At 43.5% G+C, this 110,581-nt stretch overlaps 4 protein-coding genes across 8 annotated transcripts in view; 2 read left to right on the top strand and 2 right to left on the bottom strand.

Moving 5' to 3' along the window:
- Positions 1-1,550: 1,550 nt before the first annotated feature.
- LOC121559236 (ras-related protein Rab-5C) lies at positions 1,551-24,424 on the bottom strand. 2 transcript variants are annotated; one of them, XM_041872597.2, is made up of 6 exons: positions 24,402-24,424; positions 16,477-16,860; positions 5,373-5,524; positions 5,048-5,170; positions 2,892-2,985; positions 1,551-2,467 (listed from the first exon to the last, which is right to left on the bottom strand). In XM_041872597.2, the coding sequence occupies exons 2-6, from the start codon at positions 16,640-16,642 to the stop codon at positions 2,340-2,342; spliced, it is 663 nt and encodes a 220-aa protein (XP_041728531.1). In that variant the 5' UTR covers positions 16,643-16,860; positions 24,402-24,424; the 3' UTR covers positions 1,551-2,339. The 2 variants fall into 2 exon arrangements, with proteins under 2 accessions (XP_041728531.1, XP_041728493.1); XM_041872559.2 differs by lacking the exon at positions 24,402-24,424 and adding an exon at positions 23,826-23,931.
- Positions 24,037-29,553, top strand: LOC121559033 (zinc finger protein 585A). 3 transcript variants are annotated; one of them, XM_041872346.1, is made up of 7 exons: positions 24,037-24,122; positions 25,087-25,289; positions 25,405-25,509; positions 25,609-25,704; positions 25,838-25,948; positions 26,069-26,192; positions 26,647-29,553. In XM_041872346.1, exons 1-7 carry the CDS (start codon positions 24,098-24,100, stop codon positions 29,091-29,093), a joined length of 3,111 nt encoding a protein of 1,036 aa, XP_041728280.1. In that variant the 5' UTR covers positions 24,037-24,097; the 3' UTR covers positions 29,094-29,553. The 3 variants fall into 3 exon arrangements, with proteins under 3 accessions (XP_041728280.1, XP_041728411.1, XP_041728346.1); XM_041872477.1 differs by having other exon boundaries at positions 26,050-26,192; XM_041872412.2 differs by lacking the exon at positions 24,037-24,122 and adding an exon at positions 24,453-24,586.
- Positions 29,554-38,967: 9,414 nt separating this feature from the next.
- LOC121558852 (zinc finger protein 208-like) lies at positions 38,968-64,121 on the top strand. Of its 2 annotated transcripts, XM_041872232.1 has the most exons (9): positions 38,968-39,080; positions 51,344-51,546; positions 56,480-56,584; positions 56,682-56,777; positions 56,939-57,049; positions 57,540-57,666; positions 59,491-60,193; positions 60,289-60,338; positions 60,978-64,121. In XM_041872232.1, exons 1-9 carry the CDS (start codon positions 39,056-39,058, stop codon positions 63,965-63,967), a joined length of 4,410 nt encoding a protein of 1,469 aa, XP_041728166.1. In that variant the 5' UTR covers positions 38,968-39,055; the 3' UTR covers positions 63,968-64,121. The 2 variants fall into 2 exon arrangements, with proteins under 2 accessions (XP_041728166.1, XP_041728196.1); XM_041872262.1 differs by lacking the exon at positions 60,978-64,121 and having other exon boundaries at positions 60,289-60,707.
- Positions 64,122-70,929: 6,808 nt separating this feature from the next.
- The window catches only part of kcnh4b (potassium voltage-gated channel, subfamily H (eag-related), member 4b), a 72,558-nt gene continuing 32,906 nt past the window's right edge, over positions 70,930-110,581 (bottom strand). Inside the window, exons 5-16 of the mRNA XM_041872148.1 lie at positions 99,874-100,117; positions 98,427-98,584; positions 94,732-94,939; positions 92,754-92,948; positions 92,340-92,539; positions 90,140-90,389; positions 89,371-89,585; positions 80,405-80,443; positions 79,074-79,501; positions 78,448-78,542; positions 76,462-76,538; positions 70,930-74,718 (exon numbers count right to left, since the gene is read on the bottom strand). Of these exons, the coding sequence (XP_041728082.1) occupies positions 73,576-74,718; positions 76,462-76,538; positions 78,448-78,542; positions 79,074-79,501; positions 80,405-80,443; positions 89,371-89,585; positions 90,140-90,389; positions 92,340-92,539; positions 92,754-92,948; positions 94,732-94,939; positions 98,427-98,584; positions 99,874-100,117 (3,252 nt within the window). The 3' untranslated portion in view covers positions 70,930-73,575. The remainder of the gene's footprint in view (positions 74,719-76,461; positions 76,539-78,447; positions 78,543-79,073; positions 79,502-80,404; positions 80,444-89,370; positions 89,586-90,139; positions 90,390-92,339; positions 92,540-92,753; positions 92,949-94,731; positions 94,940-98,426; positions 98,585-99,873; positions 100,118-110,581) is intronic.

Raw genomic sequence — 110,581 nt, 5'->3', positions numbered from 1 at the left:
CTATTAAGGTATTTTTACTTTTACTCAAGTATGACGATTGAGTACTTTTTCCACCACTGCTCCCAGGTGGCACAACAAGTCCACTTTTTAGGTCCGACGTTTAGCGCATTTTACGTCAGACGTAGAGTTACGACCCACTTACGACCAACTGGTGCAACCGGTCCCAGGGCCTTGATGGGCTCGGCAACAGTAACAAGGGGACCGTCAGGCGAAGTCCTACAACGTCTTTAAGGACTTCCACGGAACAAGCTGGGAACTAGACAAACACCTCCAGGAGACCATGAAAGAACGTCCTGTTTAAAACCTCATTGGACAGGAAGGTTCTTGCAACGTCCCAGGAAACATGTCTAGAACATTAATAATATTGAATATTCTGAGAACATCATAACCACGTTCTGGGTAGATTGTGTTTGACATTAAGGGAATGGTCTCCTGTAAACATGTATTGCACATTACTGGAACATTCCTATGTAAACGCAACATGTAAAGTGTTGAAATCCATAAATTAGTGCCTAATGAATTTATTTAAATTGACTGATTTCCTCATATGAACTGTAACTCAGCAAAATCTTTGAAATTGTTGCATTTATATATTTTTTAAGTATAATTAGGCTCTTAAAGGAAAGAATATCCACTATATAACTATACTGAACAAAAATATAAATGCAACATGCAACAATTTCAACGTTTGTATTGAGTTACAGCACAAACTGTCAGAAACCGTCTCAGGGAAGCTCATCAGCATGCTCATAGTCATCACCAGGGTCTCGACCTGACTGCAGTTTATTGTTTTAACAGACTTCATCCGCCGCCATCACCTCATGTTTCAGTATGATAATACACAGCCCAATGTTGCAAGGATCTGTACACAATTCCTGGAAGCTGAACATTTACCCAGTTCCTCCATGGCCTGCATACTCACCAGACATGTCACACATTGAGCATGTTTGGGATGCTCTGGATCGACGTGTACGACAGCGCGTTCCAGTTCCTGTCAATATCCACCAACTTTATATTTTTGTTCATTGTAGATAGGATGGGGGAATGTATAAAGGGATGCATTCTTACTTTTTGCAATAATTTTTTTGTTTGTACAAATGTTGCATTGATGTCAATGGCAGGTCTGTGCGAAAGTTGAAGTCGTCAGGATTCAGCACTAGGCGTTAACACAGTAGAAAAAGGATTCAGGGAAGGAAAGCAGGGGTTCGTGCAAGACAAACTGTAACAGTCCAGTATTGATGTGATGTAGAAGAGGGGTCAATTTCCTTATCATCGTCTTGTTCACAGGTTCGTTGGTTGGCTGCGCTGAATAGGGTGAAGTGGACGATGCTAATTTCTCCCCCAATAAGGACCATGGTTCCTTACTCTATCAATCCAGCAACACAGCAAATACTGTACTTTTGACCTCAAACAACAAGATGTACAAGTCTATTTGATAACAATATACATGATTTAATCTCATGTCGGAGGCTGGCCTACCACGTGCTACCACTCTGTTTGATTGGTGGTGAACAAATGATGTTATACAAAAAATTTTTATCGTATTCCCATTCACAATTTACATTTTGGCCAAGAAAATCTTGCCATCTTTTTTATTTTTTTCAGGTCTTACAATGTATTCTTAAATGTATCTTACAGATTCAAATACATGACGCTAAAAATGACTGTCTGATGTACTAGGTGATAAATGCACACTGCGTTACCGTTACAGTTGAATTTATCGCACGTGTCGGAAACCACATTAGGTGTGTCCTATATAATCATCCCCCACTCGTGCAAGAAGAACAGTAATAATAAACAAAGGCTAATATTAATTTACAAAATGGACAGATTTGGAGAAAGAGTGTAAGACACATTGTCCCCTTGGAGCATATTTTCCCTCTTCCAGACGAGGAAAACCAACACGGAAGGAAGAAAATGATTTGACAGAGGAAAAGACAACAACCTTTGCGACATGCACCTGTCACCGGGACAAAAAGGCTAATAGTGGATGGTATGATCTATCGATACAAGATTTTCTGTTCTTTAAAAAAACTTTAAGACATAATCCAGTTAGTATTCGAATAAAGTGAGAGAGGGGGAAGATAGAAAGGGAGGTATAGCAGAGATAGAGAGTATGTGAGAGGGACGTACTGAAACAATCTAGCTTATGATTTAAAAAAAGGGTCTCCTTTCGATTTGGGGGGGGGGGACAGATCAGCTCGGCTGTTATTCTCCGTTTGAGTGCGGTTCTCCGTGTGAGAATGGCTCCAGCGTCGTTACTCTCTAGGCCGTGCTTGGTTGTCGTCTTGACAATATTCGTGTTCTGGGCTCGTTCAGTCAGTTCATTAGGCTATCGGCTAATTGCTCCCGCCACAGCATTGGCCGCTGCGGCCCTGGAGGGCCGGCTCCTGAAGGTCCACTCCTGCTCTGGTCCGGCCCCCTGCCCCAGCTGCGCCCTGAGCCTCGTTCTTGGGCAGCTTCTTGGCTACAAGGACAGAGAGTAGAGTAGAGTAGAGTGGGAATATCAGAGACACGGACCATCCAATGGAAAACTATGAAGGAACATAGGATTCCTCTCCATCTGGACTAGTGAAAGCCTATACCTTGTAGCCGAAAGCCAATTCCTATCCTGTTTGCATTGTATTGGTAGTACTTGACTTTAAGTCGCTCTGGATAAGAGTGTTTTCTAAATAACAAAAATTAAAAGTAAATGTAGTAGGCATTCACCATTTTGAATTCATCCTATACCTGTGTTTTCAAAGTAGCAAAGATGTAAGGGTGGAGGTCTATTTAGGCTATTGAGATAAACCCATAGAATGATCACACAGGACGTATGATTATTGATGAGGACTATAGGCCAATAGTGCTTGGAGTAAGTTGGGACTCACTGGGTAGATGGTTGCCCTTACCTATGGCCATGAAGATTTCGTTGACATTCATAGCAGTCTTGGCTGAAGTCTCCATGAACAGTAGACTGTTGTCATCGGCATAGGCCTGTGCTTCCTGTAAAGACAGAGGACAATTCTATTATTATTATTACATAGTTTTGTATGATTATTCAAGTCTATAACATGTTCTTACGCATCAAGGGGGGTATCCTGGACACAGATTAAGTTTAGACCTGGACTAAAAAGCTATTTCAATTAAGATTCTCCATTGACAATGCATTTTAGCCCAAGACTAAGCATAATCTGTGTCCTATCTGTGGACGACAATGTGTTTTCTGTTTTACATACAGTGCATTCGGAAAGTATTCAGACCCCTTCACTTTTTCCACATTTTGTTACGTTACAGCCTTATTCTAAAATTGATTAAATTCTTTTTTTGCCTCATCAATCTACACACAATACCCCATAATGACAAAGGGAAAAACAGGTTTTTAGAAATGTTCAGCAAATGTACTCAAAATAAACAGAAATACCTTTTTTATATAAGTATTCAGACCCTTTGCTATGAGACTTGAAATTGAGCTCAGGTGCATCCTGTTTCCATTGATCATCCTTGAGATGTTCCTACAACTTGATTGGAGTCCACCTGTGGTAAATTCTATTGATTGGACATGATTTGTAAAAGTCACACACCTGTCTATATAAGGTCGCACAGTTGATAGTGCATGTCAGAGCAAAGACCAAGCCATGAGGTCGAAGGAATTGTCCGTAGAGCTCCGAGACAGGATTGTGTCGAGGCACAAATCTGGGGAAGAGTACCAAAAAATGTCTGCAGCATTGAAGGTCCCAAAGAACACAGTGGCCTCCATCATTCTTAAATGGAAGAAGTTTGGAACCACCAAGACTCTTCCTAGAGCTGGCCGCTCGGCCAAACTTAGCAATCGGTGGAGAAGGGCCTTGGTTAGGGAGGTGACCAAGAATCCGATGGTCACTCTGACAGCGCGCCAGAGTTCTTCTGTGGAGATGGGAGAACCTTCCAGAAGGACAACCATCTCTGCAGCACTCCACCAATCAGGCCTTTATGGTAGAGAGGCCAGACGGAAGCCACTCCTCAGTAAAATGTACATGACAGCCCGCTTGGAGTTTGCCAAAAGGCACCTAAAGGACTCTCAGTCCATGAGAAACAAGACTCTCTGGTCTGATGAAACCAAGATTGAACTCTTTGGCCTGAATGCCAAGCGTCACGTCTGGAGAAAACCAGGTACCGCTCATCACCTGGCCAATACCATCCCTACGGTGAAGCATGGTGGTGGCAGCATCATGCTGTGGGGATGTTTTTCAGCAGCAGGGACTGGGAGACTAGTCAGGATCGAGGGAAAGATGAACGGAGCAAAGTACAGAGAGATCCTTGATGAAAACCTGCTCCAGAGCGCTCAGGACCTCAGACTGGGGCTAAGGTTCACCTTCCAACAGGACAACGACCCTAAGCACACAGCAAAGACAACGCAGGAGTGGCTTCAGTCTCTGAATGTCCTTGAGTGGCCCAGCCAGAGCCCGGACTTGAACCCGATCGAACATCTCTGGTGAGACTTGAAAATAGCTGTGCAGTGACGCTCCCCATCCAACCTGACAGAGCTTGAGAGAATCTGCAGAGAAGAATGGGAGAAACTCCCCAAATACAGGTGTGCCAAGTTTGTAGTGTCATACCCAAGAAGACTCAAGGCTGTAATCGCTGCCAAAGGTGCTTCAACAAAGTACTGAGTAAAGGGTCTGAATACTTACATAAATGTGATTTCAGGTTTTTTAAATTTTATAAATGTGCAAAAACGTTAAAAAACGTTTTGCTTAGTCATTATGGTGTATTGTGTGTAGATTGATGAGGGAAAAAAACTATTTAATCCATTTTAGAATAAGGCTGTAACGTAACAAAATGTGGAAAAAGTGAAGGGGTCTGAGTACTTTCCGAATGCACTGTATATTTGTTTTAAATGTACACTATCATAGCACCACACCAAACAGTAGAAGACCATTTGGCCTATGACACAACAAGAAAGACAAAATAAATTGTAACAATCGACTCATCAGCATCTGATATTGTTATTATCATGCTAACTGTTTTGTTATGTGGTCAAACATCAATGAAACAAACGCACACACAGCGTGGGAATTGTTCTCACCTGGAGATCGACCGCTCTCTTGTTGGCGACGTCGGCCTTGTTCCCGGCCAGAGCGATGACGATGTTGGGGCTGGCTTGTCTCTGCAGCTCCTTCACCCAGTTTTTTGCTCGCGTAAAAGTGTCCTGGTGAAACACCCAAAAGGCACAGAATGCATCATTTACATTACGGTTATGATAGGGTAAGAGAGTTGAACTAAGCTCATAAAGCATTGAGAAGCTATATTCTTTAAGAATCAAAACTATTGGTTTCACTTTCAATTTCAATTGGACGCCCTGCCTATACAGTAAGGGGAAACACTGGTGCAGATAAAGAGCCTTTACGCACTGTGTTGGTGATGTCATAGACCACAATGGCCGCCTGGGCTCCTCTGTAGTACATGGGGGCCAGGCTGTGGTATCGCTCCTGGCCTGCCGTGTCCCAAATCTCAAACTTGACCGTTGTGTCGTCCAGGCAGACAGTCTGTGTGAGAAAGGCAGCTGGAAAAGAACAAGATGGAGGAAGGGAGGGAAGAAAAGGTAGAGGATATGTCAGTGGAGGAAACAGAGCTGTGTTCATGACATTTGGAAATGTCTTATATAGAGCTGACATTATTCCTTGTTCTACATGACAGAGAGGCAGGTCTATTCTACTTAATACATTTATACCTGCACGTCTATCAGTAACGTTGTACTACAATTGAGTGCGCCACAACGCGGGCTTGACATGTCATTCTCTCCCACTCTCTTCAATGTCAACATTTGTTTTGTCATTTCTGGCACTTGAAAACCTATCCAGTGCAGGGAAAGCTTTCAGTTGCAGTTCCTCAATTTGCTCTACGCAGAGGAGGCCTACCAACTGACTCGTACAGACACGTTAAAAATCGCAGAGGCGTTAAAAAAAAGTAACTTGGATACTGTTCTATTTTTACAGTACAAAACATACACATACAGACACACACAAACATCCACAACATCACCCCTGCCCAGACCCACCTGCTCACACTCCCATCTCCAGTGCCCGCATCACTCTCCGCCACATGGCCTCAAACTGCACCATTTTGTTTCTCTCCGTTGCCCATGCACTTTCAACATTAAGATAATAAACTATTTGACCTTTCCATTGTGTTAACGGTGGAGGATTGGTTGATTTCCAGTTAAGTATACGTTTTTTCTAAATTATTGACGAGAAAAGTATCGTCCCATCGGGTATCTCACTGTACCCTCATATGCCATGTCTTGAAATATGCAGAGACGGATTAAAAGTACATTTACATTGTACTACTTCGTACAGCCAACTTTCTAAATCCGCCCATAACTCTTGGATTTAATAGCATTCCCAGAAGGCCTGGATTATTGAGTCAATGTTAGTTTTACACTTACAGTGCCTTGGAAAAGTATTCATCCCCCTTGGCGTTTTTCCTATTTTGTTGCATTACAACCTGTAATTTAAATGGATTTTTATTTGGATTTCATGTAATAGACATTCACAAAATAGTCCAAAATGGTGAAGTGAAATGAAAAAAATAACAAAAAGGGGTGCGTGCATATATATTCACCCCCTTTTCTATGAAGCCCCTAAATAAGATCTGGCGCAACCAATTACCTTCAGAAGTCCATTAATAGTTAAATAAAGTCCACCTGTGTGCAATCTAAGTGTCACATGATCTGTCACATGATCTCAGTATATATACACCTGTTCTGAAAGGCCCCAGAGTCTGCAACACCACTAAGCAAGGGGCACCACCAAGCAAGCGGCACCATGAAGACCAAGGAGCTCTCCAAACAGGTCAGGGACAAAGTTGTGAAGAAGTACAGATCAGGGTTGGGTTATAAAAAAATATCAGAAACTTTGAACATCCCACGGAGCACCATTAAATCCATTATTAAAAAAATGGAAAGAATATGGCACCACAAAAAACCTGCCAAGAGAGGGCCACCCACCAAAACTCACGGACCAGGCAAGGAGGGCATTAATCAGAGAGGCAACAAGAGACCAAAGAAAACCCTGAAGGAGCTGCAAAGCTCCACAGCGGAGATTGGAGTATCTGTCCATAGGACCACTTTAAACCGTACACTCCACAGAGCTGGGCTTTACGGAAGAGTGGCCAGAAAAAAGCCATTGCTTAAAGAAAAAAATAAGCAAACACGTTTGGTGTTCGCCAAAAGGCATGTGGGAGACTCCCCAAACATATGGAAGAAGAATTCAACAAAATAAATAACGGAAAAGTGGTGCGTGCATATGTATTCACCCCCTTTGCTATTAAGCCCCTAAATAAGATCTGGTGCAACCAGTTACCTTCTGAAGTCACATAATTAGTTAAATAAAGTCCACCGGTGTCAAGTGTCACATGTTCTGAAAGGCCCCAGAGTCTGCAACACCACTAAGCAAGGGCCACCACCATGCGGCACCATGAAGACCAAGGAGCTCTCCAAACAGGTCAGGCATGTGGGAGACTCCCCAAACATATGGAAGAAGGTACTCTGGTCAGATGAGACTAAAATTGAGCTTTTTGGCCATCAAGGAAAACACTATGTCTGGCGCAAACCCAACACCTCTCATCACCCCGAGAACACCATCCCCACAGTGAAGCATGGTGGTGGCAGCATCATGCTGTGGAGATGTTTTTCCATCGGCAGGGACTGGGAAACTGGTCAGAATTGAAGGAATGATGGATGGCGCTAAATACAGGGAAATTCTTGAGGGAAACCTGTTTCAGTTTTCCAGAGATTTGAGACTGGGACGGAGGTTCACCTTCCAGCAGGACAATGACCCTAAGCATACTGCTAAAGCAACACTCGAGTGGTTTAAAGGGAAAACATTTAAATATCTTGGAATGGCCTAGTCAAAGCCCAGACCTCAATCCAATTGAGAATATGTGGTATGACTTAAAGATTGCTGTACACCAGTGGAACCCATCCAACTTGAAGGAGCTGGAGCAGTTTTGCCTTGAAGAATGGGCAACAATCCCAGTGGCTAGATGTGCCAAGCTTATAGAGACATACCCCAAGAGACTTGCAGCTGTAATTGCTGCAAAAGGTGGCTCTACAAAGTATTGACTTTGGGGGGGTGAATAGTTATGCCTGCTCAAGTTCTGTTTTTTTGTCTTATTTCTTGTTTGTTTCACAATAAAATATATTTTGCATCTTCAAAGTGGTAGGCATGTTGTGTAAATCAAAATGATACAAACCCCCCAAAATTCCATTTTAATTCCAGGTTGTAAGGCAACAAAATAGGGAAAATGCCAAGGGGGGTGAATACTTTCGCAAGCCACTGTAAGACACGACTCTGCCATTGTGTTGTAGAATTTGTGAATTTTGTCTTGTGTAATAAATTCTACAGATTAGTTTATACTGGATTAAGCACACATTTTAGTTCACTGTAAATGTGTTAGTTTTGTGCCAATATCAGTTATTTTTAAGTCTGGGTTCCAATTGTTTATATATTTTTTCTAAGAGATCACATGAATATCGTTTTCTGACTCAAATAGGATTCCCTCAAGATTGCTCTGATGTCCGAAAGATTTCAAATCAAAATGTCTTGATATGACACTTTTAAGTTGCATGTATTTTAAAATATTTACATTGGTCAGTCCAAAATCGCTTTTTAATTATGTCATGGAAATCAATTTTATTCCTATTACCAAGTCATTTACAGTTTCTATGCCTTTACTTTTCCATGTGGACCAATTTATCTGTGAATTCTGAAAAGCTATCCAAGGGTTGTGTTTTTAAGGCGTGATATTGGTTGTTGTAGAATACGTTAAATTTTCTTCCATATTGTTATAGATTTCTTAACTATGAAGTTGTTAATTTTCTTAGCTTTATCCATTGAAAATAGACACGTGAAAAGATTCTTTAGATGAGCATGCGCATCTTCAATCTATACCCACTACTCCTCTTTAGTACATTTAAGTATGTGTCGGAAGTAAAAGCCCTGGGTGGCAAGTTGATACAATTCCAAGTCTGGAAGGTTAAACCACCCTCAGACTTAGGAAGATGTAAAACGTTCCTTTTTATTCTATGAGTATCTCATTCCGTCAGTAGAGGATGCCTGGTTGTTCTTTAAAAGTGCTTTCCTCTCAATCTTAAATAAGCATGCACCATTCAAAAAATTCAGAACTTATAACAGATATAGCCCCTGGTTCTCCTCAGACTTGACTGCCCTTGACCAGCACAAAAACATCCTGTGGCGTACTGCATTAGCATCGAATAGCCCCCGTGATATGCAACTTTTCAGGGAAGTTAGGAACCAATATACACAAGCAGTTAGGAAAGCAAAGGCTAGCTTTTTCAAACAGAAATGTGCATCCTGTAGCACTAACTCCAAAAAGTTTTGAGACACTGTAAAGTCCATGGAGAGCACCTCCTCCCAGCTGCCCACTGCACTGAGGCTAGGAAACACTATCACCACCGATAAATCTACAATAATCGAGAATTTCAACAAGCATTTCGCTACGGCTGGCCATGCTTTCCACCTGGCTACCACTACCCCGGCCACCAGCGCTGCACCCTCCACTGCAACATGCCCCCCCTCCCCTTCTCCTTCACACAAATTCAGACAGCTGATGTTCTGAAAGAGCTGCAAAACTGGACCCCTACAAATCATCTGGACTAGACAATCTGGACCCTTACTTTCTAAAAATAGCCGCCGAAATTGTCGCAAACCCTATTACTAGCCTGTTCAACCTCTCTTTTGTAACGTCTGAGATCCCCAGAGATTGGAAAGCTGCCACGGTCATCCACCTCTTCAAAGGGGGTGACACTCTAGATCCAAACTGTTACAGACCTATATCCATCCTGCCCTGCCTTTCGAAAGTATTTGAAAGCCAAGTTAACAAACAGATCACCGACCATTTAGAATCACACCGTACCTTCTCCGCTATGTAATCCGGTTTCCGAGCTGGTCATGGGTGCACCTCAGCCACGCTCAAGGTCCTAAACAATATTATAACCGCGATCGATAATAGACAGTACTGTGCAGCCGTCTTCATCGACCTGGCCAAGGCTTTCGACTCTGTCAACCACCGCATTCTTATTGGCAGACTAAATAGCCTTGGTTTCTCAAATGACTGCCTCGCCTGGTTCACCAACTACTTTTCAGATAGAGTTCAATGAGTCAAATCGGAGGGCCTGTTGTCTGGACCTATGGGAGTCTCTATGGGGGTGCCACAGGGTTCAATTCTTGGCCCGACTCTTGTCTCCGTGTATATCAATGATGTCGCTCTTGCTGCTGGTGACTCTCAGATCCACCTCTACGCAGACGACACCATTTTGTATACATCTGGCCCTTCATTGGACACTGTGTTAACAAACCTCCAAACGAGCTTCAATGCCAAACAACACTCCTTCCGTAGCCTCCAACTGCTCTTACACACTAGTAAAACTAAATGCATGCTCTTCAATCGAACGCTGCTGGCACCCGCACACCCGACTAGAATCACTACTCTCGACGGGTCTGACCTAGAGTATGTGAACAACTACAAATACCTAGGTGTCTGGTTAGACTGTAAACTCTCCTTCCAGACTCACATTAAGCATCTCCAATTCAAAGTTAAATCTAGAATCGGCTTCCTATTTTGCAACAAAGCCTCCTTCACTCATCCTGCCAAACATGCCCTCGTAAAACTGACTATCCTACCGATCCTTGACTTCGGCGATGTCATTTACAAAATAGCTTCCAACACTCTACTCAGCAAATTGGATGTAGTCTATCACAGTGCCATCCGTTTTGTCACCAAAGCCCCATATACTACCGACCACTGTGACCTGTACGCTCTTGTTGCCTGTACGCTCTTGTTGGCTGGTCCTCGCCTGATGCGGCAGGCGAGGTGAGTAGTCATGCTGTACTTCGCTCCGCAGGTAATATGACACATTACATTACAATGGAACGATTTGATTAGTGTAATGTTAGCTAGCTACATAGTTGTATTTGTATCAAAGATAAAGGTGTAGTATAGAGAAACTATCAAGGTTAGCTAGCCAGCTACATTCGTTCGCAGCGACGCCGTTTTTCAAACAAAGTCAACACAGCAGCCATTGCTAGCTAGCCAACACTACCAGCTAGCAGTACTGTAGCAACTAAATACAATATCATTTTAGCCAGCTACATTCGTTCGCAGCGACGCCGTTTTTCAAACAAAGTCAACACCACAGCCATTGCTAGCTAGCCAACACTACCAGCTAGCAGTACTGTAGCAGCTAAATACGATATAATTTTAGTCAATGAGAATTTTGCAACATAAAGCTTCCCTTTCTGAACATTCGAGATGTGTAGTCCACTTGTGTAGCTAGCATGACTGACTTTGTGCTAGCTAGCCAACGTTTAATTATTGCTGCGTTATGAAAGGAACTAGACACGGACACGAATTATCTGTTTAGTGTGTTAACACACTATTGGTAGTTTGTTGTAACCAAGTATTGGTGCTAAACCGTGTGTTATTGGATGCTAGCATGCTAGTTAGCTATGGCGTCATAGGATACGGTGCCCTGGGCGGTTTTCATGGAAGAATACTGTACCAAGTTAGCTAGCTGAATAAAGTAAGTCAGAGTCTATTGCTAGAAACATTGAACCGCTGTAGTTTACAACAATTATAATTTCTAAAGTGGAAGTTGGGAGTTATATTCGGGTGTTTCAGTGAAACAATTATAGTTTCTGAGGTGGAAGTTGGGAGAGTTATATTTGGGAGTTGTGGTGAGGGAGGCCCCGCTCTCTCCTTTCCCAGATGTTTAGTTCATTTCATTCTGATCTCCTCTGCATTATTGTAGCCATTTGCTGCAGCCTGTCAACTATGCCTCTGCCTATCCCTGTTCTCTCCTCTCTGCACAGGCTACACAAACACCTCACACCGCGTGGCTGCTGCCTCTCTAACCTGGTGGTCCCTGCACGCACCACCCACCTGGAGTTCCAGGTCTCAGGCAGCCTCTGGAACTGCCGTTCTGCTGCCAACAAGGCAGAGTTCATCCCAGCCTATGCTACCCTCCAGTCCCTCGACTTCTTGGCGCTGACGGAAACATGGATTACCACTGAAAACACTGCTACTCCTACTGCTCTCTCCTCGTCTGACCATGTGTTCTCGCATACCCCGAGAGCATCTGGTCAGCGGGGTCGTGGCACAGGAATCCTCATCTCTCCCAAGTGGACATTCTCAATTTTTCCCCTAACCCATCTGTCTATCTCCTCATTTGAATTCCATGCTGTCACTAGCCCATTTAAGCTTAATATCCTTGTCATCTTTCGCCCTCCAGGTTCCCTTGGAGAGTTCATCAATGAGCTTGACGCCTTGATAAGTTCCTTTCCTGAGGATGGCTCACCCCTCACAGTTCTGGGGGATTTCAACCTCCCTACGTCTACATTTGACTCATTTCTCTCTGCATCCTTCTTTCCACTCCTCTCCTCTTTTGACCTCACCCTCTCACCGTCCCCCCCTACTCACAAGGCAGGCAATACGCTTGACCTCATCTTTACTAGATGCTGTTCTTCTACTAATCTCACTGCAACTCCCCTCCATGTCTCCGACCACTACTTTGTATCCTTTTCTCTCTCGCTCTCCTCCAACACTACTCACTCTGCCCCTACACAGATGGTAATGCGCCGCCGCAACCTTCGCTCTCTCTCTCCCCTACTCTCTCCTCTTCCATCCTATCATCTCTTCCCTCTGCTCAAACCTTCTCCCTCCAATTTCCTGATTCTGCCTCCTCAACCCTCCTCTCCTCCCTTTCTGCATCCTTTGACTCTCTATGTCCCCTATCCTCCCGGCCGGCTCGGTCCTCCCCTCCAGCTCCGTGGCTTGATGACTCATTGCGAGCTCACAGAACAGAGCTCCGGGCAGCTGAGCGGAAATGGAAGAAAACTAGACTCCCTGCGGACCTGGCATCTTTTCACTCCCTCCCCTCTACATTTTCTTCATCTGTTTCTGCTGCTAAGGCCACTTTCTACCACTCTAAATTCCAAGCATCTGCCTCTAACCCTAGGAAGCTCTTTGCCACATTCTCCTCCCCACTTTGAAAAGAAGGTTGACGACATCCGATCCTCGTTTGTTAAGTCAAATGACACTGCTGGTCCTGCTCACACTGCCCTACCCTGTGCTTTGACTTCTTTCTCCCCCCTCTCTCCAGATAAAATCTTGCGACTTGTGACTGCAGGCCGCCCAACAACCTGCCCGCTTGACCCTATCCCCTCCTCTCTTCTCCAGACCATCTCCGGTGACCTTCTCCCCTACCTCACCTCGCTGATCAACTCATCCTTGACCGCTGGCTATGTCCCTTCCGTCTTCAAGAGAGCGAGAGTTGCACCCCTTCTCAAAAAACCAACACTCGATCCCTCTGATGTCAACAACTACAGACCAGTATCCCTTCTTTCTTTTCTTTCCAAAACTATTGAGCGTGCCGTCTTTAGCCAACTCTCTTGCTATCGCTCTCAGAATGACCTTCTTGATCCAAACCAGTCAGGTTTCAAGACTGGTCATTCAACTGAGACTGCTCTTCTCTGTGTCACGGAGGCTCTCCGCACTGCTAAAGCTAACTCTCTCTCCTCTGCTCTTGTCCTTCTAGACCTTTCTGCTGCCTCGGATACTGTGAACCATCAGATCCTCCTCTCCACCCTCTCCGAGCTGGGCATCTCCGGCGCGGCTCACTCTTGGATTGCGTCCTACCTGACCGGTCGCTCCTACCAAGTGGCGTGGCGAGAAGCTGTCTCCGCACCACGTGCTCTCACAACTGGTGTCCCCCAGGGCTCAGTTCTAGGCCCTCTCCTATTCTCGCTATACACCAAGTCACTTGGCTCTGTCATATCCTCACATGGCCTCTCCTATCATTGCTACGCTGACGATACACAACTAATCTTCTCCTTTCCCCCTTCTGATAACCAGGTGGCGAATCGCATCTCTGCATGTCTGGCAGACATATCAGTATGGATGACGGATCACCACCTCAAGCTAAACCTTGGCAAGACGGAGCTGCTCTTCCTCCCGGGGAAGGACTGCCCGTTCCATGATCTCGCCATCACGGTTGACAACTCCGTTGTGTCCTCCTCCCAGAGTGCGAAGAGCCTTGGCGTGACCCTGGACAACACCCTGTCGTTCTCCGCTAACATCAAGGCGGTGACCCGATCCTGTAGGTTCATGCTCTACAACATTCGGAGAGTACGACCCTGCCTTACACAGGAAGCGGCACAGGTCCTAATCCAGGCACTTGTCATCTCCCGTCTGGATTACTGCAACTCGCTGTTGGCTGGGCTCCCTGCCTGTGCCCTTAAACCCCTACAACTCATCCAGAATGCCGCAGCCCGTCTGGTGTTCAACCTTCCCAAGTTCTCTCACGTCACCCCGCTCCTCCGCACACTCCACTGGCTTCCAGTTGAAGCTCGCATCTGTTACAAGACCATGGTGCTTGCCTATGGAGCTGTGAGGGGAACGGCACCTCCGTACCTTCAGGCTCTGATCAGTCCCTACACCCAAACGAGGGCATTGCGTTCATCCACCTCTGGCCTGCTGGCTCCCCTTCCTCTGCGGAAGCATAGTTCCCGCTCAGCCCAGTCAAAACTGTTCGCTGCTCTGGCACCCCAATGGTGGAACAAGCTCCCTCACGACGCCAGGACAGCGGAGTCACTCACCACCTTCCGGAGACATTTGAAACCCCATCTCTTTAAGGAATACCTGGGATAGGATAAAGTAATCCTTCTACCCCCAAAAAAAAAAAAAAAAAAAAATGTAAAGTGGTTATCCCACTGGCTATAAGGTGAATGCACCAATTTGTAAGTCGCTCTGGATAAGAGCGTCTGCTAAATGACGTAAATGTAATGTAAATGTAAATATTCGTCGCCAAACCCACTGGCTCCAGGTCATCTATAAATCACTGCTAGGCAAATCCACGCCTTATCTTAGCTCATTGGTCACCATAGCAACACCCACCCGTAGTATGTGCTCCAGCAGGTATATCTCACTGGTCATTCCCAAAGCCAACACCTCCTTTGGCAGCCATTCCTTCCATTTCTCTGCTGCCAATGACTGGAACGAACTGCAATAATCTCTGAAGCTGGAGACTCTTATCGCCCTCACTAACTTTAAGCATCAGTTGTCAGAGCACCTTACCGATCACTGCACCTGTACACAGCCCATCTGAAATTAGCCCACCCAACTACCTCATCCCCATATTGTTATTTATTTTGCTCATTTGTACCCCAGTATCTCTATTTGCACATCATCTCTTGCACATCTATCATTCCAGTGTTAATACTAATTGTAATTATTTTTGCACTATGGCCTATTTATTGCCTTACCTCCATAACTTGCTACATTTGCACACACTGTATATATCTTTTCTGTTGTATTTTGACTTTATGTTTTGTTTTACCCCATATGTAACTCTGTTGTTGTTTTTAATCGCACTGCTTTGCTTTATCTTGGCCAGGTCGCAGTTGTAAATGAGAACTTGTTCTCAACTGGCTTACCTGGTTAAATAAAGGTTAAATAAAAAAATTAATCAAAGTGACTTCAATTGATAGTCCACAGTGACTAAAAGGTGAAACAAAAAAAATGGATCCTATCAACAATAAGGGTACTTTGTAATAGGCTCATAATGTTATGCAAGGCAATTTGAGAAAAATGTACGATTTGGTATCATTTGTGCTTTTTAACCATGGCCTGCAAAACAGGTTGGAGGATTACCTTCCTAACGAGCACAGCACTGCTGCTTCTAAGGATCAGAGCCACGGAGAGAAATGCTAATCCCATGTCGGTACACTACAAACACTTCCCTTGGCTTTCTGAGAATTCCACAATCACATGACAGCACAGAGTCCATGGCCTCGATCCAATTCTTTGACATCCTTCCTTCCTACCTCCCTTTATTGAGCCTAATCACTGACATGACTGGGTCATTAAATCAGTGATTACCTACTAGAAGGGAGGAAGAAAGAAAGATTGCATATTTGAACAGGGCCCATTTCTCCAGCAGTAAAGAGGACCCATGAGACATGTCAACCTTTGACCCCTCTAAAAATTCTTACATTGCGGCCATTTCCTGTGCCCTCTATCGTTGACTGGAGTTCACTATTGTGCATTGCATACGATAGGCTAATGGTAGGCAGAGACTCTGTTCTACAGTGTTAATCCATTTCATTTTTGGGACGTTAATGACATCTCAAGTGTGGTAGCATCGTACTCTACATTGACTTGCTTGAGCATACCTTGCGTTGACTACAAAAGCCACACCAACATGCATGCCATTCAGTGTCAATCCTACACTCTTTCCTCTTGTCTGACCTAATTTGCTTTGTTTTTAACAGCCATGATATGGTGATGCCATTCTTGCAATGAGAGCTAGTAAAGCCAAATATCACAGATATAAAAGACCACTTGATGGAATAGGGAAACCTGCAGTGGGTCATATCAAACCACCAGAAAATTGCCTGCACAAACAATGGTTTAAAAAAAATACTGAATAACTCTCACCTCCGATGGTGCTCTCTTGGTACTCCTGAAACTGGCCCTTGACGAAGCGTAGCACCAGGCTGGACTTGCCCACCGCCGATTCCCCCAGCAGCACCAGCTTGAACTGGCAGATCTTGTTGCCTGTCGCTGGGCCGTTGGGTCGCGCCGGTCCTCCACGACCCGCCATGGAGCTGTGCAGAGGCTATCCTGAATGAGAACGCCTGTGCTGGGCCACGCCAAGAGAGGCAGCAGGGGGGTCTGGAGCAGCAGTGGAATTCCGATACGTGGGGGCAGTGGTTGGGATCCGTATAACACAGGCAACGATGGGGATTAGGTTAGGAGGGCTGAGATGATCGGAGCCGGAAACCAGTCGAAGCAAAGAGAAGAAGTGCAGCAACTGGGATACTGGGGTAGAGAAACGATAGATAAATGATTATTGACAAGTAGGAGCATAAAAAATACCACAGTTGGTCTGGCTGGAAAGTCCCTGCAGGTATAGATGGAAGTTAGGCTAATCACACTGGTCCTCATGTGAGAGCAGTCTTACTATTGGTTTGACATTGGCCGCCTTATCTTCCTGGCATGATAAGAGTGTAAATATTGATAACTCAAACATTGGCAGATATGAAGTAGAGCCTCTTCAGTTAATGTGTTGGTAGGCAGTTGGCCTATTCGATATAAACCAAAGCATTATAAACTATGTCCAGAAATACCTCCACGGGGTGCATCTTGTCTGTCTATCCGATTTTGCATGGCTGGCTATAACGTTAACAAACTGTGTTCCTATAATGTGCACTCTTTACCAATTATTTAGATGACTGATAGGGCCGGGGCACTGCGTTGAAGCCACCGCACCTCCATCTTGGCACTCCTACACCATTGTAAAATATATTAAGGAAGTTTTTGCCACGTTTATTCTATTACAGACACCTTAATGAATACTTTTAAATTTTTATTCTGTGAGCTAAACAAAAACAAGATTTTTTTTGTTCTTCCTTAAAGTATATTTTTTAGGGATTTCTAGTGGTATGTTCACCACTACAACAACAACAAAATACTTAATTACATGTAATTTTATCCATGAAACATTTAATTAAAATACTGTAGAATAGAATTCCATTTATTCCTATGGAGGACTGCTCCTACCGGGGAGTGCCAATATGGCCGAACAGTTGCTTCAAAGGCTCTCAATGTCCAACACATTGCATCAGCAATCCAGGGTTTATATACATCATTGCTCTTTACTTTACTGGTTGATGCCATCTACAGTGGCTTGTGAAAGTATTCACCCCACTTGGCATTTTTCCTATTTTGTTGCCTTACAACCTGGAATTAAAATGGATTTTTTGGGGGGGTTGTATCATTTGATTTACACAACATGCCTACCACTTTGAAGATGTAAAATATGTTTTATTGTGAAACGAACAAGAAAAAATACAAAAAAACTGAAAACTTGAGCGTGCATAACTATTCACCCCCCCAAAGTCAATACTCTGTAGAGCCACCTTTTGCAGCAATTACAGCTGCAAGTCTCTTGGGGTATGTCTCTATAAGCTTGGCACATCTAGCCACTGGGATTTTTGCTCATTCTTCAAGGCAAAACTGCTCCAGCTCCTTCAAGTTGGATGGGTTCCGCTGGTGTACAGCAATCTTTAAGTCATACCACAGATTCTCAATTGGATTGAGGTCTGGGCTTTGACTAGGGCATTCCAAGACATTCCAAGACTGAAACAGGTTTCCCTCAAGAATTTCCCTGTATTTAGCGCCATCCATCATTCCTTCAATTCTGACCAGTTTCCCAGTCCCTGCCGATGAAAAACATCCCCAAAGCATGATGCTGCCACCACCATGGTGTTCTCGGGGTGATGAGAGGTGTTGGCTTTGCGCCAGACATAGCGTTTTCCTTGATGGCCAAAAAGCTCAATTTTAATCTCATCTGACCAGAGTACCTTCTTCCATATGTTTGGGGAGTCTCCCACATGCCTGACCTGTTTGGAGAGCTCCTTGGTCTTCATGGTGCCGCTTGGTGGTGGCCCTTGCTTAGTGGTGTTGCAGACTCTGGGGCCTTTCAGAACATGTGACACTTGACACAGGTGGACTTTATTTAACTAATTATGTGACTTCAGAAGGTAACTGGTTGCACCAGATCTTATTTAGGGGCTTAATAGCAAAGAGGGTGAATATATATGCACGCACCACTTTTCCGTTATTTATTTTGTCGAATTTTTTTAAACAAGTTATCTTTTTCATTTCACTTCACCAATTTGGACTATTTTGTGTATGTAAATTCCATGAAATTACAAGTTGTAATGCAACAAAATAGGAAAAAAGCCAAGGGGGATGAATACTTTCGCAAGGCACTGTATGTACACTGAACAAAAATATACACTCAACATTTAAAGTGTTGGTCCCATGTTTCATGAGCTGAAATAAAAGTTACCAGAAATGCTCCATACGCACAAAAAGCTTATTTATCTCAGATTTTGTGCACAAATTTGTTTACATACCTGTTAGTGAGCATTTCTACTTTGCCAAGATAATCCATCCACCTGACGAGTGTGGCATATCAAGAAGCTGATTAAACAGCATGATAATTACACAGGTGCACCTTGTGCTGGGGACAATAAAAGGCCACTCTAAAATGTGCAGTTTTGTCACAAAACATAATGCCACAGATGTCTCAAGTTTTGATGGGGCGTGCAATTGGCATGCTGGCTGCAAGAATGTCCACCAGAGCTGTTGTCAGATAATTTAATGTTAAATTAGCCACTTCCAACTTTGTTTTAGAGAATTTGGCAGTAAGTCCAACCGGCCTCACAACCGCAGACCACGTGTATGGCGTTGTGTGGGCGAGTGGTTTGCTGATGTCAACGTTGTGAACAGAGTGACCCATGGTAGCGGTGGGGTTATGGTATGGGCAGGCATATACTATGGACAATGAACACAATTGTATTTTATCGATGGCAATTTGAATGCACTGAGATACCGTGACAAGATCCTGAGGCCCATTTTCGTGCCATTCATCCACCGCCATATAATGCACAGCCCCATGTCGCAAGGATCTGTACACAATTCCTGGAAGCTGAAAATGTCAGTTCTTCCATGCCCTGCATACTCACCAGACATGTCACCCATTGACCATGTCTGAGATGCTCTGGATCGACGTGTACAACAGCGTTTTCCAGTTTCCGCCAAAATATCCAGAAACTTCGCACAGCAATTAAAGAGTGTGACAATATTCCACAGGCCACAATCAACTCTATGCAAATTAGATATGTCATGCCGCATGAGGCAAATGGTGGTCACAACAGACCAGATACTGACTGGTTTTCTGATCCACGCCCCTACCTTTTAAATGTACAGTGAGGGAAAAAAGTATTTGATCCCCTGCTGATTTTGTACGTTTGCCCACTGACAAAGACATGATCAGTCTATCATGTTAATGGTAGGTTTATTTGAACAGTGACAGACAGAATAACAACAACAAAAATCCAGAAAAACGCATGTCAAAAATGTTATATATTGATTTGCATTTTAGTGAGGGAAATAAGTATTTGACCCCTCTGCAAAACATGACTTAGTACTTGGTGGCAAAACCCTTGTTGGTAATCACAGATGTCAGATGTTTCTTGTAGTTGGCCACCAGGTTTGGACACATCTCAGGAGGGATTTTGTCCCACTCCTCTTTGCAGATCTTCTCCAAGTAATTAAGGTTTCGAGGCTGACGTTTGGCAACTCAAACCTTCAGCTCCCTCCACAGATTTTCTATGGGATTAAGGTCTGGAGACTGGCTAGGCCACTCCAGGACCTTAATGTGCTTCTGCTTGAGCCACTCCTTTGTTGCCTTGGCCGTGTGTTTTGGGTCATTGTCATGCTGGAATACCCATCCACGACCCATTTGCAATGCCCTGGCTGAGGGAAGGAGGTTCTCACCCAAGATTTGACGGTACATGGCCCTGTCCATTGTCCCTTTGATGTGGTGAAGTTGTCCTGTCCCCTTAGCAGAAAAACATCCACAAAGCATAATGTTTCCACCTCCATGTTTGACGGTGGGGATGGTGTTCTTGGGGTCATAGGCAGTATTCCTCCTCCTCCAAACACGGCGAGTTGAGTTGATGCCAAAGAGCTCGATTGTGGTCTCATCTGACCACAACACTTTCACCCAGTTCTCCTCTGAATCATTCAGATGTTCATTGGCAAACTTCAGACGGGCCTGTATATGTGCTTTCTTGAACAGGGGGACCTTGCGGGCGCTGCAGGATTTCAGTCCTTCACGGCGTAGTGTGTTACCAATTGTTTTCTTGGTGACTATGGTCCCAGCTGCCTTGAGATCATTGACAAGATCCTCCTGTGTAGTTCTGGGCTGATTCCTCACCGTTCTCATGATCATTGCAACTCCACGAGGTGAGATCTTGCATGGAGCCCCAGGCAGAGGGAGATTGACAGTTATTTTGTGTTTCTTCCATTTGCGAATAATCGCACCAACTGTTGTCACCTTCTCACCAAGCTGCTTGGTGATGGTCTTGTAGCCCATTCCAGCCTTGTGTAGGTCTACAATCTTGTCCCTGACATCCTTGGAGAGCTCTTTGGTCTTGGCCATGGTGGAGAGTTTGGAATCTGATTGATTGCTTCTGTGGACAGGTGTCTTTTATACAGGTAACAAACTGAGATTAGGAGCACTCCCTTTAAGAGTGTGCTCCTAATCCCAGCTCGTTACCTGTATAAAAGACACCTGGGAGCCAGAAATCCTTCTGATTGAGAGGGGGTCAAATACTTATTTCCCTCATTAAAATGCAAATCAATTTATAACATTTTTGGCATGCGTTTTTCTGGATATTTTTGTTGTTATTCTGTCTCTCACTGTTCAAATAAACCTACCATTAAAATTATAGACTGATAATTTCTTTGTCAGTGGGCAAACGTACAAAATCAGCAGGGGATCAAATACTTTTTTCCCTCACTGTATCTGTGACCAACATTGGGCCTAATGAATTCATTTAATTTGCCTGATTTCCTTATATGAACTGTAACTCGGCAAAATCTTTGAAATTGTTGCATTTATATTTTTGTTCAGTATAGCTGTCTGTGTCCATCCAAAACTGTCACTGGCGTAAAGTTAGCTAGCTAGCTAACTACTAACTAGCTAGGACGTTAAGTTTCAGTGCACTGCCTAAGTTAAGAGTACAACAAAGTCTACCAGTTCAACACAACCATATGACAGACAGCTCATAAATTAGCTAGCTACAGTAGTTAGCTAGCTAACTTAGATTAGGCTGGACAATAGAACGAGTCAAGGCTGAAAAACGGCAATAGAACGTTGGCTAAGCTGGAACACTAGCGCGAGCCCATAGCAAATTAATTGAATTGAACATTCGTAGAGCCTATTTTGACTGGGATTATGCTTAGAATTCAATTTTGCCTAAATGGCACCAAAAAATGTATACCTTTTAATTTTTCCCACTACAATCTGTTCTTAGGACGAAACTGAAAAATAACAACTCGTGTATAAAGTAAACATCCACACCTCGATGGTATCAACTGTGCTTAAGTCTGCATAATGAGGAAGTAGGAAAAAATGGCAACTTCTGGTCTAGCGATCAATGACAACGGAGTAGCATGAGACAAAGGAATGTGTAGCATTGGGGAAAGTAGTGGTATGTGCCAATTGTAGGGCTGCCCATGGGGCTGGGGATCAGAAATGTCCTGTGCGAGAGAGGCAGGTTGAGGTTTCCAGGGTAAGAGTAGTGAAGAAGTTGTCATATGCTGAGGCAGTGAAGAAAGTAGAGGAAGATGGGTCAAGGGGGAGGAGTGGTGAGAGTAGTAGATATGCACCAGTACAGAGGGATAGGCCAACAAGTGATATATGTTACAGTAACATTGGATTTTTAGCATTTATAGCAATGGTTATCAATTGTACTGCAGGGATGGAACGTAAGTCAAAGAAAATTGAGGTTGTGGTGGCAGCTGCAGAGAGGTATTTGGGGGTGCAAGACTTGACATCAGAAGAGTTACAGGGAGTGTTAAGTGGTGATAATAATAATAATAATAATAATATGCCATTTAGCAGACGCTTTTATCCAAAGCGACTTACAGTCATGCGTGCATACATTTTTGTGTATGGGTGGTCCCGGGGATCGAACCCACTACCTTGGCGTTACAAGCGCCGTGCTCTACCAGCTGAGCTACAGAGGACCACGTCCCATCATTTCAGGTTGAGGGCATGAGGTAGGAATGAAAATATTTAAATAGTGAAGTAGGGCGGTGTTCATTATTAATAATATTTTTGAATTTGTGAGTGTAGTGTTAAATGGTAGGGTATTTCTTTATTTTATTTTTCAAGCAAATCTGGTCCTCTGTAGCTCAATTGGTAGAGCATGGCGCTTGTAACGCCAGGGTGGTGGGTTCGATCCCCGGGACCACCCATACGTAAAAAAATTTATGCACACATGACTGTAAGTCGCTTTGGATAAAAGCGTCTGCTAAATGGCATATAATTATTAAGCAAAATATAAGGGAGTTGTACTCCAGTCTAGTAGGTGGCGGTAATGCAACAAATTGGATGCCAACCGCCGTTTAAACCTCATCGAAGAAGAAGACAACGGAGTACGATGCCCAGCCTTACATAATTAGAAAGAGGAGATTGTCGTGATTAAAATGGTGTCCTACTTGGAAAAATCTAAATATACACATTGCGAGATATTTCCCCTATAGGAAACAATGGGACGACCTCAGAGTTCCATGAGTAATTTCTTGTTGTTGACGTTTTAACTATCAGCAATTGGTTCAACCTGGGCAGGTCTCATTGTCATCAATAGCGAAGCAGGCATTGTGACGTAGAACAATGGACTGGGAATAAAACATTCGGAAGGCGAGTTGGTGCTCAAAATAACTAATAGGAGGTGGCATGGTGAAAAATGTCCTAAAATAAGGCCTGTTTTTTGTGATTATTTCACAACTACGGCAAGCGGCTGGGCTCCACGGCGGATGCAATGACCTAGTTTTTATCAGAAAAAAGTGTTGTTAAAAATGTAATGTATCCAGCCTACTAACTTAGATGACAAAACAACAGTAATTGGAAAATGCTAGCAGCAATGGCTGGTGCATTTTAGTAGCTTACTCGCTAGTATTTCTAGTTAGATAGCTGACTACTGTAACGTAACTAGCTAGGTAACATAAATCAAATCGTATTTGTCACATGCGCCGAATACAACAGGTGTAGACTTTACCGTGAAATGTTTACTTACGAGCTATTTCCCAACGATGCAGTTACAAAATATTGTTGAAACAATATAACAAACGGAGAATACATACAAGGACGGTACACAAATATGAACAACTATTATTTAGAGGGGAATTGTGTTATTTCTTACCGATTTTGATTACAGTCGTAGTAATATACTCCGATAAGTATTTGCCCTTAATTTTCAACTGATTGTTTTACTTTTCAGTTTAGCGAATCACTCTATCCCGTATTTCCGCGTTGTGTAACTGAACATCCGGGTTACACCCACCTCCTTCCTGAAACGAGGCTCTCGACTCTTGAGTGGTGGGATGAGAAAGCTCACATTTCTACTAGCAAAACGCTACCTAGGTAGTCTGACTCTAGGCTAGACTATTGTAACATTGACACGGGGACCTCGAAATGCAAAACCAGCCCCTGGAGGAAGGTAAATGGATAGGCAGTGGTCACCTCTGCAGAGATTTTCCTAAACAAACTAACTTTAGCTAGCTAGCTATGCACTAGTCCTTGATCATGACTCTCAGTTCCATTACATTACACGTACGAGTCATTGGACGAAGGCGTCTTCTGTACGGGGAATTTTGTGAAGAGCCTCGAAACTCAATCTGAACATTAACACGCGTCGCTTGCGGTACGGTTTTGGGAGCATAAGGACCTTATCTTTCATATCAGCGAGAAATAATAAAAAAACAAAAATTATACACACCTTGTTAGGGTTAGTGTTCCCACATGGCCATATCTCCAAGTTACAGCGCTTGTTTACGGAAGACAAGAGGCGACCACCTGTGCTAATTAGCTGCCGAACACCTGTGTGTACGTGTAACTCGGGAAGTGTAGTTTCGTCAGTTTGGTGGTAACTATAGCTGTATGGATCTGTGCAGAGCTGCTACAGTAAGTGTATATTTTTTCTTTGAAGTATTCTTTCTCGCTGATGAAAGATAAGGGCCATATGTTTCGAAAGCCGAATAACAAGCGATGATTATTGACGTTTCTAAACGTTAAAACATAGCGTCGGAATTGTAGTTAACATGAGGCAGTCGTAGGCAAAGCTAATGGCTGAAAACTGTAGGGAGAAGCCAGAATGCAACCTAGAGTTTGAGAACTAGCTGCTAAGAGTGGCGACCAACAAAAACTATGAGGGTCACACATTGCTTTAACAACTGTGTACTAACAGTGTTATTATACACTAGCTATAGTCTAGGTTAAAGGTATCGACATCGACCAAGGCTATAGTAAAAACAACAATAATAACATGACGCTTCATAGTAGCTATATGTAATCTATAAAATAGCTCAAATAGTCCTATAACTGCTTGCATACCTAACATTGTTAGGGCTACCTAACATTGTCTTTGTCATCAAGCTAACTTTCAGAATTTGTGCTTTGTGTAGATGGACCTCTTCCACTGTCGTCTTTGCGTCTTTTTGTTCCTCCACTGCGTCTAGTGTCTGCAGCTCTGTGGCAAGTTGTTCAGCGGAGAGACATAATGGACTATGGCTTGGTGGAGGAGTTTGTCACCACTGTGTTGGAGGTAGTTCCTGATCTGATGAGTTACAGAGAGCGAGTCCAACTCATCATGGGGCTGCGAGCACAGGTGAGAGATGGGACGGATGGAAAGGGAGAGGAGGGATGGGACACTTGTTACAGCACAGGGCATATAATGCATACAGTTTCTAACCTTCAGATTTAAATTAATTGAATTTCATCAGCTGGTTCTGGAGTTGTGTCATACAGATCAGCTAGCTGACCCCAAGACCATCCAGCCACACCTGAACAGGATGAGGACCTGTATCATCACTCTTAGGAAAAATGAGGTGAGTGCTGCTACTCAGTGTAATATCAAGACTTGTAACTCTGCTGGTGTTGTACATTGGCCAGTTAAATTGACAGACTGTGTGTAATGCTTGCTGTAGACTCCTGATCCAGAGGTGGAGGCATCAAAATCCAACTTCCTGAAGCTGATTCAAAGCCTGCTGGAAGACCCAGTTAAGAGGGAACACTTCTTCCAGGTCAGTGTTGTCACTGACTGTGTAGTTGATCAATTATTCGGAAAGACGTGGCTTTCTATCTTTCTTTCACTTGGAGTAGGTTAACAAAATAGTACTCAAAAGCACAGACATAGTTCTCTTGTTTATTTCTTAGAACGTTTTTCTAGAGGAATTCGGACCCAAGTATGACTCCACACTGCAGAGTCTGGTGTGGGAGTTCCTGTCTAGGCTGGAGAAGCTGCTTCCAACACCAACCCTTCATCAGGTACCATACTAACATGTTATTACCATCATCAGCCTACTTTCATGCATGTTTTTATACAAAAAATGCATGCATATGATAACTTTGTCTATTGCTCTTCAAAGACATTCCTCTTTCCAATAGACTGCATCATGGTTCCTACCTGACCACTCTGTTCTAGAGGAGTGCGTGCAGTCAGTGTGTCACCCTGAGTCATTGAAGACCCTTCTCCAGTACCACAAGCCATATAGACATCTGGACACCAATGGTAAGAGGTAGACTTAGAAAATGAAATAATGCTATCCATTGTATCTGAAATGTATAGTGAGTATGCTATATATGTTACTTGGAGCTTTTTTGTCGCTGTCGGATGAAAACCTCTATCTCCAAAACAGACCATTTTCAGAAATTTACAAAAACTGCCATGATTTAATTAACAAACATACAATTATGAATCTTCAGAAGCTATTTAGAATACATTTTCTTGGTCCTAGAGTTATGAAATGTTCAGAGTACATAGAGGGGAGTTACTGCTTTCAATACATGTACAAAAATGGAGTTACAAGGATTTCATCCGACAGCTGGTTGTTTATTGTGAATTTCAAAAGTCATTGATTTGTGTCCGAAAACTACAAAATAACGATCTGGGTTTGTTTGATATATAACATTTCTAATGTTTGATTTGCATGTTTTGATATTGACTTGTCTTTTCTTGTCCTTAGCTCTATCTTCGGGTGACAACCACATCCTCTCCTCGCTGTCGCTCCTAGAAACAGTTGAGATCTTTGAAACAGAGATCCAATCAGAACCTATGCAGGGGTTTATGAACATTCAAAGCTCTGCTTCATCTGACAACGAGTTTGAAATGAACAGACATTTTCACCAACCTCAAACTGACAGTGGGCTGAAAATCCAAGGAAACCATCACAGCAGCCAACTGGAAGTGCAGGACAGTTCTAGTTTGTCTACTTCCTGTCTGTTCCTTCAGCCCACAGTGCTGCTGCACAGACTTGACATTACTGATATGCTGTTACCTGTCTCCTCTCCGACATTGAGGATAAAGAGTGTACCTCAGTATTCTTTGACGCCTGACCCATCCTATACAATGGGGCAGTGTAACAGAAGCAAGCGTGTGAAAATGTGCTCCTTATGTGGGAAGACTTTTATTGAAGCAGAAGATTTGATGGCACACATGAGATCTCACACTGAGCAGAGTCCTTACCAGTGTACCCAGTGTTTGCAAAGCTTTGAACATCAGGAGGACTTACAGAAACATCAACAGATTGGGTGTGAGGTGGCACCTCAACCAGATGCGGACAACATGTCTACGGCATCTTTTGAAGAGGATAACATGTCTACAACATCTTTTGAGGAAGGGATAGAGATATCCAAGCCCCATGGCACTTCACCCCTGAGCCCAATAACTTCCAAAGTTCGTCCCACTCCAAGACAGTCCTCCAAATCCAGAACATGTCACGTGTGTCACAAGACTTTCTATACTGTATATTCAATGAGAAAGCACCTGATTTTCAAACATGATCAGCTCATTTACCAGTGCCACGACTGTGGAGAACATTTCAAGAGAAAGTTTAATTTGAGGGAACATAAGGCAGAGTGCCATCCCACTCTGTCCTCCAAAGCCAGGACATGCCGTTTGTGTAACAAGACTTTCGGCAGCCCATATTTAATGAGAAAGCACCTCAAATCCCAACATGATCAGCTCCCTTACCAGTGCCGTGATTGTGAAGAAAATTTTAAGAGGAAATGTCATTTGAAGGAACATAAAAAAAAGTGCCCCACTATGTTTTCCTGCCTCAGCTGTGGAGAAAAGTTTGAGGAAAGGTGTAATTTGAAGGAGCATAAAAAAGAGTGCTTGGTGGTGAAAAAGCTATTCTCTTGCTCTCTCTGCAAGAAGACTTTCATTGAAGCAAGGGGGTTGACAGCACACATGAGATCTCATGAGAAAAGGTCTAATTTGAAAGAGCATAAAGCGTGCTTAGCTGCAAAGAGGCTTCACTCTTGCTCGATGTGTAATAAAGCATTCATTAAAGTACAAGATTTGAAAGCACACTGGAGATCTCACACTTACCAGTGCATGCAGTGTTTGCAAAGCTTTGAACATCAGGAGAACTTACAGAAACATCTGCAGTATGTGCGTGAGGAGGCAGCTCAACTAGAACAGGATAACACATTTAGACCATCTTTTGAGGAGGAGATAGAGACATCCCAGCCCCACAACACTTCCAATGTTCGTCGCAATCAAAGATACTCTTTCAGAGCCAGAACATGCCGTCTGTGTCACAAGACTTTCAACAGTATAGCTTTAATGCGAACGCACCTGAATTCCAAACATGCTCAGCTCCCTTACCAATGCCTCCACTGTGGAGAAAATTTCAAGAAGAAGATTAATTTGAAAGAACATAGGAAAGAGCGCCATCCCACTCCAAGTCTCCAACCCAAGGAGTCCATCAAAGCCAGAACATGCCGCTTGTGTCACAATACTTTTGACAGTACATTTTTTATGAGAAAGCACCTCAAATCCCAACATGGTCAGCTCCCTTACCAGTGCCTGGGCTGTGGAGAAAATTTCATAAAGAACTCTCATTTGAGGGAGCATAAAAAAGAGTGTTTTCAGAGACCACAGCAAGACTTGAGGGAGTCAAGTGAGGGAGTCGATCCAAACCAGCACCCAAGGGATGTTAATGTTGCAGATGGCAGCGGCTCTCTGGCAACAAGGGAGATTGAGACAGAGATTCCGCAGTCCCACAGCTCTTTAAACCTTATAACCACCAATACACCCTCCACTCAGAAACCCTATCTTTGTGAAATATGTGGTAAGGATTTCCTAATGCTGTTTCGAATGAAAGAACATATCAGAGCACACACAGGAGAGCGCCCTTTCCCTTGCAGAGACTGTGGCAAAGGTTTTAGCAGAAGGCGGAGTCTGAAGCGCCATCGATTGATTCATACAGAAGGTCGGCCATTCCTTTGCACAGACTGTGGCAAACGTTTTACTACAGAGGGCAGTCTGAAATCCCATAGACAGATTCATACAGGAGAACGGCCATTTGCATGCACTTTATGCAAGTTACGCTATCTCACAAAAAAACACCTGCAAAGACATATGAAAAAACATTGTTTTAAAACAAAAACAAATTACACCGTGTGATGCGCAAAGTTTTTTTTACAGTGAGTAGTTGGTTGAGTCCAGCTTTTGTGTGTACATTTTCTTGTTTAAGTAACCCAGCCTGAGACCTGAAGACTTGGTTTCACAAGGTGATGCGCAGGCTTAAGCTCAGCAGGTTAACACAGTCTTGTGGTGCACAGGAGACCTGGTCTCGAATCCAGTAAGTTACACCAGCAACCTCTTCTCACCATATTTTTCTACTGAATTTACTTTTAGTACTGCAATGGAAATTGACTTTTATTTTGACTCATTATTATGATGAATGTGTTGTTTTAGATTGTATTCCTTGTGGAGAATTGATTGGTGTTTATCCTGTGCTTCAAGTCAATTAAGCATATTCTGTGTGGTATTAGTCATGCCACATGTAATTTTCAGTGGTGTAAAGTACTTAAGTAAAAATACTTTAAAGTACTACTTAAGTCGTTTTTTTGGGTATCTATACTTTACTATTTATATTTTTGACAACCTTTACTTTTTTACTCCACTACATTCCTAAAGAAGATAATGTACATTTTACCCCATACATTTTCCCTGACACCCAAAGTACTCGTTACATTTTGAATGCTTAACAGGACAGGAAAATGGCCCAATTCACGCACTTATCAAGAGAACATCCCTGGTCATCCCAACTGCCTATGATCTGGCGGACTCACTAAACACAAATACTTCATTTGTAAATTATGTTGGCGTGTTGGAGTGTGCCCCTGGCTATCCGTAAATAAAATTTAAAAAACAAGAAAATCATGCCGCCTGGTTTGCTTAATATAAGGAATTTTAAATTATTTATACTTTTACTTTTGATAATTAAGTATATTTTAGCAATTACATTTACTTTTGATACTTAAGTGTATTTAAAACCAAATACTTTTAGACTTTTACTCAAGTAGTATTTTATTGGGTGACTTTCACTTTTACTTGAGTCATTTTCTATTAAGGTAACTACTTTTACTCAAGTATGACCCTGGCAATTTGAATTGTATTTATATGCAGAGAAAATGTTGATTTTCTTCTCACTTCTCAGCATTGTAGTTTAGCTGCAGCAACCGATTGTGAATATAATTTACAAACTGCAATATGTGTAGAAGATTAATTGAAATAAATATAACACAGGAAACCCATTAGAATGTACACAATGGTCCATTTTGTTATCCCAATATGTTTTTATTTTGTATGTGTACAAATTGAAAGATTTTCCAAATAAATATCAGCATTAAGAGTGGGTGTGTAATCTTTGTGGTTTTGGATAGTATTGGTTTTGGTTAGTATTAGTAAAATACACCCCCCCCTGTTATTTCAATACAATGTACAGATAATTGTGTATAGTGCAGTATGTATGTTCTATAGCAAAGTTGACTGTATTTCAGCTAATTGTCCACAAATAAAGCCCAGCAGTAAGAACAATGATGACCCTAGCCAAGCTTAGCTGTACTGGGTGGCCTGGTTATGTACCACATAGTTGGTGGAACTGTGCCGGAAAGGAACATGTAAAAATACAATCTCCAAGCCAGCCTAGTATGTTTCTGTTTTGCTCTGTAATGTGAATCAGGTACCACATGGTTGGCAATTTGGCCTTAAAATCAAAACAAAAATAGAACTAATAATTTTTGATACACATGTTTGATCACGTTTGATGTTCATTATTCATTTATAAAGACTACAGGACATGACTTATTTCGAAGGATTTCAACAACGAAACCTGTGAGGTTTGTAGGGCTTTATTTGAATGGAAATAGAGGATTAGGTAACAGAATAAAGTGGTGTATAGGTCCTTTGACGGAACGTGTGTGGAGGTGAAGGAAGCATGGAGAGGTCAGAGACAGCCACACTTGTAAATTGGGCTAAGGAACAGAAGGTGGGTATTGGAGAAAGGCCATTAGTGCGTGTTCTGCAAGCAGTACAACGGATGAAGGCGCGGCATGAGCGCGGTGAACAGATAGACGTGGTTATGGACAGCGAGGAAGAAGGAGAAGAGCGTGTAGTTTGAAGATATGTGTTGAGGAAAAATGGCGCCAGACATGATAAAGAAGAATCTGGACCAGTAGGAGTGCCATTTTTGGAGAAAGTGGACCCTTGCCTTTTGGCGGATCCATTTGTGGTTTCAGGGTGGGTGAGAAAGGAGTTTGGTTCAGTTGAATCAGTGACAGTAACCTGTAGTGGACTTGTGATATTTGTTTGTGTTTCTTCTGACCAGAGGGAGCAGGCGCTCCATGTCACAACTTGGGTCAAGATCTGTTTCTTGCTTTACTCATAGGAACAGGGCACCATTAAGTGATTTTTAGGCTAGTGTGGAGCAATTGAAGTAGAAAATTCCAGGTGTTTGTGACACCTGTCGTTTGGTGCGATGCAGAACCGGTCGGGAGTGTGGTGAACCATAGGAGTCACTGTCAGTCCTTTAGAGGTTTGAGTCAGAGTCTCTACCAGACAGTCATGTTAGGATATATCAGTTATCCTGTGCAGAATCCACGGTGCTGTTTCAGGTGCAACGTTTATGGTCATTTCGCAGCAGCGTGTAGGAGGGTGATTCCAAGATGTGGGATGTGTGCAGGTGGGCATGGGACAGAGGATTGTGTCGTTTCGGTGGATTAACTTGTGTGTGTCAACTCTAGGGGTGCTCATGTTGCTGGGGATCGGAAGTGTCCGGTGCGGGAGAGCCAGGTTGAAGTGGCCAGAGTCAGAGTAGTGCAGAAGGTGTCGTATGCTGAGGCAATGAAGAAGGTAGAGGAGGATTGGTCAAGGGTGAGGGATGCTGAGAGGATCCCAGTGAGTAGTAGATTTGTGCCAGCACAGAGGGATAGGGCAACGAGGGATTTATGCTTCAGTAAGGTTAGCTTCTTAGCATTCATAGCAATGGTTATCAACTGTACTGCAGAAATGGAACGTAAATCACAGAAAATAGATATGGTGGCAGATGTAGAGAAGTATTTGTGTATACCAGATATGACTTCAGAAGAGTTACAGGGTGTGTTGAAGGATGGTGTCCCGTCCTAACTGATTATGTGTCATTGTACAGTGCCTTACAAAAGTATTCATCCCCCTTGGCGTTTTTCCTATTTTGTTGCATTACAACCTGTGATTTAAATGGAAGAAGAATGGGCAAAAATCCCAGTGGCTAGATGTGCCAAGCTTATAGAGACATACCCCAAGAGACTTGCAGCTGTAATTGCTATTATGTCCAATAGTCAGATCTGTGCTGTCATTATGCCAACCCCAGATGGGACACTCGGATTCGCTATGGTATTATAATATAGCTCACCCGTAATTAGCTTTCTCAATCAAAAATTCTAACGAGGGGGGAATGAATAAGTGTTATTTAATTTGTATGGTGCAGTTCAGTCGATTCGGCACTTCTTGGGGGGTGAATAGTTATGCACGCTCAAGTTTGACGTTTTTTTGTCTTATTTCTTGTTTTTTTCACACAAAAAAATATTTTGCATCTTCAAAATGTTAGGCATGTTGTGTAAATCAAATGATACAACCCCCCAAAAAATCAATTTTAATTCCAGGTTGTAAGGCAACAAAATAGGAAAAATGCCAAGGGGTGTGAATACTTTCGCAAGCCACTGTATGCGGCAGAATTGATTATAGGTTTGAGATGGGTGGAGGAGGTGAGTCACTCAGTCGTGATCTACTCTGATTCAGCTGCAGTGTTACGCAGTGTGAAGACAGGCAGGTCGGATAGGGGAGACTTGTTTAATGGGATTGGAGAGTATGGGAGTGGTGGTAAGCTTTTGCTCGGTTCCCGCCCATGTGGGTGTGGAGGGTAATGAGAAGGCTGATGTGGTGGCTAAGAGTGCTGTGAGGAGAGAGGGGGTAGATATTCAGGTCCCGCTGGGCCGCAGGGAAGTTAAGTCCTTGATCCGGGCAAAAGGGCTCAATCTTTGGCAAAGGGAGTGGGATGCTAGTAGTAAGGGGAGGCAATTGTATCGCATGCACCACTCTTGGATTGCGTCCTACCTGACCGGTCGCTCCTACCAAGTGGCGTGGCGAGAAGCTGTCTCCGCACCACGTGCTCTCACCACTGGTGTCCCCCAGGGCTCAGTTCTAGCCCCTCTCCTATTCTCGCTATACACCAAGTCACTTGGCTCTGTCATATCCTCACATGGCCTCTCCTATCATTGCTACGCTGACGTTACACAACTAATCTTCTCCTTTCCCCCTTCTGATAACCAGGTGGCGAATCGCATCTCTGCATGTCTGGCAGACATATCAGTATGGATGACGGATCACCACCTCAAGCTGAACCTTGGCAAGACGGAGCTGCTCTTCCTCCCGGGGAAGGACTGCCCGTTCCATGATCTCGCCATCACGGTTGACAACTCCGTTGTGTCCTCCTCCCAGAGTGCGATGAGCCTTGGCGTGACCCTGGACAACACCCTGTCGTTCTCCGCTAACATCAAGGCGGTGACCCGATCCTGTAGGTTCATGCTCTACAACATTCGGAGAGTACGACCCTGCCTTACACACGAAGCGGCACAGGTAAGAACAGCGCCGGAGAAGATGGCTGCCGTTTTACAGCCCTCTAACCAATTGTACTATTATGTGTGTTTTTCCGCGTTATTTGTAATTTATTTTGTACATAATGTTTCTGCCATTGTCTCTTATAACCAAAAAGAGCTTCTGGATATCAGGACAGCGATTACTCACCTCGCATTGGACGAAGATTTTTTCTTCAACGAGACGGCCGCGAAGGATATCATACAGACACCCGACAAGGCCCAAATCCCCGTCATTCGCGTGAGGAAGAGACGGAGATATCGCGGACGCAGATCCGGATGCCTTGTAAGGATCCGACGGCGAGCGAGTAAACTGCCTCTTCCATCAATCCTATTAGCCAACGTTCAATCTTTTGAGAATAAAATGGACGATTTAAGATTACGGTTATCCTACCAACGGGACATTAAAAACTGTAATATCTTATGTTTCACGGAGTCGTGGCTGAACGACAACAATGATAACATTCAGCTAGCAGGCTATACGCTACATCGGCAGGACAGAACGGCTGACTCTGGTAAGACAAGGGGTGGCGGTCTGTGTATATTTGTAAACAACAGCTGGTGCACAAAATCAAATACTAAGGAAGTCTCGAGGTTTTGCTCGCCTGAGGTAGAGTATCTTATGATAAGCTGTAGACCACACTATTTACCAATTTCTACCAGCATGTTAAATGTGCAACCAGAGGGGAAAAAACTCTAGACCACCTTTACTCCACACACAGAGACGCATACAAAGCTCTCCCTCGCCCTCCATTTGGCAAATCTGACCATAACTCTATCCTCCTGATTCCTGCTTATAAGCAAAAACTGAAGCAGGAAGCACCAGTGATTTGGTTAATAAAAAAGTGGTCAGATGACGCAGATGCTAAGCTACAGGACAGTTTTGCTAGCACAGACTGGAACATGTTCCGGGATTCTTCAGACAGCATTGAGGAGTACACCACATCAGTCACTGGCTTCATCAATAAGTGCATCGATGATGTCGTCCCCACAGTGACCGTACGTACATACCCCAACCAGAAGCCATGGATTACAGGAAACATCCGCACTGAGCTAAAGGGTAGAGCTGCCGCTTTCAAGGAAGGGGACTCTAACCCGGACGCTTATAAGAAATCCCGCTATGACCTCCGACGAACCATCAAACAGGCAAAGAGTCAATACAGGTCTAAGATTGAATCATACTACACTGGCTCTGACGCTCGTCGGATGTGGCAGGGCTTGAAAACTATTACAGACTACAAAGGGAAGCACAGCCGCGAGCTGCCCAGTGACACAAGCCTACCAGACGAGCTAAACCACTTCTATGCTCGCTTCGAGGCAAGCAACACTGAAGCATGCATGAGAGCACCAGCTGTTCCGGATGACTATGTGATCACGCTCTCCGTAGCCGATGTGAGTAAGACTTTTAAGCAGGTCAACATTCACAAGGCCGCAGGGCCAGACGGATTACCAGGACGTGTACTCCGAGCATGTGCTGACCAACTGGCAAGTGTCTTCACTGACATTTTCAACATGTCCCTGACTGAGTCTGTAATACCAACATGTTTCAAGCAGACCACCATAGTCCCCGTGCCCAAGAACTCTAAGATAACCTGCCTAAATGACTACCGACCCGTAGCACTGACGTCTGTAGCCATGAAGTGCTTTGAAAGACTGGTCATGGCTCACATCAACAGCATAATCCCAGAAACCCTAGACCCACTCCAATTTGCATACCGCCCCAACAGATCCACAGATGATGCAATCTCTATCGCACTCCACACTGCCCTTTCCCACCTGGACAAGAGGAACACCTACGTGAGAATGCTATTCATTGACTACAGCTCAGCATTCAACACCATAGTGCCCTCTAAGCTCATCACTAAGCTAAGGATCCTGGGACTAAACACCTCCCTCTGCAACTGGATCCTGGACTTCCTGACGGGCCGCCCCCAGGTGGTAAGGGTAGGTAACAACACATCTGCCACACTGATCCTCAACACGGGGGCCCCTCAGGGGTGCGTGCTCAGTCCCCTCCTGTACTCTCTGTTCACCCATGACTGCATGGCCAGGCACGACTCCAACACCATCATTAAGTTTGCCGACGACACAACAGTGGTAGGCCTGATCACCGACAACGATGAGACAGCCTATAGGGAGGAGGTCAGAGATCTGGCCGTGTGGTGCCAGGACAACAACCTCTCCCTCAACGTGACCAAGACAAAGAAGATGATTGTGGACTACAGGAAAAAAAAGAGGACTGAGCACGCCCCCCATTCTCATCGACGGGGCTGTAGTGGAACAGGTTGAGAGCTTCAAGTTCCTTGGTGTCCACATCACCAACGAACTATCATGGTCCAAACACACCAAGACAGTCGTGAAGAGGGCACGACAAAGCCTATTCCCCCCTCAGGAGACTAAAAAGATTTGGCATGGGTCCTCAGATCCTCAAAAAATTCTACAGCTGCACCATCGAGAGCATCCTGACTGGTTGCATCACCGCCTGGTATGGCAACTGCTTGGCCTCCGACCGCAAGGCACTACAGAGGGTAGTGCGTACGGCCCAGTACATCACTGGGGCAAAGCTTCCCTGCCATCCAGGACCTCTATACCAGGCGGTGTCAGAGGAAGGCCCTCAAAATTGTCAAAGACTCCAGCCACCCTAGTCATAGACTGTTCTCTCTGCTACCGCACGGCAAGCGGTACCGGAGTGCCAAGTCTAGGTCCAAAAGACTTCTCAACAGCTTCTACCCCCAAGCCATAAGACTCCTGAACAGCTAATCATGGCTACCCGGACTATTTGCACTGCCCCCCCCACCCCATCCTTTTTACGCTGCTGCTACTCTGTTAAGTATTTATGCATAGTCACTTTAACTCTACCCACATGTACATATTACCTCAACTACCTCAACTAGCCGGTGCCCCCGCACATTGACTCTGCACCGGTACCCCCCTGTATATATAGCCTCCCTACTGTCACTTTATTTTACTTCTGCTCTTTTTTTCTCAACACTTTTTTTTGTTGTTGTTTTATTCTTACTTTTTTTGTTTAAAATAAATGCACTGTTGGTTAAGGGCTGTAAGTAAGCATTTCACTGTAATGTCTGCACCTGTTGTATTCGGCGCATGTGACCAATAAAATTTGATTTTATTGGTCACATGCGGTCATTGCGTTCATCCACCTCTGGCCTGCTGGCTCCCCTTCCTCTGCGGAAGCATAGTTCCCGCTCAGCCCAGTCAAAACTGTTCGCTGCTCTGGCACCCCAATGGTGGAACAAGCTCCCTCACGACGCCAGGACAGCGGAGTCACTCACCACCTCCCGGAGACATTTGAAACCCCACCTCTTTAAGGAATACCTGGGATAGGATAAAGTAATCCTTCTACACCCACCCCCCCAAAAAAATAAAAAAATAAAAAAATTGTAAAGTTGTTATCCCACTGGCTATAATGACTGCCTCGCCTGGTTCACCAACTACTTCTCAGATAGAGTTCAATGTGTCAAATCGGAGGGCCTGTTGTCTGGACCTATGGCAGTCTCTATGGGGGTGCCACAGGGTTCAATTCTTGGGCCAACTCTTTTCTCTGTGTATATCAATGACGTCGCTCTTGCTGCTGGTGACTCTCAGATCCACCTCTACGCAGACGACACCATTTTGTATACATCTGGCCCTTCATTGGACACTGTGTTAACAAACCTCCAAACGAGCTTCAATTCCATACAACACTCCTTCAGTAGCCTCCAACTGCTCTTAAACACTAGTAAAACTAAATGCATGCTCTTCAACCGAACGCTGCTTGCACCCGCCCACCCGACTAGAATCACTACTCTAGACGGGTCTGACCTAGAGTATGTGGACAACTACAAATATCTAGGTGTCTGGTTAGACTGTAAACTCTCCTTCCAGACTCACATTAAGAATCTCCAATCCAAAGTTAAATCTAGAATCGGTTTCCTATTTCGCAACAAAGCCTCCTTCACTCATGCTGCCAAACATGCCCTCGTAAAACTGACTATCCTACCGATCCTTGACTTCGGCGATGTCATTTACAAAATAGCCTCCAACACTCTACTCAGCAAATTGGATGTTGTCTATCACAGTGCCATCCGTTTTGTCTACAAAGCCCCATATAATACCCACCACTGTGACCTGTACGCTCTTGTTGGCTGGTCCTCACTACATATTCGTCGCCAAACCCACTGGCTCCAGGCCATCTATAAATCACTGCTAGGCAAATCCCCGCCTTATCTTAGCTCATTGGTCACCATAGCAACACCCACCCGTAGTCTGCGCTCCAACGGGTATATCTCACTGGTCATCCCCAAAGCCAACACCTCCTTTGGCCGCAATTCCTTCCAGTTCTCTGCTGCCAATGACTGGAACAAATTGCAAAAATCTCTGAAGCTGGAGACACTTATCTCCCTCACTAACTTTAAGCATCAGTTGTCAGAGCACCTTACCGATCACTGCACCTGTACACAGCCCATCTGAAATTAGCCCGCCCAACTACCTCATCCCTATATTGTTATTTATTTTGCTCATTTGTACCCCAGTATCTCTATTTGCACATCATCTCTTGCACATCATTCCAGTGTTAATACTAAATTGTAATTATTTTGCACTATAGCCTATTTTATTGCCTTACCTCCATAACTTGCTAAATTTGCACACTGTATATTATATGTATTTCTGTTGTATTTTTGACTTTGTTTTGTTTTACCCCATATGTAACTCTGTGTTGTTGTTTTTTATCGCACTGCTTTGCTTTATCTTGGCCAGGTCGCAGTTGTAAATGAGAACTTGTTCTCAACTGGTTTACCTGGTTAAATAAAGGTGAAATAAAAAATAAAAATAAAAAGGTGAATGCACCAATTTGTAAGTCGCTCTGGATAAGAGTGTCTGCTAAATGACGTAAATGTAAATGTAAATGTGAAGAGGTGGGGAGTATGGGATGTAGGAGAGAGGGAGTTGTGTGGAGTAGACTACGGTTTGGGCACACAGGTTTGAATGCCACGTTATGGATGATAGGGAGACATGAAACAGGTCTGTGTGATGAGTGTTTAGTGGAGGAAACGGTGGAGCATGTGTTGATATTTTGTGAACTGTATGACGTAGATAGGGAGAGATTGTGTGAAAGGGTTAGAGAGGCTGGACAGGGTTGTGGTTTTGGGTGGTGTAGTGGGGGGAGGGAAGTGGTGTCTTGGGCTCCATTTCACTTTCTTAGAGGAACAGGACTAATGAAGATAATTTAATTTAAGTAGGCATGACTGGCCTCATACTCTTTACAGTAGATGGCGGTGTATGCACATTAAAAGTTGGATGCGACCCGCCAACCCAATCTCAAAGAAGAAGTAACAGTTTCTTCCTGTTTTATATTTGTAAACTCTGGAGTGGCGTTAGCAAATGAAGCTTCGTTTTTATTTCCAAAAAGCCAGTTAAGTAATACACTACAGCTAACACTGGGAGCTCGACATGCAAAAACATCTTAAGGAAGAAGGTAAATAAAAGCAGTTATCGCAGTCGCCTCCTCTGCAGAGATTTTACCAAAGACTAACGTTAGCTAGCTAGCTGATTTATTGGCTAGTACGTTAGCTAGTTGCCAGCCATGTGAGCAAAGTTATTGAATGATCCTCTCTGGAATTAGCTAGCTAGGCAAGGGATGCAATTAAACACTGATATTATTAACGTTATCGTACTTGTCATTCTTGCTAGCAGTTTGGCCATTCCAGAATCACAACAGGCTGACTTCTGCCCCATGTAAGCGCGCACATCGTTTTCGTGACGTCAGCTAACCCATAATCTTTGCTAGGCACAAAACACCAACAAAACAATCGAGCAAAATTGCAGATGCAAATAGCTATCACTTTATTTCCATGAATTATCTGTAGTACAATATTATTAAAACCTATTGTAATCAACGTAATCGCCAAAAGTAATGATTTATCATGAGGGCCATAAACAATAACTAGTAATGCTGCATACTCCAAGAAAGGTTCAAATCTCACCTTTCTGGTAAAAATTGTTATAAATTGCTGAGGTGTAGTCACTTGTGAGGACACAAGCTCAAGTACACAGTACAAATATGAAAATATAAAATATTTTATATGATGTATTTCCTATTCAACAAAACTGTATGAATATGGCTTGAAAATACTTATATATTTTCTAAATATAGTATAATCAATTTATAAAAAGACTAACTATAAGATTTCACCTTCCTTATAACTGTAAAATACATATTTGTATATTTAGTGTTAGAAAAAAATGTGCATATTTTCAAAAGGTCTCTAGATCAAAACATCTGCCCCCATCGCTGTGAACACCTCACAGAGCTCTAGCTTGGCTTCCTGAACTCGTTAGGAACTCGCCTTTCATCTCATATTAATCTTGTCTGTCTATGACAAACAGTGTTTTTTGTTTCAAATCAATGAATTATTTTAGATTACTGGCTATAAATCGTAGGGCTGACCCCAATTAGTCAACTCGCCGATTGTTTGGTCGTTAGGCTGTTGGTCGACCGAGATTGTTTTAGTCAAGCATTAACAAATATATATATATATATATATTTGCGCCCATCTCAGTGAACTAATCCATTGCGGAGGCCTAGACTAAAAGCCAAGTTATGCTTGATTCTAAAATGTGGTCGGAGGCTCCATATGGAGGGTGTGACACAATTGTGGAGCCTCCAGAGGCATGCAGAGGCCAAATCAAGCTCTGTGCTGCATCGCCATGCGTCTCCCAAATTTTGTAACAATACCGAGGGCTCTGTATAGCTCCGCATTGACATGATTGGTTGACAGTAGGTGGGGGCGGTACATCCTGTATAAACACAAACTCACTTCCTTGACAACAGCTCTCCACTGCTCTGTGAAGCGCAAGAAGTATGAAATGGCCAATGCAGACGTTGGATTGAACATGCGCCCAGATGCACAATGCACTTCTTTCTACAGAATGAGCTCTCTCCCGCCAATTTGTGCACATTTATTTGTTAATAACTTCATTGTGTGAATTGTTTGCGTTTGATTGTTAGTGTATATCAATTTCCCATTTCATATATCACCAGTAGTACATTTACCGTAATTCCTATAATTTCTAATCTACAATGTTTGTTACTTTGGTTACGGTCATTTATTTTAATGCATTCAATATTATTATTCCAGTCTTCCTGTTCTCATTGTCGGAGTGGACACATTGTTTGCAGAGTGCACAGCCTATGCTACACTTGTGAGAAACAAGTTTAGGTTTATTTAATTCCATTTACGAGTTCTGTCAATTTAGTAATTGTCTTTTGTTTGGAGCGCTCCTGTCAATGTTGAGTAAGGACGCGCACGCATTAAAGTAGGCCTATAGGCTACCTGGCCTGCGTGCAAATGTAGGCATATAAATGTGCCCATTTGGGGATCTGATAGTATTTCTGATTGGCTTAACGCACCACCACTAATGACCTGTGGAGCTTATCAAAGTAAAGTTTTCTTCACCTCAAACAGCAAGCATGTGAAGTCTGTATTTACATCCATTGAGAATTACAATAGTTCCTCAATATATTTGAAAAATCTTTCCAGCACAATGTTGCAAGTTCGCTAGTGCAAGCTTCTGGCCTGACCCAAGTTAATAGTTGATACAATGTTTCAAGTTCGTTGCAGACAGGACATGTGTAGCCAATGTGATTTACAGGATATTTTTATCAGGATATTTTCTACCTGCAGGCTGCAATGTTTTAATTTTTTGGCTTTATGTAGGCTATTTTTTACATATAGTTGTCAATGGCAATAGAAGTTACTTTTTAGGTTGATCATTTTCATTTAGATTTGGATATAATTTTGATTAACCACATGACAGTGATTTTGAGATATGAAGACATTATTCGAAATTAATTGAAACTGTTTCATGAAAATGTGCATATGAAAACCATAACTGGCACGCAGATCGGTAGAAATTGTAAGATAACTTGGCATTCCACATAAGAAAGGTTGCCGACTCCTCGTGTAGCCTATTACCGGCAACTTCAGGAGAGTAATGGCAGAATCTGCGAAAGCCAGCAGGAGCGGGAGGAGAATAGTCAGGTTACGTATTTCTTTTTTTTCTGGTTATCTAGGTCTCTAGCGCCCTCTGAAGGCATCAAACCATAAGCTTAAAGCATCAGACAAGCTCAATGCATATAGTTGATTTTATATGGAAAAATACACGTTTAAAAGTTTAGAGCAATCGATTGGTCGAAAGAACAGACGGCTTTCGGTCGACCCAAGATTTTTTTTTTGTCGGGGACAGTCCTAATTAATCAATCTCTGAATGTTCTACAGCAACAAAACCACTCTCTCCTGCTGCGTTACGATGTAAGGATTCCAGGCATATGCGTTGTTAGTGGCTGTGACGTAGGGTTCAGCCAGGAGTTGGACAGTCGAAAGAGCAAATTAAATGGTAGGAGGGACATCCGAGCTTCAAGTGGTGTCAGATTTCATATCCTGCTTCATACAGCCAGAAGAGACATACTCCTGTGTCCGTGAGACTCAGGGCTACCACTCAATGTGAGCCATGTCGGTCGGAACCGGTACCAGAACCACGTAGGTTCCCTAAACAGGGGACTTTACGTCGAAGAGTATTTAAGGGGAAATCTGTGATTTCTATATTTCTAGACTTTTAAATTAATAGTGCTGAGCGATTTAGTGCTTTTTGATGTCGGTCCGATTATTAAAAAATAATCACTGTGTTCGATTTTGGTTGAATGCTGTAACAACATCTTTCGAAAGTATTTGAAAGCCAAGTTAACAAACAGATCACCGACCATTTCGAATCCCACCGTAGCTTCTCCGCTATGCAATCCGGTTTCCGAGCTGGTCATGGGTGCACTTCAGCCACGCTCAAGGTCCTAAACGATATTATAACCGCGATCGATAATAGACAGTACTGTGCAGCCGTCTTCATCGACCTGGCCAAGGCTTTCGACTCTGTCAACCACCGCATTCTTATTGGCAGACTAAATAGCCTTGGTTTCTCAAATGACTGCCTCGTCTGGTTCACCAACTACTTCTCAGATAGAGTTCAGTGTGTCAAATCGGAGGGCCTGTTGTCTGGACCTATGGCAGTCTCTATGGGGGTGCCACAGGGTTCAATTCTTGGGCCGACTCTTTTCTCCGTGTATATCAATGATGTCGCTCTTGCTGCTGGTGACTCTCAGATCCACCTCTACGCAGACGACACCATTTTGTATACATCTGGCCCTTCATTGGACACTGTGTTAACAAACCTCCAAACGAGCTTCAATGCCATACAACACTCCTTCAGTAGCCTCCAACTGCTCTTAAACACTAGTAAAACTAAATGCATGCTCTTCAATCGAACGCTGCTGGCACCCGCCCACCCGACTAGAATCACCACTCTCGACGGGTCTGACCTAGAGTATGTGGACAACTACAAATACCTAGGTGTCTGGTTAGACTGTAAACTCTCCTTCCAGACTCACATTAAGAATCTCCAATCCAAAGTTAAATCTAGAATCGGTTTCCTATTTCGCAACAAAGCCTCCTTCACTCATGCTGCCGAACATGCCCTCGTAAAACTGACTATCCTACCGATCCTTGACTTCGGCGATGTCATTTACAAAATAGCCTCCAACACTCTACTCAGCAAATTGGATGTAGTCTATCACAGTGCCATCCGTTTTGTCTACAAAGCCCCATACACTACCCACCACTGTGACCTGTACGCTCTTGTTGGCTGGTCCTCACTACATGTTCGTCGTCAAACCCACTGGCTCCAGGCCATCTATAAATCACTGCTAGGCAAATCCCCGCCTTATCTTAGCTCATTGGTCACCATAGCAGCACCCACCCGTAGTCTGCGCTCCAGCAGGTATATCTCACTGGTCATTCCCAAAGCCAACACCTCTTTTGGCCGCCATTCCTTCCAGTTCTCTGCTGCCAATGACTGGAACGAATTGCAAAAATCTCTGAAGCTGGAGACTCTTATCTCCCTCACTAACTTTAAGCATCAGTTGTCAGAGCACCTTACCGATCACTGCACCTGTACACAGCCCATCTGAAATTAGCCCACCCAACTACCTCATCCCTATATTGTTATTTATTTTGCTCTTTTGCACCCCAGTATCTCTATTTGCACATAATCTCTTGCACATCTAGCGTTCCAGTGTTAATACTAATTGTAATTATTTTGCACTATAGCCTATTTATTGCCTTACCTCCATAACTTGCTACATTTGCACACACTGTATATATATTTTCTGTTGTATTTTTTGACTTTATGTTTTTTTACCCCATATGTAACTCTGTGTTGTTGTTTTTATCGCACTGCTTTGCTTTATCTTGGCCAGGTCGCAGTTGTAAATGAGAACTTGTTCTCAACTGGCTTACCTGGTTAAATAAAGGTGAAATAAAATAAAAATAAAAAACACAGAATAAAACAATTAATAAAGTATCATGATGGTAGTGACTGCTTATCACTTATTAACCATCATTTATTCACATTACTTTACTAAAATATTTAAGTTGTGTATATTATATTTGTTTTATTTGATGACTATAATTTCATTCCAAGTCATCATCTTATCTCTATAGAGCCGCTGCCTATGCTGTCTGACATAATCACTATTTTGTAGTTCTTCAAAGTAAATAAGGCACACTTTTATGACTGCTGAATACCAACTGTCAATCACTTTGATCATGTATTTTCAGGTAGAGATACCTCGCGAAGCAACAGCTGCTCTCTATATTCCCTCACGATCACACATTCTGGTCTTTTCCGTAGCAGGTGTAAAAGAAACACAGACAGGACAAGTAGATGCGCAATGGATAATGGTCATTGTAGTTAATTACCACATTGTATGTGCTAAACTATGTAGAATATTGTTGGCCTGTTGGAAACTACAACTCCCTACTACACCACACAGTTCAGGCTGTATCTGATTTATCGCGAGAGAAACTGTGCATTGAGCTAAAAAAAACCTGAACGAAATGGAATTCAAATAATTGAACCGACTTCTTGAAGAATATAATGTGTGCCTCATGAGCTTAGATCAACTGTCGTACCCCACCAGAACCCAAAATATAAGCTTGTTTTACTTGTTTGTTTGTAAACAATGTAATTGTAAACAAATACTGTAAAGCCGCAAAACATGGTTAAAACTTATTTTGTCATGGAAATCAAATCAAATGTATTGGTCACATACACATGGTTAGCAGATGTTATTGCGAGTGTAGCGAAATGCTTGTGTTTCTAGTTCTGACAGTGCAGCAATATCTAGCGAGTAATATCTAACAGTTCCACAACAAATATCTAGTACACACAAATCAAAGTAAAGGAATGGAATAAGAATATATAAATACAGTGAGGGAAAAAAGTATTTGATCCCCTGCTGATTTTGTACGTTTGCCCACTGACAAAGACATGATCAGTCTATCATTTTAATGGTAGGTTTATTTGAACAGTGAGAGACAGAATAACAACAACAAAATCCAGAAAAACACATGTCAAAAATGTTATAAATTGATTTGCATTTTAATGAGGGAAATAAGTATTTGACCCCTCTGCAAAACATGACTTAGTACTTGGTGGCAAAACCCTTGTTGGTAATCACAGAGGTCAGACGTTTCTTGTAGTTGGCCACCAGGTTTGGACACATCTCAGGAGGGATTTTGTCCCACTCCTCTTTGCAGATCTTCTCCAAGTAATTAAGGTTTCGAGGCTGACGTTTGGCAACTGGCTAGGCCACTCCAGGACCTTTATGTGCTTCTGCTTGAGCCACTCCTTTGTTGCCTTGGCCGTGTGTTTTGGGTCATTGTCATGCTGGAATACCCATCCATGACCCATTTTCAATGCCCTGGCTGAGGGAAGGAGGTTCTCACCCAGGATTTGACGGTACATGGCCCTGTCCATCGTCCCTTTGATGCGGTGAAGTTGTCCTGTCCCCTTAGCAGAAAAACACGCCCAAAGCATAATGTTTCCACCTCCATGTTTGACGGTGGGGATGGTGTTCTTGGGGTCATAGGCAGTATTCCTCCTCCTCCAAACACGGCGAGTTGAGTTGATGCCAAAGAGCTCGATTTTGGTCTCATCTGACCACAACACTTTCACCCAGTTTTCCTCTGAATCATTCAAATGTTCAAATCAAATCAAATCAAATTTTATTGGTCACATGCGCCGAATACAACAGGTGCAGACATTACATTGAAATGCTTACTTACAGCCCTTAACCAACAGTGCATTTATTTTAAACAAAAAAAGTAAAAATAAAACAACAACAACAAAAAAAAAGTATTGAGAAAAAAAAGAGCAGAAGTAAAAATAAAGTGACAGTAGGGAGGCTATATATACAGGGGGGTACCGGTGCAGAGTCAATGTGCGGGGGCACCGGCTAGTTGAGGTAGTTGAAGTAATATGTACATGTGGGTAGAGTTAAAGTGACTATGCATAAATAATTAACAGAGTAGCAGCAGCGTAAAAAGGATGGGGTGGGGGGGCAGTGCAAATAGTCCGGGTAGCCATGATTAGCTGTTCAGGAGTCTTATGGCTTGTGGGTAGAAGCTGTTGAGAAGTCTTTTGGACCTAGACTTGGCACTCCGGTACCGCTTGCCGTGCGGTAGCAGAGAGAACAGTCTATGACTAGGGTGGCTGGAGTCTTTGACAATTTTGAGGGCCTTCCTCTGACACCGCCTGTTATAGAGGTCCTGGATGGCAGGAAGCTTTGCCCCAGTGATGTACTGGGCCGTACGCACTACCCTCTGTAGTGCCTTGCGGTCGGAGGCCAAGCAGTTGCCATACCAGGCGGTGATGCAACCAGTCAGGATGCTCTCGATGGTGCAGCTGTATAATTTTTGAGGATCTGAGGACCCATGCCAAATCTTTTTAGTCTCCTGAGGGGGAATAGGCTTTGTCGTGCCCTCTTCACGACTGTCTTGGTGTGTTTGGACCATGATAGTTCGTTGGTGATGTGGACACCAAGGAACTTGAAGCTCTCAACCTGTTCCACTACAGCCCCGTCGATGAGAATGGGGGCGTGCTCAGTCCTCTTTTTTTTCCTGTAGTCCACAATCATCTCCTTTGTCTTGGTCACGTTGAGGGAGAGGTTGTTGTCCTGGCACCACACGGCCAGATCTCTGACCTCCTCCCCTATAGGCTGTCTCATCGTTGTCGGTGATCAGGCCTACCACTGTTGTGTCGTCGGCAAACTTAATGATGGTGTTGGAGTCGTGCCTGGCCATGCAGTCATGGGTGAACAGAGAGTACAGGAGGGGACTGAGCACGCACCCCTGAGGGGCCCCCGTGTTGAGGATCAGTGTGGCAGATGTGTTGTTACCTACCCTTACCACCTGGGGGCGGCCCGTCAGGAAGTCCAGGATCCAGTTGCAGAGGGAGGTGTTTAGTCCCAGGATCCTTAGCTTAGTGATGAGCTTAGAGGGCACTATGGTGTTGAATGCTGAGCTGTAGTCAATGAATAGCATTCTCACGTAGGTGTTCCTCTTGTCCAGGTGGGAAAGGGCAGTGTGGAGTGCAATAGAGATTGCATCATCTGTGGATCTGTTGGGGCGGTATGCAAATTGGAGTGGGTCTAGGGTTTCTGGGATAATGCTGTTGATGTGAGCCATGACCAGCCTTTCAAAGCACTTCATGGCTACAGACGTCAGTGCTACGGGTCGGTAGTCATTTAGGCAGGTTATCTTAGAGTCCTTGGGCACGGGGACTATGGTGGTCTGCTTGAAACATGTTGGTATTACAGACTCAGTCAGGGACATGTTGAAAATGTCAGTGAAGACACTTGCCAGTTGGTCAGCACATGCTCGGAGTACACGTCCTGGTAATCCGTCTGGCCCTGCGGCCTTGTGAATGTTGACCTGCTTAAAAGTCTTACTCACATCGGCTACGGAGAGCGTGATCACATAGTCATCCGGAACAGCTGGTGCTCTCATGCATGCTTCAGTGTTGCTTGCCTCGAAGCGAGCATAGAAGTGGTTTAGCTCGTCTGGTAGGCTTGTGTCACTGGGCAGCTCGCGGCTGTGCTTCCCTTTGTAGTCTGTAAGGAATCAATGTTCATTGGCAAACTTCAGACGGGCCTGTATATGTGCTTTCTTGAGCAGGGGGACCTTGCGGGCGCTGCAGGATTTCAGTCCTTCACGGCGTAGTGTGTTACCAATTGTTTTCTTGGTGACTATGGTCCCAGCTGCCTTGAGAGCATTGACAAGATCCTCCCGTGTAGTTCTGGGCTGATTCCTCACCGTTCTCATGATCATTGCAACTCCACGAGGTGAGATCTTGCATGGAGCCCCAGGCCGAGGGAGATTGACAGTTATTTTGGTGTTTCTTCCATTTGCGAATAATCACACCAACTGTTGTCACCTTCTCACCAAGCTGCTTGGCGATGGTCTTGTAGCCCATTCCAACCTTGTGTAGGTCTACAATCTTGTCCCTGACATCCTTGGAGAGTTTTTTGGTCTTGACCATGGTGGAGAGTTTGGAATCTGATTGATTGATTGCTTCTGTGGACAGGTGTCTTTTATACAGGTAACAAACTGAGATTAGGAGCACTCCCTTTAAGAATGTGCTCCTAATCTCAGCTCGTTACCTGTATAAAAGACACCTGGGAGCCAGAAATCTTTCTGATTGAGAGGGGGTCAAATACTTATTTCCCTCATTAAAATGCAAATCAATTTATAACATTTTTGACATGCGTTTTTCTGGATTTTGTTGTTGTTATTCTGTCTCTCACTGTTCAAATAAACCTACCATTAAAATTATAGACTGGTCATTTATTTGTCAGTGGGCAAACATACAAAATCAGCAGGGGATCAAATACTTTTTTCCCTCGCTGTATATGGATGAGCAATGTCATTGTCAGAGCGGCATAGGCTAAGATGCAATAGATAGTATAGAATACAGTATATGCATATGAGATGGGTAATGCAAGATATGTAAACATTATTAAAGTGACTTGTGTTCAATTTATTAAAGTGGCCAGTGATTTTCAAGTCTGTATGTAGGCAGCAGCCTCTTTGTGCTAGTGATGGCTGTTTAACAGTCTGATGGCCTTGAGATAGAAGCTGTTTTTCAGTCTCTGGGTCCCAGCTTTGATGCACCTGTACTGACCTTGCCTTTTGGATGATACCGGGGTGAACAGGCAGTGGCTCGGGTGGTATTTGCCTTGATTATATTTTTGGCCTTCCTGTGACATCGGGTGCTATAGGTGTCCTGGAGGGCAGGTAGTTTGCCCCCAGTGATGCGTTGTGCAGACCGCACCACACTCTGGAGAGCCCTGCGGTTGTGGGCGGTGCAGTTGCCGTACCAGGCGGTGATACAGCCTGACAGGATGCTCTCAATTGTGCATGTGTAAAAGTTCGTGAGGGTTTTAGGTGACAGGCAAAATTTCTTCCGCCTCCTGAGGTTGGAGAGACGCTGTTGCGCCTTCGTCTGTGTGGGTGGACAATTTCAGTTTGTCAGTGATATGTACGCAGAGGAACTTAACTTTCCACCTTCTTCCACTGCTGTCCCGTCGATGTAGATAGGGAGGTACTCCCTCTGCTGTTTCCTGAAGTCCACGATCATCTCCTTTGTTTTGTTGACGTTGAGTGAGAGGTTATTTTCCTGACACCACACTCCGAGAGCCCTCACCTCCTCCCTGTAGGCTGTCTCATCGTTGTTGGTAATCAAGCCTACAACTGTTGTGTCGTCTGCAAACTTGATGATTGAGTTGGAGGCGTGCATTGCTACGCAGTCTTGGGTGAACGGGGAGTACAGGAGGGGGCTGAGCACAAACCCTTGTGGGGCCCAGTGTTGAGGATCAGCGAAGTGGAGATGTTGTTTCCTACCTTAATGTATTCATAGCTTTGTCCATGAATTTGAGTGGTTACATTTCTCCAGCCCCATCCCTCAGCAGTTTACCCAAACAACGGTGGGGTGACTGCTTTATTGATTGAACTGCAGATTGCCTCTTTAGAAAAATACAATATATTATTTGAAGCCAGCAAGCTTTACATCATGTTTTCAAAGCCTTGTTTGACAACAAAAAATCTAACAAAGATTGCTTATTATTATGAAATTGTCTTTATATTAGTGTCGTGACTTACTTTAATGTATGACTGTTATTTATCGAATCACCTAACTATGTTTAATTGTCACTCAATTAAATTAATCATGTAACAATTAACTCATTAGGAATTTGGGGCACCACAGAATAAGTTATTTAACGAGATACCATCTCCCGAATTAAACTCTTAGAATATATGTTATATATCGATAACAGTCACTTATCAAATAATTACCTCTTATCAGTCTCATTCTGAACGTCGCATAATCCTTGAACCTGCAAGAACCCTAACCTTATTGATGAATCAGCAATACACAAATTGGCTTAATTATTTATTTACTAACTAACTAAATAATAACACAATACAAACACACATAGGTTATTGATTACTAACGTAATACAATGAAAACAGGTCCCTAGTGGACTGGACTAACAATCGCATGACTGCTTGGGTAGAAGGAGGGTCAGAGTGGAAGGGAGAGACATAGTTTGAATCTATCGTGGTTCTTTGGAGACTATGCTCAAAGTAATCATAATACTTATGCACCCTAATAACGCTCATTCGGATTAGAAATGAAACATGTATTTACGTGTAGCTGTTGATGTTGAGTTGATGATGTAGGACTCTGGTTTGCCCACCAGAGATCCCAATGTCCTTGGTAGAGTTTCTGGTCGTAGTGCTGGTTAGAATGGATACTTCAGATGTACCAGTGGTTGTCTGAGAGGGATTGTCCTTCCCACCTCGTGTCTTTAGTGAATGTTCTCTAGACGACTATACATGCCAGCTGCAGACTGAAATGATAAGGTCTAGTGCATTGTCTTCTTCACCTCGTGTAGAGGTTGAGAGTTTCAGAGTTTCTCCATTTCAAACGTGTGGACTAACGTCTCACGTTTTCTGGTCTTTCTTGGCTTGTAGAAATTCAACCATTTGCAACGTTTGGCTCACGCTTCACGTCTGCTGGTCTTCCTTTGGTAATGGAGTTGTAGTTTTAAACCATTTTGTAACGTTAAGCTCACGCTTCATGCTTCTTGGTCTGTAGAGTTTCAACCATTTGCAACGTTTAGCACACGCTTCACGTCTGCTGGTCTTCCTTTGGTTGATTTGTTTTTCAAGGCTTTTTATGCACTCGGGGTAAAAGGGGCGTTCCATCATGTTTACACAATCTCTGATGTCACTCGGGGCGTGACTAGTCACTGTGCATAGTTTATATGAAAAACTATTATCTCATTAGAACACTAAAATCCCATACCTATCTTCACCAAAGTACTCTCATACTTAATCATACATTTTATACAACATTTAGATGTAAACTTGATAGATAGAATATGTACACTTTGTTACTTGATACCATCCTTAATGACATCACAAAATAATAAACAATATGACATGATTATTCTTTAGATCCCCACTGACCATTTCCCACATTCTTTTAAGTAGTAATATTGTTTCATTGTCCACTTTTGGATGTTGGAGTCTTGGCGGGAAGACTTCCTCTGTCTCACAGGGAAATTCTTTCTTCCCATACTAGAGACCAAAAGGAGTCCTTTTCTGCAAACTATTTATGACCGGCTGTTAAGTCATAAAACTTGCCACCAGGAAAGGGGGTGTTCAAACCTTTGCCTAGCAGGAATGTTTGATCCTCAACCCATGAGGGCAAGTCATGACATAAGTAAGTATTTTCCAAGGTATTTGTCATCAAGCTAACTATATGAATTTGTGCTTTCTGTAGATGGACCTCTTCCACTGTCGTCTTTGCGTCTTTTTGTTCCTCCACTGCGTCTAGTGTCTGCAGCTCTGTGGCAAGTTGTTCAGCGGAGAGACATAATGGACTATGGCTTGGTGGAGGAGTTTGTCACCACTGTGTTGGAGGTAGTTCCTGATCTGATGAGTTACAGAGAGCGAGTCCAACTCATCATGGGGCTGCGAGCACAGGTGAGAGATGGGACGGATGGAAAAAGAGTGGAGGGATGGGACACGGGGTTTTATTTTATTTGTATGTATTTTATTTCACCTTTATTTAACCAGGTAAGCCAGTTGAGAACAAGTTCTCATTTACAACTGCGACCTGGCCAAGATAAAGCAAAGCAGTGCGGAAAAAACAACAACAACAGAGTTACGTATGGAATAAACAAAACGTACAGTCAATAACACAATAGAAAATCTATATACAGTGTGTGCAAATGTAGTAAGTTATGGAGGTAAGGCAATAAATAGGCCATAGTGCAAAATAATTACAATTTAGTATTAACACTGGAGTGATAGATGTGCAGATGATGATGTGCAAATATAGATACTGGGGTGCAAATGAGCAAAATAAATAACAATGTAAATAACAATATGGGGATGAGGTAGTTGGGTGGGCCAATTACAGATGGGCTGTGTACAGGTGCAGTGATCGGTAAGCTGCTCTGACAACTGATGCTTAAAGATAGTGAGGGAGATAAGTGTCTCCAGCTTCAAAGATTTTTGCAGTTCGTTCCAGTCATTTGCAGCAGAGAACTGGAAGGAATGGCGACCAAAGGAGGTGTTGGCTTTGGGGATGACCAGTGAGATATACCTGCTGGAGCGCATACTACGGGTGGGTGTTGCTATGGTGACCAATGAGCTAAGATAAGGCAGGGATTTGCCTAGAAGGGATTTATAGATGACCTGAAGTAGTTGGTGAACCAGGCAAGGCAGTCATTTGAGATACCAAGGCTATTTAGTCTGCCAATGAGAATGCGGTGATTGACAGAGTCAAAAGCCTTGGCCAGGTCAATGAAGACGACTGCACAGTACTGTCTTTTATCGATCGCGGTTATTATATAGTTTAGGACCTTGAGCGTGGCTGAGGTACACCCATGACCAGCTCGGAAACCAGATTGCATTGCGGAGAAGTTACGGTGGGATTCTAAATGGTCGGTGATCTGTTTGTTAACTTGGCTTTCAAATACTTTCGAAGGGCAGGATGGATATAGGTCTGTAACATTTTGGATCTAGAGTGTCACCCACTTTGAAGAGGGGGATGACCGCGGCAGCTTTCCAATCTCTGGGGATCTCAGACGATACGAAAGAGAGGTTCAACAGGCTGGTGATAGGGGTTGCGACAATTTCGGCGGCTAATTTTAGAAAGAAAGGGTCCAGATTGTCTAGCCCAGCTGATTTGTAGGGGTCCAGATTTTGCAGCTCTTTCAGAACATCAGCTATCTGAATTTGTGTGAAGGAGAAGCTGGGGGGGCATGGGCAAGTTGCAGCGGAGGGTGCAGAGCTGGTGGCCGTGGGTAGGGGTAGCCAGGTGGAAAGCATGGCCAGCCGTAGCAAAATGCTTGTTGAAATTTTCGATTATCGTAGATTTATCGGTAGTGGCAGTGTTTCCTAGCCTCAGTGCAGTGGGCAGCTGGGAGGAGGTGCTCTTATTCTCCATGGACTTTACAGTGTCCCAAAACCTTTTGGAGTTAGTGCTACAGGATGCAAATTTCTGTTTGAAAAAGTTAGCCTTTGCTTTCCTAACTGATTGTGTATATTGGTTCCTGAATTCCCTGAAAATGTGCATATCGCGGGGGCTATTCGATGCTAATGCCGTACGCCACAGGATGTTTTTGTGCTGGTCAAGGGCAGTCAAGTCTGGGGTGAACCAGGGGCTATATCTGTTCTTAGTTCTGAATTTTTTGAATGGGGCATGCTTATTTAAGATGGAGAGGAAAGCACTTTTAAAGAGCAACCAGGCATCCTCTACTGACGGAATGAGGTCAATATCCATCCAGGATACCCGGGCCAGGTCAATTAGAAAGGCCTGCTCGCTGAAGTGTTTTAGGGAGCGTTTGACAGTGATGAGGGGTGGTCGTTTGACCGCGGACCCATTACGGACGCAGGCAATGAGGCAGTGATTGCTGAGATCCTGGTTGAAGACAGCGGAGGTGTATTTAGAGGGTCAATTAGTCAGGATGATATCTATGAGGGTGCCCATGTTAACGGATTTAGGGTTGTACCTGGTAGGTTCCTTGATAATTTGTGTGAGATTGAGGGCATCTAGTTTAGATTGTAGGATGGCCGGGGTGTTAAGCATATCCCAGTTTAGGTCACCAAGCAGTACGAACTCTGAGGATAGATGGTCCTCTGTAGCTCAATTGGTAGAGCATGGCGCTTGTAACGCCAGGGTAGTGGGTTCCATCCCTGGGACCACCCATACGTAAAACATGTATGCGCACATGACTGTAAGTCGCTTTGGATAAAAGCGTCTGCTAAATGGCATATTATTATTATTATTATTATTATTATTATTATAGATGGGGGCAATCAATTCACATATGGTGTTCAGGGCACAGCTGGGGGCTGAGGGGGGTCTGTAGCAAGCGGCAACAGTGAGAGACTTATTTCTGGAAAGGTGGATTTTTAGAAGTAGAAGCTCAAACTGTTTGGGCACAGACCTGGATAGTATGATAGAGCTCTGCAGGCTATCTCTACAGTAGATTACAACTCCGCCCCCTTTGGCAGTTCTATCTAGACAGAAAATGTTGTAGTTGGGAATGGACATTTCAGAATCTTTGGTGGCCTTCCTAAGCCAGGATTCAGACACTGCTAGAACATCAGGGTTGGCTGAGTGTGCTAACGCAGTTAATAACTCAAACTTAGGGAGGAGGCTTCTGATGTTAACATACAAGAAACCAAGGCTTTTGCGATTACAGAACAACAAATGATAGCGCCTGGGGAGCAGGAGTGATACTGGGGGATACAGGGCCTGGGCTAACCTCTACATCACCAGAGGAACAGAGGAGGAGTAGAATAAGGATACGGCTAAAGGCTTTAAGAACTGGTCTTCTAGTGCGTTGGGTACAGAGAAAAAAGGGGCAGATTTCTGGGCGTTGTAGAATAGATTCAGGGCATTATGTACAGACAAGGATATGGAAGGATATGAGTAAAGTGGAGGTAAACCTAAGCGTTGGGTAACGATGAAAGAGATAGCATCACTGGAGGCACCGATTGAGCCGGTCTCCGCGTGTGTGGGGGGTGGGACAAAGGATCTATCTGAGACAGGTTGAGCAGGACTGGGGGCTCTATATTGAAAAAGTACAGTTAGAACTAACTGAAACAGCAATAGGCAAGGCATATTGACATGGGAGATAGGCATAAAGCAGTCACAGGTGTTATTCGAGAGAGCTAAGACAACAGCTGGTAATGGCGACTAAAGTTTGAGCTGAGGCTAAACAGATAAACAGGATGGGGTACCATATAAAGGAACAGTCCAGCAGGCATCAGCTGTGTAGCTGAGTGATCATAAGGTCCAGTGAACAGCAATAAGTAAGTCCGGGAGCAGTTCAGTGGCTGCTACGCTACAGGCGAGCTGGAGGCACGGCTGTTGATTGCGTGTGCTAGCGGGCCGGGGCTAGCAGATGGATCTTCGTGGTCGTCGCAATGGGAAGCCTGTTGTAACCACATCAGACGATTACGTTGGCAGACCAGTCGTGATGGATCGGTGGGGCTCCATGTCAACACTAGGAGGTCCCGTCCGGTTGACAGAGAGGTAGATAGCCGGGAGATGGGCCTGGCTCGAGGCTAGCTCAAGGCTAACTGGGGTTAGCTTCAGGACAGTGGTGATTAGCCAACAACGACAACAACCATTCGGTTGCAGCTAGCTAGTTGCGATGATCCGGTGTTAAGGTCCAGTGATTCAGTGATTCCTGCAGAAAATCCGATATGCTCTGGCTCGATAGCGCGATGTGCAGATTGTCCGTGGCCGTGGCCTGCACTACCTACCAGCCAGCTCTAGCCTGGCCGATAATTGTCCAGGCTAGAGCTGGCTGGTAGGTAGTGCAGGCCACGGCCACGGACAACGGTGAAGACCGCTAACGGTGGCTAATAGCAAGTAGCTAGTTAGCTGGCTAGTTTCAGCCAGAAGTTCTGGATAAAAATGTATGAAGAAATAATAGAATCCGTTCCACATTGGGTGAGGAAGGTTGCAGGAAAGTATATTTAGTTAAAGGATGGAAAGTGAGATTGAGAAATATATACGAAAAATACAAAAAACTAAAAACAGGCTATTTACATGAGGACACTACAGAAAACACGACCGCACTGCTATGCCATCTTGTATGTAGTCATAGACTACATACAGTGCCTTCAGAAAGTATTCGTACCCCTTAACTTACTCCACATTTTGTTGTTACAGCCTGACAATCTCACCCATTTACAAACTAGGGTTGGACGGTATCCAGTTTTTCATGTCGTCATACCGTCCTTCTTTCACCCTTAGTACACAAGGGGGCGCCAAAACGCAACAAATACCATTGGGTGTCTATTACCAGAACGCTAACAGTCTTACCTTAGCACAAGTAATAGCGAATTTCTATGGAGGCTGCTAGCTAAATATGCTAACGAGCTCAAAAGAAAATAAACAAATTGCAATAACAGGCAATCCAGCTCATAAAGTTATACATATATACACTACCGGTCAAAAGGTTTAGAACACCTACTCATTCAAGGGGTTTTCTTTATTTTTACTATTTTCTACATTGTAGAATAATAGTGAAGACATCAAAACTATGAAATAACACATATGGAATCATGTAGTAACCAAAAGTGTTAAACAAATCAAAATATATTTTATATTTGAGATTCTTCAAATAGCCACCTTTTGCCTTGATGACAGCTTTGCACACTCTTGGCATTCTCTCAACCAGCTTCACCTGGAATGCTTTTCCAACAGTCTTGAAGGAGTTCCCACATATGCTGAGCACTTGTTGGCTGCTTTTCCTTCACTCATAAACGATGAGGTTTATGGGAAATGTAGCAATTTACACATTGCTTTTGTACTACGAAAATGTCACCCATAGTCTCTTACCTGCAGGTTGGTGTAAATAATAATAAATTGAATTTTTTACTCCATCAGCTGGTCCTGGAGTTGTGTCGTACAGATCACCTAGCCGACCCCGAGACCATCCAGCCACACCTGAACAGGATGAGATCCTGTGTCATCACTCATAGGGAAAAGGAGGTGAGTGCTGCTACTCAGTGAAATATCAAGACTGATAACTCTGCTGTTGTTTAACATTGTCTAGTTAAATTGACTGACTGTTCAATGCTTGCTGTAGATTCCTGATCCAGAGGTGGAGGCATCAGAATCCAACTTCCTGAAGCTGATTCAAAGTCTGCTGGAAGACCCAGTTGAGAGGGAACACTTCTTCCAGGTCAGTGTTGTCACTGACTGTGTAGCTGATAAATTATACATGACATGACATTTTTCTTTAGAAGGTTACCAAAATGTGAACGGTATGAATACTTTCACTTGCATTGTAGATCATTGTTTTAATTCAAAAGCATGGACATAATGTTCTTGTTTGTTTTCTAGAATGTTTATTCAGAGGAATTCGGCCTCAAGTATGACTCCGCACTGCAGAGTCTGGTGTGGGAGTTCCTTTCTAGGCTGGAGAAGCTGCTTCCAACACCAACCCTTCAACAGGTACCATGCTAACATGTTATTACCATCATCAGTCTACTTTCATACAACAATCACTGTACAAAGGGATCCTTTACAAATCGGTTGGTAAGGGTTGGACCAAAGGTGACAGTGTTACACTTTGGGTAGGCAGGCTTTATGCTTATTTAGATAACATACTCCAGGTGGCAGTACGCACCCTTTCAGTTTGTTTACAGACTGTCAATACACTAATAGAAGTAGAATAAGAAATTGGCTACTTTAAAATGGAGGTAGCCCTCAATGCCGCCATCCATGCCGTCACTGAAGCAATTATGGCAAAGATGTGCCCACTATCCAACTCTATGGGTTAAACCAAATGTTGAAATTATATAAATGCAAATTAATGTCTATTAATATGGTAGAATGCAACATGCATAGAGAGATGTTTCTATTAACCGACAGGTTTTATATAAAATATTAATGCAGATGATATTATAGAAACGGGGGCAATTGCCATTCCTCTTTCCATTAGACTGCATCTTGGTTTCTACCTGACCCTTCTGTCCTGGAGGACTGTGTGCAGTTTGTGTGTCACCCCGAGCCTTTGAAGACCCTTCTCCAGTACCACAACAACACATATGGATATGTGGACACCAATGGTAAGAGCTACGTTACGCTGAGCTTTAATGTACAGTGGGGAAAAAAAGTATTTAGTCAGCCACCAATTGTGCAAGTTCTCCCACTTAAAAAGATGAGAGAGGCCTGTAATTTTCATCATAGGTACACGTCAACTATGACAGACAAAATGAGAAAAAAAAATCCAGAAAATCACATTGTAGGATTTTTAATGAATTTATTTGCAAATTATGGTGGAAAATAAGTATTTGGTCAATAACAAAAGTTTCTCAATACTTTGTTATATATCCTTTTTTTGGCAATGACACAGGTCAAACTTTTTCTGTAAGTCTTCACAAGGTTTTCACACACTGTTGCTGGTATTTTGGCCCATTCCTCCATGCAGATCTCCTCTAGAGCAGTGATGTTTTGGGGCTGTCGCTGGGCAACACAGACTTTCAACTCCCTCCAAAGATTTTCTATGGGGTTGAGATCTGGAGACTGGCTAGACCACTCCAGGACCTTGAAATGCTTCTTACGAAGCCACTCCTTCGTTGCCCGGGCGGTGTGTTTGGGATCATTGTCATGCTGAAAGACCCAGCCACGTTTCATATTCAATGCCCTTGCTGATGGAAGGAGGTTTTCACTCAAAATCTCACGATACATGGCCCCATTCATTCTTTCCTTTACACAGATCAGTCGTCCTGGTCCCTTTGCAGAAAAACAGCCCCAAAGCATGATGTTTCCACCCCCATGCTTCACAGTAGGCATGGTGTTCTTTGGATGCAACTCAGCATTCTTTATCCTCCAAACACGACGAGTTGAGTTTTTACCAAAAAGTTCTATTTTGGTTTCATCTGACCATATGACATTCTCCCAATCCTCTTCAGGATCATCCAAATGCACTCTAGCAAACTTCAGATGGGCCTGGACATGTACTGGCTTAAGCAGGGGGGACACGTCTTGCACTGCAGGATTTGAGTCCCTTGCGGCGTAGTGTGTTACTGATGGTAGGCTTTGTTACTTTGGTCCCAGCTCTCTGCAGGTCATTCACTAGGTCCCCCCGTGTGGTTCTGGGATTTTTGCTCACCGTTCTTGTGATCATTTTGACCCCACGGGGTGAGATCTTGCGTGGAGCCCCAGATCGAGGGAGATTATCAGTGGTCTTGTATGTCTTCCATTTCCTAATAATTGCTCCCACAGTTGATTTCTTCAAACCAAGCTGCTTACCTATTGCAGATTCAGTCTTCCCAGCCTGGTGCAGGTCTACAATTTTGTTTCTGGTGTCCTTTGACAGCTCTTCGGTCTTGGCCATAGTGGAGTTTGGAGTGTGACTGTTTGAGGTTGTGGACAGGTGTCTTTTATACTGATAACAAGTTCAAACAGGTGCCATTAATACAGGTAACGAGTGTTGGACAGAGGAGCCTCTTAAAGAAGAAGTTACAGGTCTGTGAGAGCCAGAAATCTTGCTTGTTTGTAGGTGACCAAATACTTATTTTCCACCATAATTTGCAAATAAATTCATTAACAATCCTACAATGTGATTTTCTGGATTTTTTTTCCTCAATTTGTCTGTCATAGTTGACGTGTACCTATGATGAAAATTACAGGCCTCTCTCATCTTTTTAAGTGGGAGAACTTGCACAATTGGTGGCTGACTAAATACTTTTTTTCCCCACTGTATAACATAGAATTTAAACAAACTTGAACTCACTGTTCACTACTATATCATATAACTGCTGGTTGTTTATTATCAATGCCATAAACAGACATTGGTTTGTGTCCCTAAAACTACAAAAGAAGAACCAGGGTTTGTTTGACTTGCATGTTTTGATATTGACTTGTATTTCCTTGTCTTCCTGTCTCAGCTCTATCTTCGGTCGACTACATCCTCTCATCGCTGTCACTCTCTCCTCTAAAGACAGTTGTGATCTTTCCAGACCAAACTGACCCAGAGATCAAATCAGAACCCATGGAGGAAACTTTGCCATATGAACATATGAACATTCAAAGCCCCGCCTCATCTGACAACGATTCAGAAATGCTTCCTTTGTTGGAGTCAGATTACGTGAAGAGAGGAGAAGGGATGCATTCAGACGGAAATTTGAATGTTGAGATTTTGTCTTTACAAATTCAAGGTTCATCTCTTCATTCAGAAGAGGTGTGTATACACAAGGAAACTACTGAGGGAAACCTTAAACACAAGACACCTGACAAAGAGTCAGCAAAAGAGTGGGAAATAGATGGAGCTTTTCACCAACCTCAAACTGACAGTGGGCTACCTCAAACTGACAGTGGGCTAAAAATACAAAAACCTCACAGCATCCAACAGAAAGTGCAGGACCGTTCTAGTTTGTCAACTTCTGGTCTTCTCCGTCAGCCCACAGTGCTGCTGCACCGACTTGACATTACTGATATGCCGTTACCTGTGTCATCTCCAACATTGAGTCCAACATTGAGACGAAAGAGACTTCAAATTGAAAAAGTGGGATCCAAAGGACAGAGAGCAGGACGGGTCATATCACCAAAAAGTAAGAGGAATGCCAATGGACAGCCACCACCAGAGACTGAGTAAGAATTCGTGAATTTATTATACTGGAAACAATTCTTGCAACTGGTAATGTTCCATTACAATCCTAACGCTCCTTCAATTTTGTATTTTTCAGACAAGACAGTGTAACCTCAAACGATGACGCTCCCAAGAAAAGGAAAGCTGGTAGGAAAATCATCATCCTAACTATGATTCAGGGTGTCAATTTTATACAGAATCTGCTTCTTAAAGTGATATTTGGCTCAACGTTTATAATATGTTAAAGGTAAGCTCAGTATTTTACAACGTGATGTCAGATGGTTTCTCACCCTGAAAGTATACTATAGGCCAGGAGAACTGTAATCAATGGTTCAGTTTTCTACAAACGTCAGCTAATTTCAGTCACCGCTTGCTAACAATGAATGGGAGTGTTAGGGGTCTGTGGTGCCTGTTGAAAGGAATGGCCAAATCATGTATAACAGGCACCACATACCCCTCCCATTGATTTATTAGCTAGCTGTGGCTAAAGTTAGCTGAAGTTTGTAGTGGCTGTTTAAAGAAAACCGAACCATGGATTACAGTTTATCCTGGCCCATAGACTACTTTCAGGGTGAGAAACCATCTAACGTTAAGTTTTAAAGTACTTCCCCTTCAATCTCTTACCTTGGAGTGCATGTTCAAAAAGTCACACATTTGGCATGGCTGCTAAAGGTAAAGCAATTTGAATATCTAAGCCAGACAGTGTATCTATAACTGTTTAACCCTTACTTGTTCTCCTAGATTTTGCCATATTTTGAGATCACCATTTTTCATTTTCAACTCAAGGTAGAGCCCTAGAGGAAGAGAAACTACACCACCACATAAAGGACTTTCACTCAGAGGAGTGCAGTGGACAGAACAGAGAACCTTTTGACAGTGTACCTCAGTATTCTTTGGCCCCTGACCTATCCCATGTAACGGGGCAGTCTAAAAGAAGCAAGCGGGTCAAAACGTGCTCTTTATGTGGGAAGACTTTCATTGGAGCAAAGGATTTGACGGCACACATGAGATCTCACACTGAGCAGAGTCCTTACCAGTGTACCCAGTGTTTGCAAAGCTTTGAACATCAGGAGGATTTACAGAAACATCAACAGATTGGGTGTGAGGTGGCAGCTCAACCAGAAGAGGACAACATGTCTACGGCATCTTTTGAAGAGGATAACATGTCTACAACATCTTTTGAGGAAGGGATAGAGATATCCAAGCCCCATGGCACTTCACCCCTGAGCCCAACAACTTCTAATGTTTGTCCCACTCCAAGAGAGTTTTCCAAATCCAGAACTTGCCATGTGTGTCACGAAACTTTCCATAGTGCATATTTAATGAGAAAGCACCTGAATTCCAAACATGATCAGCTCCCTTACCAGTGCTGTGACTGTGGAGAAAATTTCAAGAGGAAGTTTCATTTGAAGGAACATAAGAAATTGTGCTTGGCGGCGAGCTCAACAACTTCCAACATTCGTCCCACTCCAGATCAGTCTTCCAAAGCCAGAACATGCAGTTTGTGTAACAAGACTTTCGACAGTCCATATTTAATGAGAAAGCACCTCAAAACCCAACATGATCAACTCCCTTACCAGTGCCCTGGCTGTAGAGGAAATTTCAAAAGGAAGTTTCATTTGAAGGAGCATAAAAAAAAGTGCTTGGTGGCGAAGAGTCTCCTCTCTTGCTCTCTGTGTGACAAACATTTCATTGAAGCAAGCGATTTGACAAAACACGTGAGATCTCACACGTATCAGTGCACCAAGTGTTTGCAAAGCTTTGAACGTCAGGAGGACTTACAGAAACATCTGCAGAATGTGCTTGAGGAGTCAGCTCAACTAGAAGAGGACAACACGTCGATGCCATCTTTTGAGGATGGGACAAAGATATCCCAGCCCAACGACACTTCCAATGTCCTTTCCACTCGAAAGGAGTCTTCCAGAGCCAGAACATGCCGTTTGTGTCACAAGACTTTCGACACTATACATTTAATGAAAAAGCACCTGAATTCCAAACATGCTCAGCTCCCTTACCAGTGCCTCCAATGTGGAGAAAACTTCAGGAAGAAGTTTAATTTGAAAGAACATCAGAAAGAGTGCCATAAGCCCACTCCAACACAGTCGTCCAAAGCCAGAACATGCCGTGTGTGTCACAAGACTTTCGTTAGTGTACATTTAATGAGAAAGCACCTCCAATCCAAACATGATCTGCTCCCTTACCAGTGCATCGGCTGTGGAGAAAATTTCTACAAAAATTCTCACTTGCTGGAACATGAAAAGGTGTGCTCGGCGGCAAAGAGGCTCCTCACTTGTTGCGAGTGTGGTAAGACTTTTAAGCTCTCTAAGCTTAAGGGGTGTAACCAGGTGAACCAACAGCAGGCTCCTAGGGAGGCTCACCAAGATACCAGCACAATTCTAATAGTAGAAAATGGGATGGAGATTCCCCAGTCCTTCAGCACTACACCCCAGAACCCAACAACCTCCAATGCTCTCACAATTCAAGGAAAATCCTCCAAAATAGCCAACCATTATGAAACATGTCTTTTGTGTAATGAAATGTTTGAAAATGGAGAGAATCTGAGAAAGCATATGAAATTTCAACATGATGTTCGTCCGTACCTGTGCCTTGATTGCGGGGAGACATTCCAAAGCAAATCTGAACTACAGAAACATTCTGGCATTCATTTGGGCTCCAGAAAGTGTCCTTTGTGCGTAAAAAATACTTCTCAATCAACGCCGCAGCATGTTCAGAGACAACAGCAAGACTCGAGGGTGTCAAGTGAGGGAGTCAACCCAAACCAGCACCAAAGGGATGTTGATCCAGCAGATGGCAGTAGCTATCTGGCATCAAGGGAACATGAGACAGAGATTCCCCAGCCTTCAACCTATCTATGTGATACATGTGGTAAAGACTTCCCATCTCTGTGCCGATTGAAAAGACATTTGCAAGTACATACAGGAGAGCAGCCTTTTCCTTGCACGGATTGTGGCAAATGTTTTACTTGCAAGGGTAGTCTGAAAATCCATCAACGCCTTCATACAGGAGAGCGGCCATTTGCGTGCACTTTATGCCAACAACGCTTTATCACAAATAAACACCTAAAAAGACATATGTTTACTCACACAAGGGAGAAGCCTTTTCGGTGTTCAGCTTGTGGGAAAACGTTCAAAACGAAACAAGGTTGGAGCAGACATCAGCAATTTAGGCGTTGTTACCTAGGAAAACATACTAGAGCAAGTTGGCTAGAAAATCAGAAGGACTTACAAAAACATCAGCAGATTGGGTATGAGGAGGCAGCTCAACCAGAAGAGGATAACATGTCTACAACATCTTTTGAGAATGAGACATCCCAGCCCCATCGCACTTTAGCCCAGAGCCCAGACACATCTAATGTTCGTCCTACTCCAATACAATCCTCCAAAGCCAGAACGTGCCACGTGTGTCATGAAACCTTCCATAGTGCATATTTAATGAGAAAGCACCTGAATTCCAAACATGACCAGCTCCCTTACCAGTGCCTTGACTGTGGAGAAAATTTCAAGAGGAAGTTTAATTTGAGGGAACATAAGGCAAAGTCCCATTCTACATCAACCTCCAAAGCCAGAAAATGCTGTTTGTGTAACAAGACTTTCAACAGTCCGTATTTAATGAGAAAGCACCTCAAATCCCAACATGATCAACTCCCTTACCAGTGCCGCGACTGTGGACATTTTTTAAAGCTGAAGTTTAATTTGAAGGAACATAAGAAAAAGTGCCCCACTCTGAAAAGACATTTGCAAGTACACACAGGATAACAGAATCCTTGCACAGATTGTGGCAAACGCTTCACTTTGAAGGGCAGTTTGAAAACCCATCAACTACTTCATACAGAAGAGCGGCCATTTGTGGTCCTCTGTAGCTCAGCTGGTAGAGCACGGCGCTTGTAACGCCAAGGTAGTGGGTTCGATCCCCGGGACCACCCATACACAAAAAAAAATGTATGCACGCATGACTGTAAGTCGCTTTGGATAAAAGCGTCTGCTAAATGGCATATTATTATTATTATATTATTATTTGCATGCACTTTATGCCAAGAATGCTTTATCACGAATAAACAGCTACAAAGACATATGCTTACTCACTCAAAGGAGAAGCCTTTTCAGTGTTAAGCTTGTGGGAAGACTTTCAAAGCGAAACAAGGTTGGAGCAGAGCTCAGCAATTTAGGCGTGGTCACCTGAAAAAATATACTAGTGCAAGTTTGCTTGTGGATTCTGGGTAATTGTAATTCCTGACCGTCACCATTTTACTTGTGATTTTAGTTCTTATTTTATTCTCTCTGAATAGAGACATTTTTGGTTTACAAACAAACATCACCTTCGAGTGATTCACACGCATTCTCGTGTTAAAAAAGCTCTGTAGCGGAATATTTATACGCAGATGTCGGGACCTTGACAAACTTAACAGTGATGACCATGAAAACACAAAACTGGTGGCTATAACTATGTTCAAGAAGAATATTATTCTTCTGGCTTTATCTAGCTCTATTTGTAATATTTTACCTTTGCTGGCTTGGTAGCTTGCTTGGTAATTCATCCTCGGATGACATCTGCGATGTTGTAGACGATAACCATCTGATTACAGGTTTGTTAACTTGCATAACCTGCATCTGAAGTTGGATGTTGTTGTATTGACAAGCCCCTATCTGAGGCAGAACTGCGCACGCAACTTCATGACCCGGCTGGGAAATGGGTCTATTACCTATGTTCCTGGTTTGTGTTGGGGTGGTTGGTCCAGGACCTTTTTAGTGTGATTTTCGCACTACTTTACAGAGGGTAGTGCGTACGGCCCAGTACATCACTGGGGCCAAGCTTCCTGCCATCCAGGACCTCTATACCAGGCGGTGTCAGAGGAAGGCCCTCAAAATTGTAAAAGACTCCAGCCACCCTAGTCATAGACTGTTCTCTCTGCTACCGCACGGCAAGCGGTACCGGAGTGCCAAGTCTAGGTCCAAAAGACTTCTCAACAGCTTCTACCCCCAAGCCATAAGACTCCTGAACAGCTAATCATGGCTACCCGGACTATTTGCACTGCCCCCCCACCCCATCCTTTTTACGCTGCTGCTACTCTGTTAATTATTTATGCATAGTCACTTTAACTCTACCCACATGTACATATTACCTCAACTAGCCGGTGCCCCCGCACATTGACTCTGCAACGGTACCCCCCTGTATATATAGCCTCCCTACTGTTATTTTATTTTACTTCTGCTCTTTTTTTTCTCAACACTTTTTTTGTTGTTGTTTTATTTTTACTTTTTTGTTAAAAATAAATGCACTGTTGGTTAAGGGCTGTAAGTAAGCATTTCGCTGTGATGTCTGCACCTGTTGTATTTGGCGCATGTGACCAATAACATTTGATTTGATTTGATTTGAGTTAAATGCAATAACAACAGAATAACAAACCATCTATTAATATGTTTTTTGAACACTGTAATTTGTTTACAAGCATGATAGCTGTACTTTTAGTTTATGGTTTATTAGCCAATCGGCATTTCTCAACAAGTTTAAAGCACGTGAATGCATACAACTGGTATTTACAACTTCACAACTGGTAAATTCCCACCTCCCACTTGGTTATTGACGCAGCATAAGTGACAGGTCAGTGGGTGGAGTTTGAAGGTGAGTAAAATCAAGAAAAGGCTCTCGAGGTAGGTTAGAGGTACACAGAACAAAAATATAAATGCAACATGTAAAGTGTTGACCCCATGTATCATGAGCTGAAATAAAAGATCCCAGACATTTTCCAGACGCACAAAAAGCTTTTCTCTCAACTGTTGTGCACAAATTTGTTTGCATCCCTGTTAGTGAGCATTTCTCCTTTGCCAACATAATCCATCCACCTGACAGGTGTGGCATATCAAGAAGCTGATTAAACAGCATGATCATTACACAGGTGCACTTTGTGCTGGGGACAATAAAAGGCCACTCTAAAATGCACAGTTTAGTCACAACACAATGTCACAGATGTCTCAAATGTATCATTCCAGTGTTAATACTAATTGTAATTATTTTGCACTATAGCCTATTTATTGCCTTACCTCCATAACTTGCTACATTTGCACACACTGTATATATATTTTCAGTTGTATTTTTGACTTTATGTTTTGTTTTACCCCATATGTAACTCTGTGTTGTTGTTTTTATCGCACTGCTTTGCTTTATCTTGGCCAGGTCACAGTTGTAAATGAGAACTTGTTCTCAACTGGCTTACCTGGTTAAATAAAGGTGAAATAAAAATAAAAATAAATAAAATTGTTGAAATTGTTGCATGTTGCATTTATATTTTTGCTCAGTGTAGATGGTGGACGTTAGACGCGGTTTGTGACACACAAGGTTGTCATTTTGAATTATAATGCGGCTTTTGTTTTCCAACATTCTTAACTAATCACAATTGTTTTCTACTTTAAATCACTAACTAAATAGCTTGATATAAAAACAAGGATGGTGCCCTGACCCCTGCTGGCGCAGTGGTCTAAGCACTGGTTTAGGGACCAGAAGGTCACATGTTCTAATTTTGCCAATGCCCTTTCTCTAAAAATGTTTCATAATGCCCAATGTGTTGATATACTATCCAGTAATGAATTGTCACATAACGTATGGGTCGTGTTAATTAGGCACCACACCAAATAAAAACAAATGTCACTTGTATAATAAAACACTTTTGTTTTCTTTTACGTGCCTGACACTTGCATGACCCCACATATATTGATTGCATAGCTGCAGAATTAGTTGTTTAAAGGAGATTTACCCCCATATTCAACTTCAATGTGCCATACATATTTGCACACGGCTTGCATCAATCATAATACTACATAACATAACTGAGTTCAGAGGAAAAGGTGAAACATTCAATGAAATGGATAGGATGTGTGCTCTGCTGACCGCACACATATTTACCTTGTCAGATGCGAAGATTTCTGCCTTGTATGCATGCTCAACATCTACATTTTCCACTCCAGAGGGGGGCGCTACATGATAACAAACAAGAAGGAACATCCAAATCCCACCTCTCACCAGCCTCTCAATAGACACACATCCCTTTTGGCCCCTGCATTTTTACCAGGTACAGGAGTTTTTCCTGCACTTGAGCTGACTAGTGGGGATTTTACTGGTCTGTTGGTAAGGAAAAACTCCCTGGCTTTAATTGTTACGGTATCTAGATATTTGGGGCCCAAAACTCCCTGGCTTTATTTGTTACGGTAACAAGATATTTTGAGGGCCTGACAAACTGAAATAGGGACTTTACCCATTTATTACATATGAGCCAGTTGGTCTGTTTCCGATTCACGCGTCCTTTTCTCCCTCCCTTCGCTGTTCACTTTTTTAGCTATCCCCCAGTTTTCTGTAAATGTCTCTGATCAATGTTTTGCTCCGAGGGTGTTCTCCAGGACAACATATTTTCCCGCTGCCAGATACGTGTCTGTCTGTCTTCCACAGTTATTGGCCTATCAGTGAATCAGTGACCATGTACTGCTCCTGTCAACATGACACAGTAAGGAAGTTCCTAATGTTGCTACAATATTACAATCTCAAACATATTACTTTTGAAAGTATACTGAACAAAAATATAAATGAAACATGTAAAGTGTTGGTCCCATGTTTCATGAGCTGAAATAAAAGATCCCAGAAATGTTCCATATGCACAAAAAGCGTATTTCTCTAAAATGTTGTGCACAAATACATTTACATCCCTGTTTGTTAGCATTTCTCCTTTGCCAATATAATTAATCCACCTGACAGGTGTGACATATGAAGAAGCTGATTAAACAGCAAGATCATTACCCAGGTGCACCTTGTGTTGGGGACGACAAAAGGCCACTCCAAAATATCCAGTTTTGTCACACAACACAATGCCACAAATGTCTCAAATTTTGAGGGAGCATGCAATTGTCATGCTGACTGCAGGAATGTCCAACAGAGCTGTTGCCAGATAATTTAATGTTAATTTCTCTACCATAAGCTGCCTCCAACATCATTTTAGAGTTTTTGGCAGTACGTCCAACCGGCCTCACAACTGCAGACCATGTGTAATCACGCCAACCTAAGACCTCCACATCCGGGGGAAGTATTTCTGTCTGTAATAAAGCCCTTTTGTGGGGAAAAACTCATTCTGATTGGCTGGGCCTGGCTCCCAAGTGGGTGGGCCTATGCCCACCCATTGCCCAGTCATGTGAAATCTGTAAATTAGGGCCTAATGAATTTATTTCATTTGACTGATTTCCTTCTATGAACTGTAAATCTTGCATGTTGCGTTTATATTTTTGTTCAGTAAAAGTAATTTAAGATAACCATATTCACTGGGTCGTGTTCATAGGGCACATCGTAGCAAAACGGTTTGCAAAGGAAAATGAGAACCAGCCTTTCTTAAAGCTCAGATAGTACCTCACAGTTTTGGTCCGCTTTCTTCCATTTCGTGCCTAGTGAACATAACCCTAGATTTAGGTTGAGCCATCTGGCAGACCTTTCAAGAGATGCTGTCCCTGACTGCGTCCTCTGCATGCCAAGGGACCCATAAAGCACTTTCATTAACAAGCCATTAGCATTGATGGGGCAATTTAGCAGGTACAGATATCTAATAACAAGACAACACCATACAGCCAGACTATAAGCCATCCTTCAGCTGAACCTTTTCACCCTCCCCAGGGCTGTTGTGTTGAGAGTTATGGGCACACAACCCAGTGCCACTAGTTTCACCATCACCACCTACCCAAACTAATAGGGGCAAAGTGGCAGATGCGAGGTGGGCAGTGCCCGCCTGGGGGGAACACGATCTGCGGTAACGACATTAGATCCCAAAAGCAGCTCGAGGTGACAGCGACGAGCGTATGAGCGAAGGCAGCGGAGTGACTCGGCAGGTGAAAAGCGTGACGGGTCATTTAGGCGCCAGGTTCCCGTGCCGACAGATGCTGCATGGGGGAATGAAGGAAGGTAGGCAGGCAGTTATTTATAGAGTGCACTGAGAAAATAGAATCCATGTGAAGTCATATCTGATTCAAAATACATAAGGGAAACATGGATCCTGCTGATCTCCTTTTGTCCTTGATAAAGCGTAACAAAGTGCATCAGGGAGGTTAAATAAAGATGCACAAGGTTAAACAAAGTATTGTGAAAATGTTGCAGTTTCAAAGCTAATTTCCTGCAATTCTACACATTTTGCCATGACTTATGCCATGTTCATATGGTATCTGGGTGAATTACAAAATCAATGGGGGCCCCCTGGTGGTCAGGGCCCCTGGGCACGTGCCCAGTGGGTCATTTAGCCACGATTACCACAAGGTTTAGATAGCTGGCTAGACTAAAGGCTCTATTCAATCTGCATTGCGGAGGTTCAGCTTAAATTGAAATTTAATGGCAATGTTCTCGCTTTAGCTGAGACTGCATTTACGGTAAACGCTGCATATGTCGGCTCAATCGGAAATTGCCTTTACATTTCTATTGCGGAATCTGAAACGCTTCAGCTTTACAGATTGAATAGAGCCCCAATTTACTTAGCAATCAAAAAAAAATGTAGCTGACATTGAGTGACTGTCCTAACAAGAGGAAAACTGCTGATGCACTACCAAATTTAGAAATTGCACGTTGTGTATTATACTATTCTAACTCTCAGTAAGTTGACACACTGACTGAGTTCATAATAATAATAATAAAAAGTAGTTCAGACTTCGAGTAGAAGTAGTTGATTCGGCAAAATGATTTGAAAATACTCAATTACAAAGAAAATAAGTATTTAACATACAAAGACTTAAGTAAGCATGTATATGAACCCAGGTCTGGTGGGTTTGTGTGTGTGTTGCACAATGTCTAAACTGAGCTCCACACTGATCTCAAGCTGAACTGTCACTTATTGTGACCTGACAAGAGCTGGCCACCCTGACGAGAGCGGGGAACTCTGGGTAACTCCTAAATTCCTCATTCATGTGTGGTAATGTAGCCACTAGAACGACTGTGAAACTTTGTGAGCTGTTAATTACTGGATATTTAGTGGCGTTCTTCGGTGACAGCCCCTCCCTGCTGTGTGTCACTCATGCTGTCCTTGAGCCATACAGAAAGCAGTGGCGGCTGGTGTAGGGAGAAATGGGGATGGCCTCCTCTGACTGAAAGGCATGTGCCTGCCACTATGACAAACAGATGGATTGTGAAATATTGTTTTTTAATGGATTAAGGGAACATGCGCTCTCTCTTGGGAGTTGAGTTTGACACCCCTAGTTTAGAGAAAGTTGAGTAAAAAATACACAGTAGGATTTGTCAGCATATTTTATTATGTCAGTCAAGGAGAAATCATCTCAAACAAAATGACGGTAAACTCTGAATGTTGATGTGAGATTGTTTTTTCTCCCTCAGGCATAAATAGTTTGGAAGTTATAGAATATATTAAGTATATTTACCCAGGGAACTGTTTTCCTAGCTAGGAATGAATAGTATAAACTTTCAAAAGGGATGTACACTGCTTTTTGCAGGTTTATTTTAATATTCCTACTATACTGTATGTGTGCTTTGTAAAAGGGTGTCAAATTGCACACTTAGGCCTAGATTAAATCCTTATAGAGGAAGATCCGCACTATAGTTTACATTTACATTTTAGTCATTTAGCAGACGCTCTTATCCAGAGCAACTTACAGTTAGTGCATAATTTTTTTTTTTTCATACTGGCCCCCCATGGGAATCGAACCCACAACCCTGGTGTTGCAAACGCCATGCTCTACCAACTGAGCTACATCCCAATAGTTCAATTGAAATTTAAAGGCAATGTTTCTGCGTTCGCGAATTCATGGTAAACACTGCATATGTTGGCGCAAAAAGAAATTACCTTTCAATTACAATCGCGCTATTATGCGGATTTTCCTTGATACATTTTTGAATCTAGCCCTTAATAGGTGTTAGGATTAATTTATTTTTTACGGCTTTTTAAATTATCTCAAGATGTTATTTGGTTGTGAATAATGATTGATTGAGGTTGATAATACACAAAACAATTATCTTCAAACAAACATGCCTTAACTTGAAAAAAAAACACCACGTCAACCAAAAATAATTAATAGATATATTCTGTATTCTGAAAACGTATATGCCCAGTATGTAATAGTAAGTCAAAACATCCAACCGTGCGTGTGAATCAGTCGGCCTCGACCTGTCATGCAAGTACAGTATTCGTCTATACAATCTACAGTATCTCAAATAGAATGCTAACACATTGTCGGATACCTTTTCCTTAGGAAAAAGAATAAGCAACTTTTACCATGCAAGGAGGTAACAGGTCATAACAGCCAATTCCTCTGTGAGGAAGCCTAAAAGTATACTTGAACTTGTATTCTTACTTGTAAGGATTATATCTGTGTGAGTGCAGAAGATGTTTAGGCCTCATTGCACCAAGGCCTTCACAAGGTCTCTCCATTTCTTCCTGTCTTGGGCTATGTTAGATGCCTCTTTCCAGGTGAGCCCTAGTCTGGTTTGGAGTGCAGAGACATACAGCTCTATACAGAACACATCATTCAAATGATATACTCTATGGCTGACTCGAAGGTAGACATTTTATATTTTCGAAATTCTTATGAAACTCATCTTGTGCTCAATAACCTGCTGTGGTGGAGCAGGTGAAGGTAAATTAACCTTTTGTTGTTAAGCAATATCGAGAGGCTTTATCTCGACTGAATATCTTAAGGGCACCCATTAATTCACAGTTGTGTATGGCTTCGTCCAAAAGGCACCCTATTCCCTATATAGTGTACGGCTTTGGACCAGGGTCTATAGGGGTCTGGTCAAAAGTAGTACACTATATAGAGAATAGGGTGCCATTTTGGACGCACACTATCACTAGCTTAATGCTTGTAGCACTGCTTGACAAATTAATGTGTAAATGGTAATCTTTTGGTTCAACAAGCAAATGCCCCTATGTGTAGTATAGAGATGTATTCATGATGTTCATAATTGGACACCTTAGGCTGCGTTTACACAGGCAGCCCAATTCAGATCTTTTGCCAATTATTTGCATATCTGATACCTATCTGATATTTTCCCTAATGTGTAAACAGCAAAATACCACATGGAATCTGATTTATACCACCTCTATATGTGGATCTGAATCCTGATACAAACCTGATCCTCCATATGTGATCTCTGTCTGGACGCTCAGATCAGATTTCTTTGCTCTTTTTTACCATGATTTGCTGTTACCATGACAACCACCCCACAATTTAAAGGAACAGTGACAGGAAATGAGCATTGCATCTGTGTGCTACTTCAGAGGCTACATCAGTGTGAGCAGAGAGAGGAAGAGGCAAAACGAGAGGTTTTACTCTCGTCAAAATCTGTCCAAAATAAGCCCAAAGTGTTTCTATGGGCTTATTTTGGACCTAAGGTTGTCGCCTGCCTTCCCACCTTTGGGACAACGACTCCCATTGTTATGGCGGAGACATGAGCGTTATATACAGATCTCTGGTGTGAATGGGCAAATCTGATATGGCTCACATGTAAAACTGAGTGTGGACAAAAAGATCAGATATAGAACGAAAATCAGATTTAGGTTCTTAAGGTAGCTGTGTAAACACAGCCATAGTATGGCTATGGTAAGCAGCCTCCAACCTTGTTAATTAAAAAAAATAGAAAGCATTTTTTTAAATAGACTGTTCATCAAATAGAAAACATTAACTGCTTTCTGGATTTTTTAATCTATTTTCTTGAAACTTTAATACGTTTTGGTTGCATTCTTTGATGACTTTTGTAAAGGTAGCCACTTCAGCAAAGTGTAACTTTGTTTCATTTAACTGAATTATACATTTATATATTCATGTTTTGTATTTGCTTAATTCCCCTTTTAGAGGACTTAATGACCACTGTTCCACGCTAACATTTGATAGAGGTGTTTCAGTCAAGAACATCTACCTATGTCACAATCACTTCTAACCTCGAACTTGATTTCAGCTTCAATAATACATATTTTTAGGTTGATCTTTCAATCGAAGAGAAAAACTACTCAAAATGATCTCAATCTAAAAATGACACACTTTAACAAATCCAAGATACCGCACAAAATGGCATGCGTTTGCATAGTAAAGCTGTAAATCGCTTGAACGTGGATTAACAAGTGATCCCAAATAAATAGGGGAAAACACGCCACACATTAAGAATCGCCAGAGGAGTCAAACACTCAAAAGTGCATGTCCGTAGTGTTGCACAATGTACCACAGTACCTATAATGCTCTGTGTAACATATCCAGATTTGTCTTTGTAAAGATTGTTCAGTTCCCTGTCCAGTTTTTAGTTCCCCATGATGGTGGTTGGGGTTGAGTTGTTGGGGCCCAATGTGGAGCCAAGCATACTCTTTTCACACTATCGTGCCAGTGCAGACCCTTGTGTGGAAAGGGTACTAGTCCGTCAGGTCCAAGCACCAGGACTGCTCTGTACACTGAGTCTGAACTCCCAGGCTGGATCTCCTGGACCTGGTCCCGGGGCTCTCGCTGTCCCTGCTCTCCATGGAGCCCCCGTTCCCCAGCAGGCACTCCAGACTGGTGTGTCCCACCGCTGCCGAGTCTCCCAGGGGGATGTGGGGAGGAGCGCAGTTGTCCTGCCTAGGAGGAGACCCTGAGTCTTGGGAGCAGACGGACGATGGCCTGGGGAAGGAGGGGGGAGTTCCAGGGCTGGAGTGGACGGACAGACTGTGCAGGTCCTCGTCCAGGAGGCTGGATGTGGATGTGTATTGCTGGGGGAAGTCGTGGCTTGGACCCCCGTCGGGCCCCAGGACTGCAGAAGGTTCCCCCAGGGTAGGCCTTGCCGGGTGTAGGAGGGGTTCTGAGGCTAGGTAGATGTGCGGGTAGGTGCTGGGGGAGGCATCCAGGAGGCTGTGAGTAGACGTGGGAGCACTAGACAGCAGACAGCTGTACAAACCGCTGCTAGGCGGCTGCAGACACAAGCTGGGTTGGGACTGGCTAATGCTAACTGGGCTAGTGCCAAGGCCAGGGCGACTGTCACCAAAGTCCTCATGCCCAGCAGAGAGAGCTGTGCCTGGGCTACCACCACTCTGTAAGGTTGGGCTAATGCTAAGCAAGGAAGGGCCAGTCCAGGGATGGGGTGTGGTGCAACCAGAGCCCTGGCAGGGTCCTGGCACAGCTGCCGAGTCTGTCACATGGGATTGGTAGAAGCTAGGGGGCCTTGGGCTGGAAGCCTGAGGTTGGATCTGGTAGTGGCCCTCTGGCTGTGCCCCCCCAGTGGCCCTAGCCTGGCAGCTCCCACCTGGAGCCCCACTGTAGCCCCAGCAAGGGTGGAGTGTGTCCGTGTGTCCCCCCTCCAGGCTCCCAGGGTCCTGATGGAGGTGCAGGCTGCTGGGGGCCAGGTTGTAGGCTGTGCCAGTGCTGGCGGTGTGGTTGGGGTTGGAGACCATTTGGACGGCGTAGGGGTAGGAGGAGGACAGGGAGGCTGTGTAGTGGTGCACAGCCACCTGGGCCTGAAGAAGGTGCATCATGTGATGGAGGTCCTTGGTCAGCTGAGACACTTCCTTGTTCAAGTTGCCCATCTAGGAAGAGATAACATATACTCGGGTTAGATTGGGGAGGGGAGAGTGACAACATATGAATGTATTCAGACTTTAGATCTGCACGTTAAAGTTGAATATTCATGCAAGTCTCCCATTGACATCACTGAATGATTTACGCGAAAGTCATAGTTTAGTGTGAGGATCTCAAGTCTGAATATCTCCCAATATTAAATAGTTACAAATGTAAATATATATATGTCTGAAATGAACATGGCACAGTAGCCACTTTTAATAACACTACCACCACTTACAAAATAGCCCAACCAAACAACAACGATTTTTGTTCTCTCAAGCATTTCTTTGCAACTAATTTCCAGGCCTCACAGCGTGACTCTTACTTCTCTAAAGCTTGCACAAAGTACATCTACCCAACACTGACTAGCTACTGTTCTCTGTGACTAAGAAATGACCCGTTTTCACAGGCGTCCCAAAAACCCCACGAGAGAGGGAGGGAGAGACTGTAACGACGCAAAAAGGGAGGAAAGTGGAAGGGAACATGGGAGGAGGAGGAGGAGGAGGAGGAGGAATAGAAGGAATCTGAGGAGAATGTTAGGGCGGGTTGGGTTGTCATCATCAGGTATTTTGGTATTGTTGAGTCAGCGCTTGCAGGTTTTTCTCTGCAATGCAGAAGCACCCTGCTGATTAATTAATACCCACTTCAGACAAGGCCTACCTAGAACCATCTGTTTACTCTAGCCCCACCTGCCATACATTTGCATCCACATTAGGGATGGAAGAAAACATTGTGCTACATAAGGTAGAAATAGAATAGAATGTAACAGAATAAAGTAGATTTGAGTAGAATAGAATTTGATAGAATAGAACAGGAATATAATAAAATACAATAGAGTTGGAATAGAATAGAAATCCAGAGATTGTGGTGGATGCCACCATCCATTTATCAATATGCATTTATTAAGGGTTAATACCTTTTCTTCAGAGAGAATCTATGAGCCTAGTAAACACGTTTGTTCAATCACAAGTAGGTTAACTGTTAAAGCTATGTATTGTACTTTCTGACGTTCTTTGTAGTATCACCAAGTGGTTTACATGTAATCCAAGATGTGGTGTTGAATGTGCAAATATGCAAATTCCTACTGCTTGAGATATTTTCACTAATTGCAGTATTGCATCATCAATTGTTGTTAGTGTTTGATTCAACATTTACTTTATTGTGTACAATGTGTAAATTATACACATTGTACACATGCATATTCATGCACTTATTATACATATTGTGTCGGTATACCCATTCCAGGTTTCTGTCTAAAAAGGCTTCATGTTAAAGGGGCCAACTGCAGTGTAAGTGAATGATGAAACATAAAGGGAATATGTAGAGTTGTTGCACACTTGTAAGGGTCCTTATAAGGGCATGCATAAGATTATGTATATGTTAAACTATTAAGAAGTCTGGTAGAGGAGCTAGGCAGATGGACGTATGCAAATCAAATAAGTGCTAAAATTATGGGTTCAAATCCTGCCATGCCCTTCAGCAATGGAACTTGGCAATACTGCCTTGTACAGAATACGGAAACTATGAAAGCGCTTTTAGACAGAAGTGTCTGCTCAGCAAGAAACATAGGAGTAGTCTCAGCAAGAAAGTAGTAGTAGTCTCAACAAGAAACATAGGAGTAGTCTCAACAAGAAACATAGGACTAGTGTTATCTTTCTCACTCAGCAGATAGGCTGCACTGAGGCTTACTCTACTGTAATGTACTGTACCTTCTGGTTGAGCTGACTGATACTCTGTCTAACCTCCTCCGACTCCAGGAGCAGAGTGGCGTTCACCTGCCTCATATCTGTGGAGGAAGAAACAGAAGAAGACAAATGGTCTAAGGCACTGCATCGCAGTGCTAGCTGTGCCACTAGAGATCCTGGTTCGAATCCAGGCTCTGTCGTAGCCGGCCGTGACCGGGAGACCCAGGGGCGGCGCACAATTGGCCCAGCGTCGTCCAGGGTAGGGGAGGGAATGGCCGGCAGGGTTGTGGGTTTGTTTCCCACGGGGGGCCAGTATGAAAAAAATTAAATAATGTATGCACTCACTAACTGTAAGTCGCTCTGGATAAGAGCGTCTGCTAAATGACTAAAATGTAAATGTAAAAATGTAAAATACCTCTTAGGCTCATAAAACAATGAATAGTGATTGGTTAATTGGTTGTTTGGTGTGATTGATTGGTTGATTGGCTGTGTGTGATTGATTGATCAACAATACAATACTGGAGTGTGCTAGCGAATATAATTAAAAGTTTACACTTCATCTATGGCATTGATACTTATATGTTTCTGCTTTCATCCACGTCTGGTGTTAGCTAGTTACTGGCTAGCTTTAGTATCTCAAAAGGCTATTTTACATGGGAATCAGAATGACTGTTCGGGACCTTTAAGTCAAAACTGTAACTTGGCCACTCAGGAACATTCACTGTCTTCTTGGTAAGCAACTCCAGTGTGGATTTGGCCTTGTGTTGTATGGTTATTGTCCTGCTGAAAGGTGAATTCCTCTCCCAGTCTCTGGTGTAAAGCAGACTGAAGGAGGTTTTCCTCTAGGATTTTGTGCCTTGTTGCATACAAGATGCACGTTTTGGAATATTATTTATTCTGTATATTTGTATTCTTCTTTTCACTCTGTTATTTAGGTCATTATTGTGGAGTGACTACAATGTTGTTGATCCATCCTTAGTTTTCTACCATCACAGGCATTGAACTCTGTAGCTGTTTTAAAACCACCAATGCTAACATCCCTGAGCAGTTTCATTCCTGCAGCTCAGTTCAGAAGGATGACTGTGTCTTTGTGTCTGGGTGGTTTCATATATAATCCACAGCATAATTATTAACTTGACCATGCTTAAAATAGATATTCAATGTCTGATTTGTTATTGTTACCCATCTACCAATCACTGCCCTTCTTTATGATGCTTTCAAAAAGCTTCCTGGTCTTTGTAGTTGAATCTGTGCTTGAAATTCAATACTTGACTGAGAGACCTTACATATGTTGTATGTATGGGGTACAGAGGAAGGGTTAGTCATTAAAGAATCATGTCAACCACTATTATTTCACACAAAGTGAGTCCATGTAACTTATTATGTGATTTGTTAAGCCACATTTTACTCCTGAACTAATTTAGGCTTGCCTAAACAAAGGGGCTGAATACTTATGCAACAACTAGATTTTAGTTATGGATTTTTGATTTATAAAAAATATAATCTTTCACTTTGACATTAGAGTATTTTGTGTAGATTGTTGACAAAAAATGACAATTAAATCAATTTTAATTCCACTTTGTAACACAATAAAATGCAAGTTGAAAACATTGTATGTTAAAAGCACATTTTCGCTTAAGTTTTTGCAAGTTGGAGCTAAGTTTGGGCCAACTAATAATTTTATGTTCAGTAACACTTGAACCTAAAAATGTAGTAAACAAAAAAATGGCTGTGGAACCAGTTACTTAATAATAATTAGTTGAAACAACTAGATATTGTTTTACAGTGTGGATTAACTGAATGTTTAATTTAAGAAACAAAAGATCCTCTGAAGACCCCTGAGATGTCATTTCATTTCTCTAATATATATTCTGCATATGGGACAGCATGATGTCTGCCCCGGTTTGAACCCCACGTTCACCTTCAAGCCATCTGGCGCCCTGGTGAGACTCCCGCAGCGGGTGCGGTCAGGGTGCGGTCAACGCGGGGTTTAAGACGGTTTAGCGTTACCTTCGCTGGGACGTCCCGTGGTGCTGGCCTTGGGCCCACTGTGTTCCATGTTGAAGAGGAACGTGCGCCCATTGTCCTCGATGCCGTCGACAACCCTGGCAGGGAGAGACGGGGGGGGAGGGGGGGACAGTAACAGTAGAGCCCCTTTCAATTATCAAATTATCATCCATCGCCACACGACCCAAGGAGCCGCAATGGGAGCCCCACTGGCAGCGGCCCATGCGGAATTAACCTGAGTAGAGCTGCAACTGTCTGGGTGGAGGACATCGGAGCCCTATGGGCCACATTACAGTATTGCCTTCATGTGGGGCTCACTAGACACCAGCCGATACATTATGGATATGGATGGATGGATGGTGCATGGTAGGGTTTGTATAAGGTGAGATAATCTTATTGCTTTACTAAAGTACTTTGAGATTTGGTGAGATATGCGATTAAATTAGCATTAAATGCTATTGGAGAAGTTTGTAAATGCAATCCCATATCATTACACTGTGTCATTACACTACTTAATACACTTTGCCAATGCTGTACACCACTTAATATTACCTAGTGCACAAGTTTGGATATTGGGACAGAGATAAAGTGAAAGTCCAACAAAACTTGGGCTTCTGTGTGTGGTTTACCTTGGACTGAGGTCCGGCAGTGCAAAACAGCTGACAGTGGGAATCAGCAGCTTGGAGGGCTTGCGTCCCTGACTCCCTGTCCCCAACTCCCCTGAGGTAGGGGGACTGGCAGGGGCTGCCACTGGGACACTGTGCTCCTTTTTCGGCAGCGGCTGTGGGGAAGACAGGCTGTGGCCCCGGGGTAGGCCTCCCCGGCTCAGGTTGGGCGAATGGCAGCGGCGCAGGGCATTGAACTGCCTCAGCTCGTCACCCAGCAGGTTGCCCAGGGAGGTGCGCCGCACCGGGCTGCTCAGGCTGGGCAGGAGGAGGTTTGCGCGGCGGGTGCGGGACGCTGGTGATAGGTGGTAGTACTCATCTGAATCGTCGTGGAGATCTCCTTTTGTCTCAATGATGGATGGGAGCTTGTGCTCTGTGGAACCTCGGGGGTTCTGGGTGGCAGAAAAAAGTATGAATTTCTCGTATTTATTTCACCCTTAGTTTAGCAGGGTCGCGTTCATTAGGATACAAAATGGAAAATGCTTTAAAACAGCGAAGGGGGGACAACAAGAGTGTTTCTTATTGGATAAGTCTAGGAAGTCCCTTCGCTGTTTTAGTCCATTTTCTTTCGTTTTGCACCTAATGAACATGCTGAGAACACTTTCTCATTTACATAGGGAAGAGTTGCAGAGAGGGATGAGTGGGATTGAGTAAATGAATTGGAAGCTGGGGATTATATGATATGATTCAAGTTCTTTATATTGAATTCATATGTATTTTTATCAAGCTAAGGGTGGATAGGAGAAATTGAGAGGTTGATGAATGCTGTTGCCAAATCTTTCTTTGGAAACAAAACATGCACTGACACTGAAATATAATTCAGATGGGCAAGCGAGGTGTCAAAAAAACATTAGCCAAAAACTACATTAGCTCATAAGGCTTATTATTAACAGAGATATTGACCCAGTTAGCGATCTGACTCCAGGGAGTGAACCGTTTTCTCTGCTCCAAATGAGTTCCAACCTTTAGGGGAAGTCCTGGGTCTTATTCATTAGGGCATAATGGGACCCCTACGGAGAAGTTATAGCAATATGACCCAGAATTTTTTTGGCCAAATCCAAACACACTTCAGAAAACGTGCATTACAATTCTGCCCACAAATGCAATTATATTACAATCATCAAGTCATGGCAGAAACCCATCTTACACAGATAGTGGGGTAAACTACTAAGGGTGCATTTGAAATGGCAAGTGACAATGGCATGTGGGAAACTTTGTCTAGTGGAATGGGGAAAATAATGGTCAGTTAGACTACATGGAAGGAATATTATTGAAGCTGCAAGGACGGCACTCACGTGTGGAAGCCTGGGCGACCTTGAGAACCTTGTCAGGCCCTGTGAAAAGAGTAATACAACAGGAACGATTGTAAATAAGGAAGACCATTTTTTTTCTTCATAGAACGACATTTTTAGCGATTTGCACACACGCACTTTAATACATCCTTTATGCATTCAGGTAGTCCACTTTTCTGAATCCTCCTTTCGAGGATATATTATGTCATATAAAATCACAAAAACCTGTTTCCTAAGCACCCATGTTCTTTCTTTGGTCATTATCTAAATGTGCGAGGGATGGCATCTTTGCCACGCAGACTGAATCTGATAATTGGTCCTGCATTGGATGGCGGCTGGATTCCAGAGAGAGTTCTTCTCTCTGCTGCCATAGATGGAAATTGCCAGCAATGTATCGCAATTAGAGGCTGCAACTATGACACTTTACACCGTGAAACTTTAACTGTGTTGAAGACTATCTTCACATATTCTGAATACATGTTTTCTTTCTGACAATATGGTTTCTTGTATGTACAATATATACCAGCATTAGCCTTGCTTTCTCTTTGATCATAACACACAGCAACGGGAGCTCAGGATAGTGACAGTAAGCTAAGCCTCCTTAGAGAAAATACAGTAAATGGCATATCCATCTTTGAAGCACCGTTGTGAGTAACTCCCTTACCGTCAATAAAAAGAAATTAAATATCCCCATTTTGATTAAACTGGCTTCTTTTCTTTGATTTTGTTCAGTGACAACATTGAGTCTTTTGGTAACAATATTGAACAATGTACAGTGCCTTCGGAAAGTATTCAGACCCCTTGACTTTTCCCACATTTTTGTAGGTTACAGCCTTATTCTAAAATTGATTAAAGTGTTTTGTCCCTCATCAATCTACACACAATACCCCATAATGACAAAGCAAAAACAGGATTCTTTAAATTTTAGCTAATTTATAAAAAATAAAAAACTGAAATATAACATTTACATACGTATTAGACCCTTTAGACAGTACTTTGTTGAAGCACCTTTGGCAGCAATTACAGCCTCAAGTCTTCTTGGGTATGACACTACAAGCTTGGCACACGTGTATTTGGGGAGTTTCTCCCATTCTTCTCTGCAGATCCTCTCAAGCTCTGTCAGGTTGGATGGGGAGCGTTGCTGCACAGCTATTTTCAGGTCTCTCCAGAGATGTTCGATCAGGTTCAAGTTCAGGCTCTGGCTAAGCCACTCAAGGACATTCAGAGACTTGTCCCGAAGCCACTCCTGCGTTGTCTTGGCTGTGTGCTTAGGGTCGTTGTCCTGTTGGAAGGTGAACCTTCGCCCCAGTCTGAGGTCTTGAGCGCTCTGGAGCAGGTTTTCATCAAGGATCTCTCTGTACTTTGCTCTGTCCATCTTTGCCTCCATCCTGCCGCTGAAAAACATCCCCACAGTATGATGCTGCCACCACCATGCTTCACCGTAGGGATGGTGCCAGGTTTCCTCCAGAAGTGACGCTTGGCATTCAGTCCAAAGAGTTCAATCTTGGTTTCATCAGACCAGAGAATCTTGTTTCTCATGGTCTGAGAGTCTTTAGGTGCCTTTTGGCAAACTCCAAGTGGGCTGTCATGTGCCTTTTACTGAGGAGTGGCTTCCGTCTGGCCACTCTACCATAAAGGCCTGATTGGTGGAGTGCTGCAGAGATGGTTGTCCTTCTGGAAGGTTCTCCCATCTCCACAGAGGAACTCTGGAGCTCTGTCAGAGTGACCATTGGGTTCTTGGTCACCTCCCTGACCAAGGCCCTTCTCCCCCGATTGCTCAGTTTGGTCGGGCGGCCAGCTCTAGGAAGAGTCTTGGTGGTTCCAAACTTCTTCCATTTAAGAATGATGGAGGCCACTGTGTTCTTGGGGAAATTCAATGCTGCAGACATTTTTTGGTACCCTTCCCCAGATCTTTGCCTCGACACAATCCTGTCTCAGAGCTCTACAGACAATTCCTTCGACCTCATGGCTTGGGTTTTGCTCTGACATGCACTGTCAATAGTGGGACCTGATATAGACAGGTGTGTTCCTTTCCAAATCATGTCCAATCAATTTAATTTACCACAGGTGGACTCCAATCAAGTTGTAGAAACATCTCAAGGATGATCGACGGAAACAGGATGTACCTGAGCTCAATTTCGAGTCTCATAGCAAACGGTCTGAATACTTATGTACATTTGATATTTCAGTTTTTTAATTTTAATACATTTGCAAAGATTTCTGAAAACCTGTTTTTGCTTTGTCATTATGGGGTATTGTGTGTAGATCGATGAGGATATAAAAAAATAATCAATTTTAGAATAAAAATGTAATACATTTGTCACATGCGCCGAATACAACTGTCACGATCGTCCTGAGAAGAAGCGGGCCAAAGCGTGATATGCGTACATAATATTTATTGAATGTACAAAACAACAAACGATACGAAACGTGAAGTCCTACGGTTACACAAACCAAACGGAACAAGATACCACACCAAAACAATGCCAAACGGCTACCTAAGTATGGCTCCCAATCAGAGACAACGAGCTACAGCCGTCTCTGATTGGGAACCACCCTGGCCAACATAGAAATACCAAACTAGAACACAACATAGAAACTCACACCCTGGCTCAACATACAAGAGTCCCCAGAGCCAGGGCGTGACAGTACCCCCCCACAAAGGCGCGGACTCCGACCGCGCCAACCAAACACAACAGGGGAGGGGCCGGGTGGGCACTCCGCCTCGGCGGCGGATCCGGCTCCGGGCATGACCCCCACTCCCTCTCTAACCCCCCAAAGTGCCCCTGGTCCGGTCTGGCCCTGCTGGCCGGAGCTGGACTGAACACTGGTGGAGCAGATTGCTCTAGCTCCGGAGTGGAGCAGCTGACCGGTGCCGGACCAGGCACCGGTGGAACAGGCACGGGCCGGGCCGGCCTGGCGACGCGCACCATAGGCTTGGTGCGAGGGGCAGGAACAGGCCGGACCGTACTGGGGACACACACCACCGGCCCTACGCGGGGATCAGGAACGGGCCGGACCGTACTGGGGACACACACCACTGGCCCTACGCGGGGATCAGGAACAGGCCGGACCGGACTGGCAACACACCCCAGTACCTCTCGCCGTGCCTCTACATTCTCCTTCCCCCTGGTGACCAGTGACTCCCGTAACCTGGCGGCCTCCCTTGCCAACCCGCTGAACCACTCTATCCCGACCTCCTGCTGCCCCGTCGTCCACGGCGTGAGCCCCCCCCTAAAAATATTCTGGGCGTCTCTCCTCCCCGTGGGCCAGGCCTCCATGGCTCTCGCCAGACTCTCGCTCCTCTGCTCCCAAGTCCAGCCTCTCTCCTCCTCACGCTGCTTGACCCAGTCGAGGTGGTATCTTCTGTCACGATCGTCCTGAGAAGAAGCGGGCCAAGGCGCAGCGTGATATGCGTACATAATATTTATTGAATGTACAAAACAACAAACGATACGAAACGTGAAGTCCTACGGTTACACAAACCAAACGGAACAAGATCCCACACCAAAACAATGCCAAATGGCTACCTAAGTATGGCTCCCAATCAGAGACAACGAGCTACAGCCGTCTCTGATTGGGTACCACCCTGGCCAACATAGAAATACCAAACTAGAACACAACATAGAAACTCACACCCTGGCTCAACATACAAGAGTCCCCAGAGCCAGGGCGTGACAACAACATGTGTAAACCTTACTGTGAAATGCTTACTTACAAGCCCTTAACCAACAATGCAGTTTAAAGAAAAATAAGTGTTAAGTAAAAAATAGATAAAATAAAAATAATTAAAGAGCAGCAGTAAAATAACAGTAGCGAGACTTTATACAGGGGGTACCGGTACAGAGTCAATGTGCGGGGGCACAGGTTAGTTGAGGTAATTGAGGTAGTATGTACATGTAGGTAGAGTGACTATGCATAGATAATAAACAGAGAGTAGCAGCAGCGTAAAAGAGGGGGTGGGGGGTGGGGGGGGCATAGACTTGGCACTCCGGTACCGCTTGCCGTGCGGTAGCAGAGAGAACAGTCTATGACTAGGGTGGCTGGAGTCTTTGACACCGCCTGGTATAGAGGTCCTGGATGGCAGGAAGCTTGGCCCCAGTGATGTACTGGGCCGTACGCACTACCCTCTGTAGTGCCTTGCGGTCGAAGGCCGAGCAGTTGCCATACCAGGCAGTGATGCAACCAGTCAGGATGCTCTCGATGGTGCAGCTGTATAACTTTTTGAGGATCTGAGGACCCATGCCAAATCTTTTCAGTCTCCTGAGGGGGAATAGGCTTTGTCGTGCCCTCTTCACGACTGTCTTGGTGTGTTTGGACCATGATAGTTTGTTGGTGATGTGGAAACCAAGGAACTTGAAGCTCTCAACCTGCTCCACTACAGCCCCGTCGATGAGAATGGGGGCGTGCTCGGTCCTCTTTTTCCTGTAGTACACAATCATCTCCTTTGTCTTGATCACGTTGAGGGAGAGGTTGTTATCCTGGCACCACACGGCCAGGTCTCTGACATCCTCCCTATAGGCTGTCTCATTGTTGTCGGTGATCAGGCCTACCACTGTTGTGTCATCGGCAAACTTAATGATGGTGTTGGAGTCGTGCCTGGCCATGCAGTCGTGGGTGAACAGGGAGTACAGGAGGGGACTGAGCACACAACCCTGAGGGGCCCCAGTGTTGAGGATCAGCATGGCAGATGTGTTGTTACCTACCCTTACCACCTGGGAGTGGCCCATCAGGAAGTCCAGGATCCAGTTCCAGAGGGAGGTGTTTAGTCCCAGGGTCCTTAGCTTAGTGATGAGCTTTGAGGGCACTCTGGTGTTGAACGCTGAGCTGTAGTCAATGAATAGCATTCTCACGTAGGTGTTAATTTTGTCCAGGTGGGAAAGGGCAGTGTGGAGTGCAGTAGAGATTGCATCACCTGTGGATCTGTTGGGGCAGTATGCAAATTGGAGTGGGTCTATGGTTTCTGGGATAATGGTATTGATGTGAGCCATGACCAGCCTTTCAAAGGACTTCATGGCTACAGATGTCAGTGCTACGGGTCGGTAGTCATTTAGGCAGGTTACATTAGTGTTCTTGGGCACAGGGACTATGGTGGTCTGCTTGAAACATGTTGGTACTACAGACTCAGTCAGGGACAGGTTGAAAATGTCAGTGAAGACACTTGCCAGTTGGTCAGCACATGCTCGGAGTACATATCCTTGTAATCCGTCTGGCCCTGCGGCCTTGTGAATGTTGACCTGTTTAAAGGTCTTACTCACATCGGCTACGGAGAGCATGATCACACAGTCGTCCGGAACAGCTGATGCTCTCATGCACGCTTCAGTGTTGCTTGCCTCGAAGCGAGCATATAAGTAATTTTCCTCTTCTGGTAGGCTTGTGTCACTGGGCAGCAGGCTGTGCTTCCCTTTGTAGTCTGTAATAGTTTGCAAGCCCTGCCACATCCGACGAGCGTCGGAGCCGGTGTAGTACGATTCAATCTTAGTCCTGTATTGACGCTTTGCCTGTTTGATGGTTCGTCAGAGGGCATAGCGGGATTTCTTATAAGCGTCCGGGTTAGAGTCCCACTCCTTGAAAGCGGCAGCTCTACCCTTTAGCTCAGTGTGGATATTGCCTGTAATCCATGGCTTCTGGTTGGGGTATGTACGTACGGTCACTGTGGGGACGACGTCATCGATGCACTTTTTGATGAAGCCAGTGACTGATGTGGTGTACTCCTCAATGCCATCGCAAGAATCCTGGAACATATTCCAGTCTGTGCTAGCAAAACAGTCTTGTAGCTTAGCATCTGCGTTATCTGACCACTTCTTTATTGACCGAGTCACTGGTGCTTCCTGCTTTAGTTTTTTATTGTAAGCAGGAATCAGGAGGATAGAGTTATGGTCAGATTTGCCAAATGGAGGGCAAGGGAGAGCTTTGTACGCGTCTCTGTGTGTGGGAGTAAAGGTGATCTACAGTTTTTTTCCCTCTAGTTGCACATTTAATATGCTGGTAGAAATGAGTTAAAAAGGATTTAAGTTTCCCTCCATTAAAGTCCCCGGCCACTAGGAGCGCCACCTCTGGATGAGCGTTTTCCTGTTTGCTTATGGCCATACAGCTCATTGAGTGTGGTCATAGTGCCAGCATCGGTTTGTTGTGGTAAATAGACAGCTACGAAAACTATAGATGAAAACTCTCTTGGTAAATTGTGTGGTCTACAGCTTATCATGAGATACTCTACCTCAGGTGAGCAAAACCTAGAGACTTCCTTAATATTAGATTTCGTGCACCAGCTGTTGTTTACAAATATACACATGCCGCCACCCCTTGTCTTACCGGAGGCAGCTGTTCTATCTTGCCGATGCTGCGTATATCCCGCCAGCTGTATGTTATCCATGTCGTCGTTCAACCACGATTCGGTGAAACATAAGATATTACAGTTTTTAATGTCCCGTTGGTAGGATATCCGTGATCGTAGTTTGTCTATTTTGTTATCCAATGATTGTACGTTGAAAAAATAAAATTATAATAATAATCTTCGTCCAGTACGAGGTGAGTAATCATTGTCCTGATATCCAGAATCTATTTTCGGTCATACGAGACGGTGGCAGAAACATTATGTACAAAATAAGTTACAAATAACGTGAAAAAACACACACAATAGCACAATTGGTTAAGAGCCCGTAAAATGGCAGCCATCTCCTCAGGTGTCATTCTTTCCCAATAAGACTGTAACATAACAAAATGTGGAAAAAGTCAACGGGGTCTGAATACTTTCCGAAGGCACTGTATATAATATAGGGGAGCTATCACTAGAAAAAAAAGGGCTCATCTTTCACACTGGGGGAAAAGTTTTCCAAAGGGAGACAGCCTCCCTGACGCTAATGGGAATGTCATTACTATCAATTAATGGGAAACTAATGCATTTCAAGTCCTGCCAGTGGCCCACATAGCAAATAGATTTAGAGAGAGTTCAATAAAATATTGTTATCTCTTAACTCAAAAGAGATTGTGGTGACTCTCTGTAGGCTGTGATGTGTGTGTGTCTGCGCATGCCAAAAAAAGTGTGCTATGAGAAAGTGATAGGGGCTATTGTCTGTGACTGTTTGTGTGTGTGGACAGTGGAGAGGGGCCTGGCTAACAGTGTGGAAGTTAAGGATCTATAAAATAGTGTTTTATAACCGCTTCTGAGTACATTATGGACTCTCATAGTCAGTGTAGTACTATTTTAAGGCATTATAAAGGACATTATAATAAGCATTATACCCTTGGCTAAAGTGTTACCCAGATTTTCAGCACTGAGTTCTCCATCAGTCTGTGCAAGGTTGGAGCCTGCACCCCTGGCCTCACGCCAGAGCCCACTTCGAGCAGATGGTGAGAGGGAACTAGAGCATTGCTCAGACCCAAAACCTGATTACAAACCCCTTTGCGGGCCTGCAATTCAACGCACAGTGTTGGAGACAGACAGTGCAAGGCCACCAAATGAATGAGAAACAAATATAATTTCATTTCAACCAAATGCCTTCATTTCATTTCTTCTTGTGCGTCACGGTCAAATCGCTCCCCCTCTGAAAACACATAAAGAATAAACTTGAATCCAAACCGAACGCTTGAACAAATGTAATATCAACGTCACTCAAATCTCGTTTCCAAATTACTTTTTTTTGTTATATATATAATTTTTTTGTATTTTTCCCCCTTTTTCTCCCCAATTTCGTGGTATCCAATTGGTGGTTACAGTCTTGTCCCATCGTGCACAACCCAACCTAGCCGCACTGCTTCTTGACACAGTGCCCGGAAGCCAGCCGCACCAATGTGCCGGAGGAAACACCGTACTCCTGGCGACTGAGTCAGCGTGAACTGCGCCCTGCCCGCCACAGGAGTCGCTAGTGCGCGATGGGACAAGGACATCCCTGCCGGCCAAACCCTCCCCTACCCTGGACGGCGCTTGGCCAATTGTACGCCGCCCCAATGGGTCACCCTGTCGCGGCCGGCTGCGACAGAGCCTCAAATCCCGTTTCCGAAGACATGAAAGGAAATTAGATGAAATGCAAGCAACGTGACGAAAAAAATGCTCAAATAATCTGAAAGATTTATTGACTTTGTAAACATTAAACGCCATTGACTGATTAAAGTTTAGCTAGTAGCTATTTCTTCACATCTGTCATTTGATTCGCTCTGTTGTCAAACCACAAGGGGTTTACAAAACTCCACTCCATTCTATTGTTTGGAAGAGATTGAGGGGAGTCTGTGAGCTGATGCCACCATAAGGACTACATACCACATTCATAACTCATACATACTGCATTTATGTAGTACATGCACATTTAGTAAATACTTATGTCAACAACCGCAAGACATACCAAAAATATAAAGCATTTATGAAATTCTTATAAACAGCATATGAAGGTGGTATGTATGGGTTATGAATGTGTTATGAAGTCCTTCTGTAGGTATCCTTCAAGTAAAGTAATACCAGCCTTTCCTCTGTTTACTGTGGTAAGACAATAATCCAAAGTAATCACACACTAAATAAATAGAAAATTGCTTTGTGTGAATTAAGCAACTTTCACTTGTTCTGGGGTAATGATCACTGTAGAACATGCCCTTAGGCACAGATCTAGGATCAGCTTCTCTCCCCAGCCTTATCCATTAGGGGTGAAAACCACAAATCCGATGTTAGATTAGCATCTAGGGACAAGGATATGCGTGAAAGTAGCACTGACAAATAGAATTGCCATGACAATAAAATCACTGTCGGCTAGAGTTTGATTGGTCAAGAGAGGATTGGTCAATTGTGCAGATGGAATGTCAAGGAGAGTGACAATAACAGAGGCATTTTAGTGTAAAAACAGCCTATGTTATGGTTTGCTTTATTCACCTCTAAAAATGTTGTAAAAGGGATTTAAAGGAGCATAGCATCAACTTTTTTCATTCAAATGTTTTTAGAGTTTTAGTAGAGGTTGCAGTGGAGGTGTGTTTGTGTGTCTCACCTCTGCCTCGCTGCCCTCTCTCAGGTTGTATGTGAGGTTGTGGAGGATATCTGCGGTAAACAGGCTGGCGTACTCCGGGTAGAACTCCAGCACCTCCCTTAGAGCCCGCATACTGATGTACTGCAGGTCGCAGTAGGTCAGCGCCTTCACGTCCGCATTAGTCTTGATAACGTGATCCGTCCCCGGCAGGTCGGAGCCAATCAGATCCCCCTTCCCTGTAACCAACCAGTCAGCAACATACAGTACGGTGTTGGTGCTGCTGAGGAATCATTGGCCCTGTCCAGAAAACCCCCTAGCCTCTACCCCATAGGTACTTATGGAAATCTCCTCTAGTACCCCCAGCCAGTTCTACTTTTTTGAACAAATCCACTACTAGCACACCTTATTCAACTAATAAAGGGCTTGATGAGCAGTTGACCAGTCAAATCAGCTGTGCTTATAGAAGAATAGATCAAATGAGTGGATCTGGGTACTCGAGGAGAGGTTAAGGAAACTCTGGTATAAGCAATGTGGTGAAAGTCCAATCAAGCCAATCAAATGTTTATCATATCCCATCTCCACTGGTCTCTCTTCAGAGTAGGGTGAAGTTGCCCCTAGACACTGATCTTGGGTCAGTTTAGCATTTTCCCCACTAACGGTTAAGGTTTGAATTGGGGGAGGGGAAGCTGATCCTAGATCTGTACCTAAGGGGAACTTCACCCCGGAGCTCTCTCTTCAATCCCACAGATGACCTTTACAGATGACAATGACCTTTGACCCCTATACTAACCTAGGATGGCCAGCACCATGCTGTCCTTGAGCACCTCCAGGGAACCCGAGCAGACAAAGTAGTTAGCGTGGAGCGCGTCGCCCTGCCGGATCAGGTACTCGCCAGGGGCGCAGAACGAGGTCTTAATGTGGAGGGAGAGCGAACGCAGACAGCCGCGGCTGGCCCCCTCGAACACAGGCAGCTGCAGGATGTCCTTGTTCAGGTGCATGGCGATGTCGGCCCGCAGCTCGTCTGGGAAGTCGTGCAAGAGCTGGAACGGAGAGAAAGAGGACGAGAGAGAGAGAGAAGGAGAGAGAAGGGGGAGTGAGGGAGAGAGAGAGAGGGAAAGCAGAGGGAAAGAGAGAGAGAGAGCACTTGACCAATGTAAAAAGGGCCTTGTCAACTTGTCAGTACGGCTACCATATAGTGTGTTGTAGTAGAGTAGGGACGGGAGGGCACACAATTAATGTTGTAAAATGTATTTTATAATGTACAGTCGTGGTCAAAAGTTTTGAGAATTACACAAGTATTGGTCTTCACAAAGTTCACTGCTTCAGTGTTATGATATATTTTTGTCAGATGTTACTATGGTATACTGAAGTATAATTACAAGCATTCCATAAGTGTCAAAGGCTTTTATTGACAATTACATTAAGTTTATGCAAAGAGTCAATATTTGCAGTGTTGACCCTTCTTTTTCAAGACCTCTGCAATCCGCCCTGGCATGCTGTCAATTAACTTCTGGGCCACATCCTGAATGATGGCAGCCCATTCTTGCATAATCAATGCTTGGAGTTTGTCAGAATTTGTGGGTTTTTGTTTGTCCACCCGCCTCTTGAGGATCGACCACAAGTTCTCAATGGGATTAAAGTATTGGGAGTTTTCTGGCCATGGACCCAACATTTCGATGTTTTGTTCCCCAAGCCATTTAGTTATCACTTTTGCCTTATGGCAAGGTGCTCCATCATGCTGGAAAAGGCATTGTTCGTCACCAAACTGTTCTTGGATGGTTGGGAGAAGTTCCTCTCGGAGGATGTGTTGGTACCATTCTTTATTTATGGCTGTGTTCTTAGGCAAAATTGGGAGTGAGCCCACTCCCTTGGCTGAGAAGCAACCCCACACATGAATGGTCTCAGGATGCTTTACTGTTGGCATGACACAGGACTGATGGTAGCGCTCACCTTGTCTTCTCCAGACAAGCTTTTTTCCGGATGCCCCAAACAATCGGAAAGGGGATTCATCCGAGAAAATGACTTTACCCCAGTCCTCAGCAGTCCAATCCCTGTACCTTTTGCAGAATATCAGTCTGTCCCTGATGTTTTTCCTGGAGAGAAGTGGATTCTTTGCTGCCCTTCATGACACCAGGCCATCCTCCAAAAGTATTCGCCTCACTGTGCGTGCAGATGCACTCACACCTGCCTGCTGCCATTCCTGAGCAAGCTCTGCACTGGTGGTGCCCCGATCCCGCAGCTGAATCAAATTTAGGAGACGGTCCTGGCGCTTGCTGGACTTTCTTGGGCGCCCTGACGCCTTCTTCACAACAATTGAACCTCTCTCCTTGAAATTCTTGATGATCCGATAAATGGTTGATTTAGGTGCAATGTTACTAGCAGCAATATCCTTGCCTGTGAAGCCCTTTTTGTGCAAAGCAATGATGACAATGGTAACCATGGTTAACAGAGGAAGAACAATGATTTCAAGCACCACCCTCCTTTTAAAACTTCCAGTCTGTTATTCTAACTCAATCAGCATGACAGAGTGATCTCCAGCCTTGTCCTCGTCAACACTCTCACCTGTGTTAACGAGAGAATCACTGACATGATGGAAGCTGGTCCTTTTGTGGCAGGGCTGAAATGCAGTGGAAATGTTTTTTTGGGATTATGTTCCTTTTCATGGCAAAGAGGGACTTTGCAATTAATTGCAATTCATCTGATCACTCTTCATGACATTCTGGAGTATATGCAAATTGCCATCATCAAAACGGAGGCAGCAGACTTTGTGAAAATTAGTATTTGTGTCATTCTCAAAGCTTTTGACCATGACTGTATATTGCTGCCTTAATTTTTGCTGGACCCCAGGAAGAGTAGCTGCTGCCTTGGCAGCAGCTAATGGGATTCATAATAAATACAAATACAAAATAAGATAAGATAGCGTAAAGCTGAAATGGATCAGTGTGTTTTATGCATCGTTCTGTTGTTGTATTATAGTCGTATGGCCTTACCTCGTTGGCATCGATGCCATTGTTCACGGACCAGGTGGTCTGGAAGTACTCCAGCATTCGCTGTTTAAGCTGCTGGGGTAGACGGTGAACCCTGATGAAGTCCTTCAAGTCCTTCATGCGCGTGTGGTAGAGGGAGCGCCGGGAGTACATCCGCTGGATGATGGCCGTCACGTTACCAAACACCACCGCATGCATCAAGGCTGGAGGGTGGAGGAGAGGAGAGAACAGAAGAGAAGAGGAGAGGAAAGGAGAGGAGATGGGGGAGGGGAGGAGAGCAGAGGAACAAGAGACAAACGTTTAATCCCCATAACCACTGTTCGACTTACAAATGAAAAGACGCCAAACTGCGTCCAAACTTTGGGCCTGGACCTGGCATGCCCGCTTGCCCGCGCCAATCCAGGGTGCCGCACTCACCCCCTATGAGCATGGTGCAGATGGAGAAGATCTTCTCAGCGTCAGTGTTGGCACACACGTTGCCGAAGCCCACGCTGGTGAGGCTGCTGAGGGTGAAGTAGAGGGCAGCGATATAGGAGCTGCGTACTGAGGGTCCGCCCAGTGTGCTGTTGACGTATGGAGTCTCTAGACGCTTGCCCAGCTCATGGAGCCAACCTGGGGGGTAGGGGGGGGTAGGGGTGAGACCAGGTCAGAAGGTCAGCGTTCACATAACTCCAAGCCACACTTACTTGTATAACTTGTATATATTTTTTTAATGAATCAACATTGAGAATTCAGACAAGTTGTGCTGGAACAAAGCTGGGCTGGGGAGAGAGAGATGAAACCAGGCCAAAAAGTATAGATTTCATGAGCATCTCTCACCTGACTTTGTGCCAAATAACTTGTAGAAACAGCACTATATCACTAAAATTTGATTGATTACTTAAGGGCTTACTATTAAACTATTTCCAAGGAGAATGCAAACAAATACACATTCAAAGAATATTCAGTTGTTTTATTTGTTTTTAGAGGGCCCTCTTCAGTCTTAACATATACACAAACTTTTCTAGATAATTGACAGCATTGGAATTTAAAGGGATAATCCTCCGCAAACCACTATTTCCTATGATTAACAGTGTTAAATAACCCTAATATGTGAAAACAATATTTTTGGTGAACAAATGTTTCATTTTGTCGATATAATACACTTTTTTTTGGGGGGAAATCTATTGCAACTCAAGTCGACTACAAAACCCACAATGCAATGCTCTCTCTCTTGGCTGGCTGGCTGGCTAGCTAGTTAGCTAGCAAACGTAGCTACACACAATAATACTAAAGTCAAAATCAGCATGTGAAGTAGCTAGCGAGCTGTAGAATCGCCTAAACAAACTGCACTATAAATGTAAGAGTATCTCACCGAGTTCATCTTGTCAGAGCGAGTGCAGAGTACGTCGCTATGGCAACAATGGTCCTTTCCCACATTTCCCAAAGACACAGGGCGCATTGCGAGATTGTACTTGAAGGAGAAGCTGAGTTGAATAATTTGGTACACTTTTTAGATTGAGCACATCTAAGCGAAATATCTACTTTGTCATGACGATATAGACGGATGGATGTGTTCTAGACAAGTATGCCCACACCATCTATTGGCTGATTTGTCGATCTGGAGTGCAGGTCATTGTTTTAAAAGCGTTATGAAATGTGATATAGTGTGTTATTCCCTATCTCCAGTGACGAGAACCATTTAGTATGACGCTTTCCTACACAATTTCCTGATTTCACAGACGGACCACTTAGAAGTTAAATCATGGGGAGCATTTTTATTTAAACCACTGATAGAACATAGGCTTCCAACAAATTGACAGGAGTTTCATGATTTTTATTTCTGGGGGTGGATTATGCCTTTAAGAACGATGTTCTGGATGTGCAATAGAAGACACTTCTACTCTAATACTGTAAAAGAAATGCTGTTTGTATCGTTAGAGAGCGAGCGTGAAACTCTTCTGTTGCGGTAGACTGCATATGTCACTATTCAGGTGGTCTGTCATCAAAGACTTAGAGTGATGGGGGCATTGGCAAGGCACTCGCTGGTTGCCACCCCTGCCAGGGCACACCAAGAGTCAGGAAGCTGGCATGGACTTAAAGGAGCGGGTAGAATGAGGTTGTGTCCTTCAGGGATAAATGAGGCCCAGTGTTGCGCCCCTTTGACACACACTTGAACACACACGTGGACACACACTTACACATGCCTACACGCACACACACATACAGGGTTGGAGACTTACATTTCGTGCCTCTATCGATGAGTATGATCAATATACCACGCGTGTGTGGGTGCGCATTGCGTGCATGTACACACGTGAATATCTTTACACCCCAGGCCCGAGTATTTGTTTGTGTCACCCCTCTCACCCTCTCACCCACCCGGCCCTCACCTTCCTCACTCAGCCAGACTCACCTATGTCCCAGGTGTCTGGGTCGTTGTTCTCCATCTCCTTGCGTCCGATGATGTACCAGATGCAGGCCATCCAGTGGGCCAGCAGGGCGAACATGGACATGAGCAGGGTGAGCACCATGGCACTGTACTGGGAGTAACGGTCCAGCTTCTGGAGCAGCCTCAACAGCCGCAGCAAGCGGACCGTCTTCAGCAGGTGGACCAGGGAGGTCTGGGACCAAGAGGAGAGAGAGGACAAAGATTAATTTTGAGAGAGTGGAGGTTGTGTAGATCATTGGAATTATATAGTTATATATATATATATATATATATATATATATATATATATATATATATATATATATATATATATATATATATATATATATATATGTAAATTAGAATTGTTTTCCACTCCACTTGGTGTGGAGTAGGTTTAAGATCATTGAAATGAAATCCTAATTAAATGTATTTTTTACATTTAAGGCAACATTCAAGACAACAAAATGTGGAAACTATGAAAACTGTGAATACAAGACCCTGTAGTGTATACAGTTGAAGTCGGAAGTTTACATACACTTTGGTTGGGGTCATTAAAACTCGTTTTTCAACCACTCCACAAATTTCTTGTTAACAAACTATAGTTATTTTTCCAACAAATGTTTACAGACAGATTATTTCAGTTATAATTCAATGTATCACAAATACAGTGGGTCAGAAGTTTACATACACTAAGTTGACTGTGCCTTTAAACAGCTTGGAAAATTCCAGAAAACTATGTCATGGCTAAATGACATCCTTTGAGTCAATTGGAGGTGTACCTGTGGATGTATTTCAAGGCCTACCTTCAAACTCAGTGCCTCTTTGCTTGACATCATGGGAAAATCAAAAGAAATCAGCCAAGACCTCAGAAAAAATATTGTAGACCTCCACAAGTCTGGTTCATCCTTGGGAGCAATTTCCAAACGCCTGAAGGTACCACGTTCATCTGTACAAACAATAGTACGCAAGTATAAACACCATGGGCCCACACAGCCATCATACCGCTCAGGAAGGAGACACATTCTGTCTCCTAGAGATGAACGTACTTTGGTTCGAAAAGTGCAAATCAATCCCAGAACAACAGCAAAGGACCTTGTGAAGATGCTGGAGGAAACAGGTACAAAAGTATCTATATCCACAGTAAAATGAGTCCTATATTGACATAACCGGAAAGGCCGCTCAGCAAGGAAGAAGCCACTGCTCCAAAACCACCATAAAAAAGCCAGACTACGGTTTGCACCTGCACATGGGGACAAAGATCGAACTTTTTGGAGAAATGTCCTCTGACAAAAATAGAACTGTTTGGCCATAATGACCATCGTTATGTTTGGAGGAAAAGGGGGGTCACTTGCAAGCTGAAGAACACCATCCCAACCGTAAAGCACGGGGGTGGCAGCATCATGCTGTGGGGGTGCTTTGCTGCAGGAGGGACTGGTGCACTTCACAAAATAGATGGCATCATGAGGAAGGACAATTATGTGGATATATTGAAGCAACATCTCAAGACATCAATCAGGAAGTTAAAGCTTGGTCGCAAATGGGTCTTCATTTAAAAATGTTTTAGGCATTTAGCAGACGCTCTTATCCAGAGCGACTTACAGTTAGTGAGTGCATACATTTTCATACTGCCCCCCCGTGGGAATCGAACCCACAACCCTGGCGTTGCAAGCGCCATGCTCTACCAACTGAGCTACACAGGGGGCTTCCAAATGGACAATGACCCAATGCATACTTCCAAAGTTGAGACAAAATGGCTTAAGGACACCAAAGTCAAGGTACTGGAGTGGCCATCACAAAGCCCTCACCTCAATCCTATAGAAAATGTGTGGGCAGAACTGAAAAAGCGTGTGCGAGCAAGGAGGCCTACAAACCTGACTCAGTTACACCAGCTCTGTCAGGAGGAATGGGCCAAAATTCACCCAACTTATTGTGGGAAGCTTGTGGAAGGCTACCCGAAACGTTTGACCCAAGTTAAACAATTGAAAGGCAATGCTACCAAATACTAATTGAGCATATGTAAACTTCTGACCCACTGGGAATGTGAAGAAAGAAATAAAAGCTTAAATAAATCATTCTCTCTACTATTATTCTGACATTTCACATTCTTAAAATAAAGTGGTGATCCTAACTGACCTAAGACAGGGAATGTTTACTAGGATTAAATGTCAGGAATTGTGAAAAACAGAGTTTAAATGTATTTGGCTAAGGTGTATGTAAACTTCCAACTTCAACTGTATATGTACAGGTATATGCCAAAATAATGGAAACATCAACATAAAGTGTCTTAATATGGCGTTGGGCCACCACAAGCCGCCAGAACACCTTCAATGCACCTTGGCATAGATTCTACAGGTGTCTGGGACTCTATTGGAGGGATGCGACACCATTCTTCCATGGGAAATTCCATCATTTGGTGTTTTGTTGATGGTGGTGGAAAACACCGTCTCAGATGCCGCTCCAGAATCTCCCATAAGTGTTCAATTGATATCTGGTGCCTGAGATGGCCATGGCATATGGTTTACATAGTTTTCATGCTCATCAAACCATTGAGTGACCACTCGTGCCCTGTGGATGGGGACATTGTCATCTTGGAAGAGACCACTCCCATTAGGATAGAAAATGATTCACCATAGGTTGAAGGTGATCACTCAGAATAGCTGTGTATTTATTGCCGTTTACCTTGCCCTCTAAGGGGTTGAGTGGACCTAAACCATGCCAGGAAAATGCACCCCAAACCATAATGGAGTTTAAACTTAATTTACTCAAGTCTTTCATTTATTTTGACAGTTACCTGTATATGTGTATACCAGTGGTAAACTTTTTCAGCAGGTACCATTTTTTCCGCCACAATTTCTGGGACCCCATTTTTTTGCAATAATTTCTCACGACCCTACCCCAAATATAATGACATTATCTTACAAATCGATACATTTCAATTTTTACATCAACAAATAACCTTAAATTCATTACATTTCTATCCCTTATCAAAATGAAAAGAAAACAATAAATACATTTACTCAATAAAATTGTATTTTTCAAATATCTTTCTCAAAAACATTTGTATATTGTCCTATATAATAATCTGTATCCTTAATTCTTTATACAAGAATTAAAACAAAAATGTTGAATAACACTGGTGTATACATTTTTTGTCATTTAGCAGACGCTCTTATCCAGAGCGACTTACAGTTAAGTGAGTGCATACATTTCTTTTTATACTGGCCCCCCGTGGGAATCGAACCCACAACCCTGGCGTTGCAAGCGCCATGCTTTACCAACTGAGCTACACGGGGCCCGTGTCATACAGCACGTGTCATACTCATTCCACAGAGGGCCGAATGTCTGCAGGTTTTCGATCCTCCCTTCAAAACTAAAAACCAGCAGACACTAGGCCCTCACATGGAATGAGTTTATATATTGGCACCCTTGCACTTTACAATGGAGTGCAATGGAGCAGAATGTTCTGTTTTCTCTTTTCAAACCTGGTTGAATGGCTATTTTTACCCTGTAGGCACCTGCAACTTACCAAAGGTAATATAAATTACACTTGCTGAGAATCACTTGCCTCCAGCCAAATTAATTTGAATTTATCCAGGCCATTTATTTATTTTTTAAGTGAATTTGTATGTGTATAGGTACATTATAGTGTATGTGAATATACGACGTCATATACCCACCACGGTGATGTTGAAGGCATAGAGCAGGTCAAAGGGCAGTGCAGCCACCAGGTCGACAAAGAACCAGGTGGTGGCGTAGTGGATGCAGATGGAGCGTGTCTCGTACACCACCTGACCCGACGTGCTCACAAAGGATGTTCGGAAGTTTAGGATGATGTCTGTGAATGGAGTGGGTGTGAAATAAGTGATTTGGTTCCAAAATAGCTAAATGTTTGCTTAGTGGTCAAAGAAATGTTTCAGTCAAGGTAGCATAGTGGTCACCCAACCCTGGGGGAAAACCCTGTGCATGCTTTTGCATCAGCCCTGCACTACAGCACCTCATTCAACGTATATCTCACCAAGAGGTGTTGTAGTTTCTGGCTGGAGCAAAAGACTGCATCCAACCTGGGTTCAAATACTATTCAGGTATTTCAATTACTTTCACATAAATTGCGAAGTATTTTGATATTTTTTATTTAAAAATACAAGTAGTTGAATATTGGAGAAATGTATTTGGAAATACATTTGGAAAGTATTGGCATGTATTTGAAAATACTCAAATACACAGACAAGGGTATTTCCAAATTCAAATATTTCAGTACTCCATGCATTTGAACACAGGTCTGTTTGGTCCTATGGTATTTGAAATATATTTGGAAACAATTGTTGGAAATAGTTTCATATAGTATTTATAGGAAATTATTTGAAAATACTTTCAAATACTTCGAAAATAAGTAGTTAATTTGGCCAAATAATTAGAAAATAATAAAATATACAGAAAATAAGTATTTAAAATACAAATACTTAAATAAGCATGTATTTGAATCCAGGTTTGAGTGACCATGACATATACTATCTATCTTGGAAAATAATCTACTACAGGAGAAACACTGGATCAGATGTAATTACTGGACAGTTACTACAAATACTTGAAAGGTCTTCTTCCGTCCACTCCTCTTCATTTACATCAATACTAGGCTCATATGTGCTGACTAAGAGAACAGCAAACCATTATGAAGCAAAATCCTAACGTGATTATTTCCAGTCTCCTGCCTCCTATTCCCTAGATCCCAGATATCCTACCGCCTATAGAGTACCTCCATGGTGATGTCGTTGACGACGGTGCAGCAGGTGGCCGCATTCAACTCCTATTTCCTATCCCTTATCTCCTACAACTTACCTCCTATCTCCTCCTTTCCTTTCACCTTATCCCCTTATTTCCTAAGAACATCTCCATGACAGTGTGGCTTTTGATGGAGAAGCATCCAATGTCCTATTCCTTATCTCCTACAACCTTCCCATCTCCTATACCTTTCCCTTAATCCCTTTACTTCCTCACCCAGGATGAAGAGCACTTCCTCAACAATGTCGTTAACAATGGTGGCACGTCCTATTTCATATTCCTTACTTCCCATATCCTACAACCTACCTCCTACCTCCTATTCCCTTACTCCACCCATCTCCTCACCCAGGATGAAGAGCATCTCCACAGCGATGTCACTGACGATGGTGGAGCGGGCGGCCGTGTCCAGCTCGTCGTAAGGCGTAAAGCAGACGTTGTAGGGCACGGTGACCGCCACGTAGAAGGTGGCCAGGAGGATCATCCAGTCCCATAATGCCTTGGATATGCTGTAGTGAAGCAGGATGAAGCGGGACTTCTGCACCGCCGCTACCTTGTACTCCGGGAGGGACGAGGGCTTCTCAAACATGTTCTGGTAGAGGGAGAGAGAGAGAGATGTGTTGGTAGAATGATTATTGGTAAAGGATGAATGGGATTGTGTGTGAAGTGAGGTGTTGAATAAACTCAAAACAGTCATCCACAAACATTCTCCACCGCATGCTGTTTGGGGCCAGTTTCTCAAGTTCCTCAGTTTCTCATTGTTTCTGCTACACATCATAAATCCAAAGATATCAAATTTGTCCATCAGCGCCTTATCAAAAAACAAGGTCCTCTGATCAAGATGACTTCCTGTGAGGGTGGAAGTGAGGCGATGATGAAGGGTAAACGACCAACTACGCCACACTGAGCATCAGAATGACATGCATGATTTCAACTCTTCCTTCAACATCCCCTCATCCAAAAGTCATCAGCTATTTCTCGCCCAAGTGTATTTCTCGACTTTTCTAATCTCGTCTCATTAAAGAGAAATGAGAGAAGTGCCGAATCGACTGAACTTCACCATAAAAATTTGAAATAACACTTATTCATTCCCCCCTCGTTGGAATTCTTGATTGAGAAAGCTAATTACGGGTGAGCTATATTATAATACCATAGCGAATCCGAGTGTCCCATCTGGGGTTGGCATAATGACAGCACAGATCTGACTATTGGACATAATAGCCATAACAATGTTGAGGAGACATTGAGTAAAGCTATTACCTTGGACAGAAAAGAAAGAGGGGTGAAAAGAAACAGAAAAGGCTAAATGGATCAAGGACTCCAGCCACTCAAGCCACGGCCTGTTCACCTCGCTTCCATCTAGAAGGCGGAGACAGTACAGGTGCATCAAAGCTGGGAGCGAGACATGGAAAAACTGCTTCTAACTCCAGGCCATCCGACTGTTAAACAGTCATCACTAGCTGGCCTCTGACCGGTACCCTGCCCTGAACCATAGACACTGTCACTAGCCGGCTACCACCCGGTACTCTACCCTGCACCGTAGAGACTGCTGCTGTATGTACATAGAGTCATTGAACACTGGTCACTTTAATAATGTTTACATACTGTTTTTCCCACTTTATACAGTTGAAGTCGGAAGTTTACATACACTTAGGTTGGAGTCATTAAAACTTGTTTTTCAACCACTCCACAAATTTCTTGTTAACTAACTGTAGTTTTGGCAAGTCGGTTAGGACATCTACTTTGTGCATGACACAAGTAATTTTTCCAACAATTGTTTACATACAGATTATTTCACTTATAATTCACTGTATCACAATTCCAGTGGGACAGAAGTTTACATACACTAAGTTGACTGTGCCTTTAAACAGCTTGGAAAATTCCAGAAAATGATGTCATGGCTTTAGAAGCTTCTGATAGGCTAATTGACATCATTTGAGTCAATTGGAGGTGTACCTGTGGATGTACACCTCCAATGCTCCAAAACCGCCATAGAAAAGCCTGACTACGGTTTGCAACTGCACATGGGGACAAAGATCATACTTTTTGGAGAAATGTCCTCTGGTCTGATGAAACAAAAATAGAACTGTTTGGCCATAATGACCATCATTATGGTTGGAGGAAAAAGGGTGCAGCTTGCAAGCCGAAGAACACCATCCCAGGGCTTTGTGATGGCCACTCCAATACCTTGACTTTGTTGTCCTTAAGCCATTTTGCCACAACTTTGGAAGTTTGCTTGGGGTTATTGTCCATTTGGAAGACCCATTTGCGACTAAGCTTTAACTTCCTGACTGATGTCTTGAGATGTTGCTTCAATATATCAATATCATTTTCCTTCCTCATGACGCCATCTATTTTGTGAAGTGCACCAGTCCCTCCTGCAGCAAAGCACCCCCACAGCATGATGCTGCCACCCCCGTGCTTCACGGTTGGGATGGTGTTCTTCGGCTTGCAAGCCACCTCCTTTTTCCTCCAAACATAACGATGGTCATTATGGCCAAACAGTTCTATTTTTGTTTCATCAGACCAGAGGACATTTCTCCAAAAAGTATGATCTTTGTCCCCATATGCAGTTGCAAACCGTAGTCAGGCTTTTCTATGGCGGTTTTGGAGCAGTGGCTTCTTCCTTGCTGAGCGGCCTTTCAGGTTATGTCAATATAGGACTTGTTTTACTGTGGATATAGATACTTTTGTACCTGTTTCCTCCAGCCTCTTCCCAAGGTCCTTTGCTGTTGTTCTGGGATTGATTTACACTTTTCGAACCAAAGTACGTTCACCTCTAGGAGACAGAACGCGTCTCCATCCTGAGCGGTATGACGGCTGCGTGGTCCCATGGTGTTTATACTTGCGTACTATTGTTTGTACAGATGAACGTGGTACCTTCAGGCGTTTGGAAATTGCTCCCAAGGATGAACCAGACTTGTGGAGGTCTACAATTTTATTTCTGAGGTCTTGGCTGAATTCTTTTGATTTTCCCATGATGTCAAGCAAAGAGGCACTGAGTTTGAAGGTAGGCCTTGAAATACATCCACAGCCTGGTACACCTCCAATTGACTCAAATAATGTCATTTGTAAGTGAAATAATCTGTCTGTAAACAATTGTTGGAAAAATTACTTGTGTCATGCACAAAGTAGACGTCCTAACCGACTTGCCAAAACTATAGTTTGTTAACAAGATATTTGTGGGGGTTGAAAAACGAGTTTTAATGACTTCAACCTAAGTGTATGTAAACTTCCGACTTCAACTGTATATATAGACACATACACACACACACATACCTACACTCCAGACTCTGACATTGCTTGTTCTGATATTTCGTATCATTTAATGTATTATTTACTTTTTGGATTATGTGTGTATTGTTATTGTGTTGCTAGATATTACTGCACTGTTGGAGCTAGAAACGTAAGCGTTTCGCTGCACCTGCAATAACATCTGCAAATCAGTGTAGGCGACAAATAAATGTTGATTTGATGGGTTGTGATTCGTCCAGAAACAATGGTCCTGTGTGGAAAGGGGGGTTGCCTGGGTAATTAAGTATGAAATGTAATTTCCCTGGTATGTGTCCGGGAGGCGGTGAGCACCGTCGTGCCTGTGTAATCTTCTTAATGAGGCTCCTCAGAATGGATAGCCCTTACGTAGGGAAATAATTGGGGGAGCGAGGGAATTGTGGTCACACAAAAAAGGAGGAAGAGGAGGAGACTGGCGTAATTATAACATTCCTAATTTTGTGTGTGTGTGGGGGGGGGGGGCGGGGGGATCCAGAAGTCTCCACAAGAATAGTAAATGAACAAACATTTTGCTAGTCAAATGCTATTTCTAGGGGGTTTAGGGTTAAGGTTAGAATTTGTGTTAGGGTTAGAATTAGGTTTAGGGTTAGGAGCTAGGGTTAGGGTTAGGTTTTTGGGTTAAGGTTAGGGTTAAGGTTCGGGTTAGGTAAAATAGGATTTTGAATGGGACTGAATTGTGTGTGTCCCCAAGGTTAGTTATACAAGACTGTGTGTGTGTGTGCGTGTTTGTGTGTGTGTAAATGGCTGAATTGTCCCCAAACCATCAGCTCTTGACCCATACTGACAGGCTCCTCTCAATTGTGAAAAGAGAAGAAGAAAAGAGGGACATTTCACAGTTACAATGACCATGTGTTATTTTCCACTTGTTTCGACTGCTGGGATGTTTCCCCCACTTCAATTAAGAAGTTGAACGGCACTGAGGCAAATCCTAAGGAAAAGCCGAGCTGCTCGGGCTGATTTAATGTTTTTTTCTGAGCGAATGAGTCGGGACATCAGCGAAAGCTTTTTTAATTTGGCTCACATTACATCACCGGGGTCGGGTCAATCCATCCTTCCGTCCGACAGCCAACCGAGCACGTCCTAGTGATGATGAGAGGCGAAAAAGGCCGCTGCGGGCACCAAGTGTTGCTAAATCTCCCTGCGGCAACAGCTGATCTTTGTACTTCATCAAGCTTCACCCAGGCAACCCCAACGCGCATATCCCCCAGTATGCTTTGAACTGAGAAAAACAAACCATGACACAGACAGATGTAGCGTACATAAGACGGGCTCATGGTTGCTCATGGTCTCTTGATGAGTTAGCCCTGCCTGTGACTTGAAAATCAGTGTCCGCCCTCGGCCCAAGAGGCCATTTCCTCTTGGGCTAATGGTTAAGACGTTGGTTTCTCCCATGAGGGACCCGGGTTTATATCTTGCCCGTGACACAGACAGACTTTCTCTAAAACAGAGTATAGTACAGAGTAAAGATCCAACCAGCTGAAACTGCATGGTTACTGTTAGATTTGACCAAAGTAGACGGACATATAACGACCAACTCCACAAAGTTGCTTCATCATCTCCCTCTTGAACAATCCACAACAACCTGCTCACTTACACACGCACACATAAAAAGCAGGTCAAGACTGGTGGACTCATTGGAAACTGGGTTACAGTAGATTATATAAACCAGGGGGGACTAGAATTACACACTCCCAACCCCAGAGAGACCATAGGGAGATAGATGAAGAGGCAACGAGAGGACAGAGGGGAGAAATACTTGGCTGAATCAGGTGTTTTATAGAGTAGTTCTGGAACAAAACCCTGAACACCCAGTAGCTCTCCAGGAGGAGGGTTAGCCAAACCTGACACAATCGATGCCTCGCATCCTCTCTCCTTGCCTCCTTCTAAAAACCCATTGGAGAATAAGGTCCAAGGGGAGGGACCTTGGAATTTCTCCTCCAATACGGTTGAGAAGGAGGCCAGGAAATGGGATGCGAAGAATCACAGAAAGACGAATTGAGATAGAGCCTTCGTTAGATGGTTCTTCCCAACTCCTCTGAGCAAACAGCCTAAATATAGGAATTGGGGGTAATCATTGTGCATTTTAGGGCACAGAGATGCTGTGCAGTTATTCCCCACGTTCTCGGTAGTTAAAGTAGCCCTCTCTTGACAGCCTGTTCTCTCTTCTCTCACACACAGGTGTTCCTTCCTTCCTGTCTTTCTGGACTGATGCTACAAATAGTGAGCTATTCACTGCAAAGCCAACTTCTAACAGGGAAGAGATTAAAGGGGGGGGGGGTATATATATATATATATATTTATAAACAAGGTGGTTCAAGCCCTGAATGCTGATTGGCTGACAGCCGTGGTATATCAGACCATGTACCACTGGTATGACAAAACATTTATTTTTACTGCTCTAATTACATTGGTAACCAGTTTATAATAGCAATAAGGCCAATATACCATGGCGAAGGGCTGTATCCAGGCACTTAGCCGTAGTATGTTGGCCATATACCACACCCCCTTGGGCCTTATTGCTTAAATAGACATTACATGGCCAAAAGTAGGTGGACACCCCTTCAAAGTAGTTGATTCGGCTATTTCAGCCACACCCGTTGCTGACAGGTTTATAAAATCGAGCACACAGCCATGCAATCTCCATAGACAAACATTGGCAGTAGAATGGCACGTACTGAAGAGCTCAGTGACTTTCAACGTGGCACCGTCATAGGATGCTACCTTTCCAACAAGTCAGTTCATCAAATTTCTGCCCTGCTTGTGCTGCCCAGTCAACTGTAAGTGCTGTTATTGTGAAGTGGAAACGTTTTGGAGCAACAATGGTTCAGCCGCAAAGTAGTAGGCCACACAAGCTCACAGAACGGGACCGTAGAGTGCTGAAGCGCGTAGCGCGTAAAGATAGTTTGTCCTCGGTTGCAACACTCACTTTGTGGCAACAGTTTGGTGAAGGCCCTTTCCTGTTTCAGCGTGACAATGCCCCCGTGCACAAAGCAAGGTCCATAAAGAAATGGTTTGTCGAGATCGGTGTGGATGAACTTGACTGGCCTGCACAGAGCCCTGACCTCAACCCCATCGAACACCTTTGGGATGAATTGAAACACAGACTGCGAGCCAGGCCTAATCGGCCAGCATCAGTGCCCGACCTCACTAATGCTCTTGTGGCTGAATGGAAGCAAGTCTCTGCAGCAATGTTCCAACGTCTAGTGGAAAGCCTTTTTCCACATTTTGTTACATTACAGCCTTATTCTAAAATTGATGAAATTGTTTTTTCCCCCTCATCAATCTACACACATTACCCCATAATGACAAAGCAAAAACAGGTTATCAATGTTTGCAAATTTATTAAAAATTGAAATATCACATTTACATACACTACCAGTCAAAAGTTTGGACACACCTACTCATTCAAGGCTTTTTCTTTACTTTTACTATTTTCTACATTGTAGAATAATAGTGAAGATATCAAAACTATGAAATAACACATATGGAATCATGTATTAACCAAAAAAGTGTTAAACAAATCAAAATATATTTTATATTTCAGATTTTTCAAATAGCCACCCTTTGCCTTGATGACAGCTTTGCACACTCTTGGCATTCTGTCAACCAGCTTCACCTGGAATGCTTTTCCAACAGTCTTGAAGGAGTTCCCACATATGCTGAGCACTTGTTAGCTGCTTTTTCTTCACTCTGCCGTCCGACTCATCCCAAACCATCTCAATTGGGTTGAGGTCGGGTGATTGTGATGGCCAGGTCATCTGATGCAGCACTCCATCACTCTCCTTCTTGGTAAAATAGCCCTTACACAGCCTGGAGGTGTGTTGGGTCATTGTCCTGTTGAAAAACAAATTATAGTCCCACTAAGCCCAAACCAGATTGGATGGCGTATCACTGCAGAATGCTGTGGTAGCCATGCTGGTTAAGTGTGCCTTGAATTCTAATTAAATCACAGACATTGTCACCAGCAAAGTACCCCCACACTATAACACCTGCTCCTCCATGCTTTACAGTGGGAAATACACATGCGGAGATCATCCGTTCACCCACACCGCATCTCACAAAGTGTAACCTAGCATTTAAAGTGGCTAACAAATGTATTGCCATTAATTGGAAGGTTTTTTGCCTCCCACAATAGATGGAATAAATGTCAAGTTACGTATCACTAGATTTGATTTATTACAAGATTAAGGGTATACTGTGCAACTTTCATAAGGTCTGGATGCCTTAATGGAATACAGTACGACAAAAGGAGTCTGTATTGAAAACATGCCCACATCAGGGGAGATACAATTCATATTTAGGCAATCCCTAGCTGCTGGGCTGCTCAGTCCTGGCCTTGGGGGTCTGCCGTACTGTTGGTTGTCACTCTGACTTGAAACCAATAATGAATGTTTCACTAAAATCCTAACTCTGAGTGGAGTGTGTTGGGTTGGGGCGCTGCAGGACCGTGGATCCCTAGGGTCAGGACGGGGTGACCCAGCTATATTGTGTGCAAGTAAAAAGAGCTCTACAGTACTATTAGGCCTAATATATTAATTATATGGATGATGTACTGTTTCTGTGTGTTAATGTGTAGGTGTATGTCACAGGAGGTTGGTGGCACATTAATTGGGGAGGACGGGCTCATGGTAATGGCTGTAGCGGAATCAGTGGAATGGTATCAAATACATCAAACACATTCCATTTATTCCGTTCCAGAAATTATTATGAGCCGTCCTCCCCTCAGCAGCCTCCACTGGTGTATGTGTGTTTTATACAACTTTTATCTCTCTAAACCTTTCCTTGAGACATAAAACAAAAGATGGGAAGGAAGTTGTGTTGGGGAGAGTTGAGTTTTTGACTATACGGGTGGGGGTTGGAAGTGCAGGCGGCTCGGGCTGGCTGGTCGGTCTTGCTGAAATTTGATGTAGAGGATGTCTTAACAAAGACAATCAAACGTTTTTGTACTTTATTTGTAAGAGTTGTTCATTTGTTAGGCTATTGGTTAAAGGTGCAAGACAATGTTATTGAATTATCATTGATCTAGTTCAGTCTTATCAATCACTTAAACATATTTAATAATGATCTCTTACCTAGCTTGTTGACTGGGCATTTTTGCTTACTTTATGTTGTTCTAAATCGAGACGGCTAGAAGGGCTATGGGTCATATTAGATTGTGTAGAAATGCAGGAAATTAGCTTAAGATGCCCCAAAAAATGGGAGGACTCCCAGACCCCCCACCAAGTTATGTCCACCCTACTTCTAAAACCAAAGTTGCACCCCTGGTAGTAGGAGCCAGGAGCAACGGTTTGTGTCAAGAACTGCAACGCTGCTGGGTTTTTCCACGCTCAACAGTTTCCCGTGTGTATCAAGTACGGTCCACCACCCAAAGGACATCCAGCCCACTTGACACAACTGTGGGAAGCATTGGACTCAACACCTTGTAAAGTCCATGCCCTGACGAAATTGAGGCTGATCTGAGGGCAAAAAGGGGTGGGGGGTGGGTGCAACTCAATATTAGGAAGGTGTTCCTAATGTTTGGTATACTGATAGATGAATTTGTATTTTTAAGGTAATGACTAAAGGATTTCACCCCAATACTGTATAAATGTGAAAACTGTGTTAAAGTTATAAGACAATAAAACCACTAACAGGGAAGATGGGTAGAAACTGTTGGAGGCCAACATTCCATAGTAAGGGGGGACCTAGAAACTGCTGAAAGCTATACTGTGGAAAGTCACAGGCCGCCGAAAGGTGGGCAGAGCAAAGTTCCTTTGTGTGAAGGCATATAAAAAGACTGTGTGTGTTTTTAGCGCCAGAGCTCTCATGAATAAAAAGAATGAGCTAATGCAGAACGGGACTTTGTTTAATTTATTATTAAACCAGAGCCTTACACCCTCTGGGAATTATTCAAAGTTTACAACCATTGAGATAACAAGATTCTCGTGACATATACTCAGTGTATGTATGTACATACAGTACCAGTCAAAAGTTTGGACACACCTACTCATTCAAGGGTTTTTCTTTATTTTTATTATTTTCTACATTGTAGAATAATAGTGAAGATATCAAAACTATGAAATAACACACATGGATTCATGTATTAACCAAAAAAGTTTTAAACAAATCAAAATATATTTGATATATTCTTCAAAGTAGCCACCCTTTGCCTTGACGAGAGCTTTGCACACTCTTGGCATTCTCTCAACCAGTTTCATGAGGAATGCTTTTCCAACAGTCTTGAAGGAGTTCCCACATATGCTGAGCACTCGTTGGCTGCTTTTCCTTCACTCTGCGGTCCAACTCATCCCAATCCATCTCAATTGGGTTGAGGTCGGGTGATTGTGGAGGCCAGGTCATCTGATGCAGAACTCCATCACTCTCCTTCTTGGTCAAATAGCCCTTACACAGCCTGGAGGTGTGTTTTGGGTCATTGTCCTGTTGAAAAACAAATGATAGTCCCACTAAGCGCAAACCAGATGGGATGGCGTATCGCTGCAGAATGCTCTGGTAGCCATGCTGGTTAAGTGTGCCTTGAATTCTAAATAAATCACTGACAGTGTCACCAGCAAAGCACCCCCACACCATCACACCTCCTCCTCCATGCTTCACGGTGGGAACCACACATGCAGAGATCATCTGTTCACCTACTCTGCATCTCACAAAGACACGGCTATTGTAACCAAAAATCTCAAATTTGGACTCATCTGACCAAAGGACAGATTTCCACCGGTCTAATGTCCATTGCTCATGTTTCTTGGCCCAAGCAAGTCTCTTCTTCTTATTGGAGTGGTTTCTTTCCATCAGTTCGACCATGAAGGCCTGATTCACACAGTCTCCTCTGAACAGTTGATGTTGAGATGTGTCTGTTACGTGAACTCTGTGAAGCATTTATTTGGGCTGCAATCTGAGGTGCAGTTAACTCTGGGTCTTCCTTTCCTGTGGCGGTCCTCATGAGAGCCAGTTTCATCATAGCTCTTAATGGTTTTTGCGACTGCACTTTCAAAGTTCCTGAAATTTTCCGGATTGACTGACCTTCATGTCTTAAAGTAATGATGGGGACTGTCATTTCTCTTTGCTTATTTGAGCTGTTCTTGCCATAATATGGACTTGGTCTTTTACCAAATAGGGATATCTTCTGTATACCAACTCTACCTTGTCACAACACAACTGATTGGCTCAAACGCATTAAGAAGGATTAACAAGGCACACCTGTTAATTGAAATGCATTCCAGGAGACTACCTGATGAAGCTGTTTGAGAGAATGCCAAGAGTGTGCAAAGCTGTCATCAAGGCAAAGGGTGGCTACTTTAAAAAATCTAAAATCTATTTTGATTTGTTTAACACTATTTTGGTTACTACATTATTCCATATATGTTATTTCATAGTAGTTTGGACAATGTAGAAAATAGTAAAAATAAAGAAAAACCCTTGAATGAGTAGATGTGTCCAAACTTTTGACTGGTACTGTATGTATGTACAGTGCATTCAGAAAGTATTCATACCCCTTGACTTTTTCCACATTTTGTTACGTTACAGCTTATTCTGAAATTGATTTAATTGTTTTTTCCCCTTATCAATCTACACACAATACCCCATAATGACAAAGCAAAAATTTTGTACAAATAAACAACTGAAATATCACATTTATATAATTATTCAGACCCTTTACTCAGTACTTTGTTGAAGCATCTCTGGCAGTGATTACAGCCTCGAGTCTTCTTGGATATGATGCTACAAGCTTGGCACACCAGTATTTGGGGAGTTTCTCCCATTCTTCTCTGCA

The sequence above is a fragment of the Coregonus clupeaformis genome, chromosome 1 (genome assembly GCF_020615455.1).
Source record: "Coregonus clupeaformis isolate EN_2021a chromosome 1, ASM2061545v1, whole genome shotgun sequence".
Classification (NCBI taxonomy): Eukaryota; Metazoa; Chordata; class Actinopteri; order Salmoniformes; family Salmonidae; genus Coregonus; species Coregonus clupeaformis.
Note: the sequence above shows the minus strand (reverse complement) of the source record. Positions and strands in the feature narration are given on the sequence as shown.

Coding starts and splice junctions, on each gene's coding strand:
- LOC121559236 (XM_041872597.2), bottom strand. CDS start 16,642: ATGGCGGGTCGTGGAGGACCGGCGCGACCCAACGGCCCAGCGACAGGC. Junction 5,525..16,476: donor CCAAGAGAGCACCATCGGAG/GTGAGAGTTATT, acceptor GTTCTTTTCCAG/CTGCCTTTCTCACACAGACT. Junction 2,986..5,047: donor AGAGAGCGGTCGATCTCCAG/GTGAGAACAATT, acceptor CTGTCTTTACAG/GAAGCACAGGCCTATGCCGA.
- LOC121559033 (XM_041872346.1), top strand. CDS start 24,098: ATGCAAAACCAGCCCCTGGAGGAAG. Junction 25,290..25,404: donor TCATGGGGCTGCGAGCACAG/GTGAGAGATGGG, acceptor GAATTTCATCAG/CTGGTTCTGGAGTTGTGTCA. Junction 25,705..25,837: donor AGAGGGAACACTTCTTCCAG/GTCAGTGTTGTC, acceptor TTTATTTCTTAG/AACGTTTTTCTAGAGGAATT.
- LOC121558852 (XM_041872232.1), top strand. CDS start 39,056: ATGCAAAAACATCTTAAGGAAGAAG. Junction 56,585..56,681: donor TCACTCATAGGGAAAAGGAG/GTGAGTGCTGCT, acceptor TGCTTGCTGTAG/ATTCCTGATCCAGAGGTGGA. Junction 56,778..56,938: donor AGAGGGAACACTTCTTCCAG/GTCAGTGTTGTC, acceptor TTTGTTTTCTAG/AATGTTTATTCAGAGGAATT.